The sequence below is a fragment of the Carassius gibelio genome, chromosome B2 (genome assembly GCF_023724105.1).
Source record: "Carassius gibelio isolate Cgi1373 ecotype wild population from Czech Republic chromosome B2, carGib1.2-hapl.c, whole genome shotgun sequence".
Lineage (NCBI taxonomy): Eukaryota > Metazoa > Chordata > Actinopteri > Cypriniformes > Cyprinidae > Carassius > Carassius gibelio.
In genome coordinates, this window is record NC_068397.1 from 27,275,925 (window position 1) to 27,391,730 (window position 115,806).

General features: G+C 36.4%; 6 protein-coding genes and 1 pseudogene across 34 annotated transcripts; 3 read left to right on the forward strand and 4 right to left on the reverse strand.

Moving 5' to 3' along the window:
- The first annotated feature begins 2,178 nt into the window (after positions 1-2,178).
- LOC127951598 (secretogranin-2-like) lies at positions 2,179-5,292 on the forward strand. 2 transcript variants are annotated; one of them, XM_052549577.1, is made up of 2 exons: positions 2,179-2,340; positions 2,952-5,292. In XM_052549577.1, the coding sequence occupies exon 2, from the start codon at positions 2,957-2,959 to the stop codon at positions 4,724-4,726; it is 1,770 nt and encodes a 589-aa protein (XP_052405537.1). In that variant the 5' UTR covers positions 2,179-2,340; positions 2,952-2,956; the 3' UTR covers positions 4,727-5,292. The 2 variants fall into 2 exon arrangements, with proteins under 2 accessions (XP_052405537.1, XP_052405538.1); XM_052549578.1 differs by lacking the exon at positions 2,179-2,340 and adding an exon at positions 2,699-2,829.
- Positions 5,293-5,575: 283 nt separating this feature from the next.
- On the reverse strand, positions 5,576-13,445 carry LOC127951600 (AP-1 complex subunit sigma-3). Of its 2 annotated transcripts, none has more exons than XM_052549579.1 (5): positions 13,310-13,445; positions 8,524-8,702; positions 7,243-7,351; positions 6,891-7,028; positions 5,576-6,230 (listed from the first exon to the last, which is right to left on the reverse strand). In XM_052549579.1, the coding sequence occupies exons 1-5, from the start codon at positions 13,310-13,312 to the stop codon at positions 6,195-6,197; spliced, it is 465 nt and encodes a 154-aa protein (XP_052405539.1). In that variant the 5' UTR covers positions 13,313-13,445; the 3' UTR covers positions 5,576-6,194. The 2 variants fall into 2 exon arrangements, with proteins under 2 accessions (XP_052405539.1, XP_052405540.1); XM_052549580.1 differs by lacking the exon at positions 13,310-13,445 and adding an exon at positions 13,013-13,164.
- A 2,039-nt stretch (positions 13,446-15,484) lies between these two features.
- Positions 15,485-17,054, forward strand: LOC127950652 (dehydrogenase/reductase SDR family member 12-like; annotated as a pseudogene).
- A 3,668-nt stretch (positions 17,055-20,722) lies between these two features.
- Positions 20,723-32,889, reverse strand: LOC127951177 (cullin-3-B). Its single transcript, XM_052548904.1, has 16 exons — positions 32,668-32,889; positions 28,351-28,548; positions 27,763-27,876; positions 27,055-27,215; positions 26,795-26,909; positions 26,337-26,565; positions 26,065-26,210; positions 25,682-25,858; positions 24,223-24,393; positions 24,033-24,140; positions 23,716-23,840; positions 23,469-23,565; positions 22,582-22,716; positions 22,299-22,485; positions 21,406-21,551; positions 20,723-21,318 (listed from the first exon to the last, which is right to left on the reverse strand). Exons 1-16 carry the CDS (start codon positions 32,749-32,751, stop codon positions 21,187-21,189), a joined length of 2,325 nt encoding a protein of 774 aa, XP_052404864.1. The 5' UTR covers positions 32,752-32,889; the 3' UTR covers positions 20,723-21,186.
- Positions 32,890-48,788: 15,899 nt separating this feature from the next.
- Positions 48,789-98,082, forward strand: LOC127951178 (muscleblind-like protein 1). 27 transcript variants are annotated; one of them, XM_052548909.1, is made up of 13 exons: positions 59,458-59,647; positions 60,124-60,392; positions 66,940-67,540; positions 85,885-86,055; positions 86,411-86,653; positions 87,056-87,295; positions 88,651-88,704; positions 89,531-89,687; positions 91,017-91,052; positions 92,882-92,973; positions 93,485-93,529; positions 94,097-94,168; positions 95,293-98,082. In XM_052548909.1, exons 3-12 carry the CDS (start codon positions 67,367-67,369, stop codon positions 94,151-94,153), a joined length of 1,269 nt encoding a protein of 422 aa, XP_052404869.1. In that variant the 5' UTR covers positions 59,458-59,647; positions 60,124-60,392; positions 66,940-67,366; the 3' UTR covers positions 94,154-94,168; positions 95,293-98,082. The 27 variants fall into 27 exon arrangements, with proteins under 27 accessions (XP_052404870.1, XP_052404866.1, XP_052404880.1 ...); XM_052548908.1 differs by having other exon boundaries at positions 60,124-60,367; XM_052548907.1 differs by having other exon boundaries at positions 60,124-60,281.
- Positions 98,083-98,854: 772 nt separating this feature from the next.
- LOC127951182 (delta-like protein C) lies at positions 98,855-100,916 on the reverse strand. Its single transcript, XM_052548934.1, has 5 exons — positions 100,693-100,916; positions 100,349-100,588; positions 99,881-99,941; positions 99,458-99,697; positions 98,855-99,248 (listed from the first exon to the last, which is right to left on the reverse strand). Exons 1-5 carry the CDS (start codon positions 100,741-100,743, stop codon positions 99,043-99,045), a joined length of 798 nt encoding a protein of 265 aa, XP_052404894.1. The 5' UTR covers positions 100,744-100,916; the 3' UTR covers positions 98,855-99,042.
- A 4,419-nt stretch (positions 100,917-105,335) lies between these two features.
- fzd8b (frizzled class receptor 8b) lies at positions 105,336-107,520 on the reverse strand. The gene has a single exon (XM_052549743.1). It carries the CDS (start codon positions 107,362-107,364, stop codon positions 105,637-105,639), a length of 1,728 nt encoding a protein of 575 aa, XP_052405703.1. The 5' UTR covers positions 107,365-107,520; the 3' UTR covers positions 105,336-105,636.
- Positions 107,521-115,806: the final 8,286 nt, after the last annotated feature.

The window sequence follows — 115,806 nt, forward strand, 5'->3', positions numbered from 1 at the left end:
AACATCCCATAATGCTCACACACAGGTTTATGACTCATCTGACCATGTGACTGCTCCACTAACGTCAAGAGAGGCCTGTCTCACCCCTTTCTCCCCAGAGTGCCGTCAGTTGACTGTGGGTTACGAGTCCAGAACCAGTATGTGCTAAAAACAATATAAGAAATATATTCACTGTTCTGATTCTGTAATGTAGGCACTAACATGCCTTTTTAATATTTTTAATATATATTTTAATATAATTAATCTAAATTCTTATATTTATTAATATAAATGATGTTAAATAACAGCTTCTTCAGACCACCATATTGGTTTCTGGGTTCTTTAAGCACCAAATTTAAGCTTAACTCTCATGTTGTGCTCTGGTCATTTTTATATTTTCTTTTCTCAAAAATGCTAGTTTAGCATTATCGCATTGGACTCACACAGGGTATAACAAAACTGATCATTTTTATAGTTCTGTCTTTATTTTTCCCCCCTACTTTATTATACTTGTCAAGTTGCCCATCCAAAAATGACCAACCCACAAAATATGCTTATAAATTATGCTATATTATAAGCAAATATTGGATTCAATATTTTTTCTGCCAATTTTCTTTCAGTTAGCACAGGTTCTGTATTTATTTTTAGAACTGATTGATCCTAGCCCTTACTTGAGCAGCTTATGCTCCTCTTCTTAAGTGCTAATGCACCTCACTGGCAAAAAGGTCAACAAATAAAGATTTTTTTTTTCATTAAAAAACTGAGGTGCATACAGTACGTTAAGACCAATTAGGCTTATGATCAATCAGTTCCAAAAAGAAATAAAAAGCCTGTTCTACTTGAAAGAAAGGAGCTGACAAAAAGACTGAATCCAAGATTTATTTATAATACAGCAGAATTATTATTATTATTATTTTATTTTTTTAAGTATGTTAATTTTTGACCATAAAAACCAAACGATTTTAAGCACAGCAGAACAGTTAAATACCCAGGATAGCATGTCAAAAATAACTTAAGTCCAAGGTAGGTGTTTTTGCAAAACAAAGTAAAACTCTTTTTTCTTTTTGTACTTGGAAAGTAGAGCTATAAATACTTCAAACTATATGCTTCTTAAAGAGAGAGAGAGAGAGAGAGAGAGAGAGCGACTCAAAAAACAAAGCTTTCTCCGCAGAGACGTTTTGTCTGTGTTCCAGGAAAAGTGATCAAGTACAAATGAGTGTCATCTTGGCACTAATGTCACTAGGGCACATTATTCAGCTGCTGACAGGCTTCACCGCAGGATCTATTAGATGCTCGGGAATGTAGGTGTCTAGGGACAGTGGAAGAGAATAGATCCACAACCGGCAGATGTATATTTATCTGAGACCTTGCTCTCCCAGACGAGTCCCACAGTGCGTTTGTGCGTTTTTGTGTGTGACTCATCGCCTGACGATTTAACTCGCCTGTGACGCCTGTGCGTATAGAAAGACAGCGAACAAACCATTTTTACATCGCACACCTATGATATCCTCATTACTAATCTACTACAATCATTAAAAAATATTTTAAAAGTAACTGATATATGCCTGCATTAGGAATGTTTTGCAATTTAATTTACCATATATTCCATTCTCGGAAAAAAGTGCCAGTACCCTTTTAAAAGGTATGTAGCTTAATGTACTAATATATTAATCTGTAACATTTAGGGGTAAATAGGATATAAAGAAGTACCTTTATCGTTTGTGCATTTGGGTACCGCCCCAGTAAAAGCTTTGTATCTTTTTTATATAAAAGCGTAGCATAATTAGCTTTACAATTGTAAAAAATCATGGTATTTTCTCTTTAGGAAGCTTCAGAAACATTCTACCGTCTTGTTTACATACATACATATACATACATATATATACACATCTAATATATACACTATATATATATATATATATATCTCATTGGCAGCTTAAACCAGTTTAACAGTTTTATTGCATTATACAATTAGACAACACATTCACTGTATTGCAAAAGCGTCTGTTTAGTCATAGTAAAATCCTGTAAGGATATATGCTATGCAAATTTAGTTATACCTTTCTGTTGTTCACAAAAAGCACTATCCTCTTCTTTATGAATAAAACATACCTAAAATATATACCAAGAGGTTAATGCAAGAGGTTCAGTTTCTCAGAGATAAACGTTGTGAATGGTTACCATCGGTACGAATGGATTCAGAGCCGCGGAATTGCGTGAGCATCGGTGACGCATCGGTCAGGTGCCGCCTCATATAGCGCGGGGAGCTGTCCGGTGCTGAAACACAACCGAAGCGCATTGAGGCAGCACTGAGGACATGCTGTTTACGCTCATTCACATTATCTGAGCTCTACACAAAAGGTACGATGGCTCATTTTAATTTTTTTTTTTTGTGTGTGTGTGTTCACAAAATGACGCTCAGTGAAAACAGTTAACGTATGCGCTAGTCTGCTTTGCGAGGGTTACAGACGAGTAACGTTAGAGCTTTTGTTCCTTTTCTTTCCGGCTTTGTTGATTAGATACTATCACTCATCAGCAGCATATCTCATCTGTGGTTAATCTACTCGATTTCGTCGCGAATAGATCAATGAAATGTATTCCAACTAGACTGTTTTTTAAATCGAGATTTGTTCTTACAAACACATTTGAAAATATCAATAGTTCTGTTCTCAGAGATCCGTAGCCACAAGTGAAAGGTTACCTTGACAACAGGCGGTGACTCATCCGGTGCTGTTGTCATTTAAAAACATGTTGTGTTCTGACTGATCTCATTGCTTCTCTGGTGCTCGGAGCGTCGCTGCTTCTCGGTCTGGGATACAATTTTAACAACTCTAAGAACTGATTTCATAGGTAGTTTTTAAACTTGAAAAGAATTTTAGCTACACTACATGCATTTTGGTATTAGATATCAAGGTTGCACCATTAATAAAAACACTGCATGGATTAACTGTTTTGTGCTTGTTTATCTCTAGGCTGTATGATGTTGTCTCTACCGAAACTGTCCGTCGGAGGGGTGGCAGTCCTGCTTGTTTCCCTTCTCCAAACACTAACCATACAGGGCACCTCCTTGCGCCAACATCGCCTGCGAGGCGGAGACCAGAGTGGCTTCCTTGCTCCCAGCTCCGATATGATCAAAGCTCTGGAGTACATCGAAAGCTTGAAGCAGAGAGCCGATGGACCAGAGAGTCCAACAGGGGACTACGACGAGGTGGACAAATTCCGCTTTCTAGTGCAGCTTGCCTCCCAACAGGACGAGAACACACCCACGCGTGAGGATGCCACCCGTTGGCCTGAAAACAAGGTGCCACAGTGGGTTCGATCTCTGCTGCAGGTGCTTGAACAAGCTGGAGAGACTCCGGCAAGCCAGCCAGTGCCTGGAAACGAACAGCGTTCTCACAAGAGCAGACGCCCGGTGGCAGACGCAGAGAGCCCTGCTAGAGACTACGGGGGCTTTGTGAAGCCGCACAAGAAGTATCCGCTGATGTTTGAAGATGAGGAGAACGGCAGGGACAGCAAGCGTGCGACTGAGGATTTGGACGAGCAGTACACCCCTCAGAGCCTTGCCAACATGCGCTCTATTTTCGAAGAGCTTGGTAAACTATCTGCCACGCAGAACCAGAAACGAGAGAACCAGGATGATGACGATGCCATAGATGATGGAGACCTCTACAAGGTTAGAAACCTGGCGTACGAGGACGTGACCGGAGGGGAGGAATGGGTACCGCTAGAGGAGCAGCTCGAGACAGAGGAAGTAGTTAAAGGAAGCCGTGAAGAATACGAACGAGGGCTAGGAGATAACGGAGAGCAGGGCGAGGCCATTGATAGACGAGCTAGCCCTACTGAAGACGCTGACGAGAACTCAGACGATGACACAAAACTTGTGGATTACTACCTGTTGAAGGTCTTGGAGATGACAAACCAGGCACAAAAACGGGACCTGATGGAAGGAAGGAGGAGGCTACTGTCCCAACCCTCTCTAATCGACCCTAGGGCTATCAAACAACTGCTGTCAGCTATTTCAACGAAGCTCCAGGTGCCTCCAGAGGACCTGGTTGGAATGCTCTTCATGGAGGAAACCAGAAAACAACAACAACGCCTTCCTGAAACCCAGCTGGCTCGGAAGCCCAGCCAACCTCGTTTTAAGAGCCGTGTCATCAAGTATTACAACGGTCGACAGCCTGAAGTCACAGTGAGCGATATCCATCCTGATGTCAAAACTGAGGATATCCTGAAAGTCCTTGGGTTAGGGAATCTGGCCAATAAGAATGCAAAGCTTTCTTTGCTAAAGCAAAGGCCCTACAAAACAGCCATGGCAAAGTACTTCAACCCCAGCGGAAGACGGGGAAGCTTGTTCCTGTCCGAGTTAAACAAAGCTCCAAGCAAAAGAAAAGATGATTACAATGATGATGCAGTGGATGAGGATGAAGAGTCAACCTTCCTAGCAGCCAAACTCCTGACTGAGTACCCCGACACCAGCTCGAGCGATCGCAAGAGAGCCATCGATTCTACCATGAACGGACAGTTGCCTTATGATTTGTATGAGGAGGCCATGAAAGATTTCTTTGATCAGGTTGATAATGGAAAAAGCATGCCCACCAAAAGAGACACCCAAGGAAAAGAGGAGCCCGAAGCACCCCAAAAGCCGCCCACTCAAGATTTAGCACAGGAGACCGTAGATCAAACCCCACCTGTGCCTGGAACAGAAGAGGGTAAAGAGTATCACGGGAAAATGGTTGTAGGAATGTGAAGAGCCTGAGCGTGTATTTTTTTCCTCCTGCTCTTATTCTGACAAGTCCCACCCCTTGACCTTTTATCTATTTGATATGGTTGCTATGGCTACATGAACGACTACTGAACTGTCCAAATTGCAAACTGGTTGTAAGAAACTCCTACTGTCCAATCCTGCCACAGAAGGGACTTGTCGGAGTATGAAAGGGGAAAGAAATATTGCTTACTCGTGGGACATGCCTATATCTCCTCAAAAGCTATTAAAAAAAGTAAACAGTTTAAAGTGCTTTAGTTTTCATGGAATTCTATATGATGTAAATATATATGGTATATCAATGTGCAGGAGTTCAAGTGTATTTTATCTGTCGTTTATGAATTGGTGGTCCTCGAAATGTTTTCTTGTTCCTTTTGTTGGTATCAAGAGAATGTTCCTGTAGTCGTAGGACTCCCCTTGCTGCAATCTTTACAGGCTACTTCATTATCAAACCAATAAAGATGGATGTGATTCTCATTTATAAATCATTTTGTACGTGTTTTAAAGTGTGAGAAGAGAAACATGAATAAAGCATTACCGTATTATTTTTCCTCTCGCCGTATTGTGCTGCCTTATTACACTGAACATGATTCAACATAAAAAATATCATATTATGACTTAAAACAAGAAACATGAAACCCAGTGTGTGTTAGATCTTAAAAGTGAAGAAAAAATATCACGTATTGAAATTTACATTTGATGTCATAGAAAAAGCCAAGGGTGTCCACACTTGATGATACAGGACCTAAAACAGTGCCAAGCATCGTCTTATATTAAGAGATATTAATAGAAAACAAATCCATTACAGTGCACAAAAATAAACTGCTGGAGGGATTTTAGAGAGCACTGGATGCATTTAATTAGAGAAAATTGCAAACACTTGCCTGAGACTAAATCATATCAAAAAGACCATTTTAATAAGACAATATCAACAAAGTGTGCTGATAAAGCAGCATTAACATTTCATCAAAAATGAGTTTTCCTTTCTTGAACTAAATGTGTCCTGAGACATGCAAACATGATTAAAAACCATGAAAAGGCACTTCAGAAAAGCCAAGGTTTAAGGTTATTGCAAATATATGCACATTATATAAAATGATTTTGGCATACAAGTTGAAAATTATCAGCTGAATCTATGGTTGCATTTGTATATGCATGCTGGAGCCATCACAGAAATTCTGCATAACATTTATTTATTTATAAGCTGACATAACCTATTCAAAAACACAACATGAACCCTGATTCAGTTCTATTGAAATGTTAGTGGAGGTGATAAAGGGGTTCATACAAGCATTGAGAAGAAAATAATAATAACAATAAATAAGAAAAATCCCTCATGAATGATGTCTGTAATTTCTTGCCATGAAAAATTGTGTCCTGAGTGAAGGACACAACCTACACTGCGGAGGCAGGCTTCTTTCCCTTTTGTCACATTGGATCACGTCAGCTGCCGTCAGAAGGCTGGTTTGCTCATGTATTCTTCCATCGTCTGAAGAGAAGAAAACAGGCAAATAACGGATTCTTCAGATGTCTGGACCCTGCTTATTAGAATGATATGTGGACAACACATGATCAGATGCCATATGTGTCTTAAAGGAAGAGTTGGCTCCAAAATGAAAATTAGCTAATCATTTATTCACCCTTGTGTCATTTATACCCCTTATGCTATAGTGCTGTGAGTGCTCAATATGCCAGCTTTGAATGGGAGCAAATCACATAATTTTCAATTAGGAGGGAACTATTCTTTTAATGAGGCATGCTGGGAAAGCTGGCATTTAGTGGTACTGAGAGCTGCTCTGTAAAACAACACTCTCAGACAGGTCTGTTTATTTGTCTGTCTTTGTCAAATCTATAAAGTTTAATGAAGGTGACAGCCAAAGTAGAGCTTTATAACTGTGTGGGCAGCACCATTAAAACAGCTGCAGGTGCTTTCGATCTGAAATGTCTGTCTCGGAAACACTGATTGAGATTGTGTCAACATGTGTCCAATTATTATTATCATTATTATTATTTAAAAAATTTCAAAACAGCAGCAATTTACAGGGATGGAAGATACTTTTTTCTACTATAAAACTGTTAAATAAAACTTATTTTCAGTTTCATTTTTCAAACATATTCACCTAAATGCAGATTAAATTTAGTGTCTCACCTCTTGCAGCATATCAGAGGCCTCTACAGACTTTGCAATAGACTGTTTTGACGTCTCCTGAATCTCTCCACCCATCAGAAACTCATCCAGGATGAAATAAGCCTTCTCAAAGTTAAAGATGATGTCCAGCTCACATACCTTTAAGATAATATTACACAGACAAAAATTGGTATAAAAAAAGAATAAAGAGACACAGAATAAAATAACTAAAATTCAGTGTTCAGTCTATACAAAAAAATGTATTTAATAAAATAGAAACAGGAAATATAAACAATAATGTAACATATCTTTTATTAAATATATACAAATATTTGCTCCAGATGTGATAAATTAAGAAACTGAATGTATTTACATTGCCAAAGTATTTGTCAAGTAGCTCCACATAACGGTGCAGAATCTCTAAAGCCAGAAGTTCATTATCCTGGTTCTCCAAAGCACAGCAGAAATACAGACTGGCGTACCTACAAACAAGTAGGAAAACACAGACGTATGCTTATTTTCATTCATAAAAAAATAAATACTGAAAATAGTACACACTATCCTCACAATTGCCATCTACAGTCTTTGTAATGCAACGGCTCACATGGCAAATATCTGTATAAAAATAAAAAAAAACAGGAAAGAACAGAGAGACTGGTTTAAGAAAAGTGTGAAATACAGATCTGAACCAGAAGAGTGTGAGTAACAGGCTCTCAGGAACACAAGTGTGAAAACTCACTCTGAGAAACACGATAATTTCAGTCCCTGACCGAAGGATATTCACCAAGAATATAGCCAGGCTCTGAAGCATTAAAGTTTACAAGCACAATTAAACATTTTCTCTAAAATATTTCCATACCCAAAGTTCTTCAGTGGTTCTTTGCATTTTATTATTCAGAAAATCCCTCTTTTTGGTACATTTGCTACTATACAGTGTTAAAATATGGTTTTACAGATTAAAAAGCTCTTTATAACATATCGTATTCACTCACTTTTTTATGATCAAATCAGTTCAGAAAAAATAAAAGCGAAGTCTTATTTTACTTGGAAGGTCGCATTAATAAATGGATTGTAAATGATTTTTTATATTGATAAAGAGTATTTAATCTTCAGAAGTGACATTAAAATGTTTATAATACACCTTCTAACTGATTTATCATAATGAAAAGATGAAGCACTAATATTTCCCATTGTGAGCATGTGGGTCCATTTTCAGACACAATTGAGGGGTAATAGAGGGCCATTGTGTAAAAAGCTGCCACTAGGTTTGGCCAGAAAACAAGGAGGACTCAGAAAGGGGCATGTCGTCAGCTAATGACATAAGCAATAGCAGGAGAACTGGGCTGAACCAGTTTTAAAACTACAGCACAGGACGGAGCAACAAACACGATCCGGACGCAGAAACCTTCCCATGTGGTATTTTAATTAGCCCACACAAGATCTTGACTGCTGACTAGATTTTAGAATCTTTTGCTCACACCTTGTGATGACTAATGACCAAACACGAGCGCCTAGCAGCTGGGCTTTTAATTAATGCTGAATCTAACACCATCATTTTGTTTGAAACCAGCATGCTCTTACTGAAGACATACTGAAAATAGTCCTAAATTTAATCCTGCGGGACATTCCCCATGGGCCTGGGATGAATGCTCACCTCTTATAAACAATCTTCAGGTCCTTCCAGTGCAGGAAGTTACATGTGCGTGGTTTTCGTGACAACACCATAGTGGTCATGTCCTTCACAATCTTCTTCCTCTCTCTCTCTGGCAGGGGCAGGAACCATTTCTGCAGCCGTAACTTCCCCTGACGACTGAACAGCAACAGGAAGTGCATCTGTCGGGAAAAAAAGAACATGCATTAATTAATGATGGTTTCATTCTTTCATCTTATGGAGTGGGTGTTGTCTAGTGGTTAATGATTCAGGTTGGTTATCCAAAAATTGCAGGTTCAAACCCCAAAGGTGATGAGTTACCAAGACTGTTCCTTGGAACACAGTCATGAGAAATGTGCCAACAGTGAAAATACACTATGGATGAGTCTGAGATTAATCGTGAATAATCCTTTACTTTTCATTTTAAGTGAATGTTGCTTTTTGTACTGGTCTGTATCATATATAACCAAAACTTCATAGAAAACTTTAACTGTTGCAATACATTTAAAAGGAAAAATATTATACATCTATGTACAAAATACTCTTTATGCAGGGCTTTTCTGCAGATGCTGAAGGGAAGCAGATGGTATGAAATTCTGCAACACAGCAGGTGGACTAAACGGTTTCACACTAGAGTCAAGGCCAAAATGATTCAAGTGGGTGGACGTCATTCTGTACCTATGAAGTGTACCCGTATCCTTACTATTTACAGTACCTCCCATCAACCACATAACCACAATCACATTTTATTACATTTTTCTTTAAATTTATAAGATCACATATGTGCCAAGATGAAGACTGCATTTGAACAGCTGTGCTGGAAATCTGGTAGTGCATGAAAAAAAATTTTCAGCAATCTGTCGACTAAATTCATCACGGTCTTCAATTGAGAGGAGCTCTTCATTTTAGCATCTGTGCAATTTAACAACATGTCCCTCAACAACAGTCACATCTCAGGTTTACAAATAAACACCATGGAGTAACTGCACCAGATTCTTTGTGGTTTGGCACAAACTTGACAACAGAGCTAACTAAACTTTTGAATACTCAATAAGTGAATCTCACAGCTTTGCTCAGACATGGCGTCAATGCAAAAACCTTCCTGGCAACGTTACAGCTGAGTAACCTATCCTCAACCTCAACGTAGAGCTTGTGCACTAGCCTAGGTTATCATGTGGTGCTCATGCGAGAAACGCAGGTTCATATCTGGCCTGCATTGTGTTCTGATCCCACTTCCCCCATATTTCCTCTCTCTGGTCTTGTGGAGCCTGTAAAAACAATTCTAGGAATTTTAGGAAACAGGAAATACACAGAAAAAGACCAAATGCACTTCAGACAAAGAACTATAGATAGCCTTTTCACTGTCTCACAAACCCAATCAATGAGAGATTCAATATCCGTGAGACAAAGATCCTGTCAGTGACAGGATGGACCCCTGCATGAATCCTTTCCACACAAGAACTAATCAGCTAAATGCAATGACACCAAGAACAAAATTTCGGAGAACTTCTAATTTCTCCTCCCCCTTTCATTTGCACAGAAATCTGGCAATGCTTGAAAAAGCTGTCTTCTCATTGACATACGTCACGGATAGAGAGAATGTGATGCTCTCTTACTGAGTCACACAAACTGCTTTTTTCACAGAATTATCAGGTCACAACTGTTAACAGAAACTATTACACAGAAACCTGAGTCACACCTCTGAAACAAGATTAAAAACACACTAAATAAATGGAACCGGGCTGTTCACTTTTATTGCTTGAAAAAGGCATTTCATAAGAAAAACTTCACAGAAATGAGTAATGATGAGCAATAAAACAGCGTTCAATACAGAGACATTTATAATAACTGAATTTTTTTTTTTTCAAATGACAGTTTTGAAGAAATATAAAAACGTGCAGTATATCCTAAATCCCTGTGCAGAATACAGTATTCCAGAGTGCAATTATTTCTAATGAACTGAAAAACTTAAATATAACTAAATCATTAATTATGCTGTCGAAAGTTACACATTTTCTACACAAAATTAATTGTTTTTACTTCCAATATTTTGACTAGACATCAACTGCTGAATTAAACAGTGTAATGCAGTCATATGACAACGAGCAAATAGGCCTAACTATTCTAAATGTCTATTGATTGTTCCATTGCATATTACTTATTATTTTGCATAAAATCAGCATTGTACAGTATAATATGGTTATATGCAATACGCTAAAATTCCATATCCAGTTCATCAATGAATGTCTTATGGGTTTAAAAGTTTCTTGCAAGAAATAATTTATTTTACCGTTACATTGTCACTTCTGGCCAATATAAGAGCCTACAATCCATAACAACACTTCCATCTCCTGTGGATTAAAATTCAGAGACAAATTATTTTCCACTTGTAAACAGAGCTGAATCTGTGCATATTTTTTCTCTCCTGATTCATATAAGATGGCATTTCACCAGAGAAAGCATTATGGATAAAGGAAATTTTTTTTTAAGTTAAATTTGATTAAATTGTTTATTACAAACAGCTTTTTTCACTTTACAATACATTTTACTGATGAACTGGAGTGGTGTGGATTATTGTGATCTTTTTATCAGCTGTTTGAACTCTCATTCTGATGGCACCCATTCACTGCAGATGATTCATTAGTAAGCAAGTGATGTAATGCTAAATTTCTCCAAATCTGCTCTGAAGGAGAAACAAATTCATCCAGATCTTGGATGGACTGAAGGCGAGTACATTTTAGGTGTGTTCCTGTGTCTCAGTGGGAGAGCATTGCGTTAGCACCGCAAAAGGTCATGGGTTCAATTCCCAGGAAACACACAAACTAATAAAAAAAAAAAATGTTTAGCCTGAATCCACTGTAAGTCGCTTTGGATAAAAGCATCTGCTAAATGTAAATGTAAATTTTCTATGTAAAATGCGTGAAATATTTCTTTAAGTGTAAAAACATGATAATTTTCACACAACTCAAACCATCAAGAAGCAATCAGTCCTAAGGTTTGTCCTCCTAAAGTTGATTGTTATGTTTAATGAGAGAATTAATGAATCTGCTACAAGCAACTCATTTTGCTTGCAAACACACATGCACACAGATGCAGGAACACCAGGTGGGGAAATGGAACCGTCAGCTGCTTCATTGTTATGACCAAAACATGCTGGCAAAGAGTTTATTTGCTTCCTCAGTAAATCCTGATGAGAGACGAAAGTTGAAAACACAAGGAAAAAAAACAAGGAAACAGAAGCATGCACCATGCAGTGCGTCGGGTCTACTATTGTGCTCCAGAGGAATATGATTCTCTGAAGTATTTCTTCAGCATGGAACACCCATCTCATGCCAACAGGAAGAGAAAAGAGAAAGAAAACTGTGCTACAACTATTAAGTTACATGTATCTTTATCTCTACATTCCACACTTTCTCTCCTTACACACACACCCCTCTCCCTCTCTCCCACACACAAAGTTTCACCAGGGAAGGGTTTAAATGACGCTCCGAGCTTCCTCTTGAGCCGGTTCCTGCTTAGATTTCAGTTCTGTGTTGCTCTGATTTCATTTTCCTTCTATTGTTGGGGTCGACACAGCTGTGAGTGGCTACAGCACACAGGAGAACATGCGTATTAACACACTCGCTGCAGTTTAAATGAGATTCTGCAGTGTGTTGTTATCTCTTTGAAATTAAAAGGGCCACTTCTTCATCACTTGTAATTACTCAGATGAATACAGACAATATCAGATGAAGCATTGTTGACCTGCATGTATTGTATTACTATTCTGGAGAGAATTTGCCAACACTTACCAAATTCATATATATATATATATATATATATATATATATATATATATGCTGTAAATAATAATACTAATAATGATGTAATTCAATAAAAAAAATGCATTAAAATATTACTCAGTTTGAAAGTAAATTTATTTTTAGATTTATTTTACGTTTTTATGTTTTTTCATACAAACAAATATGTATGAGCAAAATTATTATTAGTAATATAGATTACTGGCTGATTTCAATAGACAACATTATATTTTTACAGCATGATTGTCATGTAATTTGAGTATTAAAGTATTGTTTTTAAATGTATTAATAGTTAATTAATAAATAAATTATATAGAAAATATAATTATTATTCAATATCAATATATTACTCAATATAAAAAAAAAATTATAATAGCAAATGTTAACATTTCATTTGTTATACTGTGATTAAGGTACTCTTAACTCATTCTTCTTCATTCTTGCACACATTAACCAGAAGAACAAATAGCTCTTCTGTAAACATGTCAGCAGCAGTCAAACGTCAAACACACTTTGTTCTAGTCAACTTCTAGTTGAACGACAAATAAAAGAGTTTACCCGGCCGCCAAATCAAGTAAGCTAAACCAGAACTTTGCATGCACGTTTTCTCCAAACAAAGGTTTTATAACAATTTGCGTTCCGAGTGTCAAAATCTGACAGTCCAGTTCCAGTATCGAGGGAAACGAACAAACCTGTTTGTCCAGACAGATGAGATTACTTTAACACCTTTAACTCCCTCAGCATTTAAATGACACCCGATTAATTTGCTCAGACTTTGAATAAAACAACTTTAGGTGAATTACACCAGCTCTAAATGACACTGTTTTCTTTCATTACAAGCAGCTCATGAAGGACGGAAGTTTTAAAGTCCGCAGGTGCACTCGCATTTAAGTCCTGACACGTGCACGAGGCTCAACCTGTGGAAGAAATCACCTGTGATCTAAATGTGTGCTTTTAGGCGAGGAAAAATAATAAACTGTGTAACTTACCATATTGAAGTAAGAAATTCAGAAAGAATGTTAAAATCCACAAAATTCCTATCCTCTTCCCGGCTGGTCAAGGCCGGAGTCATCGCTGCCCTTCCCAAACTGTGGGGAGAGAGAAAAGCTACGCATGCGCAGATGCGTATCTGAGCGGTCGGCTTTGTTTTCGCCTGCCATGTCTGAGCTCTGATTGGTTAAAGCATTGCACCTGTCTTGAAAGGGGCGGGACAACACCCTCCTCACATATTTTCCTGTACGTTACCTTTAAAACGCCTTTTGTAAATGCAGCCTTCATATTTACGGATATAGATATGACATGAATGACTATGTTGTTAAGCAACCAACTTAAAAAACAACGAAGAATAAACTATTTTTGTTTAAAAAATATAATATAATAATATTAAAGTACAGTTTGCTATTATGAATATTATTATCTTGTTATTCACTTAAAAAAAAAGATTAATTGAATTACTATTTTTTTATGGTAAGTGGTTGCTTTATGGTAAGTGACTTCACTAAAATAAATTGATTGCAACCACTTACCATTAAAAAAAAAAATTAAATTCAATGAAACATTTTTTTTTCAGTGTTCATGAGAACAATAACTGGCTTTATATGATAAATAACTGTTGGGTCAAAGTCTACCTTGTTGAGTCCTATTTCTTAACCAATTGAGTTTGAATGGAAGACGATTATTAATCATTTATTTTTATTTAAATTTTATGTTCTTACTTTTTTCTTTTATGGTATTTGTATATATATATTTATATATATATTATCTTTTATTACACATGACGTGGATTCGTCTGTAGGCTACTCAGAGCAATGTCTAAGTCCAAAATGTCCAGTCAGGTTCTAGTCCAAGTTCATTTATAATTGAAGTCCGAGTCCAAGTACCCCAACTATGAATAAAAGTATTCTTTATTCGTCATTTAACACTTGAAAATGTACACAAATTAGAAAGTAGGTTCACGGTAAATGAACAAAAAATTACTATTTTGTGTGTAATTATTAATCATTATGCAATTACTAAATATTTTGGAAATGTACAAAATTTACAGGTCAAATACTTAGATTTTACTACATTTTTTCCAAAACATTGCAAGTTTTTTCAAGCTTCCGTAGGTATTGGAGGGTTTTTTGGTTATTTGGAAAGTCATTTTTTTGCATAAAAGGCAAACACTTGAAAAGTGAACACCACCTGACTTCATTTATTTGCATGACCTTGCTTGTATATAATTGATTCCCTCTGACACTAGAGGGAGTCCTCTGGAGCTACAGCAGTCACAAATGCATCTGTCAGGAGTCATATCTCCAAGTAGGGGTTACAGTCCAGTAGAGAAGAAACAACAAATTTGTCTCTGCAGGAACATAGTGTGGTTTATCAAGGGAATGAGGGAGTATACAAAGTAAATTACTTTTTGAATTTCGTACCGAATTCAGTTTGTGTTGTTGAGGTAATTGGGCTACTTTACTGCTGATAACTTTTGAGAAAGTTTGTTGGAAATTATTTTCTAATTAGTGCAATAAGATGGTTTTCATTGCTATGATGATTTAATAATTTGCTAAATGATTCTGGCCTGAGCATATATTCAGCAGCTGTTCAGAGCTGCTACAAAAACAAAGTCTTAAACTGTGTTCTCGCAAGCCAAATGTTATTAAATGTAGTGGTTTCTTGCACAAATGTTGTTTTTGAAGTTTCCCAAGTCATCTTCTCTGACATGCATTCATCCAAGCCCTCAGTTAAAGGTCAGTCATCAGTAGGCCCTATTGAGACCCCCCGCTGCTCTCTCAGGTGTCCACACAGAAGCTCATTTGGCCCCTGATCAGGGCTCTTGTCTTAGGAGCTTTGTCTCAGATGCACAGAGGTCACATAACAGTTCAACAATTGCCTTAAAAAACACATTTTTATGGACAACACAGCTCTTGAGGTTTTATGCTGGTTGTGTTTCTGATTTGATTCATGTGCTGGATGTTGTCAACAGGTCTGGATTTGAGAATGCCTCTTTGTAGCGAAGGACCTGGATGTGTCCATGGTAGGCCGTTCCTTCATAATCACTGGAGCCAACAGCGGGAATAGGGAAGACAACGCTCATGGCCATAGCCAAAAAAGGTTTGTTTTACAGTCACACAAACACTTTTTAGGTTACAATATTATTTTTCCGACTATAAATCTATAGTATGATTGCAGGAGATGGTAGTATGGTACCTTAATACTGTGTATACCATTATGTTCTGAATGATTAGCATTTTCCTATAGCATGGTAGATACAATATACATGTAGTTTTTGGTAGTGAGAAAAATATATATTAAGATTGATAATATAACATGTATATTATTACATACATCAATATTAAATAGATAACACAATACAATACTGTTGAAAGGTTTGGGCTTGGTAAGATTTGATGTTTTTAAAAGGCTCTTATGATCACCAAGTCTGCATATATTTGTGAAAAAATACAGTAAAGTATAAAGTAAAATTGTGAAATATTACAGTTTTACAGTTGTTTTTTTTCAGTGTATTATTGTTAAATATAATTTATTCCTGTGATGATAAAGCTGAATTTACAGCATCATTAGTCTTCAGCGTCACATGATCCTTAAATAATTTAGACTCATTTATTGCTTATGTATCTACTGTAGGAGGTTTATATCCATGTGTTGGACCTCTCAGAGACGAGAAAGGTGTGGGAGTTTGGCCTTTAAGAAGGAGCATTCATTGCTTAGTGTTTTGGTATCAGAGAGCTCCTTTAAGAGATTCCCATCATACCTCACTATATTAAAGAAAATAGCAGGATTCAGCTGAAGCTTACAGGTGCAGGACAGATGAAGACACATCCTCTCCTCTAATCTCTCTCAGATCAATAATGCCAGATGTATGGTGAACCAGAGGGAAATAAGCTCTGACGGACTGGAGAACATTTTTGCAACTAATACACCTGGTAAGACACAAGTCAAATGTCATTATTTTTAAAAGTCTCTTATGCCCACCAAGCTGTGTATGGCATCAAAAACAACAGCATACTCTTATACATTTACACATTTAGCAGACACTTTTATTCAAAGCAACTGTTCAGTTTGCTGCTTAATATTTGTGTGGAAACTGTGGTGCGTGCAGGATTCTTTAAAGAATAGGGATTTATTGGAAATATTTGAAACCTTTTGTAACATTATAAATGTCTTTACAGTCACTATCTTTGCTGAATTTTTTTTTCATTACAAAAATCGTGCTGACCCCTGAGTTTCTATAATATTCTTTAGTAGAATATATATTCTGTTCTAAAACGTAGAACATGTTGGATGCAGTATTTAATCGAATCGTGTCCGCTGTAGGTATTTATGTTCTGACTAAATGTCTGATTCCATTGCTGGAGAAGAGCAGGGACCCTCGAGTTGTGAGTGGATAAACAACATTGATCTCAATGCCTTGATTTATTAAATACAATTCAGCCTGAGATTGCAGTCTTTCACAGTGCATATGTGAAGACATATACAGTTATTGTGTTTTTGACACAACCTATGATAGATGTGTTTATATTATAATAAAAGCTATGTGTACACATCCACATGGTATCTGTTTCTCTCTCATATTGTGCCATATTTTGTATTTTAATCATGTGTTGTGATGATAATAATGTAGATCACGGTGTCATCTGGAGGGATGCTGCACAGAAACTAAACACAGACGACCTGCAGACTAAGAGAGATACGTTTGATGGTACCATGGTATATGCACAAAACATTTAGAGACAATATTTTGAGAATTAGTGTTTTGCCTCTTAATTTACTATTTTGTGTTATAATTTGTTTTATCAGTGAATGATTGCTATTTTTATTGCTCATACATTTATTTATTTAGAAGACTTATAGCAGCAATACTTAAATGTTTAGCACAGACAAAACACCACTCACATTTTCTGTTTCAAAATAATAGTCAGTGTGATATTTTTTAATTAAAAATGTCAAATTTGAGGAAATCATATTCTAAAATTACAAATATTATATATATATATATATATATATATATATATATATATATATATATATATATAGTAAACTATATTTTTATAAAAGTTTTATGTCATTTTTATTAGTTTTGTCTTTTTTTAAATGTCTATACTTGGTTAGTCATTCATTTGTTTATTTTTTTAGTATTCATATTTTAGTACTCAATGAAAAATGAAAAATGTGAAAAAGTTTACCACACATTTTCTTTTTTTCTTTTTTAAGTCAATATAAAACCTTTAAATGTAGATTTTAGATATACTAATGATTAATAACAAAGAAAAAATAAAATCAAATATACCCAATTTACATTTATTTTTAATTCTTATCTTACAGAAAAGTACCCTGGTATATAAATGTGGTAATCAATTAAATATATCAAAGCAACATCTGAGACTGAACTGTGGTGCTTTTTAGTCAAGTGTTGGCAGACATTTTCTTGATGAATGTATTATACGGATGGTGTGAAAAAGATTATATAGATAAATTTTATTAATGAAAAGAGACTAAAAGTCATGAAGAGTTAGTATTAAATTGAGATGAGCCGGATTACCTTTCTCTCAGCTGTTGCCAAGCAACAGGTGACACAGAGTGCCAGCAGTGGCATCTCTATTAAACAATATCTGATGCAGTAATGATGATGACCTTTTACTAAACACTCGTTATGTGTCCCTCTGTGTGTGTGCGTCCACAGAGGCGGACATCTGGGCCAAAGCAAATCCCAAAATTCATTTCTCTGTGATGCTCCGACACACCGGGTATTACTCATTTTATAAGTCAACAAGCAAAATAATCTGCTACTTACGGCCAGCATGGTTATGATAGTGAAAATGACATACAGCCAAGTATGGTGACCCATACTCAGAATTCGTGCTCTGCATTTAACCCATCCAAAGTGGACAGACACAGAGACAGAAACACACACTTATGTTGCGGCACCCAGGGAGCAGTTGGGGGTTTGTTGCCTTGCTCAAGGGCACCTCAGTCATGATATTGCCAACCCGAGACTCGAACCCACAACCTCAAGGTTAAGAGTCAAACTCTCTAACCACTAGGCCACGACTTCCCCACATAATATATACACACATATATATATATACACACATTTATTTGTTTATTTATTTACATATAAAGTACATATTTTATATTTTAAAAGTGATTTTTATAAAAAGAAATGTTTTATTATAATTACAGGTATATTCATTTAATGTAATGTTTTATATATATATATATATATATATATATATATATATATACACACACACACACACACACACATTATATGTGTATACATTATATACACACATATAAAATATATTTATTTACATTCAAATACATTTTAAATAAAATAAAATAAAAATATATATATAACTACAATAAATTGACTTAAATTAAAATACAAATGAAAATGTATATTTAATTTTAAATAAATCTTTTAAAAAAAATGACAAACTTAAATAGCAGACTCTTCAATTCAGTAACATATGCTGCATAACGATTTTAGAAATCCATTAGCAAATCCATTGGATAAACCTGCTTTTTCCGAGCTTCTGTCAAACTCATCACTTGTAATTTCTGGGTCTATTTGTGCTCAGCGGTTGCCAAGGAGATGCTTCAGTTCCATCAGATGACGCGTGATCGTCTGTGTTCGGCGGAGCAGGGAGCCGATAGAGAGTCATCTGCCCCGCCATGTCACGCGCCCCCACTGCGCTTCCCAGCGGCTTTTTTTCTTCCAAGGAGTGCATGCTTGTTAAAAACGGTAACATCTGATGTTGTGTGTAGATTTTTCCAGGAGCACTCTTACAGGTTGTTTGTTTCAGATCAACAGCCGGTTCCAGCACACTTGCCCCTGGCATGGACGCACAGCTTACGACTGTATTTAAAATGAAACTAAAAAGCCTTTTATTTGCTAAAAAAGTATGAACTCAATAACAGCGGATTAATCAAATGACAGAAGGCATACAGCAGGTTGACTGCAGCAAGTTTTAATCATGTCGATCATTCAGACGCCCTAGAAATCTGCGCATCCCATTTGATAGGCCTACAGACTTTCTACAGGTTTCATAGAGTAGACTTTACAGGGTTAAAACCTAAACATAAATGGTGATCATAATGTGTGCAACCTGCGTAATTTCCCACTTCCATTCCTGTCCTCTCTCAAAATGCTCATGAATAATAAAACAAAAACACTTAGGCTTTTAGCCTTGTCAATATCAATGTCACGCAAAAAAAAACATCCTATATAGTGACGCAAAATATGACATAACCTTCAGATGTTTTATGTAGAAACAACATAACTAACAAACTCCTCATAAACTGCATCCTCAGTTCACATGCGTCATCATTTGTCTCAGCCCTCTCTGTGCCAGGATGAAACGGAAAGAAATCCTTCATTTCCTGTGATGGTAAATGATTCATCACGCTCACTGTATGACGCAAACGATGCTTTCAGATGCACAGACACCAGTGTATGTGCTCATCTTATTAGTGGAGCAAACCAGCACTGGAAGCGACTGCACCATTGTCTTCTCAGATGGTCTGACTCTTACAGCTGGAAGACAACAGCTGTGTGTTCTGTTGAGAAGGTCTCTGTGTTAATGAGCGTGTGAGTTTGTCGCAGTGAATCCCAAGCACCTCCGTGCAGATCAAAGCCTGTGATTAAAGGATTTAGAAATTATACATCTGCTCAAACATTAATGAATAAGCTGTCACAGTAAGGCCGGTGAAGCATTTTTCAATTACATGTAATCAGCTGCTCTCAAGGTGATTTTTAGCAGATGTGTGAAGTCAGTTCCCTTCAGGTGTAGTTCATCACATTAGCAATGAACAAACACGATGTTTAACAACCACAAAGACCAAAATCATGATTTTGAACAGTGTAACAAATGTTAGAATAATGCTAACAATAATCTTGATCATCTCAGAAAGAACTAATCTCATCTGATCAGTTTGCTGTGTCACTGTAAACACACGGTTGATGCAGAAAGAAATCAAGGCTGTGGATTTTGCTCCCCGTTGTTTTCTTTATTTATTTTTTTTAAGCTAACCTTTATTTCATCAGGGAGTCTCTGTGATGTTGTTACTCTTTCTTCAAAGCGGTTTGTGCAGCCCTCATCTGCTCTGCCCATTTCTGCAAACAGTTTGATTCTGTTTGCACCAGGGCCACACATACTTCAAGCTTGGCAGTAATGGCATTTTCGAGCTTTAATTGCAGGAAATTGGAAATAGTGATGTAGCGTTTAATTCTGCCAGTCATTTGGCTGCTTTTATTTCACGTGCCTCGGGAGACACGCTCACCTGGGACAGTGTAGAACATTTACATTTGTTTAATAAACCAGGAATAAAACGGCATCGATGTGTTCTGCATCTCAACGCTACCACAACGGCTTCTGCAAGAAAGCAGCAAAGGCTCAATATCAACATTTTTTATTGAATTTCTTTGCCATATTTTGGCTGTTTTGTTAGGGTTTTAATAATTCTGCCTTTTATACAGTATTGAAAAACAAAACAAAAAAACAACAACAACATGTGCAGTGCATTCACATTTTCCCAAGGGATTCTTTTCATTTTGATCTCTACGAGGGTCAGACGGTGAAGTGACTGAAGCTGGATCCATTCATAGCGGAGATTCTCATAAGAGTGGGAGTGACCTAATTAAAAATTATCTACAACACAATTATGGATTTCTTAGTTTGTTTCCTGATTATATTCCAGATTGTATGGTTTGTGATTACTCGGTTTGCTTTAGTCCGTTACCCAGAGCTCATCTCATTTAAAAGGAACTTTCCAGTCCATGCGAAAAGCAGTTCAGAACAATTTTATTTTTCCTGTCTTTGTGTCGCTCGTTCATCTCCAAGCGTGGTCGTGTGATCCACTACGCGACATACGTGTAGACTTTACGATCCTCCGGCGTCCGGGCCAAATATTCTCTTTCTATAAGTCCTTCTATGCGCTTTTTAATGACCACGGGGCTCGGCAGGAACCGTGCCCTCAGCTGCTGGGTCACCTGACGGGACACAAGCAAACAAACATTAGAAATTTACAGATACAATTTTTGAAACTAATAAACATCACGCAAAGAACACACGCTCACCTCTGCTACCAGAACGTTGTGCTGCATCTTCTTCCTGGACTTCATGATGCGTACAATGGCTGCCTCGATTTCATGTTTCCTGTCATCGTCTACTTTCTGCCGTGTCTCCTTGCGCTCCGGGTCTGACTCGCCTTGCTTAGCAGCAACTGCAGGAGACGGATTCAAAGAGTTTGTAAAAATGTCTACATTTGAAGCTAATTTAAAATAATAATAATAAATGCTATATGTGACCCTGGAGCACAAAATCAGTCATAAGTCACACATATATTTGTAGCAATAGCCAACAAGACATTGTATCGGTCCAAATGATTGATTTTTTTATTTTATGCATCATTAGGATATTAAGCAAATATCATGTTCCATGAAAGTATTTTGTAAATTTCCTACCGTTAATACATCAAAACTTGATTTTTAATTATTAGTAAGCATTGCAAATGACTTCATTTGGACAACTTTAAAGGTGGTTTTCTCTTTTTTTAAATTTTTTTATCATATTCCAGATTTTGAAAAAGTTGTATCTACGCCAAATATTGTTCCAACCTAACAAAGCTTATTTATTTAGCTTTCAAATGATGTATAAATGTCACTGGTATAAATCAGATGGACTGTGTGGTCTAGGATCAAATATTATTTGCTACTTGCTATTATAAAAAGGAAAGGGTGAGATTATATTAAAGGGAACAACATTCTCATTCTAGAGAGTATTTAATCAGATAAATACCTGAGATGAGTTATTTATAAGTAAATTATCCATTATGTCACTGCCTTTAGGAGTAAACTACCATACAGTTATCCTTAAAGCTAAAAAAAACACCTTGGATTTCTTTCAGACGTTCACTTTATTTCGTCCCTTAAGTCTGAATCAATAGCGCCCTCTTGTGGCAGCACAATACCTGTTTGTATTTTGACTCTGTGCAGTTTGGAGGTAAACTGGTCATTGACTGTAAACGAATGGCCGCTCTCGATCTCTTTACTCTTGGGCTCTTTCGTGAGAACTCTCTGGGTGGGCTTCCCGCAGGCTAGAGACTGAAGGGCCCGGACCAGTTCACGCTCGGGGATGTCTGTCTCCTGCTGGATCTCCTAAAGGGTTAAAGAAGGGTTGACATAGGTGAAGGAGAAACCGATTGGGTAATAAGCAAGGCATTTAGACCAGGAACAAGTGCACATGAGGCTCACCTCAAAGGTAAACTTATCTCTGTTGTTGAAGAGCATGAGGATGGTCATCTGGAAGGTGGACACCTGCAGAATGTGCTTCCGTGTGTTCGAGCCGGTTAGCAAAGCCCCACCGACACCAACATCAGAGCCATCCTCCTAAAGAGACAATTAACCATTTATTTAATAACTGTAACCATTTATTACAAACAACCAACATGTGAGAAATAGACTTAGTGTTTAGTCCTCACTGAAAGAAAAAATGCCATGTAAAGCAACAAAATCACAAGCAATCAGAACAAGTTTGTTGTTTAATAGCAGTTTTGAAGAGGAGGATTTAGACCAATGATATTCCACTGTGGGTGGAGCTACTCAGCACAGCATACTGTTGATTATTGCATCCTGCGGTTTAATTTATTCATTATATATTTTAAATATTTAAATACATAAAATATGTTTTAAATGTTTAAATAAGTATATATATATATATATATATATATATATATATATATATATATATATATGTGTGTGTGTGTGTGTGTGTGTGTGTGTGTGTAAAACTGGAATGAAACGCAATTGCAAAAATACTACGGTAATTTCAACAGTATTTTAAATGTCTATAAATGTTTACATTTAAAATAAAGTTTACAATTTAATAATTATTTCTACAATTTCTATCAGTTATAATATTTGGTTATTTGGTATTAAAAGCGCAAGTGTCATGAAATGCAATATCTGTATAAAAAAATAATAATAAAAACAATTATATATATATATATATATATATATATATATATATATATATATATATATATATATATATATATATATATATATATATATATAGTTAAAAAAAATTATACAGTATAATAAATGAGTACATTTTATTTATTTTCTGTGCATATCTGTACCTTCTTGATAGCTCCGTAGAAGGTGGCGTTGAGGTCTGCAGAACCCATATGGTGCTGGAGTGTAAGTTGCCTGCCACTGTGCTTAGCCAAATAAAACCTGCACAGACAGAGTAGAATTAGCATGAAACCAAGCTACAAATGAAGACACATCTGACATACAGACACATTTCATAAGTGATTATAACATGTCAAGCTGAGAATATCGGCTTCTCCTAAATACTGTTAACTCACTTTCATTGAGTCTTACCTTCTGAAGACCTCAAATGCATGGCGTGGGGAGGGAGGGATGTTGCATTTTGGCGTGGCTGACTGCGTGGGCCAGTAACCTGTGGTCAGAACTCTCACCGTGAGATCAACCCCACAGAGAGACACCTGCAACATCAAGACAAACCACACAGTTTTGCATTTGGTGCGAAGGAAATGGATGCATCGTTTCAATGTTCTTTTCCTGTAAATGTTGACTTGGTGTACATGAGCCCTTAGGGTGCAGTAGTTTTAGTTAGCGAATGTGTGTGTGTGTGTGTGTGTGTGTGTGTGCGTGTGTGTGTGTGTGTGTCTCTGCACCTGTGATGTCTGCAGGTGGTGGCGGAATTCATCCATAGTGGTATTAGAGATGCTCATGTCCCTGAACATGCCCTCCAGTTTAGAGGTGAACTGACAACCGCACTCCGTCTGAGAGAGAGAGAGAACGAGTATCACATTAGACACACAGAGGAATAAAGTGAAGTAGAGTAATGAAGAATATTATGTTCACCTTTAGTTTGGAGATCATATTTTTCTCCGAGTCATCTGAAACGCTCTTATTGGTTAAGAGTCTTCTGGCCAGGTGCTGTTTGTAGTAACGCTCAAACACGTCCTTCTCCTGCATGAACCGGAACAGCACCATGGCCTTATCCAGGATGGACTCCACCTCCTGTTCTGTCAGCTAAACACAAACACAATTAAGAGATCAGTAATAAATACCTTTGTTTCAGTATTATTTCTAAACTGTTACAGCATTTATGGTAACACTTTACAATGAGGTCCCATTAGTTAGCATTAGTTAACACATTAGCTAACCATGATCAACAGTTGTTATAGTATTTATTCATATTTGTTAACATTAGAAAACACTGTTTATTGTTAATTCATGTTAGCTCAAGGTCCATTAAGTAAAATTGTTTTTTATTTGGTTTTGTTTTTTAAATAATGCATTAGTAGATATGTAGAAGTATTTTTTTTTTTGTTATTCATGTTAACGAATGTTAACAAATGGAACACTATTTTACCGTATAATTTTCCACAGTTATATTTTTCAATTAGCTTTGCATTTCTAATTCTTAGTTTACATTTTTTTGTGCTCTCTGTTCATTTTATAGCAAATATTTCATTTTAGCTTTATTTTTAGTTTCAGTATTTTCAGAACTTCAACATGAACTTCAGTTAGTTATCAAGGCAACATTTTCCATATTCATTGAAGTTCATTAAGTCTATGTTTTTAATCAAATATTGATATTTTATTTCATTGAATAAAAATGATTTTTAATAGTTTTAGTTGTGTTGTTTGTTCATGTGGGTGTTCATTCATCAATTAACCTGTTAAATGTCACCCATACGGGACGCCTACATTGACTATACTATATTACAATCAAATCTAATCTAATCTTGACAAACTATATATCGTTGGAAAGGTCTAAGACTCCCAAATATATATTATACCAATATTTTTTGTTAAAAATTATGTAGGAAAAGTAATAGATCAATTTATGACAAGAGTGCACCCTCAGAAATCTACATTACAAAAGGAGCTTTGACCTTTGTTTAAAAAAAAGACTTCCTCGTTGCCTTTTTCTCTATCACTATTTAGAAATCATCAGAAGTTATATATCACTTGAAAACATAAAATCTCAAAATTCATCCTTTAAAACCCATTTTAAAATCAGACATTGCATTACCATGTAAATGGCACATCAAAATCATGTTATAAAATGTTTTCAGTCATGAATTATAAAAATGTAGGTTTGTATCATGCACATTCAAGTCTATCTTCAAAAACGTGAGTGACAGTTAACAGGTTAATCCATGTCTGAATTATACAACAACTCACATGCATAATCTTTTCACTTTCGTTGGACAGAAATTGTTTTGTGGCAATACTGAAGACAAAAGCGACCAAATTTGTAGGCAGAGTTTTAATCTTATAAGCTAAATATGGTCTAAGACTAATTTCTTACCCCCTTCACTCCTTTCTTGAGTTTGTCGTCGATGAAGAGCGAGAGGTACTCGGGTGATCTGGAGTTGAGGTTGAGGAAATACTCAAAGTCTCCAGCGATAGTCTGTTTGAAGAGCCTGTCGTTGTTGAAAGACTCTTGCAGGAAGCGGTCGAAGCGCGACTTCAAATCCAGCAAACCCTAAATGATTCACAAGAAAAAGAGCATCCTTACTACTCATTACAAAGCTACAGTTTGTTGAAGTTGCTGTACCGACACATTTTTACAAGTCTGAACTCCTTAACCTTAGCAGATTTGTTCCTGTGTCTATTCAGGATCAGACTCAGCCAGTCCTGTTGTTTTGAATTAATTGTCTGTGCTGTTCCTTCGTGTTGGTGAATGTGTACCTGGATGTAGTCGACTGGGTTCTTGCCCTCTCCTTCCTCTGACACCAGCGCTTTACCCTGCTCTCTGAGGTACCAGCTCATACACTCACACATCGTCTTCAGCCCATTAGGAACCCGACCGAACAACTTATACATGCACGCCAGGTCTGCCACAGAAATGTGAGAAAAGATGAGAGAAATTGAATCAAATATAAAGCAAGAGAGAAAAACAGAAAGCCTAATTCCTGACACTCAGAGCTAGATGACAGATCGAAACCCAAACAGCTGCTCACCTTCTGTCTTTCCATTCTTGAGCATGTGGACCAGTCCCGAGTTCTCCATCTCTACGATGGTCTTCATGTGTTTGGAGATGAGCTCTCTCTCCACCACCTTCACAATGGGCTCCTCCGTTGATTTATCCAGACAGTGCATCACTCGTTCAATCTCCTCGTTTATCCGAGCCTCCACTTTCTTGATGTAGACGCTTGCACTGTTCTCCGCTAGGAACTTCTGACTTTCCATCTGCACAGACACACACACGAACAAACAAACAATAAAACAGAGACATTACAAATAACACAGTGGTCAACGCAGCCAGTCAAACATATTAATCAAATGCAACGAGCTGAATTGATTAATTTGCATTTGATTTGAGGTTTTTTTTCTCACAAGTACTGAATTTGTTCTTCTCAGCCTTTTTTCTTTACTGGAAAATCTTCTGTTATTATCCAAAATGGTCAGCAGCGCTCACCTGGAAGAACTCAGCAGACATGTCTAAAAACGGGATTTCAAAATCCTCCTCGTAGACGGACCGACCTTCTAAGCCCAAAACCATCAGCATCTGACAGGCATTCCTGATGGCTCCTCTGCCATAAAACATGTCAGCACAAACCAGATGAAAATCCATTCCTCTACAACTGTGTATGCATCAGTACACTTCCAGCTACAAGCTTTCATTCTTTAACTAAAACACTTTGACGAGAGATGGAATGACAGAAGACACACACACACCTGTCGACCACCTCTCCTCTGCGCTCTCGAGCGATCATGTCCAGTAGAGTTTGTCTGAGATGATCTCTGATGCAGCCATATCGCACAACCTGATCTCTGAAGATGATCAAGCCCAGATTGTAGACGTTCTCCACGTTATTCTGTTGAACATACACACGGTCCTAGATAGACAAAGAAAGAAAGAAATGTTCATGCAGATTCAAATCCAGACTTTGTTGTGTCCAAATTTCGTTCTCAAGTCTCATTTCCAAATTATTTTTCATGATGACACTTTTTTTGCATGCAAAAGCAAAACAGAAACAAGGTTCTATCATAATTAGATTTTCAAAATGATTTATTTTTTTGAATAAATGGCTGAAATAAGGTCATGTTGGTATATTTTCTCATTTTATTCTATGACATAAATACATCAGTAAAACTCCCTTTTAATATTTTTAGTGATGGTTACATTGAAATCATGTGACTGTGGTGTAATTTATAGCCTAATCTAACTGCCAAATGAAAAATCCTATTGGTTTTTGTCAAGGGAACGAGTGACTCTATCTTCTGATAGCATTCTATAGTCAGGTCAGTAAATGTTAAGGATCACTAACACTTTTTGGTTGGTTGCCTTATCCATGAGTTCCTCCCTGAACCCTCTAAAAACCAAAGAAAACATTAGAACATCTGTAAAGTTACATCCCACCAAAGAATGTCTAAACAACTTACCATGTACATCAAAATGTCTCTAATCATGACCATGGCAGTCTGATGATCATTCCACGCTTGGTTTAGCGTCTGCAGGAAATTGTTATTTAACGAGTGAAGCACGTCTTCTCGTACCTGAAGCCAAGGGGGAAAAAAATGAAAGCTGTTATGAGAGCAGCTCAAGCACATGGGTTTCATCCAATGACATCACCACTGGGACAGGCAGGTTCCCGCCATCTGCTTCATCTCCAGAACTGACATCATTAACAGCCAGCACCAGAGATAAAACCCCAGGGTCTTCATTAAGCTACATATAAATATATACGTAGTTAAGCTGGAAGACAGTGTCCTTCAGATCTTCTCAAATCAATCTGTTCAATTTCAATTCACATCACACTCCGTCAAATTCATTGAGCAGGTATTTTAAGCAGTAAGCTGAGGTAAAAACACACAGTCTCTTGTGGCTCACAGCTTATTAGACTACATTTAACTCCCTTCTAAAGTCTGTGACACACTTTAACCCTCAAACGTTGAATGCAGATTTCATACGTTTTCTCTAAAGCCTTACAGGAAAGATCTTAGAGGAAAGAGTGAGACAGGAGCTCATACTTTGTTGATGAGGTGTTCGGTGACCACCTCTCTGAGGCCCGTGTAGAGCTTCTCCCCATGTTTGTGCAGCACCATGGTGTATGCGTTCCTGTAGAGCTCCTCGAAGCTCAGCCCACTGTTGTTCTTCCGCTGGATCTCCTGGATGGCGTTCTTCAGAAGATCCCAGATGTTATTCACATACTTCTCGTCCATGGTCATCTACAAAAACAAACAAAACATAGAAACGCTTATGACGATTAGATACCAACTGTTTTAGTAGAGATGCGCCATATCAGCATTGACCAATATTGTTTTTTTTAATTAGCAGTGTTTCTAATTGGACTAAGATTTAATTTAAACAATTTATATTCTTAATTAAAGCTGCATACATACTCTTTATATCTTTATATTGCTTTACTGTCAATTTTGCTCAATTTAATCCATATCTACTGAATAAAATCTAACTGGCCTCAACCTTTTGAGCTGCATTGTATATCACCTCAACCCTGAGATTCACTTTGCTCTCTCTGCACACATCACAACCTTACAAAAGATCTTATTGACTTTATTCAGCACAGGAAACTGGACTGGGTTCCGGGCTCGTTAAAAGTAAAACAACTCACTTACAACACTCTAATGTGCATTTAATGTGCAGGTCACTCGCTCGTATGCTCAACCCTTGCCAGATACTGGGCTAGCGAAATCAATTTTCCGTTACGACCAAACCTTCGGCCCAGCTCCAGAGCTCTTGATAAGCTTGAAGTGACTCAGCAGAGCTAATCTCACAAGGAACAGGTCTGATGGCTAATCAATCATGTGTGAATTTCATTTGTAATTATTCATGTCAAAACACAACACTTCAACACATTCAGCTCATGTTAATTATAATGCTTGTCACGGTGTTAGTAACAGCTCCTGTGATCAAAGTAACACACACTGTAGATTCAGACACAGAGAAGGCCTCGCTCTCACCTGTCTGTCTCTCTCTGCTAAGCCTTAAAACAGACAGGTCTTGAGACCTGATACCTGTGCAGTCTAGTCTGTGGATTAAAGCCATTTTGATGGGTAAAAAGATGGAGTGTGACCATCCACTTTTTCCAACATTATGCTTAAAGGCTACCTGAAGACAGTGGAGTTGCACTTTCGAAAAAGTTAACGCAAAGAGGAACCAGTTTTTCTATATACAGTAATCCTTGAAGCAAAACGTGTTGATGTGTGTCAAGCAAGCAAGTAGGTTTCCAAACTGGGTTTCTGTAGGCTCAGGTCATGTCCCTGCTAAGACACTGATGAAGAAAGTCCAGAGAGAATGTATTTGTACAGCAAGACATACCTTTATTTACTCTTAAGCACTAACCCTGATATTAGCACATTTAACATTTATCAGTTTGCCAGACGCATTTACACAGTGTTCATTTTTATCAGCCCATGTATTCACTGTGCCATGCTCGACTGTTTAATCTACATGAACACTATAACCACTTCTAGTCTTTTATTAAGTCTGAAACTTAAGTTAAAAAATTTGTTAAAAGACTTACATTAATACTCAAAACTTCAAGGTTGTGAAGATTTTTCGATGTTTTTAAAAGAAGTCTCTTATGATCACCAAGGCTGAATTTTGTGAGCAAAAATACACTAAAATCATATTTCAAAAGTCATATTTGTGAAATATTATTACCATTTTAACTAATAGGCCTAATATTTGTTTTTATTCCCAATCTGACAAAACAGAAAAAATAAATAATTTGTGAATTTTTGTAAAAAAAAAAATAATAATAATTTATAAGCATGATTTGTGACACTGAAGACTGGAGTAAGGCTGATAATTCAATCAGCCATTACTCCAGTCTTCAGTGTCACAAATCATGCTAATAAATTTTTTTTTTTTTTACAAAAATTCACAAATTATTTCTTCTTATTATTATCAATGTGGAAAACAGTTGTGCCTCCTAATATTTTTAATGTAAAACATGAGACTTTTTTAAGATATAAGAACAACGTAAAAAAAACCCCAATAAAAACAGCATTTATTTGAAATAGAAATCTTTCATAACATTATAAATGTCACAATCAATTTATTCCATCCTTGCTTAATAAAAGTAATTTTTTTAATATATTTTTTATTGATTAAAAATATTTATTGATAATATAGCATCGTGAGCACAGCTGTGCTATATGTCGGCACAGTAACCACTAGCCCATCAGCGCAGATTATAATTTATTTGAAAGAAACTGCAGAATAGCAGTGTATTGTATATAATAATTATAAAACAATTATGCACAATTCTATAAAATGGTGAATCCTGGAACAGTGAACAAATGTGACTGAAGGGCAGGCCACAGGACAACAAGTGAAAAAAAAATTAAAGTCAGATGGACAATTTTCACTTAAAAGGACTGCTGAGTTTTGGAGGATAAAGCAAGAACAATCAGAAGAATCATAACTAGTTAGCTTGTGCACTAACAGGTTTTGAAAACCCTAATTCTGACAAAAATGTGTCTATGATGGTCTGATCTTTAACAATGAACTGCATGTTCATGTTTCAAGGCAGAAACCGTTTGAATGCAGATGAGAGCTGAGAGCATGTGCAGTGTATCAGATGAGAACACAGGTCACTTATTGAGAGGGTAATACTGTGACCAAGAAGTTAAGGCAGCTGTGATATTTCTAATGAGTTCCTCTAACAGATCGAGACATATACAATCCAAAGTAAATGCTGTTTCTGAACGAGATAGATATCTTATTACCACTTATCTTACCCAAAATGTTATTCCTGAGTTCTGTGTACATGCTGACAGGTGTCAGGGGGTTTCCAAAACTGAAGAGAAGAATATTTCTAATGCACTAACAGAAAATAACTGCATGGAAACATTTTCACTTCTCTGCATATTATCAAGTTATTCTGACCTAGTTCATTCCATCAGAGCATCACCACCACACCGACTGTCCTGCAATGTACATAATTAGTCCTGAGTGGAGCTAATAAAAGAACAGAAAATTGCAGAATGTTGCAGAGAGCTGCACGTCACACTGATGCAAAGTGTGCTGCAGTGACAGTGAAAGACAAAAACACCAAAAGGACAAAAAAGGACAACAGTCATCAGTGTGATAATCTACAAAAACACTAACCAACACCCATGACACCCGACTATACCAGAAGTTTTTGAAATGAACAACAGGGGGCTTACAAGAGAGTGCTGGGGTTTCGTAAAAAGCTTTAGAAAATAAAATGTAAAAAATAAATCAATAAAATGACAAAAATAAGTAATAAAAAATAAATAAAAATAAGATATATTTGAATAAACAATTATATTTACATCATAAGATAAATAACAAAAGGATAACAAATAAAATGTTATAAAAAAAATCTATTTACATTAATCACAAAAAATTACATTTACATAAATAATACAGGTTTGGAGATTTTTTTACATAGATTTTAAACGATAACAATAAACAAAACAAATTAGAAAATTACATTCACATAAATAAATCATAGAAAATGGTAAATAAATAACACATCTATCTGTAAATACTAAGAAAAATAACATGTGATAGAAACTTTCAAACAATCTTACAAACAATATGCATTTTTTTCACAACATAAATTGTGTCTTTATTCATAAAAATATATAGTTGGATTTAAAATTTTAGAAAGGGGTCCTACACACAAGGATGATCATATTTGGAGGTCCTGGCATCTAAAAGACTGAAAACCATTCACCATAACAAAATACACCAAACACCAACCAATGACAAGAAACTGAATTAAACCAGACAACACAACCAGTGTAATCAGTTTGGCAATATACACAACACCAAAGGCAATAACAAAATGAACCATCAACACCACACATAGACAACAATCAGTTAGAACCAAAACACACAACATCAACATGAGAGGCATAAAATCATCAACAGGCCAGTCTGACAACACAAGACCCAAAATCAGACCTAAACACTGAAAGAAAACAAGCAGATCTAAAGGAAAGACTCCGCGGTCCCTGTAGGATCTACAAAGCTGTACATATGTAACGTTACAGCTTTATTGTCAAAACATAAAGACTCTGAATCATTGAGTTTTGAACACTTTCTACAGTGGCTATATCAATACTTCAAATCACTCATCTTTCTAATAAATTAGAGATATTAACATCTTTAAAACCCTGACGCTAATATTATCACGTTTACACGCATTTTCTAGTCCGTAGTCTCAGCAAAGCTTTCAAACTCAGCCTCAAAACACTTAAACCAGCTGTGGCCTGTTGCTCTGCCCGATCCCCGGCTTTTGAGTTCTAGCCTCTACCGCCTGAGGCGCGCTCATCTCGGCTGATACTCACTGGAAAGGCGCGGATCCGCATCTTGGTGTCCTTCTTGGTGCCGGGTTTGAGGTTGGACATGTTTGGGTTAGGGAGTGATGCCATCAACAGATGTTAGGGTGGGTGTGTTGAGGGGAAACACGGACAAATATCGCCCTCTTTCCCCCCCAGGTTTGAGTCCCTGAAGCTTTCTCTCTCCCTCTGTCTCTACAGCGATGGCGGACGACTGGATGACATCTCGCGAGAGTGATGATTGTGCTAACTGTAATGAACCCAATATCGCGAGAACGGGGGCCAACTGGGGCTGACATGTGGTAAACAGCAGTCTGTCGCTGAGGAAAGATCAACATCCATGGATTCACCGGTATCGTAGTTTAAAACACTGTCATGAAGTTTGATAATACGGAAGTTCTAAGCAGCCATGTGTGGGAGTCTTTCTTAAAGTTTGTTTCCTAACTATAATTGTTTGTATTTAACCGTTATATATTTAATTATTTAGAAGACGTCTTATTTCTTATAACATTTATGAGAAATTCAAATGAATGCAGGGCTCTCAAGTCTCACGCATTGGGCGTGAGACTCACGCATTTCAACCCGTTCACACGCTCACACGCCACACCTTGTATTTCTCACGCAGAGACATTACGAGGACAACGCCCACCAAGTTGCGGCGCTATTTTTTTAAACAGTGAAACAGGTAACGTAGAGGAATCAAGTGAGTTCCCCGAAGGCCCTGACACGCACCTGCTAATCGAATAAAAAAAATATAGCTACCGATCAGCCAATCAGAAAATAGCATTGCTGTATCCGGGTAAGATTTTTACAGGCTCGTGTGCAACACAGATCCAGACGCTCGCTGAAGTAGGTAACGTTACGGTTACAGACTTGTCAAGACAATGACACAGATTTTCACTATATGTTTTTTTTTATCAATATATTAATTTAACATTTTTTAAAAACAGTCTAAGATATGTTTTGGTCTGATGGTTATTATGACCCCGACACGCACGCAATTTTGGCCATTATACGTGGTCGGCCGTAGCTTTTGTGCCTATTATTAGCCCACTATTATTTTTTTATTGCCAAAGTTACACGTTGAAGAGGATGCGGGGCTACTCTGACAGTTTTATATAAGAGACTTCTATAATAGGCCTATCCATAATACTTGTATGGCAGTATCCATAATAGTTTAAAAAAAAAAAAAAATTCTTTCCTTTTATTTTTACTGCACCTCATCCTGGTCCCCATTTTCAAAACGTTTTGCCTAGGCTATTTCATTATATTTTATCCAATGTATAATATTGATTATTGCATTCGTCTATTTCAAAGATGTCAGGGAAGAGGCAAAGGAGCAATCTTTCATGCTTTGTTCTAAAAGATCTGGGCCCGTATTCATAAAGAATCTTAATGCAAAAAGTAGTTCCTAGTGACAAAATTCTGAGAAAATTCTTAGAAATGTGGGCGTTTACTTTTAAAATTAAAGAAAAAAATCCTAGTAAAGAAAAAAGTAATTCAGAAAGCATCTTATCCCTTAAAAGAGGTCTTAAGGTAAAATTTGTTATGAGCACAGACGAGGACTTTTAAGAGGCTTAAGAGTTTCTTTAGCAGAGGAGAAAATGGCAGAAAGATGAAGAGGCAGAAGAAATGTGTTGCAGACAATGGATGACAATGAGTTAATAAGACGGTATAGATTATATAATAATTTAATATAATATAATTTAATATATAAATTAAAGTAATCACTACATTACAATATTTGGCAACTGGGAACATGCAACAATGCAATAGTGATGATTTGGGTCTGTCACAACCTTCTGTAAGCAGAGTGATCACACAAACAATTACAGCACTTTCAGAACATCTTATTGTGTCGCAGTTCATTTCGTTTCCACTGGACATTCCCACCTTGCAAGCTCAAAAAACTGCATTTATGAATATAGCAGGCTTAGGTGCGCACAAGCAGGGAGAATGAACCGTTAATAGTTTGTGCTATACGCTCCCATGTCTGCTTCTTGTCCCTTGCTGTGTCTGAATTTTCCTTTAAGAATGGCCTTGTGTTCATCCATTAACTGGGCTAACAGTAAACACTGTTCCTCTGTCCAGTTTGGCTTTCTCACTCTTCTTGGCTTTGATTCCATGTTTGATACATTAAAACCAACACTCAAACCGCCACTTAAATAGGACAGCAATCACTGTAACTGGAAAGAGTGGAACAATTTTTATCATTCTAAGCCAATCAAATACCTTATAGGAAATTAAAAGCATGGTAAATAAAAAAATAGAATTCATATACACACATATAATGTGTGTGTGTGTGTGTGTGTGTGAGAGAGAGAGAGAGAGAGAACGGTCAAATAGGAAAAATTACGCATGTAAATTTAAAGTGAGGATTAGAATAGACCCTATACTTAAAATCACTCTTTTTTTTCCTTCTTGGACAACCAGCCAATCAGAGTCTTCAAAAGATTGTGTCATACATAGCAACCGGTTCAACCCCGCCTCCTCACTAAGATAAACGTTTTTGTCTTTTCCTTACTCAGAGTTGCTCTCAGATCGGTCCCGAATCGCTTTTAAGCTAAGACTCCTACGTAAAAGTTTTTAAGCTAAATTAAGAGTTTTCTGAGAGGATTCTTAGGATCTTTATGAATGCGGGCCCAGCTCCCTAAAAAGGTGGCTAGGTCAGAGGAGGAGGCTGTGGAGAATACAGTAGGGGAGGGAGTTAGGGTGCCAGAAGAGGATGGGTGCATGGAAGAGACTGTGGAGGACCATAGAGGAAACAGTGGAGAACCCACTGGAAACAGGGAAAAAGAGAGGGTTATGTAGAGCAGCCACCTGTAGGTGTTCCTTTAAGAAGGAGTGGTCAACCCGATCACCATTCATCACAATGGGAACCACCAGCTCTTTTTACTGGTGCTTAGTCTGCAGACAAGATAACTCCTGTGTCCATCAAGGTGTGAGGGACATAAGCAGGGAGGCTTTCTAAAATAGCTGCATTAGTGTTAGTGCTTGCTCATTCAAATACCTATGCTGAGAGGGTTTTCTCCATGGTGGGATTAAACAAGACCTAAACCAGGAACAGTTTAGCACTTGATGGAACTGTGAAAAATGGCTGGCCTGGAACCACAGTGATTCAAATGGGAGCCACCAACCCCTGGCCTCAAAACCAGCTACCAACACCTACTATAAACAGCACTGACCATTTTTTTTCTCTCTCTCTCTCACACACACACACAAATAAATGCTGAATTAAATAAATATTATTTTATTTGTAAGAATATGTGTCATTTATGAGATCAGACACCCATCCCCATCAAACCCCTGCCGCCATCGCGACCGCGGGCAAAATCTCACTCTGAACTCAGTTCAAAACTTGAGAGCCCTGTGAATGACTGGTTAATTTCGACATTAATAGGAGATTGCTTGTTTTGAAGATTGAATATTTAGATAATAATAATTAAAAAAAGAGTACGTTATTATATAGACTGACAGAAGTTATACATTTGCACCTAAAGTTTAGGGACACTTAAGTAAGCAGCTTTCATCCCATAAGCAGCACTTAAAATATATGAATATATTTGTATTAGGCTATATTTCACAAATAAATAAAACATTATGACACAGTTATGCCAAATTTACACTGCAAAGGTGGCACAGAACCACTTCTGAAGTTGTATTTTGGTGTCTTTACACAAGAGGTTTAAGGCTGCTCAGATGTGGCATAAATGTATTTTGGTAAAAACTGTATACTTTGATACTAAGGGATGAGGTGGGTTTAACTGACATTATTTAGTCTGGCATTGATGCAGCATTGCATCTTTAAAATATATTTTGAGCAGACACAGAGCCACCTTAACTTGGCTGTGTAAAGATGCCTTACGTTTGATATTTTGTTATATAATAATAATGCACATTTTACATTTTAACTGTTGGTTGTCTGAGGCGATGCACTTGATACCACAATGACTATAGTTTGATTTGGCACATTCAGTCATGTTTTACAACTTTATTAACATGTAAAACACAATATGCAATAGGAACATAGTACACAGTTAGAGTATTCTTGAGACATGTTTTATATAAAATGGATAATAAAGAACAAACCACTGAAGTGTAGTACAAAGTAAAATAAACAATCTTCACCCTGCAGGTCCTGCCCACACCATCTGTATCCGATTGGACATGGACACAGACGTAGGAAGCTGGATTGTGAGTATTGAATTAAAACAATGCTGGATAGAATCCATAAGTATGCTTTGGGTGTTTACGCAATTCAGTGTGGGAAAAATTATACACTATTTCTTAAACCCTGTTAATTTACATAGATCGTACTGTTCACCCTGCTGTTTTTGCCTGGTGTCCCCTTAAAGCTACTGTTGTTGTTTCTGGATGAGGTTTTAGTGAGTCCAGCAGGGGGTGTTCATTCTGTGATCTGCATGGTTTTCTGTGCCCCAGTATAGAATTAGAAACACTTTATTGTAAGAAGACAATGTCCTTTAGATGAGACATTAAAGCAAGGTTGCTGTGGTCAGTAAAAATCCCAAGGTGTGTCTTGAACGGAGTGGCCAGATTTGCCTGCTGGCAAGCACAGTTTCCTAAACATTGGCTCCTGTCCACTAATAGCTGGTGTGTGGCAGGCTTTCTGGTGCATTATGGCTGCATCTGGTGTATTGAAAGGATCTGATCTCACACTGCTCTGATGATTTAGGAAACAAAGGTGACGTTTACCTCGGTGTTAGTTTGTCTGCTAAACCTGAAGACTTGATTTTATTGAATATTTGCACCCTTTGGTTTTTGTTTTGCTTATTTAATGATCCTTGAAAGAGAACTCTTCTTATGAAAATATTTTGAAACATTTGAGATTTGTTGCTGAGTAATGCATCTCTTTAGTATCGTTAATCAGCTGCATTTCAGTGCTGTTATTGCTAATCTATAAATATACATCATGCAAAAACAAAACATTTGAATAGTCACTGATGCAAGACATAGGAAGGAGTTAATTATATTAAAACTAGTCTAATGCAGGTTCCTGAAATGAAATATTAAAGGGATAGTTCACCTAAAAAGTAAAACTCTGTCATCATTTATCACTGCCTTGTCATTCCAGACCTGTATGACTTTCTTTCTTCTTTGAAACATAGAATATAGTTTAAGATATATATATCTTAATGTCCGCATTGGTTACAAACATTCTTCAGAATATATTTTTGTTGTCTTCTGCACACACACTTTTGGTTGAGCCATTGTTCATATATGGATGAACCTGCAGAAATTATAGATAAATGACTTGATATTTCAAATATATTACTTGATATATATATATATATATATATATATATATATATATATATATATATATATATATATGTACATTTTTTAATTACTGTATTTATTTATTTGATATTTTTGCAGGTTTGGACCTCCATATTGATATGCAGTTAACTTATAATAGCTAAAATTTGGATTGCTGAATCATGTTTAAATGCAAATGTTTAATTGCATGTTAATGAAAAAATAGACATTCATCACAGACTGTTTGAATGCATGTTAATGCTGATTAAATAGCATTGCAGGACAGAAATGACACTGTATTGTCAATGCCGATCGCAAACAGAAGGTGGCAGTCTGGCAGTTTAATCATATGCTGACAAGTATGCAATGTTATTGCCAAATGGTTAGATACCTTAAATGCTAGCAGCTATTTAATATAATTAAATATATATTTCATCTTTGGTATGTGTTGGCGCAAAAAGGTGAAACTGAGAGTCATGATAACGCTTGCTTGCACACCCTGACACAAGTACGAGTGCAACTACAGCATTTAAATATGACATGAAATTCAATTTTAAATAAAAATTAAATACATCTTTTAAGGAAATCATATCAGTTGAGAAAATCAATGTAGGCCTACTTGCTGTACTAACATGCATTGAAGCCATGCAACTAACATTTCAAGAGTCAGGCTGCATTTTGGAGTGATGCTGTTGGAAACCTCACACCCAGGTGCAAAAACTTTGAGTTGTTCAAGAGTTAAGACACAAATGAAACAGAGACAAGACAAGGCAAGAGAGTGATGGGGTGTGGCTGCATGGGCGTCTGTATGGTCTGATAAATGTGTCAGCAGAAGGGGATTTTCATGCGGTCATGTCTAGATATTCAAATGCACATTGGTCAGCTATGTGTATTTTTGGAGTTGGTTGTGGCACTTGGCTTTCTGTATAACTGACCATGATACTGGAGTCTTACTTTTCTGGATGGAAGATCAGCTCGTTTGCCTTCATATAATGCTCAAAAAGAAGATTAACCCCGAGATAGCGGGCGATTATGAACAGTTATTAACAATTTGTCAGTTTGAAAACAGTATTAGCACCTCAGGCGAGATTAACACAGTCATAGTGATGGGAGAAAAGATAAACCTGTCCAAATGCTCAGTCTGTAACTTGAAGAAATATCATTCTTGGCTTAACAATCCCCTCAAGCTCTCATTGTTCACAGTTCTGTTATTGTTTCACACTGGCATCATGGGGAAAGGTAAGTTGGCTTAGTGCAGTGATCTCATTTTCAGTGCATTATTTAACACACCAATTATTTCTTAGTTTTTACATTGCTAGGATGTCAGTATGAAGTACCTCTAAAAGTGCATTTTTGCCAGAAATCATCAACAAAAGAAAGTCTGTGCATATCTATTAAATGCACTGATTTATTCATTACGACTCATTTATAATTCATAATTCATAATGATTTCTGTCCCGTTTTAAATGATCGCTTACTTAATTATGGCCTTCTTTAGAAGAAATCAGTGTAAGGTTATTTATCTGTTTTATGCATATGACTATGACGCTAATTGTGGCTGTGAACTATTTCCAGACGTTATGGAGAAAGCATCTGAGGTGGAATTGAATATTGCTAATAAAGTCTAAAAATAGGCATTTGAGCATCAGCATTTCTATGCAGGGGTCAGCGGCAAACAACATGGGCCGCTAAAGAAGGAATGTGTCAGCAGGCGTGTGATTTTAATGTGATTTTTAATGTGCTTTTCATTTTAAATATAACCAAATTTGCACTAGCATGGTAGCAAGGTCTCAGATGTCCATGCAATGGAGGGGGCCAAATATTTGATCAAAATGCATATGCAGAAAATCTATTGCTTTTGTTAAAACATTACAAACACAAACTTGATTTTTTTTTTCTGAATGTCTCGTCAAAATAGCATTTATTTAGGCAGAGGACCAACAGCTTAGACAGGAAAGGCTGTCTGACCAAACGCAGCTGGTTTATTTTAAGTGACATGCAGGGGTTGGTAAATCCAAAATCTGAAATAACTCTTAAAACAAAGCAGTATATACAGCTGAGTACACATAAAAAAAAACTGAATAATGGAAAGTGGCTGAATTTAAGCAAGCTAAATATACATTTTCCTAGATTTGTAATAGCATGACAGATATTTTAGGTCTCAGATGCCCATGCAATGGCCCAATCTTTGCACTGGAGCTTAACCCTTTAATGCATGTTGGATGAAAAGCCATGTTTAACCATTCAGGCTTACATTCAGAATCAAGAAAAATAATTTTTTACTTGAAATAAAATAAATCATATATAAATATGTAATAACTTATTTATATAATAAACTATATTTATTTTATTTCAGCTGGTTGTCAAGTTTTTCATCTAGTTAGCTTGATATACTAAAATATCTAAAACTTAAATTATAATAAAATGAATAAAAACCATACAGATGTTTAAAAAACGAATAAAAATTAGTACTCAAATGTGCGACAAAATTGCTAAAATAAAAATGTAATATATAAAAAAACAAATTCAAAATATTAACAAAACCTATAAAAGTACCTCACCGACACTAAAATAACATTGATAGGTAATTATATTTTACATGAATAAGTGTGAAAAAGCTCTAAGAACCTATCAAATATCTACTACTAACTTATTTTAAAATTCTCAACAGATGTGTTGCCAGCTTTCTCAAAATTCACCTTTTAAGATTTTTTTTTTAATCAAATTTTCTAAGGAAAGATTTGACAGTTTGCTTAGCTGAAATGTAGTCACATTACTGAAAAAGTAAGTTATGTTGTTGCTTAAAACTACTTAAAGCTATAAATGAAGACTTTTAACTATAACAAAAAACAGAGAGAGTCAGTGGTAGTTAAAAGTCACATTATTCTGCATAAGCAGCGGTCAGTTTCATGACCCTGGGAATAGGAAACAAATTCGATTTGGGATCCAGGCGACTGTCCCAGTTAGCTTGAACTCGAAGACCATCTGTGAATTTCCACAACGCTTTCCACAAATAATCAATCATCCATCAGGCGAAATCAAAGAGAGTGCAGTCACGCACCAGACTGCATCGCTTCCCCACTCTTCATTCTCTCTCTCTCTCAAATCCCTCTTTTGCTGAATCTGTGGCCTTCGATCCATGCGAAATGGTTTCCTTGCAGAAACACCTGATTTTTATTTCTGTGAGGCTTGTTCATTTGTCAGCTTTGTCAATAGTGGGGCCGTCCATGTGACTGACAGACCGTCCTGGTGCATCACTCCACTTGATTCTGCAAGTAAGCAATAATATCTGACAGAACTCACAGCTAAATCCAAACTCAGCATTCACTTGAGACTCAGAGTGGATCTGATTTGCACCAGAAATGCTGTTTTATTCTTGTAATGATCATAAATACAGAGAAATATTGAGAGCTGTTTGCACTATTCAAATACTAAGTATCTCGAGAGGATAAAATAATTATTTGATATGGTAGATAAAAGTTGAGATGGAAACAAATTGCATTTATTGATGATAAATAAAAACCTAATTATCGTCTATTTAAAAAAACAACAACATTCAGTTCATTACCTGTTTCATTTAAAATTTCCAACCTGTTACATTTTTTTTTGCATCAGGAATAGTTCGTCCAAAGAAAATGTTTGTCATAATTTACTTACCCTAATGTCGTTCCAAAATGACATGAGGATGAGTAAATGATAACATTTTTATTTTTAACAGTTTGTTAAAACTGTGTGATCCAAATGGTTAGATATTTAATTTGCAATTAAAATACAAATCTCAAATCTTAAAATCGAATAATAATAATTATTTTTAAGTGTACACTATATGAGTAAGTTTCCAAATACTTTTTAGGGCTGCTGTGCTGTACATGCTTGTCAAGTCAAATTATATATAAGCAATTCTAAATAAAAACCTGGTTTGAGGTAAGCATATTATTTAAAGAACTGTAATTTATCACCCACAGTTTACACATTCATTTGCCAAAAACAAGTCTGTCAGAATAAGAATACCATTTCATTTGACAGAAAACACAATAGATATCTGTTTTACTCTTTTTATACATTTTAAGATCTACCAATTAGGAAATGTTGTCGAGTTATGGTTTGTAGACATTAGTTTGTTGCATTGCATTGGGTTCTTCAGATCAGCATATTTAGATAGTAGATATTTTTCATAGAATCTTTTCTTAGTGGAGCTTTATCAGGTTCTACTATGATATCAGGTTGTCAAACCTTTTTGTCCTTAGGTCTTTTTATCTTGGATTTAAGTGTTAAACCTAGACGTAACCTTACACTGGACTTTTGTAAATGTGCACAGACCTCATTGCCCTCAGGCGTGGATGATGACAGGAGAAATTTTCACACATTGCATCATCTGCTCACACAGGTGATGTCAGTGCATTATTAAACCCACAGTGTATTTGGACACAGTGTGATAAAGGCCTGGGTGTCTCAGCGTGTGGGTTGCGCAAATGACTGTCTTTAGCTCAGCTATTTTGTGGGCTGTTGTTTTCACTTCTCTCCGTCTCTTACCCCCTCTGCACAGAGAGTAAGCGGTGTGACCGAACTATAATCAGCAAAAATGTGTTTACAATTTTTGGTACCTGATAAGTAATAGTGTTTGGACTGTTTTTGGACCGTTTTGAAAAGAAAAGCAAATTACTTCATTCCATTTGCATTCAAGATCAACCATTCAACGCTGTTCCCTAAGCTATTGTGAGAAAAGTTCCTTAAATGTCTTTCTTTAATTTATGGAAAATTTTAATTTATCAATAACTATAAACCAACATTTAGTTCTAAACTACCTACTTATCGAGCTTAATTTAGCTCAATTTACAACCCTGTTACCTATTATTGTATAGTTTTGTTCATACCTTAAAATAAAAATCTAAAATATATAAAAATAGTAGAATCTGATGTTTATTGCTAGAAAATTAAATCAGACAAATTAGGGTTTTAATCTGTATTAAGAAAAGCCCCAAACAGGGTTGCAAAAAATGCAAACCTCATATAAAATAAAACAGTAGAAATAGAATAAAATAACTAAATAAAGTAAAAAAGTAAAATATTATATGATAAAGAGTATATAAATATAAATTATAAAGACAATATAAATATATATATTATATGATTATTTATATAATTAATATTAATATGTAATTTTATGATAAAATAAAAAAGCAATTGCAAGACAGCAAGTGCTTTTCTTTCTCGCTCTCTCATTTGGTTTCTCCATCCTTCCTTTACTATTTGTAATACAATAATTAACATTTTTAGAAATATATTTCTTTAGGGTTAATAAGCCATTATTTTATATTGTAAATATAGTGTACTGTATATTTTTGTGTGGTATTTCATTTTTAAATCAGAAATAAACATTAAACCAGACAACAAGTCTTTGTTCTCTCTGTCTCTTTCGGTCTCTCCATCCCTCCTTCCTTCCTTCAGTGGCAATGACTCAGGTCTCTGGAGTTTGTTTTTCCCCTTTTCTCCTCCTAACCCTCCCTTTCCTCTCCTTCTCTCTCGTCTTTTAGTGCATGAATCCTATAAGCAGATAATGACATCCCAATAGAAGGCGTTTGTTGCTCGGTCTGGGCGTGGCCCTCTGCTATTTTCAGGCGCTGTCATGTGATTGGTTCAATGAGGGTATAATTATGTCCAGTGCATGAGAGAATTCACTTTCTCCCTCTCATTCTATCCCGCTCTTGTATTTAGTGGGGTGATGTTGTATCTTATGGTTGTTAGGCTGCAAATGGCAACAGCCGTGGTGTATAATGAATGATTTAATGACCTTGTTTATTTCCTTTAATTGAAAAAGGTGATCTGCAGTTCACAACACATGAGTGAAAATCTAAACACATACAGGCTCATGCTGGGTGACTGTTGTAAAGCAAATCTACTCTTCTGTAAACACGCGGCCTGGCTGTGTGTGTGTGTGGAAGCAGTTGGCACTTTTTTGGAAGAGGATGGCAGCCTTGTGCCAATAGCATTTGGGGAAAAATGGAAAAGAAGGAAAGGTTTGCTATAAAATTCAGACTGTGTTTTGTTACTGCTCTCTATCTGTCTGCCAGATATTGAGAGACATTTTCTATCTATCTATCTATCCTTACGAAAGGAAAATATATTTACCAATATATTGTGATATATTGTAATATATTATTTTCCCTTTTTGTTTTCTAATATTTTATATGTTTGAATACATTTAATAATATATTGATGATACATATATTATATAATATTGTAATGATATTAACTCCATAACTACGGGAAGAAGGAGGCGGGAACCAGCGCACAATCCAAAATGAAACTTTAATATTCAAAATAAACACAAAACAGCGCACCAGCCCCTCACGGACGACTGGTGCGCATAAATAAAAAGCAAAACATAAAATAATGGCCCAGGCCTGGTCCTCTCCCGTCCTTCACTATAGTCGCTCCAGTTTTATATCCTTCCATCTCCTACGTGGGACTCGATACCGGCGGTGGGGCGCAGGTGCAGCTCATCTCCAATCACTACACCTGGCCTCACTCCTCGTTCCCACGCCTCTCGGCTCCGCCCCACTCGCCACAAATATATTGCAAAATATACAAATAATTGCCTCTTTCAATATATTGAAATATATTGGAAAAAATAAATATATATAAGAGTATATGCCTAATATATTACATTATATTTTCCAATATACTGCAATATATTTTTGTTTCATAAGGGTATCTATCATTCGTTCATTCGTATCGTCTGTTGTTTTTTCATTCTATCATTCTTTTGTTCAATCTATCATTCTAACATTCTTTCTAACGTTCTATTGTTCTATCCTTCTGTCCATCCATCTATTTTTGTAAAATCTTCTGGTTCGGGGTGGATTATCGCTTCATTTCCCAGAATGCCTCGCTTGTAATGAATTGAATTGAATTCTATTTCAGTAAATTAATTCCTCTTCCTGTCATTCCAATCTAACTTCCTGTAGGGTGTGGCCAATTCGATTGAAATTCACACTCAGTTTTTCAGTTCTGAATTTGGTCGACTCTGTGGGTTGCATGACTTAAGTAAAGTTTTTTTTTTTTTCATGCGTTCATGTTTATAAATTGTAAAATCTCAAATCAAATGTCTATGTTAAATGGATATTGATAGTGTTTGAATTGAAGACCTCTAAAGAACTGAAATGCCGGCACCTGTGAACATGTCTATATTGATCTGACCAGTCACAGCAGTTCAGTGTATCTATAATTCATTGTGTCTGCTTTCATCTTATTGGCTGAGCCCAGATGACATCATGAGCTGAGTGCATCATGATTTTAAGAATGAGGAGAGCTCTGCATTAACAGACGTGCGCCACATGTTAATGTACCATTCATTAACTTGCTAGGAGTTATCGTCTGGGAGCAAGAGAGCATGAACAATACGATTATGTCAGAATGAAAAAAATTGTATCCTCAAGACAGCTTAATTCTTGTCTAGTATCTTCCTCTCATTTTCTGTTTCTCTCTCCCTCAGAGTTTAATCCTTTTTTCTATTTACACAGGATTAAATACATAATCAAACGCATCCTAACAGCTGAGAGATCAGGAGCTTTGAAGTTTTTGTGTGCTATAATAGTTAGAGAATTTCTCGTAACTATTTGGACAGAAACATTCTTTTCACAGAGTTGTGTTTTACTGATTGCTGCTGGTAGGATTTTATGCATTCATTATTGTTTATCAATATTGTATAGAACATCCCAATATGTTTATTAAAGTGAAGTGAAGTGAAAGTGACATTCAGCCAAGTATGGTGACCCATACTCAGAATTTGTGCTCTGCATTTAACCCATCCGAAATGCACACACACAGAGCAGTGAACACACACACACACACTGTGAGCACACACCCGGAGCAGTGGGCAGCCATTTATGCTGCGGCGCCCGGGGAGCAGTTGGGGGTTCGATGCCTTGCTCAAGGGCACCTAAGTCGTGGTATTGAAGGTGGAGAGAGAGCTGTTCATGCACTACCGCCACCCACAATTCCGTCCGGCTCGAGACTAGAACCCACAACCCTTCGATTGGGAGTCCGATGCTCTAACCATTAGGCCACGACTTCCTTGGGATTGCTGTATTGACATCTTTTATGTTGAAATTGGAAGCTCTGGGGAACATTTTACATTGAGGGGACCCGGAAAAAAAAAACATTATTATTTTAAATATTATATATTATAATTGTATTATTATATAATTGTTTATAATCATAATATCATGATAATATAATATTTTTATTTTTATTATGTAATTATATTAGTATGTAAAATATTGAACATGGATTATATATTACAGGTGCATCTCAATAAATTAGAATGTTGTGGAAAAGTTAATTTATTTCAGTAATTCAACTCAAATTGTGAAACTCTTGTATTAAATAAATTAAATGCACACAGACTGAAGTAGTTTAAGTATTTGGTTCTTTTAATTGTGATGAAAAAAAAAAACCCCACCAATTAAAAAACCTCCACAAATTAGAATACTTCATAAGACCAATAAAAAATAAAAATAAATTTTTTTTTGTGAATTGTTGGCTTTCTGGAAAGTATGTTCATTTACTGCACATGTACTCAATACTTTGTAGGGACTCCTTATGCTTTCATTACTGCCTCAATTCAGCGTGGCATGGAGGTGATCAGTTTGTGGCACTGCTGAGGTGGTCTGGAAGCCCAGGTTTCTTTGACAGTGGCATTCAGCTCATCTGCATTTTTTGGTCTCTTGTTTCTCATCTTCCTCTTGACAATACCCCATAGATTCTCTATGAGGTTCAGGTCTGCTGAGTTTGCTGGCCAGTCAAGAACAACTTTTGGCAGTGTGGGCAGGTGCCAAATCCTGCTGGAAAATGAAATCAGCATCTTCAAAAAGCTGGACAGCAGAAGGAAGCATGAAGTGCTCCAAAATTTCTTGGTAAACGGGTGCAGTGACATTGGTTTTCAAAAAAAAAAAATGGACCAACACCAGAAGACGACATTTCACCCCAAATCATCACAGACTGTGGAAACTTAACACTGGACTTCAAGCAACTTGGGCTATGAGCTTCTCCACCCTTCCTCCAGACTCTAGGACCTTAGTTTCCAAATTAAATACAAAACTTGCTCTCATGTGAAAAGAGGACTTTGGACCACTGGACAACAGTCCAGTTCTTCTCCTTATCCCAGGTAGGACGCCTCTGACATTGTCTGTGGTTCAGCAAGTTCCTTGACACGTCTGTGTGTGGTGGATCTTGATGCCTTGACCCCAGCCTCAGTCCATTCCTTGTGATGTTCACTCAAATTCTTGAAACGATTTTGCTTGACAATCCTCATAAGGGTGCGGTTCTCTCGGTTAGTTGTGCCGGTTAGTCTTCCACTCAACTTTCTGTTAACATGCTTGGATACAGCACTCTGTGAACAGCCAGCTTCTTTGGGAATCGTGGAAGTCGACCGCTATTAATGACATATTATTTGATAAAAATGTGTGTTTGTGTGTGTTTCACTAACATTCCTGATGAGTGTGCGGCGTTGCTAGTAAGCAACGAGCTAAACAGCAGCTGGCTTGATGATGCAGGCAAACCGTGGTTCGGTCTCCAATATTATGATATGAACACAGTCCAGCGGGGGCAGGGGGAGGGGGGAGCAATCAAACTCGGGTTCGGACCAGGCAAGCGAACCAAGTGTGAAAGCTCCCTTAGACTACTTCAGTCTGTGTGCATTGAATTTATTTAAGTTTCATCATTTGAGTTGAATTACTGAAATAAATGAAATTTTCCAAGACATTATAATTTATGGAGATGCACATGTATATGAAACATTACTTTTTTATTACAGTAATGTTTTTTTGGCTCAATCATTTTCCATCATGCTCAGGTTGTGTGACTGTCAATGCAGATCCTTGTCTCTTCACATGATGTGAGTCAAGTTACAAATCTTTATGATTGTTCATACACTTCAAAGACTATCATTTTCTTTGCACATAGGTACCTATTTTGGTATTAGCATAGAAAGTAATAATTTCTGGTTCAGACATGAACGCTTCATAGAAGAATCTCTGAGTCGACATTTTGTAATTATAATAATTTAAATTGTATTATAATGTCACAGTGTGGGCAACCTTGATTTCCTACTTATCACTAGACTGCACAATTTAAAGGGCAAGTGCACAAATTTGTAAAACTTCTCATTCGAGAGAGCATTTTATTGGTCACAGTTTGCATTAATATTCTGTTCATTTTTGGGATTCTGTGATAAAACATTTCAGCATTCTTTGATTAATTGAAATTTCAAAAGAACATCATTTATTTAAAAATGTTTTGTTACATTATACATGTCTTTATTGATACTTTTGATCAATTTAGTGCATGCTTACACAACCAAAGTATTAATTTCTTAAAAATAAAAAAGTTTAAAAAAATTACTGACCCCAAACTTTTGAACAGTAGAGTATTTTGTCAACTTGTTCTAGTACACTATACATACATGACCTCAGAACACACAGACATGGACTAAATGAACAATAAAACTCAAATTTTGAAGTCATCTGATCTTTAACTGCATTTTAATTGCATTTGAGTGATGACAAACCGATATGAGGACAGGAAAATGTTGTTGCTCTAGGTATCATCAAGAACTGCTGATGTGTCTGCTTTGAATCATAATGCTTCTGTTCATGCGGGTCGCTGGGAAATGGATGAAATATTATGCAGTTTCCTCATGTTGTTACAGATCGAGACACTCATTGGCTGATCGGCATCTGCTGACCTCACATTCACAGTTGATTTGTTCAGTACATTCTTACTGTACCCTGCGTTTTCTTTCCCTGGCTCTTTCACTGTCTGCTCTCCTCTATCTCTCCTCTCTCCATCAGCTTAGGCAGAGCGGAGCAGGAATGCACCAGCTGTGAGCCGTACTGCAGTGCCAGGGGACTGTAAAAAGGGACGGACTGAAAGGGCTTCCTGTCGGCAGACAGCAGAGAGGACATACGGGACTGGATCTGAGCGTCTCAGAGTCAGGTAGGACACAGAGTGTCTTGTGTGCCATTACTCAGAGGGCTAGACGAGGACTTCCTGTCCACCAGTGGCTTGGGAATGCTGTTGGAATGGGTTTTTCACAAGCTAAGGATGTTTGGCGTCCTGATATTCAGCGACGTGCCAGGTTAGAAGTGAGCTGGGAAAGGTTTGAAATGAGGCATTGTATGTTGAGCAGTCTTTCTTTCTCTATGTGGTTCATTTCCTAAAAATGCCATCATTTTTTCATTCCTCTTTCTCTGCATCAGGTCCTTTGGTTCAGCTATGGGGTAGGTTTTTGATGGGAAGTTTATTGGTGTGTTGGTTCCAGGTAACATTCATCAGTTTCAACAACAGATGAATGGCTCTTTAGAAAACCACAGATTGCTTCTCTTTGGAAGTTCATTGGAATCTATGGAACATAAAAAGTTATTCTATTGTTTAACAAGAATTTACTTATCTCTTATCAGTCTGGAGGTACTTAAAGGTTTTTCATTTGGTTTTTTTGGATTTTTTTTTTAAAAGGTCATGTCACTTGGGAAGGTTCTCCTTTTAACATAATTTGAGCTTTAAAAGATTATTGTTTGACACCATAAGGACATGTGGTCAACATGAAATGCAATTACATCCTTTCTACTTTATTAAATAGGAATTGAAAGGGAGAGTTCACCCAAAAATAAAAATTCTGTCATTTACTTAACCTTGTGTAATTTCTTCTTTCTTTTGTGCATGGAAAACAAATGAAGATATTGTGAGGAATGTCTCAGTGTTTTGTTCATACAATGAAAGTTAAAGGAGTATAAAGTTGCTTTGAGATTTGCAGAAGAAAGAACATCATAGGTTTGGAATGATATGAGGGTGAGTAAGTGATGACAACATTTTTAAAACTGGCTTAATATATATATATTCTGAATTGGTTTTATAATTTCATTATTCATTGGTCATTATTAATTAATATATTTTCATTCAGTATTATGTTTTTTGTCACTTATATTTAAAAAATGTAGCTTTTCATCTAATATTTATATTTCTTCAGATTTATTTAAACTAATAAAAATGTTTCAGTTTTAATAGTTTTAGTTAAAAGAATCAACTGAAGTATTAAAGTTATGGCAATAACAGAAACCATTGATTACCATTGGCATCACCATTGGAATACCATGTTCCAGGTTAAAATGCTCCTCAATGTGAAGGAGTGAAGTAACCCCCTACAATATACAGCAAGCTGGCATTAACATCTGGCTCCGTTTTGTTGAGAAACACCCCCTTTTTCGATCTAATCAGTTTCACCTGGTTAAAATCCTTCTTTTTTTCGCATTGAATGTTCTGTAGATAATGACCAGAGGCTTTACTTGTTCAAATACACTAGCCTTAAATTTGTTTCTCTCTCACATCAGTGTCAGTAACACTCGAGGGGGTTGCATCAGTGAGATGTGTGAGTGTTTTTGTACCAGGTGAGTGAGTTTGGAAGAGGAACTCTACCATCAGCTCAGTCATGTGGAGCGTCTGAGATAACACACCTGGCATGAGTGAACTACAGACCTCAAGTAACCTCTCTCACACACACACACACACACACACCTGCATGCACGCGGTGTCTATGCACACTAATTCACATGCAAACAGAAGAATATGCTTCCACACATGCATACAGTGACCCACATGAAAGAAATGTCAAACCATGACACAAAAAGATGTTTGTTACAGTAAGTTTCAAATGATAAAACGATACATTCAATGTTTTTACATTATTTGTTTGCAGAAACAACTTAGTTTAAAACTTTTCAAGTGTGACTCACATGCAAAAAATTTTTAAAGTATGGCTCCCATTTTAAAATAGTTTCTCGGGGCTTTTGTAGAAAGCAATTGCAACCCTCTTCCTGTGCAAGGCGTGCTGTGTTATCTTTAGCAGTGTATGAAAGTTGTTTCCTCTTTTTGAAACTGACTTTTAGGGTGTGTATGTTAGAATGATATTTTAAATGGGATTATCACAGTGCTTTTTCCTACGTTTAGGATTTGGGAACGTGTTTATGCGTGTGAAACGAGTGTGGCAAACTTCTCAGAGTCTCTGAGGAGGGCAGTGGTGTTTTCTAGGGGAAAATGACACAGCTCTCTCTGTGGCTGGTACACCCAGATGCAAATAAGATAAAAGAAGGTTTCCATGGTGACAGAGAGAATAAGAGAGAATGATCGCTGAACACACACTCACAGTTGCTTCAGTCTGTGCTTTATCATGTGATCACACATTGAAACCCTAAACACATGCACACACTTAAACATCTTAACGCGGTGTTTTGCATGCATGCTACACTATGCTTGGTCGTGCACTGTGACACACCAGGGCATATGTTAATATCAGTCCCATAATGCATTGTGGTGAGCCACATTGGCTGGTGACACATGTGTAAGTTCCTGTCTCACTCTCAGTGGAGATACAGCTCTCGCACTACACGCGGGTAAGAAAAAACTTACACAAACAGCCTCAGATATACATATTTAATGTATATGGTCTGTCTGGATCTATAGCTCCGAAACTATTTATAAAAGGGAATTTCTGAAAAAAAATGCTTGTTTTATAATGAATGTGTATAATTCATTGCTTTAGAAAAACTAACAGTTACATTGATTTTAGACCTTTTGAGTTGTTTGCTTATGGCCCATTTACACTTTTTTGCATTGTTTAATGTGCGTACAATTGGAAAGGTTTTGTTTTATGAATATTTTGAAAGTTTACGTGTTGTTTTAGCAGTCTGTTGATATGTTTTCAGTAGTAATCTTTCTAAATTTGTTAAAAAAAATTTAAAAGATTTGCAATATCTTGACCATAAAATGATTTTTCAGCCATATTGCAACTTTTTATTTTGCAGTTTGTAACCATAAAAATATCATATTAAATACTAAACAATTAGTAATTATATTACAATATAATAATATATTTCATTAATATAATTGAATACTTTACTTACTGTACACTTCATGCATGTTTACACAGTTTTCTCTTAAAACGACTAACATTTTTTTCAGTGTGTATTCTAACACGCTCGAATGCTTCCTCTTGTGTCTCTTTGTCTCGTGAATGTTCAAGTTCTGGTGTGCAAGCCATGTACATGGCCTTTTTTGTGTATGAATTACTTTGTAAATTTCCATTGCATGAAATTGTTGGACTTTGCTGAAGAGTCATAATAGCTACTGATCGCTCTCTCTCTGTCCTTCTGACAATGCTCCACAACTTATTTGATTATATTTAAAGTCAGTTTGAAGAATCAGGGATGTAAATCTACTGCCAAGCGCCATTGGCCAGGTTAAACACACCAGCAACATCGCTTATGAATGTATGAGATGTTTAAAAGGCGATTTGTTATTAGTATATTAAGCTGTTTTTTTCTCTAAGACACTCTTGGGAGGTGTTAAAGTAAGGTGTGATGTTTTTGGCAGGAGGAGATAAACAGCCGTTCTGTTTAGTAATTCAGAGCTGTTGTCATTTTTTCCCGTTTGTTGTAGCAAAGTGTACTGAAATGCTCCTTTCTCAACATGCTTTGGGTCAAACAGTGTTAGGCTTTGTTAGGTTTTGTAAGACCTTGTTCCAAAAGAGGACGTTTGCAAACTGAGAACTTCTCACTCACTGTTACTCATAAACTTCCTGTTTTCTCACCGTTTTAACTGTTTCAACTAGTTTCCTAATTTAGAGTTTTCTGAGTGGATACAGAGCCTCTGAACTAACCCTTTAACATCAGATGTTTGCAATATCACTGCACAAGTTTAAAGATTGACACATTTAGTAAATTAATTGTTGTTTTTATGAAGACGTCATAATATTTTATATATATATATTTTTAGATATTTTACACAAAATAAAATGTTGTGCTTTCATTACCTTACAATATTTTTTCAGTGTTATTTCTTATTTCTTACTAACTAAATTAACTGTTTAATGAAGCATAACATTTAATGAATATATATATATATATATATATATATATATATATATATATATATATATATATATATATATATATGTGTGTGTGTGTGTGTGTGTGTTAAACTATTAATCGTGATTAATCTCATCCAAAATAAAAGTTTTTTTAATGTGTGTGTATACTGTGTATATTTATGATTTATATATGAAGACACACACATACAGCAAATATTTTACAAATATTTACATATATATATGTGTGTGTGTGTGTGTGTGTTTGTATAATCTTTAAGAATGATACATTTCATAAATGAATAGCTATAACTTAAGGAAGCATAACGTGTAATGAAAAAAATGAGTTCTTTAGTATATGTATTTGTAGCACTTACTAGGCCACATGCATATATATATATATATATATATGCATTTTGTGATTGTTAATTGTGGATATTAAATTTGGTAAATCATGCCAATATGTTGAAATATAAATGTGTAAGACAGCACTAACAAGATAACCTTTACTTTTGTTTTTGTTACACCAACAATTCACTTTATGAGAAGAGTTTTCTATAGCTTATATAGAGAGATCGATTGCCGGGGTGATGATGACACTGCAAATGTGTAAATATAGTCTTCCCAGAATGTTTCTGTAAATCATACAGCCATGAAAAAGCATCATTGTTGTTACCTATGAGGAGAAGGCCTCCAGAGATCAATAAACCTGAAGGAACACAGAGAGTTCTGCTGTCTTAGCCTTTTTAGTTCGCTACAGCTTTGGATTATTTAGAGCTAAATAATGAATCGACACCTCAAAGACTAAAGAGTAACTTGGAAATCCTTTCATAGTGTTTGTAAACTGATTATTGCAACATCAAAGGTAATTCTACTATAAAAGTGGTTGTAGCATTGTGATGTAGGGCAGTGCTTTAGTTTGGGTGCTGTAGTAACTCAAGGCCTGTATGCCTTCGATAAATCAGTAAAGTAGGCCAGCACAATGCTGCTTTTATCAAGGGCATTTGAAACTTCGCCAGTGACTTTCAGCAGTGCAAGCTAGACGCCGATGCCCAGCGCCAAACACCTGAGTGGCATTTACGCTGTTCAGACCATGGCTGATGTCTGTAAGCATCGTCTTAGCGAACTGTGCTGAGAGAGATGGCATAATATTCAGAAAAGCAGGGATTTTACTGAATAATTTAATAGATCATTTAGCTTCGAGTAGCTCTGCTCAGATAATGTGATAAAATATAAAAGATATGTGGGACTGTGCAAGAGAAAAGGGTGTGGTTTGCAGGGTTTAAATGAGGTTATCGGATGCCAAGAGGTGTCCAGACTTACTGAGTAACGAGAATAATCTCTAACCCAGCAAGAGTTCACATCCACCAGCCAGCACAATTTACAGCATCCTGACACATACCAGTGCTGAGACGAGAGAGAGAGAGAGAGAGAGAGAAACAAGCATTGCTATGACTGAGACTAAGACTGAGGTTTTTTGTGCACTGAAAACTTCGGTCGCGTTCAGTGTGTATATCTGGCACTGATTTGAGAGCTGAGAATGAAGGCATCATGCAGTGATTTTTGTTAAACATGGTGCTGACAGTTGTCTTTGCCACCTTATGGTTTTTATTTCCTGATCTGAAGGCGAACTTCCTGTCTCCGCTCCATGTTCAGGTATGACTTTCATATTTTGCATGATTCAAAATGGCCCTGTGTTCGCATAAGCCGCACGAGTAACTATGTGTTCTCCAAATGGGTTTTAGCACCAGAAGGAACTTTTTCTCCACATCGCCATTCCTAGTGTGACGGAGTAAGCGAAGCCAGACCCAGTGGATGTGGTTTTAGGCATCGGTTTATCTGAAATAAACAAAAAGTATTTTAAAAACAAAGTGTCTGTTGGAAATAAAGATCAATACATTTGGAAAATGATGTAACCTGTTGATACATTCCAAGAACTAATCACTAGATTTGCCAAAGTTTGCCAGGCTAGCGGCAACACAGTTTTGGTAGATAGATACTTCAATACATAGAATTTTATTCAGGTCACTTAAACTATATAGAACTGTAATTTCTGGTTTGTTATCTGAGTTTTGCGTTTCTGTAAAATGATCAATAATTTTTGTCAGGATCAATGAACTATGAACATGACTGACCAAAATATCTGGAATCCTAAAAATAGCCAATGATTTGGAGACAGGCTCCTGAAACTTTTTGACAGGCAGAAATTCTGTTGCTCATACAACGTTTTTGCTATTTTGCATACAATATACACAGAGATGCTAAAAATGTGGTTTTGTAACACAGGAATAAATTCAATTTAAAAATTTGTTAAAATAGAAAATAGTTATTTTAAATTATAATATTTCACACTATTACTGTGTTTACTGGGATTTTACTCATATAAATGCAGCCTTGGGGAGCATAGGAGACTTCTTTCAAAAACATTAAAAATATCACTGACCCCAAATTTGAATGCTAGTGTTGGATAAACAATCTCTTCTTGTCTAAACTGGGACTTTATACTGTTAGTTAAACATTTGTCTAGGTAAGACTGTTTTACACCAGCATTCCCAGCCTCTCTTTCTGTAAACTATATATGGTCTTTGACTAACTGCGTAAACAGCCACACCCAATCACTTTTACTCCTTTCTCTTCAACTTGTTCACTCAGACATGTTTAAGCTATAAATGGTGAAGCATTAAAGAGAGACCTGTGAGAGATGGTGTGAGGGTTTGAGAAAGAGAGGCACGTCAGGGTTGTAGCTTCTGAATAAGTGTGTTTGACGATCATGTGTGTATCTAGATGTCTGTTTGGTGAGTCAGTGTTTGGCGCAGAGAGGTCAAGAAAACTCTGAAGAGTTCTGACCGACATAAATCAAGTCACCCCAGTCAGCTTGTGCTTTAACTCACTTCTCTATCATTATAATGCATTGATAGAATACACACATAGTCCACATGAATATGCATTTCTTGTGCAGGCATGCAAAGGTTTGTGCCCTCCAGAACGTACTCCGAAACTGTCAAACTGTCGAAACTAACAGACTACAAGCTAATTATAATATATCTTAGTTAAGTCAAGCTGTCCTTTTGAAAGAGTAGCTAGCTAAAAAACTATATTAATATCAGGATAAATATACACTGCAGTTCAAAAGATTTTTTTAATTATTATTTTTTAAGAAATTAAGAGCTTTTATTCAGCAATAGTGGATTAAATTGATCAAAAGAGACAGTAAAGACATTTATAATGTTACAATAGATTTTATATAAAAGTTGTTCTTTTGATCTTTCCAGTCATCATAGAATCCATTATCTAAGCCTTGGTTGCATAAGAAACTTCTTTTAAACGTTAAAAATATAATTTACAGACAGATCTATCAGATTAACTGTCCAATTCTCGCATTTATTTTCATATAACTTTTGGTGAAAGGAATTGAACTTAGTTATATAAGCTATAGTAAATGCAACTGATAAAATTAAAAAATACACTCATTTAAATAACCAAAGTTGAAAGCATGAAAAGGAGCGTTTGGCAACTTTTTTTTTGCTTCAAATAAAAAATACTCAGAGGTTAAAATGAATCAGCATATTATTTTCTTGGTCCTTGAATCATTATTTGCATGAATCCCTATGAACAGACTAATTCACTGAAATGAATCAGACTTCCCAGCTTTACAAGATTCAATGCCAGACTGTTTTGAAACTGGCTGAACGAGATTTTGTTACTGGAAAAAACGTTAATAAGTTTTAACATTTAGCTAGTTTTAATTAGTTTTGTCCCAGTCATTTAGAGAGATGCACATGTTAAATTAAAAGGATGCAAAACTTGAATGTTTGGCCATTTTAGCAGTCTGCTAATAGATTTCCATTTAACAACTAGAGAGCGAGTGAGAGTTGTTTCAGTGGAAAGTATGACCATTTTTTCTTCTCGTGTGACTATTTCTGCCACTTTCATCACTCTTGATACCAGAACAAATTTTAGAAGTATAAGGACACAAAAGTATGAGTGGAAAGGAATAAGACAGGAATTATTGGATAAGAAATTTTCCCCTATGTGTAATATCTGAATGAATCAGTCTGTTGAAGGTAATGGGGAAAGAGGTAGTCAGAGTGAAATGAGAGTGTGTTGGTGTGGTTGTTAATATAAACCAGAGTTGGACTGTAGCCTTGGTCTTGGTGTCAACTGCATAAATTATCATAAATTTATCACTGATCCCAGCCAAAGAGTACCTAATCAGGCTAAACATTCTGATATCAGGCCTACTGTAGTTCACATGAATGTTTTCCATTTAAAGGAAAACATATAGTGTGTATGACTAAAATTGTGTTTATTATGTGTTTAAATGGCCACACTAACCACCCTGACGTCTAGACATGGGGAAATCGACTTTACAGTTGTACTTTAAACAAGAATTCATTTTATGATGTCAAAAGATATTTCCATTTATATTCAAGTTGGGTTATGTTTTATTATTTACCCCTAAGATTCAAGCACAAAGCTGAAACAAAGATGCTAAAAGGTATAATTTATAATAGGTGTTATCATGTATGCCATAAATAACAGATGTTTTAGTTGGTATATTCTGCATTCTGTTTTAATTACTCAAATTGAACGAATGATTAAATGACTGAGAGAGAATGAATGATTGATATAATTTGGATTGATTTGATTGACCTCTACAATTTCTTTTTTTATGTTTGGCTAATGTTTTGGTTGTATTGTGTTTCTCTGCAATTGAAAAAAGTTTTTTTTTTTTTCTTTTTTCGCCACACCGGTATATCAGCCATTACAGATAAACTATTAACATATAACTTTTTTTCTGATAAATTGACCCAGAAAGTTACACGTTTTGCATTCTGACATAAATGTGCTTAAAGGGATAGTTCATCCAAAAATTCTGTAATTAATTACTCACTGTCATGACGTCCCAAACCCGTAAAACCTCTGTTCATCTTCGGAACACAAATTAAGATATTTTAACTCTCTGATGCTCCCATAGACAGCAATGTAATTACCACGATCAAGGTCCAGAAATATGATGTCACATGGATTATTTTAAAGATGTCCTTACTATGTTTCTGGACCTTGATCGTGGTAATTACATTGCTGTCTATGGGAGCATCAGAGAGTTCTCAGAATTCATCAAAAATATCTTAATTTGTGTTCAAAAGTTGAACAGAGGTTTTATGGGTTTGGAACATCATGACGGTGAGTAATTCATTTTTGGGGTGAACTATCCCTTTAAAAATAAAACAGTTTGTGGTTGGTCATTCTAAATGATCTCTTCCTTTGTAAAAATTGATGGTTTTTAGACAGAAATAAAGCTTAAATAAAATATAAATATAAGAAAAAACATTAGAAAAATTTTAGAAAAAAAAGAAAGAAATGTTGTATTGGCCACTAACTGAAATAAGTTTAGGTTAAGGTACTAATTATTTAAACAGAAAATAAATAAATAAATAAATAAATAATTACCTTAGGCTACTTAAAGTAAAAAAAGAAATAAAAAAATCACAAAAGCACATATAATTACTAAAACCTAAGCTAATAAAACCCAAAATTTAATACGATATAAATAACACTAAAATAACACTGGTTTCCTCTTATTTCCTCTCAAATGCTGTTGACATTTTAGGCCCTCAAGCTGTAGACTTAAAAGTGCTCATCAGTACGACAGCTCTTCTGACCCCACACACACTTGAGCTTTGCACACTTCCCTGAACTGGCTTCGTAAGTGAATCTTAAAACAGTTCTCTCCAAAACCAAATTCCTTGTGTCGAAGGGCGTGTGAACAACAGCAGAATTATGATTTCCTTTTTCTATTGACTTCTGCAGAAAAAGCTCTAAATGTCCCTTTATTATTGAGATTATTCCATCCTGAGTTGCGTGTCATTTTTCCAGCAGTCAGATAGAGTCACAACCGCAGTCATTGCTGGGCGAGGCTCAAGTATGCAAATAATGCAATAAAGCTTTTTTCTTAAAGATAATGAATTAATGTTCCAGCTTCAAGGCTTTATTGCCATCCAGGAAAGTATTGTGTAGTTTAAAGTGACTCTAAATCCCGGCCATGTGGGAGTTTGTTAGTATTAACATCAGTGAGATAAATGAACACAACCCAGTTCTCCTTTAGATCTTCTTTAAATAAATAGGCCTAGCTCATGGTTTAAATGTATCACACTTTTCAAAGCGGATTATTGGGAAAAGGCTTCATTCAATGATATATTAACCTCCCGAAATGGCCATAACTGAGATAGTGATGATTCAAAGTCGAATTAAGACCAAATCCTGTCTTTCCCAGCAGCAGATAAGGTTGCTGCACAATGCACCAGGTGTGCAGCTTTGTATGTGCGCGTGTCCCACTGCAGTCTGGTGTCCAACGCAGACAGACTCCTGGGGAAGCATGGTGTAATCTTACAAGCACACTCGTTTTCTTTTCTTTACCTCCCTTTCCTTCCCTTTGCCCCATCCCCTTCTCATTTTCTTCTCTCTGAGGACCTCACAGTGGCAGCAGCACTTCCTGGTTGTGTCGGTGGGCGGTTCCAGTCAGCGTGATTGGCGCTCGAGCTCGGTACTCTGCGCAGTGCTGCTGTTTCTCACAGACTCTCGGCTCACATACACACAGACTGTGGCGAAACCAGCAGCCACACGCGCAGCCTAAGCGCTCTGTCTCTCTCTCTATCTGTCTCTCTCTTTTTCTCCTCCTCTTTGAGAATGGTCCACCCGGTGCCTGAGGTTCAGCTGTCGCGGCCTGCCGCCCGTGTCTGATCTCTCACCCACACATACGCGCGCTCAATACTAATCATGATGTGAGAGGTAAGAACTGCTGTTCTATACCATTTGTCTTTTGCAGATCTAACAACATTGCACCACTTTTGCATGCTTCGTAGGTCTGGGATTGGGGGTTGTTCAGTGCGTGTGGGCTGTTTTTAACTTTAAATGGTGCTTTTGTGGTGAACTATAGTTTATGTCTAGGTGATCGCAAACATCACGGGAATCTCAGCTGCATTCGAAAAAGTTGCGCGTGTGCTTTTGACAGGGAAGTCCCCTACCCCTGCGCGAGCGGCTACTTTAGACAGCGGCGAGTGTCTAATTGGTTAACTGTTGAACCTGAGAGCACTTCTCCTTTTTAACCCCCTCCCGGGTCTCACTTCCCTTCTGTTTGTTTTATGTGCGTTCCAGCGCGTGCAGGGTTTTTTCCCCTCTTATGACATAGCCACGCTCTCCACTGTCCTGCATGTAAATTACGTGTGACATGTTTAACTGCTGCTTCCTAATATGGCTCGTGCTAGATTTCAGAGCGGTAGGATCCAGTCCAGTCAGGCACCCGGACTGCACGGGGGCGTGTGTGCGAGAGCGTAACTGTCTGCGAGAGGGAGAAGAGAGGGGAGAGAGATGTTGACGCAGGTTTTCACTTCTGTCTGAGTGCGTCACTCTTCCGTGCCGCCATGTAAGTAAACGCTGAACACGCTCTCACTGCAGAGAGTAACCTATGGATTGCAGGTCTGCTCGTCGGCTGCATTGAAACGGAATCATGTAAGGAAGGATTGCTTAAGAACAGGTTATACTGACTTTTAGTGCACTTGCAAGGGTTATTGTTTCACCGTTCTGCAGAGTATTTACAAACTAATGTCGTCGCTGAGAAGTCAATGTTGATTGGTGGCATATGATTAAAGCAATTGTTTTGGTTGTTTGAAGATGGCATTTTTTTAAGCTGGGGTGAGGGTAAGAAAAATAAAGAAATGTTCTGCCAGGGTGGTCTGGCGCCAAGTCTTTGGGTTTTGTCGATGGCATGCTGTAGTTGAGAAAGTGAAAGTGCACATGCAAGCCAGTGTTGCCAAGTCCGCGGTTTTCCCGAGGAATTTGGCTACTTTAATGCTGCGGCCGCTGTTGTTATCCATGCCCGCAGGTTGAAGCGACTCCAATAACATTATATTTATCCCCTGGAATGCGAATTCTGGCAGGGAAACCCATCCAAAAACTTGTATTTTACCCCCGGAATGCAATTTTAAATTGTGGACCCCTCGAAACTTGATTGGGCTATTTTTGAGTAGATATTTTGCGGGTTTTCATGTTAACCTGGCAACCCTGATGCAAGAAACCTTCACTATATTTTGCATCAGATTCTGTTTAGACTAGCTCTAAATCGCAGATGTAAACTTTGAATTCTGATGGATTGTAAAGTTGATGTAAAAGTATTCTTGTAAATTAATTGTTGGTTTAATCCCATATGCTAGCTGGTAAACAACTATTGAGATGATAAATGTGTTGCACCTGCGCCAGGTATCGTTATAGCACATCTGGTTGTTCATCATGTTTTTTGTCTAGCCAACATTCTTGCATTTTTATCGTCTTCACGTTTTATTTGGGGTGTTTTTGCATGCAAATGTGCCTGTTGTTTTTAATGCCACTAATAAAATATATCTGATGGCGGCTGCGTGTTGGATGTGTCGAGATTTGTTTGTACGTTCAACTTCTAGAGAACGTACTCACAAAAAATTACTTATTGTTTTGATAAATTCCCAACTCTTATCAAACTGAATTGTTGACTATTATTATTTGAGTAGATAATAAATGGTATGTCAAAAATAATTAACATTTGACCTCTCCAATTCACACAGCTTTGTAAAACATTTAGCGCTGTGCTTGTTTCTGGGTTACTGGGTAGAAGGGCTTTTGCTTGAAGCTTTGTGCTATGTAACCATGGTGATGATACTATTTTCAACCCTTTTCAACATGGCAATCATCACCTACACACATCTGAGTCAAGCGATGGAAGGCTGTGGTTTAGATAACCATCTCCGTTTGCCTGCACACCTTTCTGATCAAGCCCTCCACCCAGATTCAGGCCAGTTCCTTTATGCATTAATGCTCGAAAACAAAAACAAAAATGCTGATTTGGGTTCGGCTGAAATTGGCGAAATTGTAATCAGCATTTTAGAACATCCACATGATGCCTGATTCCAGATCAGGTGCATTTTGAATTGCATATTGACATCATCAAATCGATTCTTTGCCTTAGTTAAATTCTCAAGGTATGCCTTAAAGGGATAGTTCACCCAAAAATGAAAATCCTGTCATCATTCACTCTCAATCTGTTTGTTTCTTCTGCTGAGCACAAAATAGATATTTTGAAGAATTTGAGTAACCAAAGAGTTGATGGTAGCCATTTGCTTCCATAATGTGAAAATTGTTTTATAAAATACTATGAAAGTCAATGGCTACCGTAACCACATTCTTCATAATTTACTTATAAGTTTATAGTTTTGAGGATTTTTCTGAAATAACTAACAGATTTGTTCATGAAAGTTTAGTGCTATGGTTTGATCATAAAAAAAAGTGGTGATGTGCATCATACAACCTTAATTTTGTGGTTTTTACAAGGTTGGGCTATAAGGTTCTTGGGTTTAATGGTTCTTTGGAGATTTAAAGAAGTTGAAGATCAGCGGATTGGGTTTTTTAAAGCAACAAAAGCTTTATGCAGGTGTATCCTATATAAAGTTATTTTTGGAACCTATAAAAGTTCTATGACATCATACTGTATGACATCATACAGTTAGTTTTGCAGTTCTCTATCCTTCCATTTATAAAAGTGTTGGTACAGCTCACTAATGACACACTTTTACACATTTGCAGCCTTAAATGGTAACAATTTCCCATATGCTCAGGATGTAGCTAGTTTGTTTACAGATGTGATTTAAAATCTCCATCAAACAGTACTTTTTTTAATATGAATACTCTGCATATTTGAAGTGTCAAAGCTCTGTGCAGGGAGAGTATTTTTTTTCCGTTTCCTAGACACAGACTAATCTAAGACTGATTTGAACCTTTCATTATAATTCCTGCATTTAAAAGGCTGGTCTTTAATATTGCACGGCTGTTGAATTACAAACAGAGCCACAGGAAATCAAATGTTCAATCAAGCATTTCTCACTGGCAGGAGCATATTAGAGAGGAGTACAGACGTAAATAAAGCCATAAGCCCAAAGTGCAAAAACAATGCACACTTAATATCTCATTCATGTGAATCATTGAAATAGTTTCCATGTCTGAAAAGAGAACATAACATCCAGTTCTCCTCCCAGTGGCAAAAATGGTTGACTTTTTAATGGGCTTTGATTGGCACACTTCCAGATCGTTCTCTCTCTCCCTCACTATCGGTCTTATTTTCTCTCCTTGTTTGACCTTGCAGCAACTTCTAAGAATTGTTATTCCACTGCAAAGGATTGTGGGAGAGATACGGTGACATAATAGCCAAATAATTTAACTAAAAGAAAAGACTAAAGAAACAGCATTATTATGTTCAAGTGAAGACGAGGATCGTTAAGTAGAATCCAAGTCCGAGCATGAATTTCCTTTAATTGTCATGGTGATTATTCCTCTTCTCGGTAAACACAGATAACGCAGGCATGAGATCAGGATCATGCTGCAAGCCTCATGGATTCACGTTATCCAGAGCGATCATTTTCTTTTCATTTCACAAAATCATTTAGCCTGTTTGGGGTATTCAGTGTTCCCAGGATCCAGTCTTATCGGATTAAAATATTTCATTACATAAACAGGGCTGTGCTTTTTGTGTGTGTGTGTGTGAGTGTGTTTGTGTGTGTTGTGGACATTTGTGTCTTTTAAAGTTCATTGCGTGTACACATGCGTGTGTTTTTGTTTTATAGTGTACTTCCACAATAATTTTTCAGCATGTATTTAATATAATTATGAATTTTAATTATTTGTTTCTGCTGAAAAATACTTATTCAATTATTTATTTCCTTTTTTTTTTAGATTTTACATTTTTTTTGTATATGGTTAGTGTTGCTCCCACATGCAGACCTTTTTGCCAAGAAATTCAGACTTCAGGTTTTTAGCAGTTTGTTGTGGATGGTTATTAAGTATTTTGTATTTGTATCTTGGTTACTTTTTATGGTGGTTTCTTACTGTTCCAATTCAAAAGAGGCCATTTTCAAGTCTCAATGATATTCTGGTCTCTAAATATGACTCATTGTATGAGAAACTTTGTAATTTCTGTTAATTTCTTTTCTTTTGTTAATGCAACTGCTAATACCAAGCTAGCACAATTTTAATAACAATAACTTGGAGTAGCTATGTCATAAGTTTTTTTTTTTTTTTTTTGGTAAAGGTGTTTTCTCTCACCCGCTCTCATACAGAGCTGCTGCTCTTAACTGGCATGTGGCCGAGAAACATTGCTTCATCTCTTCCTATTATTGGCTCACCGCGAGTCGTGCAATACTTCAGAGGAACAGGAAATGACCTCGCCGTTCACTTTCCACCTTCTCAGTCTCTGTTAAACGATATGTTTAAGCTCTTAGCTGTAGTTGTGATTTTGATTGGTTTTCCTCAAGCTGGACTGAAACTTCAGATTGTGAAGGGCTTCTTTGTATGTGTGTGTGTGTTTGTGTAAGAGAGCCCAGTGTGTGTGTCACTGAGGTGTGTGTTGGGCCAGGAATGTGTGTGACAATGTTTTATTTGCTCGGACTGACAGTATTGTGCATTTCTGGCATTTTTAGGAGTGTGAAGGATTTATGCAGCTGGTGAGAGTCTAATAGAGAATGAGTGACAGAGAGAGATAGTGAGATAAAGTGGAGGATGGGCTACGTTCCAATTCTACTCATGCTATCTGGCCTAAATAGTATGCAAGATTAGTATAATTCCAGTGAATTGCGCATTTTCTGTATGCATGAAACACCTGGATAATCTACTTTATCTACCAAAATATGCAGTATGCAGTATAATATGCTTTGAATATTGAGTCTCCTACGGTGATGCACCCAACTTAATCAGTTTTTACATGACACTGGATCCAAAATGTAAAATGTTTATTTCTGGGACAATAACCACCGGACATTGCTAGCTGAAGTAAACAGATGTCATGTGAAAGCCTCATGGAGTTCATGTGCTGATAATGTGGCATGATATAGTTTGAACTGCTTGTTGTTGCAGAATGCATTCCATTTCACATGCTATTTTAAAAGAAATATTAAGAGTTATACAGTATGTAGATGATTCTTCTTCAGTTAGGGGAACTTTTCTGTCCCATAGGATGATTTAAAAAAAATAATCTTTCTAGTTTTAAAGGATACATTTAAAGGGTAAATGATATTATTATCTTTATTTGTTTTAGGGTTTTTTCGTTTTTAAGCTTGATTCGCTTTTTCAGTAAATGTAATTATTGTTTTTTGTGTGAATTTCTTTTTTTTTTTTTTTTTTTTTCATAGTTTTAAATAGAAGTTTGAAATAATTTCAGTACCCAAACTTTTAACCTTACATTTATAAAATATTTAAAACCAGGAAAATTCTTCTTTGCCCCTTTTCCTAAATTAATTAGATATATATATATATATATTTGTATTTATGTTTAATGTGTAAGTTTATTAGATGGTTTATAATTTTTAAAGATAGTAATATAAAAACTTGAGTCAATCAGTTATACAGTAGTCAGCATTTGAAGTTCATCAAAGTTGTCCTAAGACAAGAACGCATTTTGGATTTCGTTTTTAGTACAACTTTGATCCACTTCAAATGTTGACCAGTGTATACACACACACACACACACACACACAAACATACTATACAAACTGGCTGCAACTGGCTGCATATATATATATATATATATATATATATATATATATATATATATATATATATATATATAATTTACTTATTTATTTTTATTTTTTTAATAAATTTTATTTAAAAAATTATGTATTTTTTTTTTTATAAATAAATATAAATATTGCTATAATTTATAAATATTTATTTATTTATATATATATATATATTTTTCAGGTAGTCAGAAACACCTCTAATTCAGTTCTGTTCAGTTGGTGAAGAGTTAAAGCTGGTGTGAAAGGATCTAATCACAGTAGGGTTGGGCTGATACACAATGCCATCGCCGATGGCCGATAGACATCACAATGTTGCGCCGACATCGTGATGCCTTCCCCAACGCCCCTTTTTGAATGCACAATCGCTTACTTTCACTATGACTTTTGAGATTCGCGAACACACGTACTCTACTTATACTATGGAGTGGCTGTACTTACCACACATTTTATAAGATTATATGTTGGTTGTTGGTACTGAGGATCTGCAAATCTTTCGCCATCGTCCTCCGTCATCTCTCCTCACACAGTCTACATCGGACTATAAGTTGTCGTGTTGTGCCGTGCCGCATCAGCTAAAGACTTCTACACTGGACGCGACAAAGCGACCGTTGAAAATCATTCGAAATTTCTGTCAGCACGTCATAAATAGAACGCGGCAGTCGTTTACTGTCGGGGTTTAGTTGTAGACTCGGTGTTAAGGTGCGGTCACACTAGCCTTTTAACGTGCAAAATTATTTTGGATGCTACTGCGAATATGGGCGGGAGCAAGATATAACGGTTTCCCCTCAGTTATCACAACATGGGTTAATCTGTGCTTTTACTGTGTCTTTGGCGACGACGTCGAAAGCGTCTTATTATATTGTACTCTGTCTCTCTCTATCTATAAATATATATACACTAAACAAGAAAAAAATATCTAGAACGTGTCCTCATTCAAATGTGCCATCTGTTCCTTTTTCCATTGACACTGCGAACCATGCAGCTTCTTTTTTTATTATATTTTAAATATGTATTATATAAAATAGGATGCTGCGCTACGGCTAAAATTAGCACTTCATTTTTTTTTTTCTGTTCAGAGAGGTCACACAGTGACGTATCGATCATCTACTGTTTCACACGACTTCACGTGATGCGAATTCGCAGGTCAGAGTTTACCAAACTTGAGCTTTCGAATGCAGTGAAATGTGACATTTTTCACATGAGCCTGCGTTTCCGGTCTGACGCATTCGCATGCATATGAATGGAAGTCAATGGAACAAAAAGTGCAGTGTGACCGCCCCTTTAGGAATCATTAGTTGTTTTCCCTTATAAGGATTCACGCTTCAGGCACACCTCCCCCAATCCCCCCATCACATCACAATGTTTCACTGTAGACATCGTCTCATGCCAAATTTGAAGACATTTCCCAACCGTAAATCACAAACTGGTTTGCTGAAGAGTCCTTTCGGAAGGTCTTTCTAAGCTGTTCTGTGGTTTTGTGTGTTGCAGGTGGGTACTGAGTATCGTGCCCTCTCTTGCGTCTGCCGCTGCTTGGACCTGCTTATAGTACCAGCCTCAGCTTTCCTGCCTGCTTGCTGCCCACATCAGTGAAAGGACTGCTCGCACAACCCCACAATCTCTGTGACCCCGAACGACCCCTACACAAACACACAGAGCTGAAGTGGGCACTGTTGAATCAGCCAATAAGATTCAAGGATTTTGCTTTGGGATCCATTACTGCAGTTCTCTTTTTCATACAGTAGCAGCAACATTTTTTTTTTCTCTTTTTGCTTTGGCCTGGTGTGCATCGGCAAGGAAAGAGGAGCTTAATGATCTAAGAAGAAAAGGAACATTCTCAGAAGGACAAACACAAGCACACCCAAAGCACTTTGGGATATTAGGGATTGAAGTTTGCTTGCCACTAAAGCGTGTTGAGATGGCGATGAACATGGCTCACATGCGGGACACGAAATGGCTGACGCTGGAGGTGTGTCGGGAGTTTCAGCGGGGAACATGCGCTCGCTCCGATGCTGAGTGCAAGTTTGCACATCCCGCCAAGAGCTGCCAGGTGGAGAACGGGAGAGTCATCGCGTGCTTTGACTCACTGAAGGTAAGAAACACCTCAGACTTGAACGTTACTGCCCTGCAGGTAGTTCGGGTGTATAGATTTATGCCAACAAAATTCATTTCAATTTCTGGCTGAAATCGTTCTTGTCTGATCTTTCTTAAGTGAGTATGTCCACTTTTGGTCAAATTATTATTATTATTATTATTATTAATAATAATAATAATAAAAAAATTTGTATTATTGTTTTATTTGTATTATATATGGAAAAGACAGGGAAATATAAGGAAAGGCCGGACTAAAATATTTCGCATGCTAGGCTAATTTGTCATCGCCTGCATTAGTATGCCCACTTTTGGTCAAATTATTATATTCATAATTTTATTTTTATTATGTATTTTAATTTAATTTTTCTTATTTTCATCTCTACATTTTTTTTTTTTTTATTGGTTGCTCTTATTTTTGACAAATTATTTTTACATGTATTATTTTCTATATGTCTGTGTGTGTGTGTTTCATTTCTGACCTTTTATTATTTTATTTTTAATGTCTTATTATTGTTTATGTTTTGTTATTGTTATTTATTTACCATTGTTGACACATTCTTTTTATGGCTATGGTGGTTGAGAAAGGACAGAAAAGGCAGAGCGGGAAGAGAAGTAAAAATTAAAGATGTTGCCCACATGGACAGGATTAAAGGGTTACTCCACCCCAAAATGAAAATGTTGTCATTAATCACTTAGCCCTGTCGTTCCAAACCCGTTTAAGCTTAGTTTGTTTTTGGAACACAATTTAAGATATTTTGGATGAAATCTGGGGGGCTTGTGACTGTCCCATAGACTGCCAAAAAGTATTCTCATTGCTTCATAACATTACAGTTGAACCACTGATGGCAGATGGATTGTTCTGATGATGTCTTTCATACTTTTCTGGACGTTGACGGTGTCATTTACTTGGCAGTTAATGGGACAGTCATAAGCCTCCCTGTTTTCATCCAAAATATCTTAAATTGTGTTCCAAAGAAGAACTGAGCTTTTACGGGTTTGGAACGACATGGGGTAAGTGATTGACAACATTTTCATTTTTGGGTGGAGTAACCCTTTAATGTGTCAAATCATGTGAGCCAACTACTAGGCCTCAACAATTTTTTGTGTTAGAGAATGGTTCCCTTTAATGCAAATGTTCAGACTTATTCATTCATTAATTATAGAAATTTTATTATATATAATGATATATACTTTACCAGGTTTTACTAGTTTACTCATTTTACTAGTCAAATAGCACTTTTATCAACATGAAAATAAGCAAGATTAGTTTCCATATTATCTGGCTGTATAAATGGCTCGGTGTTTCACCTCAGAATGACACAGCACAGGCTTTAGCCATAAATTCCTTCTTCCTACTTTGGATGTTAACATGAGCATTCCACACTATATAAAAATGTAAATCATCTGCATTGTAAAGTGCAGGGACATTTATGTGGGAATTTCTTTTACAATTGTAGTAGTCTAGACCACAATTCCTATGGGAAGAAAGTATTGGATTGGAGGCAACACACTAGCATTGTTGTCATGATTGTTATCGAAACTGATGATCACTGCCACAAAAAGAATAAGCCTCGACCTTTATATGATAGGAATCCTTAATGTTCTGCATAGAAAAGTTCCTGCAAACTCTTAAAGTTGTGATACATTTCAACAATGTTCAAATCCAAGTCTCTCACAGAAGACGACTAAACATAAACTGATTATTCTGTGCTTTGCTGCCTTGTAATAACACACTGAATCTCTGATGTTTGGACAAGACCGGCTGAGGTCTCAGCTCTTTTCTGCAGCTTTGGTTCAGTTCCTCATTTGGTCGAGTCAAAGAGACACTCGGAAACCACCAGAACCCGAGCCTGGATGAGTAAGAGGACATTCAGCTCTCAAAACTGAAGGTTCTGGTGATTTGCCGTTCACGATAATGCGTTTCATTTAATGTTGATAATTGTATAGCTATATTGTTTTTTTAAACCCCTCGACTGTTCAGCACAAAACCACTGGTGATAATACAAATCCCAAAAATATGAGCTCATATACAGAGAGGCCGCTCACAGAAGCTAATGCGTGTGTTTCTGTCATTCCCGTTTCCCGTCCTGAGGTCTGCTCTCTTCAGATCCAAATCCTTTATGATGAACAGCCTGATACCAGCCAGTAACTCCACAGAGATCTGATCCTCCTCCATGATCCCTCTGCTTTCCCCTCTAATAACACCAAAAACCACATCCATCAGTGAGGACCCCAAGACTGGCCCTCTCAGAAAGACAGAGAAGTCTGTTATGCCTAGCAGAAGAAACTAGGGTCCTGCCATTTAGATACATGAATTGTTTGGTGAGGGATAACAGATATTTTATTAGATGGACACTTGTTCATTTATCTCTTATTATTTCATATGAAAGTCACAATGTTCTGACGATAAATTATAAACACTGCTAATGTGAATTTGATAAGTGTTGCTGTTTTGTTTAATTATTAGCTTGTAATATGTTTAAGTGATTAACAATTAGTATTTTATATTTTATAATTGGCATCATATTTTATATAAAGTAAAACAAGCATCTTAAAACATTTCTTATATAACGTATAACTTATTTAAAAGAAATAAATGTAAAACAAACAAATATTTATAAATGATCAAAAGTTTTTTTCACTTATTTTTTATTTTATTTTTTCTGAAGAAGATGTGAGCTGGACATTTCTGCAGTTGCTAAGTTGTTTACAACATTTTAGAGTGTTGTTAAGGTGTGCTGGGTGGTTGCTAGGGTATTGCTAGTTGGTTGCTAGGTTGTTAATATGGGTGTTTTCCTTTATCTATGGGTTTTCCCCTTTTTTATCTTCCATCAAAGACACACTTTTCCTCATTAATCCACATAATCTGATGTATCATTCATGTTCGTAGCACAAATGAAATGAGATTTGCAAACCATCTAATCCAACACATGAGCTATAATAATAGTGATTTGTCTTAGCATGCATGTCTAAAAGGTTTTTCCAGTTTACGCCTTATGCTTTGATAAATGAATTATGGCCTATGTCACATCTGTCCAGAAGGAGCTCCTGTGAAGTTCCACTAATCCATTATTCTGGTTCACGTCGACCAGTGTTTGGCTTAGTGTGGAGTTACTAAATTATTCATAAAACTAAATATATTTAAATATTAAAAAGACCACATGTGCTGAATTATTAAAATGTTTAAATTTGCTGAAATATTAAAAACGTCAGTTATGAGTTTATTAGGTGTTCAGTTTTATCACCAGGACTTTGCAAACAACTCCACGTACTGTAAGTGTGTGTGTGTGTGTGTGTGTGTGCGCGCATGACCACTTCCTTCCAGAGCAGTAGGGAATGCCACTTTGTAATTTTCCATCTATTTTTACACGGCAGGAGAAAAGCAAATACACACACAGACACTGGCAGGGGGGGTTCAAGTTAAATCTCAGGTCTGCTGGGAAACCTTGGCAATGTTTCAGATGTTCCCCTCCACAGACACACACTCACTCATTCACACATACATACACACAGAGACATTTGTTTATATTGGACACATGCAGTAGTCGAGACCCTTTCCAAAATATACAGCATTTACAAAAACCCACTATAGGTTGAAAATAATAGCATGCATGTTTTATCCAATCATATTAGAATAGATTAGATTTTTTTTTCTCTTATGCTCACCAAGGCTGCATTTATCATCAAAAATACATTCATTTTGTTAAATATTGTTACAATTTAAACGAAGTGTTTTCTGTTTTAATATATTTGAAATCTAATTCAAAAAAAAATTTAATTTAAGAAATTAGATTTCAAATACGTGATGACAAATCAGGATTTTATGAAAACTTCTGTATAATGTTTTTGTGGAATCCAATATACAAGTTCAGAAGAACAGCGTTATTGTTTTTCACTTGAAACCTTTGTAACATTTATAAATGTCTTTGCTGTTGCTTTTGATCAGTTTAATGCTGTCTTGCTGAATAAAAGTATTAATGGTTTATATATTAAATATAATAAACATTAATTCGTTGCCCTTTTGTTTTGAACCTAATAAATGCAAACTAAAGGACAAGAACATTTGTTACTCCACAGCTCTGGTAGAGCCACAGTACAGTTCACAGGAAGAGTGAAAAACAGATGAACTCTGAACACGTGTTTTGCGTCAGACGACTTGAGTCATATGAGAAGATCTACTGTGAATAAATGCCACTGAGAGTCGTGAATCTAGTGCCTCATGTGCTTGTGTGCGTCTCAGAGAGCAAGAGAGGTAAAGATCTAAAGAAATTGTTTCAGTGCAGATGTGGACAGAAGAACATTGTCTAGTGTGTGTGTGTGTGTGTGTGTGACAGCTCTTTTGGCCATGTTGAATCGTGCTGGCTGGATGAAAAGCACACTGTGAGGCTGCTGACGCTGACTGCCATGGGCCAAAGTCCACACGAACACACACACACACACACACACACACACACACACACACACACACACACACACACACAGCTCAGCTTTATCTATCACCGTTCCATCTGACAGAATGATAGATCTGTTATCTCTGCCTGTATAAATATTGCCAGACTGACAGAGAGAAAGAGCGAATGTGACAACAAAGTAAATAAAACCAACAGAAAAGAAGTACTTTAATATGAAGGAAAAAGGAGCCTGTAAAAAATAACAGTGATTTTCAGAGAGAGAGAGAGGAATGGCTATGGATTTGGTGCTGTTTTACACTTGCTCCGAGCAAAATGGAAGATCATAGAGTGGAAAAGTGGCTGGTGAGTGAAGCTGACGTGGGTGAGAGATGTTAGAGCCGGCTGGCCAGTTTCCTCATCTTTTAACGAGAAACAGACCAGCCATATGGCTCACAGAGCCAAGATGGCCACTGCACAGGTTTTGGCGGGAACAGAGAAACAGGAAGATCTAACTGTGGGTCAAAACGGGCCATATATGTGCATCTTCATCCATGAAAACACCTCGTTGTGAGGCCAAAAACATGTGACTTTATGTAAATGTGTGGTATGCATTTGAAACTTTGAAGTGGAAAAAAGTTTTTGTCATGTTTAATGTCGTCATTTCCGCTTTGAGCCCATTTTTTAGAAGAGAAAAAATCTTTACAGACTTTTGACGGAAGTTAATGTAGGTCCCATTTTACACGTTAAATCTGTTTCATGTAGTGGTTTTATGTATGTCACTGCTTTATGAGGGCAGCTCTCAGCTTAACGATTAGAGCAGACCGTGGATGGCCTTCTTTTAGATGATATAATTAGAACAGGTATCACATGACCAGGCATCTAAAACACCCTGGTGCAGACAAACACACACACTCATCCAAAAACACAACACAAATAGGTATCTAGGCTTTCAACAGTGCATTTGCATATCATGCAAATCATTTGACTGAATATAGTCAAATATGCATTCCCTTCCCAGCAGCCCTCATGAGTTCAAATCCGACAAGACAGGTGAAGTGGAGATCAACCAGTAGTAGGGAGGACCAGTACTCCCGTTTAACACTTATCTCTCCATTTTGGCCTGAGTTAGTGCAATTATGCAACTTACCAGAGGGGTCTTCTCAGATTAATGGCACTGTTTGCTGGTACACAACCGCACTTCAATTGAATTCTGGTTTATTTGTTGCCTACAGACTACATTTAGTCTAATGAACTGAATTAAATAATGGCAGATTTATCTGTTGTTATGATTATCATTAATAAATGTAATTAATTTAGTTTGCAGGTTTGACGTGTGCAACATAAAGTTTAAGAATTATTTTCAGCTATTTGAATTAACGTAATGTAACTTAGATTTTAAAAGGTACAATATGTAAGATTTTTGTAATAAAATATCCAAAAACCACTTGCGCAGTGTTATAGATTTCATGCAGCTGTGTACATGCATTATCTTTAAAGTCCCCAAAGATTTGTAAATCCAGAGAAATTCCAGTTTTTAAATAATGGATTGTCCCTGGTCATAGTCGCCTATCAATGACACGGTATCCGCGCTATCCTCGGTTTATGTTTATGAATTCTACATCAATGTTTGTGGAGAAATGCGGAAGTGTAAGTTATACTGCATGCAGCACGCCACTGTTGTGCCTTTACGTTATCATGGATCACGATTACACTTTGGTAAGTATGGAAAATTAAAAAATTTAGACATTCACCAACTGAGGCGAGAAGGCATTGGGACAAACACAGAAATAAATAGAATAAATATCGGCGTAGCATTTCCAAAATGGAGCGAACTTCGCAAAAACCTTGGACTGGACAGAGACTACGCTCGTGTGTGTTTTTATAGACAGGTAAGCAAATATCATCCGTGAAAATTATTTGTCAAAATGGCATCTCCCATCGTTCCGTGCCCCGTCATCGAGATTTGGCTTTGTTTTTGTTTTGAAAATGTGATCTCTAACGGTGAAAACTTACAATATTGTACCTTTAAGTAAAAAGAAAATGGATTCTAACTAAAATTATGTACATTATTATGACTATGGGAAAATATAGGTATCCTACATTATTACCCACAAAATACACTACTATTCGAATGTTTGGGAGCATTACGTTTAAAGAAATTATTATTTTTAATCAGCATGAATGCAATTTCTTTTAACAAAAATGATGGTGCAATTTTTAGAATGTAACCAAATCTGTAAATAAATGTGATTCTTTCGAGCTTCTGAAATATTAATTAGCACAAGTGTCACATGATCTCTTTTTTTATGTGTAATTTTGTGCCAGTAGCATCACAAAACTTGTTAAAATAATTATTGTTGTCAAACAGGTTTCTTGAACATTTCACCATTAGCTGCAAAAAAGCAACTCCCTTCAGCTTTAAGCCTGGACTTATTTAGCTGTAAGGACCTTTCAGGTTTGCCTTAGCATTCATCCATCAAGCATGAACGTGCCCTGCCCTTAAAAACTGATCATTTTCCAAAGAAAAGACAGACAGAACAAGGCATAACATGAGGACTTCAGAAGAATTAAGTTTCAAAGGCTTAATGCTGAGAAGAGAGGTCATTTGTGATTTCAGTGGTGAGGTGTGGAAGCCTGCATCTCTGGCCAATGCTACTGTGTACAGTGATGTCACTTGACATTAACGTGACTTTATGACATTTTTTGACAAAAAGCAGATGTTAATTGCATTTTAAGTGCTTTGCATTATGTATGACTATACCAGCTTTAAAACTGCAGTCTGCAAGCCCATTAGCAAAGATTTCTCACAGCTAATGGACATAATCTTTGGAGCAAGAGTTCTTGTTTTTTTTTTTTCTAGATGGTTTTTTACACATTTTTTTCCCTTTAAATGAAGGCAGCTGTGATTATATAGCAGACACATGGCTAAATGTTCCTGTCTGCTCTCTTTTCAAATTGACTCAACGGCTATGATTATTTCTGTATACATTCAATGTGTTCTCTCCCACAAGCTTGATACACCTAAGAGAAATGACAGACAACGACGGTTTAATATTTTAATGGATGCCAGCCCATTTCTGTGCAATTACCTTATGTTTTGTTGGTAACTGGAGCTCGTTTGATTTGAAGTCTCATCAGTGTTATTATTGTTTATTAGGACTAAATATAAAAATATAAAATACAAATTAGAAATGTTGCCCTGACAAATAACTGAGGTATAAGTTGAAATTCAAAAATAGCTCAAATAAAATAAATTATAAAAAACACAAACTTTTAAAATAAAAATGATAAATGTTGCCCTGGCAGCTAACTGAAATAAGTTAAAATAATAAAATAATAAAAGGACAACATTTTTTAAAATAATAATAATTAAAGCTATATAAAAATGTAAAAAATAAATACATGAAAAAGCACATAAAATTACTAAAACGTACTAAAATTAAAATGAACTGAAAAATAACAATTTAAAGGCATTACAAAATATGAATAAGTACTATAATAGTAAATAATGCTAAAATATCAGTGTAATTTATTCCCAAGAAAGTTCTCCCAAGAAACTTTATGGAAGACTTGATACTGAAACAAAAATCTATCCCTAAGCTTAGAGCGAGCAACCACTGAGCAATGTTTATAGGAGCTGATCTACTGCGTCTGAAGACCTCAGCGCTTTGGAATACAGCTCCAGTGCTCAGCCAAACTCTGTCAGCTTCTACAGAAGTCTTCATGGCGGACGGGTCAATCATGTTGCACACACTCACAGCTTTAAAGAGCCCGTCATCTCTTTGACTCTGTATCAACTCCAGTGTGTTTGTGTGTGTGCTCAATCTGTCTGTATATGGCTATTTTTGACACCAAGTTACATTCCAAAGTCTGAGACCCTGAGGGTCTTTTTAGTTATGTGTGACTCGCTCTGTTTACATTTTGTTAGTGGCAAGCACAACCCTCACATCAGGGTTTCACTACACTAAACACCTATTAAAACCCAAAGCTAAACATATCTGCTACTGTGCTGAACTCTAAAGGCACTTTATTGTTCTGAGACACTAATATAAGGCTCCAGCTGTTAGATTACTCAGTCATGAAGTTAATGAGAACTCTTTAATATCTCAATTGTTTCTCCCAGGCAGCAAACAGGTTTAGTGCAGGGTTGTTGTTGTTTGTTTGTTTTTTAGGTAGTGTATGAAAAGTGATAATTATGTCTCAAACTTGCTCAGATTTGGCATGATACCAAATTCTGAGATTTCAACATGGACTCAAAAATGTCTTATAAGCTTCTTACAGAATCTAATTATATGGACTGTGCTACACTAATAACTCTGATTTCTCACTTTGTCTCTTTTTTATTATTAGATAGATAGATGGATAGATAGATCACTGAGTGGTCCTGTGAGTGTGGTAGCATTCAACAAATGTGATCCAACTCAACAAGCAGTGGAGAACAGGACTGAAGCAGTCTCACCATGTATGGAAACAGCAGCGAATGCCCTACAGCAGCCCAACCACTGTTAGTAACACACTCATGGAATGTACACTCACAGAAAACACAGACACACTGGGCATTCATTACAGAATAAATGGCTGTTTGAAAGCATAAACATGAGCGCAGTAAATCCACAGAGGACGTTTTCATTTCTGGATCACGCCATAGATACAAGCCAGCACTGGGATCTAACACACACGCACACAAAGCATGAACCTGACCAGAAGACTGAGAAAAATGTGTATCTGACATACTGTCCCAATGTGTCTTTATAACAAAATCATTCAATTCCTGCTCCCTCCTTTTCTGTCCTTTTTTTTTTTTTTGCATTATTAAAATATTTACACTAAAGAGTACTTTTGCATACTAGTGCACTACTTAAATAAAGTTTCCTCAACTGCAATGCACTCTGGGAGTCATGTGCACTGGAGGACATGCATATGAGTGTTAAACCAAAATTGGGTCCTGGAAGAGTTAGATAGGCCTCTTATCAGGAACAGCTTGACCCTGACCTACTTCAGTGTTTGTATGTGTGTGTGTGTGTGTGTGTGTGTGTGTGTGTGTGTGTGTGTGTGTGCTGGTTACCCAGCTCTATGTGTTGCTGTGAGAGAGTGATTTCATCTCTGCGTGACTCAGCTCGTAGTGGACTCTGCACTTCCTGTAGAGCTGAACAGGCTGAGTCATCAAAGCTCTTACTGATAGGAAAGGCATCATCAACCTCGACGTATCAGTCGAAATGCATTATTCATTAGCGCAGGGATCACAACACACACCATATCACATTAGCAGACAAGTTTATGTTTGTGCACATTTTATGTGCATTTTGTGTTTGTGAGGTATCGCATTAAGGTGAAATGCATATAATTACAGACATTTGTGAGGTTGTGTTTCGAAAAACACACTGATAAGCGATGGTGAAGATGTGACTAGCCCTCCGCAGACTGTTTGCACAAACCTTGTGTCTGTCGTGGTCATGGTATCCTAGCAACAGAGCCCTCTAAGCCCAGCTCATTCTGATGTGTATTTATGAAAAAGGATCGAAAACACACTGAATTCAGTTATCAAAGCCCTGGAATAATGATGAAAGAAGTCAGTTGTTGAAACATTTTTTTTATGTTTATGAATCTGATAATATATGCTTGTAAAAATATATATATATGTAGTTACTGATTATATAGCTGCTCTTCATTTTGATTGGTCAGTCGCTGCATTCTGCAGTAAATGTTTTTTATAATATAACCTAACACTAAATATAACATGTCTGTTAAACGTTATATTTGAGTCGTTTTTTTTCTTCTAGTTTTACATCTCTCATGTCATGTGGCTGTATAAAATCATTTCAAATCAATATTTCATTAGTTTATTTACTAAGAAGACACAGGGTAATATATTGTCATCTGGTCATTGTCCCAAAATAAACCCCTTCGGAGTGAAACAGGATCTCTGTGGTAGTTTAGCTTGCAGTCTCATAGGAGCTATGATTGAAATGCAATACTGTTTACTGCATTCTTAGCCGTTTATTCTGTCTAATATCTGTTTATATTAAAATAGTATGTGAAATGGTATGCAGTATGCAATAATAAACATGATAAATGTTGATATGATTCTCACTATGAACTCACTTTGTTGCATATTTTGTCCAGAAAGTGAATGAAAATGGATCAAATCGTAAATACATTTTTAATCCAAATTTGTGTAAAAATCTGTGACGACTTTTGACGATCTGATCAAATGAATATAAAAATTTTAATTTAGCTCTATTCCATTTATATATTTTTATTTTGTATATATTAAACCCTTTTATGTTCCATCTCTAATAATAATAGCTATAAAAAGTGTTGAGAGTGCAGACCACAGCTGAATTTGAGAAGTTATCAGTGGGAGAGCCCTGCACAGGACCTGAATGAGATCACCCTGACTTTGAGGGTGAAGGAGGGAGGGTGGGATAATCCCATGGAGACTGTACGGATAATCCCGGGATTATAATCCTAATCCTGTGTCACACTGGACAGCTCACATTGCTGCTAATCGGCTGTAGCGCCCTAAATCCATTGTGAACACTCTTAATCCTGTTACTGAGATCCACGTAATTCTTATGCTGATAAGATAATCATACAGAGAGTCAGTTATAGCCAGTTATAGCCTACATGTGAGCCAGCCTGTGATGTTCATGTCTGACTGAGAGTATAAAAATGCTTTTGTAAGATACGCTTCCACAAACCTGTTTTAGGTTTAGGGACCGAAAATATTATTATCTCAATAGACGTCAGTGGAAAAAGTCCCCTATCATGATAGACAAACAAACATCTGTGACTGGAAGTACACATATCCGACTGACATTAATTACTGCAGACAGCTCCGTGACCTTTGACCCCACCCTTTCACTCCGGATGAGCCAGGCGTGTGGTCGCATGAGAAATGTGTAAGTAAATCTCGACAGGCGTGAGACAAGGACAACAAACGTGCACCGTGAGAACCTTGGCGGTGTCAGAGGGGGGTGTGCAGCGAGAAAAAATAAAGAGGCTAAGAAACTGTTAACGAGAAAAGAGTTGGCACCGGCAGTCAACATGACAGCTGACCAAGATCTGACTCTCTCTCTCTGCTTCTCTCTTTCCCCGTCAACCACAAAACTGCAGTCACAGATGAAGCAATAGATGAACAAAAAAAAAACTACACTTTTCTAAGAAATATGGTGTAAAACTTGCCATCTTGATGCTAGAGTTGCTAAACTGATCTGAGTGGTTTAGTGTGCTGCTGTGTGGTTGCGATGGTGAAATGATACAAATGCAAAACAGTAGCACATTTTTCTTCAGCAAGGACCATGATTTGAGATATCATTTAAATCGTTAGCACAAAATTAGTTCATTTATTTACACGCTAAGATGTAACAGTTAGGAGTCTAAGTATGAGCAATAATATTAGCATACACTTCTAAACAAAAACAATTATGTATGGAAGCCCAATTCCAAAACAATAGAAAAAAAATCATGCTTTGGTAAATCATATTTATAAGTTTAACATAATAAATTCATGATATAAAAACGTTTTAAATACTTGAAATTATGATACAAGTCAAGATTATGAGATACAAAGTCAGTGATGCGATATAGACAAAATTGCATAAATTAGTCATAATTACAGCACTAAAAATCTAAAGTATGACATTCATAATTATGAGATAAAAAGTAAGAAATATGACTTAAAATGTAAATTATGAGATAAAAGTCATAATTAAATGACAGGGCAAGATTATTAGATACAAAGTTAATTATGAGATAAAGTCAAAATTACGACATGCAAAGTTTACATTTATAAGATAAGAGTCATCAAAAATCATGACAAAAAAAACTGTTATGACCAAAAGTTGAAATTGACAAGAAATGACAAAGTGAAATTACAAGATTCTAAGTCAATTATGAGATAAAAAGCTAAATTATGAGATGTAGTGAATTTTAAGGTGAAAAGTCAAGATTATGACAAAAAGCTGTAATTATGAGATAAAAGTCATAATTAAATGACAAAGCAAGATTATCAGATAAGTCAATTTTGAGATAAAGGTCAAAATTATGAGATGTAGTGAATTTTAAGATTAAACATTTTAAATTGACAAGAAATGATAATGCAAAATTATATGATGCTAAGTCAATTATGAGATAAAACTCAAAATGATTAATTATTAAAATCATAATTTTGACATAAAAAGTTAAAGATATACATTATTTATTTTTTTATTTTTTTACTTTTATCTAATAAAAAAAAACAATTATTATGATTTACCAAAGCATGATTTATTTTTCTTATGTGGAGGAAATGGGCTTCCATAAGAATGAATTCACTTCATTAGCGAAAATGAAGAATAGGACTTATTTCAGTAATATACAGGCACAGAATGAGGGGGAAATAGTTAGATCACTATTGAGCACTTACACACACACACACATTGTAAAACACGTCCGCCAGTAAACTGTAAGTCAGTGCAAGTACAAAGGGACTCTGTTCCTGCGGGACAACAGCGGCTGACACTATACATGAGGATGAGACCTTCCTCCATCCCTTTAAATCACACACACATTTAATATGTGCTAGGAATGTTATCCATGTTCAAGATGATGCTACAGTATATTGATACATTTTGGTCATTCAGCTGTAAAACTGAAATTTAACTTGTTTATTGTTTAAGTGAGCAATGCAAGACAAATCTAAAATGGTCATGTTATAATTAACTAAACTATTAACTAAAAACTAAGCTAATTGAATATGATGATGTATCATAAATGGACTGGGGTTTAAAGGGGGCCTTTAGAATAAAATTCTCTCTTATCCTTGTACAGTCAGCTAAACCTTTTGTAACTTGAGATGGTTGAGACTTTTTGTCTGGAATTTTAGTCCAGCTGTAAAAGGGAACGTCAGCCAGTTTACAAGGATGATAGGACACTTCTTGTTTCTTGCTTAATTCAAAGAGTTAGAGAGAGTCACGTAAAACTAAATCCAGTTGAAAGTTGACTAAGTGGATTTCAAGGATGAAAAATGCTACAAGTGTGTCTGCATGGAAGTATAATTCACAACATTTTGATAAGAAGTACCTGTGAAATATCTAAAAATAACAAACATTTGTCTGACAGTTGATTGATATGCACTGACTGTACTTCTATATTTGTGCTAATGACTTTCTTTTTCACTATATGTGCATTAATGGTGTGTCTGTAGATGCCTGCATATGCATAGAAACCACACCTGAGGTGACTGGACCATACTCTCTGTTTTTTGGCTCAGTGCTTACATGTTGCCATATGCAAGCAGTGACCTAAACAACCTGCTGGAAAGACTGCATCCCCTCTCTCTCTCTCTCTCTCTCTCTCTCTCTCCATCAGCTGTCAGTTGGCCGAGTGACGATCACGAATGACTTTCTCTCCAGCCTCTCTGATTTCCCTGACAGGGCTGTCTGTAGTGCACTGACTGAGGATCATGTTTCAAATGTGTTTCCTGCCATGCGCATCAGGAGGTTTTTTTACCTCAGTGATAAAAAAATAAGAACAGCGAATGCAAAAAACATGAAAAGTAAAATTAGCACTTATGATAGGTGCTTCATGAAGTTGCCAGACAGAGCTATTAGAGTATATGATTTTGCATATTACTTGATTCTTTAAAAATGCATTTGCATTATGCAACAAAAGAATGCATTATTCATATTAATATTAAAAGTATCCAAAATACTTAATAAAGTGAAGTGACATTCAGCCAAGTATGGTGACCCATACTCAGAATTTGTACTCTGCATTTAACCCATCCGAAATGCACACACACAGAGCAGTGAACACACACACACACACACTGTGAGCAGTGGGCAGCCATTTATGCTGTGGCGCCCGGGGAGCAGTTGGGGGTGCGATGCCTTGCTCAAGGGCACCTAAGTCGTGGTATTGAAGGTGGAGAGAGAGCTGTTCATGCACTCCCCCCACCCACAATTCCGTCCGGCCCGAGACTAGAACTCACAACCCTTCGATTGGGAGTCCAACCCTCTAATCATTAGGCCACGACTTCCCCTTTCGGGGTACAATGGGTTATATCATTGTTTTACATTTTCTATTGCTTCAGTGTTTGCAACTATATAAGGAAGATTCAATTTGGTGAAAATCTGTCATTTGGGGTTAAATGAAAAAAATAAATCAGAATTCAAGATTTTTATTTTTGTGACATACACAGTTATATACAAAATACAACTTGAAGTGAAATGTTAACGTATTCAGCTACTCTTAAGCACAGGGAAGTACAAAATGACAGATAAAACGATAATGTTTGGATAAGTACTCCATTGCTCCAGATCTCACTCTAGATCAAACATTTTCTCACACTGAATGGCTCTTTAGTTAAACGAATCATGTCCTTACATGTGTGTGTCATGTGACCTGAGCCCCTGTGCTGCTGTACTACAGGAGGTTACGGACGGAGTGAGTGGGGTTAGATGGGGTGAATGTAACTCAACTCCGTTAGCCCTGACACGCACGGCTCGCCCCATATCACACACCTCCCATAAGCACGTCTTTCTATTATCCTTCAACTTGATTCTCTTCTCTTTCTTTCCCCTCCTGCCTCCTCTTCTGCTCTTCCTCTCCGCAGGTCAGTGAGCGTTCAGTGCTAATATCTCTGGCACACACTCAGTAGAGTGTTACACCTTTCACAGAACGCTCTCACCCACACACCCTTCAACAAGCACAGACCCGCATAAAACACACACACAGATCCTTTAAACATTTTCACTGCACAGAGACACATTTGTATCTGACTGTGCTGACAAATACTAAGTGCCAGCAACTTCATATGTGAGATATATATATATATATATATATATATATATATATATATATATATATGTGTGTGTGTGTGTGTGTGTGTGTGTGTGTGTGTGAGAGAGAGAGAGAGAGATTTGTATTACACTTTAAAAATATTATTAAATTAGTTAGAATAAAAGAAAAAAGAAAAAAAAAAAAAATATATATATATATATATATATATATATATATATATATATATATATATATATATATATATATATATATATATATATGATATTATTAATAATAATAAAATAAAGCTTTTCATAACATTTTAACAAGCTGGTAAAGTTAATTAGTGGATCAGTATCTAAACATGTGGGAAATAAATTGTAATAATTAAAACATTATTAAATAATTTATTAAATAAAATAATAATGCATTTTTATATATCATTGGTTGTTCATTGTCTAAATGTGTGAAAAACTAATTGTATTAAATAAAACCATTATATTTATTAAATAAAATCATATGATAGTATGCATAATTATTATAATGAATTATTAAATTAAAATGAAATATATTGTGTATTTTTTATATTAAATACTGCACAGCATTTTAATTTGATGTTTTAGATTTAAAACAAGTTGAATGCCATAATTGTAATCAAAACGTCATTGTTTACCATATTTTTGGCTCGTCTGTAAAATGAGAATTATATATTTGAAAAATAAAATAATAACAGCAACAGTTGCTAAGGTTGTAAAATGTGAAGATTTGAATTGGAAAACTATATTTTGAATTTGAGACACTTGCATGAATCATGTTTGCAGAAATGCAGAAGGAACTAAAGCCGGAGTTTCGAGAGAGTCTTCATCTTCTCACAGCCCAGCTTCACTAATGTCTTAAACAGATGGTAGAAACTTCAGCTCACAGAATACCAGCCAGACACTCTTTGATTGGCCGGCTCACAGCCGAGTATGTGTGTGTTTTATTTCTTTTCTACATGCTGCATAGATAGGAGCGCAAACTTGCGTCACACTTCCAGAAGGTTCTGCTATCTGCTTTAGCCTCTGTCTCTGTGATCCATCACTGACCAGTTATACAAAGTGTTCATATTAGACTACAAATAATAATCTTAATGCTCTAGCATCTTATTTTGGAGTGCATATGTAACCAAACTGCTAATGTGTTGTGTAAATGTGATTGTTGGGCAGGTGTTTAGTCAAATCAAGACTTGTAATAAATAAGAAGAAGACAAACCCAGAGAGGGCTTCACATTTAGGGACATCTGACTCCCTGCTATTTTCCCCTCGAATTGACTGACCTGAGCTCTCGCACACAACAGGTCCCACACTTATTATGGACTCGGTCTAGCTGAAATTAGTGTAAAAGTGCATGAACGTGGAAGTGTGTGTGGTTTTGTGTGTGTGTGTGTGTGTGTGTGTTTCTAAGAAAGCAGGCTATTATGTTTATTTTGTTGATTAAAAGTGACAAGACATTTATAATGTTACAAATAAATGCTGTTCTTTTGAACTTTTTATTAATCAAAGAATCAAGAATCAGGATTTCTACATGATATTAAGCAGCACAAAGAAATCAGTCTATTAGAATGATTTCTGAAGGATTGTGTGTCATAAAGACTGAAGTAATGGCTGATGAAAATTCATCTTTGCATGCCAGGAATAAATTACATTAAAAAAAAATATCAAAATCAAAAATATTAATAGCCATATTAAATTGTAAAATAATGTCACAATATTATTGTCTTTCTCTATCAAATAAAGGCAGCCTTGGTGAGCAAAGATACTTTCAAAAACATGATAAAATCTTACTGACCTCAAACTTTTGAAAGGCACTTTATCATTTTTGGTTTATGGTCTAACTATTATACTGTGCATCTACTTCTGCTGTTATAACTGAAAAGTATTGTTTTTTGTTTTTTTTTAATTGATTAAAATTTTTTTTTACAAGAATTGATAAAACATTCTGTATTCAGAACTTGTAATTATTATTAAAATTATTATTATATAATTAAAATTAAAACCTTTTTACCTGCTGTAAATAAAACAGTAGGTTAATGACCGGCCGGTGTTCTGACATACTCACCTACGCAGTCCAGATAAAGACACTCATCATGCGAGTGCATGTGGGGTCACACGGGTTACTGTAGATCCATAAACTCGTCAGATGAATTTCTCTCGTACTGATGTGACTCGTTAATCGATACTCAGCTAATCGATTGAGTGACAGCCTGTCAGGGCCGATTCCACGTGGGCTTAAAGATGCATTAGAGCAGAAGGCTTTCCCGTGCACTCAGTACTGTCAGCTGGATATCTGCTGTTAAACAGAGAGAATGAACCAGAACTGGAGATGCCAGTTGCATGCCATTTATTATTCAGTTTATTTTCAAAAGCAAACATTGTATGATTGGTGTACACCCATATTAGGTGTAAATGTCGATCTGTGTTACTATACTTTTCTACAGTGGTTTTTTTTTTTTCAAATTTGTGAAAATTTGTCTACTTTGCTTTAAAACAGTGATACAACTTCAATATTATTATTACCATAATTTACATATCATTCTAGTAGTATATTTTGTGTTTGTTTTGAACTTTAGTTAATTAGTTAATTTAAGTTTTAGTTTTCTTTTTTTGTTTTTCTTAGTATGTATTTTGTTTTTTCTTAATATGTCTATGTAGTTTTTTAGTGCACCAAGTTAAACTTAAATATAATGAAATTATATAAACACATTTGAGAAAATTAGGTTTATTACAAGAGGTTAAATGGTTTGATCATTTACTCACTCTCATGTTGTTCAGCCTGAAACAACTCGTTCTGCCTAAAAATTCCTATATATATATATATATATATATATATATATATATAAATTCCTATATATATATATATATATATATATATATATATATATATATATATATATATATATATATATATATATAATTAACAAATTTAGAAAAACACAAGGGGTGATGATATGATGACAGTTTTTTTTTTTTTATGTTTTCTGGTAATTTTGTGTTTTAGTAAATCACAAATGATTAATTTACTTGAATTCAAATACTGTTATTTTTTACATGTATGAATCTAACATAAAAGTCATGTTTAAATCACAATAAAACACGAGGTTTAATATGTATATTTCCTCCCTCTCTCTCTCTCTCTCTGTTATTCTCAGGGTCGTTGTTCCAGAGAGAACTGCAAGTACCTGCACCCTCCTCCTCACCTGAAGACACAGCTGGAGATTAATGGGCGTAACAATCTGATCCAGCAGAAGAACATGGCAATGCTCGCCCAGCAGATGCAGCTAGCCAATGCCATCATGCCAGGAAGTCAGCTTCAGCCAATGGTTAGGCTCCATTCTAATGACCCCAAAAGAGATACAGAAGCATTTTTTTATAAATGTTAGTCTAATAATTTGTTCAGGTTTATTTATGCTTTGTCACTTTTATTATTTTTATTATTATTTTATTATTATATATATATCACAAAAAAAATGCAATATATATAATGCCTCAAATTATTAATAACAATAAATGATGTACTCCCAAGGTACTTTTTGTAAGTCTGGATAATAGTCAAATAACAGTGCTTATTTTTTGACCCTTGACTATATCATTTGCATGAGCCACAGAAACAGAGAGTCAGTTTATAGCAGTGTCTCTATATCAGTTTCATTTATTGTTACTTTCGGTCTGTTTCAGCCTATGTTTTCGGTCACGCCAAGCCTTGCAACCAACGCCAGTGCAGCTGCTGCAGCGGCCGCCGCGGCTGCGTTTAATCCGTACCTGGGCCCAGTGTCTCCTGGGCTGATGCCTGCAGAGATCCTGCCCAGCGCACCTGTGCTGATGGCGGGCAGCCCTGCTATGCCGTCTGCTGCCAACGCCGCAGCTGCTGCTGCTTCAGCAGCGGCCGCCCAGAAACTCCTCCGAACCGACCGACTGGAGGTATGAGGTCACCAGAGAGCCATGACATCATCACACACTGCCAATATCAATATCTCTTTCTTTCACACATATACACATTTAAATCTTAATATTTGTGTGCATGCAAGTAAGTTACAACTATGCATGCTAGTAACTAAGAAATAAAGGGGCTGCTGCCCTCTGCTGACCACTGAATGGAAAAACATGCATACACAGAGTTCACAATACTGCATACAGCATAACTTTGTTTCAGTAGTAGCATGCCATTCTAAACATAATTGAATTAAAGATTACAGAGTCTCTTTATTTATGAAACCTTGGCTAATTAATCCACAATTCTGTAAAATGTTGATTTTATACAAACACAGATTTTTTAGTCTCTCAGTATGCCAAGCAATGCATTACAGCTGTGTGTGTTTTCAGGTGTGTCGTGAATACCAGCGTGGCAACTGCTCTCGTGGAGAGACGGATTGCAGGTTTGCTCACCCTGCTGACAGCACAATGATCGACCCCGGTGATAACACAGTGACGGTGTGTATGGATTACATAAAGGGCCGCTGCTCCAGAGACAAGTGCAAATACTTCCACCCTCCTGCTCACCTGCAGGCCAAGATCAAAGCGGCCCAGCACCAGGTCAATCAGGCCACGGCCGCCGCTGCCATGGTGAGCACATCCTCTACATCATCACACACACATATTCATGTAATACTGTTCTCATGCATCATACTGTTTGTAGAATTAACACTTTCTTAGATGGTTTGTATTTGACCTTGGGTTAACATTGACATTTCTATGCCATTTAAAGGAATTTTTTTCTTCATCAAAACAATTTTGGAGAAAGCATAGCACTACATCCCTTGCTCTGCAGTGAATGGGTGCCGTCAGAATGAGAGTCCAAACAGCTGATGAAAACATTACAATAACTTATCATGTAACTTCAAATTGAGCTTTTTCTACTGAAAATGTCATCTTGGCTGATTTAGGAGAGAAGTATGCACAGATCAAGCACAGTTTACTATCATAAAGGGCTGTTTTGATGTGAGAGGGCAATAGGTGATGGACTTTTTCCCTTAAGGAAGCATTATTATGATTTATAGACTGGTATTTTGGTTTAGGATAAAACATCCTTAATAATGGTTTTGTATCTTACAAAGACACATCTTTTAGTTCTTAAGACAATAATTGATTGACTGGAGTGGTGTGGATTATTGTGATGTTTTTATCAGCTGTTTGGACTCTCTTTCTGACGGCACCCATTCACTCCAGAGGATCCATTGGTGAGCAAGTGATCTGCAATCTGTTCTGATGAAGAAACAAACTCATCTTCATCTTGGATAGCATTTAGATTAGTACATTTTAAGCAAACTTTTTTGTTTGAAATATTCCTTAAAAAAAAAAACTTGTTAATTAAAAAAAGAAAAAAAGGACTCTTTAAATAAGGAATTCTAAATAATTTTGGCGTACACGTTCTTGGTATATATTTGATCTCAGGTTTCTAAAAAAAAAGTTTCAGTAGTTTTTAACAATAAATAATAATTTTTCTTATGGATTATATTTTTGATAGAGTTCTGTATAAGATATAATATTCCTACAACAAGTCATTGCCATTCCCTTTTAAACTGCATGAGTATGTAATTTCATCATCCTGTCGAGCAGAGGGCACCGTCCTAGTAATTTAAATGTATGTTTGCAATCCAGCTCAATGTTTATCCACTGTTGATGTATTACAAGTATGTTTACTGTCAATGAAACCCTGTAAATGTTACCATAATTGATGTACTTGTTAATTGAATCTCAGTACAGAGTTTTCTAAAACAGAATGGACTGTATTTCTGCATGCCTTAGTCCTGATATCCCCCTGTATACTGCATTCCAATGATTTGTTTTTATTTGTTTTTTTTCTCACCTACCCAAAATGCACTGCTGCCCCCATGATGCACCTCTGCTTGCTGTTTATGTTAATGCGCTTGAACCCCATTGGCCCATTGCCATCATGTGCTCGCTGCCTGCTAATTAAGACTCAGTCGGCTGTCAAATCACTGAAGCGACCCCTCGAAGCCACCTTTGACCTGGTACTATGACCTTTCACCTTTTTGCTTGGCATGTTGCTTTATTGTAGTGCATTAACAAAAGAAGAAAGATAATTTGCAAGCATAGTCCTTTTGTTTTCTGTTTATTTAGTGCCTCTGTTGTGTTCTGTGTTACCATGTCGTGTGATCAACTGACTGCGGCAAGCATATTGAGCAGATGTGTAACGAGAAACCAGACATGCTCGCCTGCCGCAATCAGATCATCACACGAGTGTTATTCCAGGGCGTGAGGACAGGGCCAGATGTTCTAAACTCTAGTGACATGGCTTCTATATGTTTATGTTCAGTATGCATGTTTAGGATGCATGAGTCTATGGGAGGGGTAGCAGCAGAAGAATACTAAAGCTCAACCATTAAAGCAACAGAAAAGATCTAGTCTCTTTCTCACACTTATCATGGAGTGAGCAGTGCAGTTTAATTTCCTTTTTTTCTTTTCCTTTTTAGTTATTTTCGTCACCTTTGTCTGCAATACATTTGAGTAGTGCTACGCTTGCTTCATTTGCATTGAGTTAGCAGTATGGATGTTGTAATGTTAATGAATTAAAACTCTCCTAATGTTAAACTAATAATGTAAATCACAGATGCTCAGTTTTATAGCGAGAGAAACTGGCTCTTTGGCTTTGGCTTGTGCCGTAGACATGTATTAGCTGCCGCTTGCTTGCTTGTTTGTCAGAATCGAGCCCTGTGATGTTTTGCCCTCTGATGATAATTCTGTCTTTTTCTTGTTCCTTTCCTGTCTTTACTCTCTTCTACACATCCGACCCATTCCCCATTTCCTCCACCCCCCTTCCCTGTGGTCTTATCGAAGCAGGGAATTCCTCACAGTGTCATGCCACCTTTACCAAAGCGACCTGCGCTTGAGAAAGCCAACGGTGCCACGAGCATGTTCAGTCACGGCATGCTCCAGTACCAGCAGGCTTTGGCCAACATGCAGTTTCAGCAGCAAGCTGCCTTTATTCCGTCAGGTAGGGCTTCCCGTCAACCCTGACCACTTCTTGATCTCACCTTTCACCTTTCTAAACTATAAGGGATGCACAAAGACATGGGATAACCTTTTTTTTTTTTAAGAGACAGGGTTCCCACAGCCACGCAAAAAAAATAGTAACATAGTAGGTTTCTTTATGTTTAGTAATATACAATAGTAAAATATAATATGTATATAAATATGTAGTGTATATATAATTGTAGTATATATAATAAAACACACACCCACACACACACACACACACACACACACACACACATATATATATATAATAGTATGTAGTATGTAGTAATACTCACCCCTAACTAATCATTTTATTATAATATCAATATTTCTAATTTACAATCCAACAAATTATTTATATTGTAAGATATAATTTGCAGTAATAATGTAATAATACTCAACCCTAGTTTTATAAATATAGCATAACACATCATAATAAAAATACATAAAATAAACACAATTGTATATAATATTTATTTGAATAGTATACATGTTCTACTACTTTACAATTACTTTATACACACACATTTTTATATAGTATACACTTTATGTATGTATATAATACAATAATTATATTATAATATAATATTATGCCAATGATTGCCATTATAATACTATAAATGCTGTTAATACAGTATATATCATATAAATATTTAGTATTGTATAATGTACTATACCATACTATACATACTGTTATACCATTACTATAGACAGACAGACAGATCTTTTCATTAATAATTAATTTTTTTATTTTTTGGTTCCATCAGACTGCTGGGATGGAGTGTTGTTTATACCTGGTGTAGGTAGTTACTAAATTAAAAAGAATTCTAAAAATTTAAATTCAGTTGAAATGTCATAGAAAACCATTTGGTCAAAAGTTGTGGGAACCTTGCAATTTATGCACAGTAAACTGAGCAATAAGAAAAGGGGCTGGCTGTCAATTTCTCTATATCACTTCATCATTGTATCCCATTTCTACTCTGGAACACACCTGTAGTTGAGCTCATGGCTTTCACCGTGAAATACAGTTGCCAATAACCCTAGGATGCCCCTCAGTCATACTAACATCTGCTGTGGTGATGGTCACACATACACAAGGTTCTGTGAGCTAGCAAATACATGTGCTCCCTTTCTGAGTTCACGGTTTTATCAACTAATCGGTCTCTTATGGACATCATGCTGTATCACTCTAATGATTGTTGTCTTCCTTTAATTTTGATTTCTTCACTCTAACCAACCTTGTGATGGGCTGTTGTGATTCTTCTCCCTTTCCAATCCACTTCCTGTTGCAATGCATGATGGGCAGGCTCAATATTGTGCATGACCCCTGCAGCGAGTGTGGGTAGGTTTCTAGACTTCCTCTTCTTAGTTGTTCTCACGCCCTCAAAATAGCCTACAAACAGGCATTGATAAGTGGGCATCTCTTTGAGCGCTTCACTTATGAACATCTGCGATTTAAAGTCAACATGAAACTGCATCTGCAATGCAGTTTACTTCAGTAATATGATATACTTCCAAATGAAACAGAATATTCAAGAAGATATGTAGAGGAAGAACTTGATTTGATTGATCAGCTAAAAAATTTAGGCGATTAAGTCGGCTAAAAAATTATCTTTGCATAAGCATACACCAATACATTATGCAAAATTACATTTTGACTTCATGTTGACTTTAAATACAAACAAATATGGTTTCTTTCACTGTGAGTTGTGATTATAGCATTCTGTGTATTGTTTTGTGAGTTTTTAGTGGCTTTTTAAAGAGATATTTCACCTAAAAATAAAAAAACATACGTTTAATATAACATTTAATTCTATAATTTACTCACATTTATGAAAAACAAAAGGAGGAATTTTGAGTACAGTATGGTATAATTTATCATAATAATATAAATATTATAGTATAACAATTGCTGTACAATTTATATATGTATGCTCTTTGTTTGGTAATGTACTTTTGTTAAATATAATTAATATTTGATCATTATCATTATAAAAGTATCTTAATTGTTTTTTTTTTACGTGTTTTAGTGTGACAATGTTTTAATATAATATAAAATGTATCATAGGAATTATAGTGTGCACATACACACACGCACACACACACATATATAGAGAGAGATAGAGAGAGAGAGAGATTGAAACTTTGCACATAGTATAATATTATAATATGTAATACAGTATTTAATTTTGTATTTCTGGAATAACCTAAAGGTGAATAATAATAATTGCAAAATTTCCATTTTGAGGTGAACTATCCCTTTAACTCCTCGCAATGAATTGAACTTTGTAGTTTATACTGTTTTTCACTGCAGTTGTTTGTGGCTCAGATAATCAGTGTTGAGCATGATGTTCAAGTAACAGAAAATGCGAGAAGGATTAAAGCTGCAGTAGGTAACTTTTGTAAAAATGTATTTTTTACATATTTGTTAAACCTGTCATTATGTCCTGACAGTAGAATATGAGACAGATAATCTGTGAAAAAATCAAGCTCCTCTGGCTCCTCCCAGTGGTCCTATTGCCATTTACAGAAAGTCATCCGCTCCCGGTAAAAAACAACCAATCAGAGCTGCGGTCCGTAACTTTGTTTGTGTTCAAAATGTAGAAAAATTTATATTAATAAATATAATAAGCGAGTACACCATGAATCCATTTTACAAACCGTGTTTTTAGCTTGTCCTGAATCACTAGGGTGTACCTATAATAAGTGTTTATATTCAGACTATTTTAGATTGCTTCGAGGGTACCGCGGCGGAGTAACCCAGTACCTTTGTGATTCTTCATAGACATAAACAGAGAGAAGTAGTTCCGGCTACGATGTTCTTCCACAAGACTCAAGCAGTTCTGTTAATTAACCGCTAGAGCGTCAAAATTTACCTACCGCAGCTTTAAATGTTAAAGTAGTACATGGAAGCTGAAACCTAAATGCAAAGTTTATGAGATGCCATGCCTTTGTTTCCTTCTCCTTGTAGCTCATATGAGACTTTACCCGTCCTTATGTCTTCTGTAGAACAGTCTCTCTTGCCACCACTTTTGGTTTGCTGTTTGCAGATATCACCTCCAATGCTCACTTTTCTTCCCATACCCCTCTGTGTCCCCCCACTCATTTTGTTTGTGCACCTGTTGGCCACACTCCCTGTATGTGTGCTTATACCATTTTCCCTCTGAAAAGTTCCCATGATGCACGGCGCTTCCCCGGCCGCTGTGTCCGCAGCAACCACATCTGCCACAAGTATTCCCTTCGCATCTGCATCAGCCAATCAGGTTTGCTCTTTTATAGCCTTTTCTCTCTCTTTCTATTTCTCTCACTCTCACATACACACTCTCTCTCTACCTTTCTCTTTCTGTCTGATGGATGTTTCTGAGTGCTGGGGGCCGTTTATAGTGAACTCTCCCCCTTGTTGGCCTACACAGGTTTTTAATAAGTCGTACACTTTTTGTGGTACTTCAAACAACAGATTCACAGTGAAAAAGTTTATTTGACCTGTAATTTTCTCACTGCATATATTAGCTACATACTCTGGCTGCACTATAAAGACTATGCATGTGTAAACTGAGTTGTTTGAAGTATCTTCTGTACAGACTTTGTGCACAAAATGCACTAAAAACTAGTCTGAAATTACCTCAGTGCTGTAAAAATGGTGTAAAAATAAAATTGAAGCCCAAGAAAAAAATATGAATTTCTATTAAAGCAACGTTACAGTAGCATTTCTTGTTATAGTTGATGGTTATAGATAGCATTTTAATTTGTTTTTTTGTCCTTTTTTATTTTGAGGACTCTTCTCTATCAAAGCTGACTACCAACGAATACATGCAATTGGTATGTATGAGGTAGTTTTTCTTAGGCTTTTGCTTCAGGTACATATTTGCCGGCTGTGAAGAAAAAATGTTTTTTTTGTTGTTTTTTTCTATTTCACTTTGTTGTTTTGTTGATCAAGGAACAAATAGAATATCAGTCAGCTTAAATACTTCTCATATGAATACTATCACATGTCTAAACGATACAGTTATAAAAAAAAAAAAAGGTTGAGGTTTTCCATGGTTTGAAACATTAGATGTTTGTAGAATTTATAAAGCAACTTTTTGAATACCTTCAGTTACTGAAATAAAAAGTGAAGGTCAACAAGTTGGAAAACTGGAATGTGCATGAGAATTCACTGTCTTCTCTCTGTCTCACTTGAGAAAGATTTATACTAATAAGCTACGGTTCATCGTTCTCTTGAATGGCATTTCTGAATTTGTGTTGTGTTTGACTCATTCTCTTCTTGACTGTCATGGGGAGGGAGTGAGGGTGAGGGAGAATATATTAGAATCTGAAAGGATTTTTGCAAAAATAAAGGTAATAATGGATCTGGTTTCATTCATTTTTCTCTCCGTTCATCATCAGATTCCAATAATATCTGCAGAGCATCTGACTAGTCACAAGTACTTGACACAGATGTAGTTCCAGTCCACAACAGTAAGTGATTTTTATTGAAATTCATCACAAAAACTATTATATGGCTTCAGAGCACTTTTTGCATATTTACACAGCTTAGTTAAAGGTGCACTAAGCGATTTTTGCCAAATGATGTTGATATTTGAAAGCACCAAAACAAACACGCCCATAACTCAACAGGACCACGCCCTTATTTTGAAATTTCCATCCCACTTGTACGTACACCACCATGGCAACAAGTGAAGCATATTCAAACAAAAGCCAACACGGATAAGTTAGTCACGTTACTCATCTATCAAGAAGAAACAATGCAACATCTGTGTCCGATTCGAGCCCTTCTTGCTCCTTGAGTTTTTCTCCAGTTGTTGAAAGCTGCTGCAGTATTTACTCAGGTCCTACCTCTTGCCTGATTGTAGTTTTTTTTTTTATATATATATATATATATATATATATGTTTTGCTCCTCTGATATTTTCATTTTTTATCTGCCATCTCTCTCTATTTATAGACGATCTGCTAATATCCATCCTGTTATCTCAAATTGAGCGCTCTCTTCTCTCTATCATTACAAGATACGCCCCCTCCTGCTGATTGGCTACAACTGGGTTTTAGGAATTGGCCCGATGCTTTGAAGTGTTTTTCAAAAAACCTTTGAAGGGATTGTACACCTAAAATTATCATTCTTCCATCATTTACTCACCTTCAAGTTGTTCCAAACCTGTACGAATTTCTTTCTTCTGTTGAACACAAAAGAAGATATTTTGTAGAATGTTGTTAATCAGACAACTGATGGTAGCAATTGACTTCCATAATATAGACAAGAAAACTATGTAAATCAGTGGCTACCATCAGCTGTTTGGTTACCAGCATTCTCCAAATGATCTTTTATTCTTGCTTTGACACACCTCAGGCCATAACAGCATGCAATTAAACATGTAAATGCATTCATGCCATCTCTGGGCAGCATTCAGCTGTGTAAATTTGGCAGTAGAATACAATGATTAAGCCACTTTTTACACTTGTCATTGTATGGAAAATATTCTTCAACATTCGAAATTATTTAATTAATGACTGAATTGTCAAATTTTGACTTTAATAATTATTCTCAAGTGTTCTAAATATGCATTTTTTTCCGCTTTTCCACAGATCAAAGGAATGCGCTGTTGCCCCGGACAAAAGGCAAACAAACAAAATATTTTTTTTTTACGTCAAGATCACCACCGGATAGAATATAAAATGAGGATAAGAATTTGGTCATATTTCATAGTAGGGTTTTACCGGGGTGAAACTGAATGTCCTTCCACATGATGTATAGAATTTGAGTGAACTACATCATTATGTCCCAAAGGATGGCATTTTTACTCTCAAGTCGGATTAGTAGAAAAAGTTATTTTCATGTCTGACTCAACACCGTTTTGGCATGTTAGTAGACCAAGAGATATTTTTTGTGATACACACCTTGATTTTCTTGATTTGTCTGAAGGTTTACAAAGTTACAAAAGGTGCACCTTAAATCGAAAAGCTAATCAAACGTCAAAATGGCACAAAACATCCTGCAAAATAATTAATCGTATGTAGTTTTCTCTATCTTTAGTTCTGGCTTCTACAACTAGATTGTAAGCGCAGAGTCGAGATTGACAGATGAATGTTTTGGGTAGAAACTGATCACCTGAGACTTTTCAGAAGCACATTCTTGCAAGCTTTATGTACCATAACCACCGGCTGAATACCAGACACGGATCGAGAGTGTTATATCAACAGTGTTATTATGTTTACCAGAGATTCATGTTTTTACAGCGCTTGTTTTTATACATAATTGTTTGGGTTTTTTATGAAACGTGCCATTTTTATTTGTTGATCATTCTTCATTAGGCCTTGTAGAACTATGAAGCCTTTTTGACTCCTATGAGAACAGGGTTGCCTTGTTCCTAATGCCCTGTTTCTTTATATTGCCTTGATCGAGAGAATGAGAGTCACGTTAGAAAACGTCAAGGTAGCGTAGATTCGGCAGTCGCATGTGGAAACAGAGCGAGTGCGTTCCAGTCTTTACCGTAACGGTGTGAGGACTTTAAAATTCATGCTTGAGTGTTTAGTTACAGATAGTGAGTTTGAGACTAGGTACACGGAAAGATGAGATTAGTGTTGGGTCAGGGTTTGTCTTCAGTTCTCATCTGTGTTGATTTTGAGTTGTTTTTGAATAGTACATGACCGCTGGATGACGTAAAAGAGTAACGAAGAATATAATGAGATGTTTTTAACATTAAGTTGTGCCAAAGTCTTTGTTCCTCTTTTGATTTTTTTATTTAAATATGTTTTGACTGGTTATATTGATCACGGAAGTTGTGTAGCTTCGTTTTACAAACAAGGCTGCTTGTAAACCAGGAAATAGATGATCATTCAAGGTACCCAAGTTACTGGCGAGGGTTTTAGCGACACAACTAAACTCGAGATGAAAAGAATCTGGATTTCAGCTTGGTTTAGGTGCACAGACTTGAAAGGATGCACACCATTGCCGTTTCCTCACTTAACGCCTTATATTTCAGTGTTTGAACCCACACAAACATTCTCTCAATCACAAATGGGAAATTACAGCGGATTCGATTTTATTCTTCACATTTATTTTACATGTATATTAATCATTTTACACTTAACGTTCACTCTTTCAAAGCCTTTGTTAGAAATATATTGTGTTGTTTGCATATAAAGATTTTTTTTTAGAACTGTTTTAGAATGTAGGAAATTAATTATTGTTTATCACTTTATTTTACATCATGTTAAATTCATAATGTTTAGCTAGTAGTGTTGTATTCTTTATTCTTTATGTTAGCTTTCATTGTAGAATGTTTGAAATTTCAAGGAATTTGGTTTTGAATTTATTGAACAAAATGTTTTATCTTGTCTTAAAAAGAAAGAGTAAAGTGACAGAAAGAGATATTATTTGTAACTACGGTAAGGTTGATATTTTAACCCTTTATTTTGTGTCGAATTAAGACCACATCTACACTTAGCTGGTTAAAGTATCAATTGTATATGCTCGAGTAAAAGAAGTTATTTTCTACTGTATGCATTTCAGAATAAAAAAAAAATCGTCTTGTAATATTTAAAAAAAAAAAAAAAAAAAAAAACAGATCCCTCAATGTCAGGCCATAATTTGCAGCAACTTTGCTCCAGATATTTCTGAATATTTAAAAATGTAAAACAAAGGAGGGAGGTCACAGGGTCGGGCCTCGAGCTGCAAACGAGAGAGAGAGCCATAACTTAAGGGACGAAGGTTGACTTTTTGCACTTCTGTACATAGTCAATATAAAGAAAAGAAAAGGAACATGTATAATATTGAGATCTTATTTTGAATAATAAAAGATTCTATAACTATGAGAAATTTTCTTAGGATAATTTAAGAATCAGAGTAATATTCCAGCTAACAAATGATGCTTGCAGAAATATGGCACAGCTCTTATATTATCATTTCCGGCCATCACGTTCATAAAAAAATAAAATAAAAATAAACCTCTGCGTTGCCTGCATACAGTACTATACCGACACGACCGAGAGTCAAAAATTGGCAGTACATAACAAAAAGATACTACACCTTCAAAAACACAGTATTTGTCGTATGATGGACATAAATAACTGCATGAAGAAGAAAAATTTACAGAGTAAAAAATTCTCATAATAGATAAGTACGTAGATAAGTTACCATAACTATCATTGCCACAGCATTGTGTAAATCAAGTACCTCGATCGATATCTGAGCCTGAATTGAGGCACGTTCACTGATAATCCATTCGAGTATAACCGTAAGAACAGTACAATTATTAAAAAGGCCTTCAAACCGACTCTAGATGCTAGCAAAAGACGTCCACTTAACACAACAACAGTTGCTTTGTTACTTGTTAACGTGCCTTCAGCAGGGAAAGGACACCAACCACACACAAACACACACACAAAAAACACAAACAACATGAATGTAACCGTCAAATCCTCCACTGAGGTCAGCGTTTTACTCATTTGAGGTTGCTGCACAAGAGCTATTAAACCAAAGCATCACTTTCCTTCACTAAAACCAATGCCTAAAAGCGGTCGGCCATTGCAGACGACAAACCACAGGTGGTCCTGCCTGCTGAAAGCACTTGCTCCATCGAATCCTACACCTGCCCTTTGCTTATAGTTGCTGTATGATATTGTGCTGCATTCTAAAAGACTTGTTTTATGCACATTTATTATTGTTAGAATTGACTCTTACTGTTATGAGTAAAAAAAAATCAATAAAACAAAATGGATTTGCTCAAAAGGTGTCTGTGGTGTTTCACTTTCTCTTCTTCCTAAATGCAAGGAGGGAAAACTGTTCTAAAGGGAGATCATATTTAATGTATAATGTGGTTTGCTTAATTGATTTCTAGTCACAAAATGTTGTAGAGGGCGCTGTATATTGAATTCCACATGCCTTTTAGTTGCTTAGAATCACATTTATCATTTTGAAGTTCTGTTTCTTTGTTTTAGTCCTCATATTTGTGAATGACTCAATGGAGAAAGGTGCTTTTTGCTGTCAGATGATGTAGTTCTGACATCTACGAGCAAAGTGTCATGATAATATCATATGTTTTGGCTGTGACAGGTGTGATGGTTATTCTGTTTTATGGCACATTTGCTTTTGAAATGTATGGCCTAAATGTCATACTAGCCCTTATGAGAGAAAAGAAGGTGCACCCAATTTTCAGTCGTGTTTATTTAATAAGTTTTAAATGTCATAAACACTGTTGCTAACATGGCAACCTAATCCAAAGAAATAGGACATTATTATTTAGTTTAGTTTATTTCAATTGGTTTCTCAACCATAACAGCCCATTATAGCCTAAACGAAACACACCTAACAAGGATAACACTGAATATATAAATTCAAACATTAAGATCCTTGTCGCACAGCAGGCCACCCCATCCCTTCTCACACATGCACTGCCAGGGATGTTTGCAGGTGCCATGCTGGCACCCTGGGAAAGGTAAGCACTCCTCACAGAGGGGGCCCTGCCATCCATACTGGCATTTGCACTCACCAGGGACACCACAGGAACCATGTTCCTCACTACATCCAGATAAGCAGATAGCTGTTAAAAACATAGAATAAATGTGCATTATTTTCAAAAATACAATAAAAACAAATGTATAATGTACTAGGCTACTATTATTGCTTTTTACATAGGCTAATTAGATTTTCTAAAAGGAAATAACGTGTATAAATAAATATATGGAGCTTTTATAGCATATCAACATTAACAATAAATAAATAATAATACAAATTGAAAAAATCACTTACGCTCTGTGCAATATTCTCCTTGCCATCCAGGCAAACAATTTCTGTTGCCAGCATCGTCACAGGTAAAGTGACCGAAATAGTCATCCCGTGAACGGCAGAAAACAGAGCAGTCATCGCCATAGTAGAATTCATAGCATACCACACGATAGAAAAATCGTAGCTCACTTTGCTCTCCCACGGACCATTTCTGACTAGTAGTAAGATCTATTTTGGTGGCGAAGTGGCCAATCTCTAGATTCTCTGAAAATAAATCATGATGTATAATTATTATTATTATATATATATATATATATATATATACATATATATATATATATATATATATATATATATATATATATATATATATATATATATATATATATACATTTTTTTTTTTTTTTTTTTTGGTATTTAAATAAAACACAAAATCAGAAGATATACCTGTTGGCTGATTATAGGAAGACTCTACATTCCATGCTTTAATTATCACTGTGGCTGTTCCCTGTAATGACAGAAATTGTTCTTGAACAACCATTATCCAATAACAAATTAGCAGAGGACACTGTTGTCAATTGTCCAAGGCTTTATTACTGTAAACTATTTAGATGTTGGTTGCCAAAAGCAGCATTTTTTAACATTACATTCGCACATGACAATCTGACTCTTCCTGCTTCCCTTATATGGGCTGCCTTAAAACCAGCAGAACACAGATCAAAGTCTCCTGACTGGATAAACAAAAATGTCACATTAGGCATAAATGTGAAAGATGTGATTATTTCAGAATCTATTTGAGTTATTTCTGTTACTTAATGATATTTGTTGTGTTCCATATCATATTTTTTTTTATATTACCCTTAAAGCCTAACATGCAGGGCTCTAATCTTTAATGTTCACTCTTGAGCTACTTACCAGCCGTTTTAAGTTAAAGGGCAAATGTATTTGTGCAGTAGTGATGGAGCTCGGGTCTGAGCTGAATGGTCCTGTCAGTCCAGTGTCACTTGAACATGCCTGTCTATATGATGTGACGTCCTGCGTGTAGTTCAGACAAACATTGAAAAAAACCTGACAGTCTTTGGACTGTTCACACACACTGCTGCTGGTATTTGTGAAAGAGTTCACTTTTAACTCCAACACAGCAAAGGGTTTGACCTATAAAAAATGTATAAGATTGTATATCAGCACTGCTCATACATGCAAGCATTTATATTTAAGAAAGCGATTACATTCAAATAATCATGACATCACATACTCACCAGCTGCACTGATATCAAAACTAAGAAGCATGTTGAAAGAAGCTGAGCCATTTCTAATCTTATTGTCTGCTGTTGATTGAAAGCAGTCTCTGACAATATTCGAATATGAAACTAAATGGAAATTAAAATGTAAACTGGGTTAAATGTCTCAATATTGGCTGAACTGAGAAAGTAAAGATGCACACATTTCTAGCTCCAGAATGTAGAGTGCTTGTTTAAATAGGGATCTCAGAGTGGGAGTAGTGTGCTATCTGCGAAGGTCTGGGAACACTAATCAATCATTAATGCATCAATAATATTTTTTTAGCAAACTCTCCACATGAAAATTTTGGTTCTGATGTAGTTGATGAATGGGGTGGGGATTTTTTTTTTTTTATTACGTTTTTCAAATATAGGCTATTTGTGCTAACCCAGGACAACTGCTATATTGCTAGGACAGTTCAAATAAATACTGTTCAAAATGGAAATTTACATTTTTCAGATTAAGGTTTTTTTTTTTTTTAAGTTGAATCATGCTGAATTAATTTAATTTAATGAAGAAAAAAAACTAAACAATGGATAGTCACATATATGTATATTTTACACTACTCTAACTATATCCCAGGCAGTGTTGGGAAGAAGTTACTTTTAAAATTCATTATAATATTGTGTTACTCCCTAAAAAGGCAACGAATTATGTAACTTAGTTACTTTTTATGGAAAATAATGTTATGTTACTTTTGCATAACTAAATGTGAGCAAGGTTTGATTGTTTTTAATATAAGTTCTATTTATAGCAAATGTAAAAGACTTTTCAGACCAAAAAGTGAAATTAATAAACATCAGGCTGAATGAAAAGTAAATTCACGTCTGTCCAGTAGAACACAAGAGAAGAAGGTTTTCACTCTTCAGCAATAAAAATAAATAAATAAATAAATAAAGCTCTAAAGTCATTTCTGCTTGTGAGTATATGGTTGAAATGGATCAGCAAATGTCACCAGCAAAGACACTGGTTAATAAAATGGGATTAGATATGTTTGTGTTATTTAATATATTTAATTATTGCATGTTTGCGTCTTATTCTGAGTTTGCATTTCAGTTTTAATTAATTTTTTATGAAAAATAAATCTTTTTTTTTTTTTTTTTTTTTGTGAGTGGGATGAATTAATGGACATTCACATTTAATCTAGAACTATCATGTTCACACAACGCCTTTCGATTTCTCCCAAGATGAGGACAAGAGACTTGGCAGTCAATAAAAGGGAAAACACTGTTTTGAAAAAATAACTCAGATATTTTATTGTAAATTAAAAAGTAAAGCATTACTGTACTAGTTAACTGAAAAAAGTAATCTGATTACGTAACTCACGTTACCTCCAACACTGATCCCAGGATAGAGCGGTTGAGTGAATGTGGTCTGGACTCTGTGGATGACGGTCATTGTGTCAGAGATGCTGTAGAAGGACAGAATTCCGTCACTGTGATCTATGTACTGTGTGTTTGACTGTGTGTCATTTTGCATTTTTATGTAGACTAAGTCATTTAACATTGAATATCATAGGTAACTTGACTTTGCCTTCAGCCTTTTGCAACATTTCTTTCAAGACAAAACATCCTCCAAATGGAGCCTAAAGTAACAATTGTAATTTGGGCATGAGACCATTGTAGGACTACCAGTTGCACTGAGACATTCCAAATAATGTCAGACATAGGCTACTGTATAGTAATTGTTAACAAAAAGCATAGATTTTGGGTGATCTCAGCATGTAGAGAGGGGAAGAACAGGGAAGAGAGAGTGAAGGGAAAGAAATGCAGATGAGATAATACTGAGGTGTGATCTTCTCAGTGTGATTGCATCTAGGAAGAGGATGCTAATTTTGCAACAATGCATTCAAATGTTAATTCCCAGAAAAGTCCATTGTTTTCAGTCCAGACAGCTTGGCACAATAGTCCAGAAACCTACAGGCTATTAATAGAGAAAGGAGAGTATGGTAGGAATGTGTGTATTTGATTCCAAATGTAGAAAACAATACAATAAATGGAGACAGAGCGCATGTTGGCCACGTCCACACCGGGGGGAGGACAATTAAATGCTCTCCATTGATTTTTTTATTACAGGAAGCTGCCTCTTTGTCATTTCTGACTTATAACAAAAATAAAGCAATGCCTAAAAGCTGCTATGTAACAAGGTGTACAGTAAACAAAAGAAAAAACCCAGAACTACGTTCTCTCCCCTCCACCCAAAAAAAAAAAAAAAAAAAAGACAAATAAGACAAATAGTTGTAGATGTCAGGGTATTTCACGTAGGACAGTTTATTTGGATCATTTCTCAAACAAAAGGAAGGACAGGAAAAGGAGCACTGACATAGACCAATGAAATTAAGTTTCTTAATATATATCTTCTTTATGGAAGCTGTTTCCGCCACTGAATAGCCTAAAAATAATAATAATAATAAAAAAGGTTATATGGCTTTATAACTTGCAATTGCACGTTTATATCAAACAATTCTGAGGAAAAAAAGTCAGAATTGCGAGATATAAACTCTAAATTATGAGGGGGGGGGGAATCTGTGAGTTAATATCTAGTATTTGTGAGTATATTCATCAGAATTGCGAGTTTATATCTCACAATTATGACTTTTTAACTCGCAATTTTGAGATGAAGAAAACATAGTTTTATGAGTTTGTATAACGGAATTATGAGGGGAAAAAAGTCAGAATTGTTATATAAAAAAGTCGCAATTGCCATTTAAATTTTTTTTTATACGTAATGACGTACATCCGAGTTCATGGGTGATGGAGGAAAGTCAAAAAGAGACAAAAGGAGTGATATTTTGGCGGAAATGATTTTAAGTCAGAATAGTTTTATTACTGCAGTACCGTTATCAATAACGCCCCATTGGATGTTTCCTGCAGTTTTCATAGATTTCAATTTGCTGGAGTTAATGAAAGAATCTGAAAACATTGTAGCTTTTGTTGAAGATAGACTACAAAATGTATACCAAGCATTTGCTCCAGTATATACTGATGGATCTAAAGAAAGGTTGAAAGGTTATACGCTGGTACACACTCACACACTCCAATACAGTAGGTGGCGATAATGCACCTAACTTTGGTGCTACCCACCATAAAACCGAGGAAGAAGAAGATATTTTGACGCGGAATGCAGCGCTGGTAAACTTTACTCTTGCGTCTGATAATTATTTTGTGTTGCTCTGCACGTCATCATAACATTTCGCGAGCACTGCAGTCACGCTGTCTGTTTTTGTTTCCTAACCGCGCTGGCTGCATATGCTCAGGTAGGCTAGTGATTTTGTCAGCCCGTCTGCAAACAAATTCGTATAAACATTAATTTACTGGGTTGATCGATAAAGCGCGTTGAGGCATTAACAAATGCCTTCATGCTGTTAAATGCATGCACCACTCTCTAGAACACATAACCAGAAAGTTAGCTGCTGTTCCACGTGGCTCTGTTTTTGTGTACAAGCGGTGGAATGGCAGAAGTCATTGTTTCATTGGGCGAGGATCAGTTCAGGTGTTCAGTCTGTCTGGATCTACTGAAGGATCCGGTGACCATCCCCTGTGGACACAGCTACTGCATGAAGTGCATCACAGAATGCTGGAATCAGGATGATCAGAACAGAGTTTACAGCTGCCCTCAGTGCAGACACACATTCACTACAAGACCTGCTTTAAACATAAATGTGATTCTGGCTGAAATGGTGGAGAAACTGAAGACAACAAAGGTCCAAACAGCTTTTCCTACTTCCAGTCAAGCTGGAGATGTGGACTGTGACATCTGCACAGGGAGAAAATACAAAGCCGTCAGGTCCTGTCTGACATTCACTCAACCGCTCTATCCAGGGTTTAGGATATATTTGGGATCAACAGTGAAACTGTCATCTCCATAGATTTAATGAATAATTGTGCATTTTACAAGTTTAAACATCATGTGGGATGTTTGGTCTGGTCCGATACTCGCTTAACCTGTTTAACAAAGGTTGTAATGGTCTGGGTGTTTGTCCCTTTAAGACTCTTATTCGGGGTTTCCTCTTCCCCTGCACTCATGTGTATTTGCTGGGGAAAACAGATTGTAGCCTGTTTTCGTTTTGTTGCACCTTCCTTTAACATTAATGTATAGGCTGATGGTGACCTGCATTATGTGTTTCTTTCTTCCATAACGCATAATAGGTCATAAGGTGATGGCAGTTATATTTGTAATGCAAGATGTAAACACTTGTATCGTTTTAATGGAGATAAAAAAGATTGTTTTTTTTTTTTTTACATAATTACATAATTTTACAATTATTGTGCCATATCAACTCTGTATTATATTTCAAACCTGCCTCTGTGCATAATGATTTTAGGATTAGGCTATATTTTTTATTAAAACTAAATTTTCCACTTATAATCCAACAGACAAATTATATCACAAACTTTGCATGTTGTATTGAAGCACCTTTAATTCTCCATCTTACAAGTGTGATTATTTTTTTAGTTAATGTTTGATTTGTATATAGGCCCCATACCTGTACTGAGAAATATGAATCATTTTAATCTCTTTTTGAGCAAGGCCAAATATTGTCCTTCTAGCTGCAATCGACAGACATTCATGCACTTTCACACAGGTATGAATGTTTGAGAGCAATAGAGCTTAAATAAACATTAATAAACGTTATATCTCACATAGTGTTTTATTGTCAAAATAGTTTTCCGTCAGAGTAAATGATAAATACACACAATCTTGTATACATTTTAAACATTCTATGTCGTTGTTTTAACAATAACATTTTAAATATAAATACATAAGAAAATATAAAAACCCGTATGGCACTTTAAGGCACATTCATATTCTCATACACAGGCATGAGCTATGATTCACCAAATACTGGTAAAAGGCATCTTTCATTTCAGGAAAGCAGCAGTTGATCCGTTTGCAAAGTCTTTTATGAAGTTCCGCTTTTATCACACTCGGGACAGTGGCATTTGTTTTGGAGCGCACAAAACCCAACTTGCTGTACCGGACCTCCACGTCAGTCTCGTGCTTGCGTCACTGTACACCGAACCGCTCGTGCCTTTACTGCCCCAGGTGCAGCAGCGGCGCGTGCAAAAGGCTCGCCACGAGTCCAAAGTTTTACCGGACCACGTCCACGCACCCGACGTGATCCCCACCGAAAGGCACATGAAATACTTGAGCATGAACACGGCGTAATCCGGTTTCTGAGCTTTTTTATCCGACGGGCAGTTACACGCATGCGCGATTTCCCACGCTTCGCGATTGTGCTGTTCGTAAACGTAACAAGCCACAATCACCATTGCAACGAACGTATGCAGGACCGTAAATACCCCGATCCGAATCATCAACCTCTCGAGTTTGTCCGTTTTCGTTCCTCCTTGTTTAATAACGCTCCGTATCCGAAACAAAGACACGAAGCCCGCGAATAAAAATACTGTTCCGATAAAAAGATAAATCACCAGTGGCGCGACCACAAATCCCCGCAGGTTTTCCAAGTTTTGGTTGCCTACGTAGCAGATTCCCGCAACCGAGTCCCCGTCCACCGAGCTCAGCGCGAGCGCGGTGATAGATTTGACGCTCGGGATGAGCCACGCGGCCAGGTGAAAATACTGCGAGTATCGTGCGATCGCTTCATTTCCCCACTTCATCCCTGCCGCGAGGAACCACGTAAACGTCAGGATCACCCACCAGATAGCGCTCGCCATCCCGAAAAAATAGATGAGAACAAATACAAGCGTGCAAAGCGCGGGACCCGTGGTTTCATAATGGATATAGTCCATCTCGTTATCCCGATTGCACGCGACTCTTTCGTGGCCCGCGATGAGTCTGATTATGTACCCCACGGACACGAACATATAGCAGGCGGACAGGAAAATGATCGGACGCTCGGGGTATTTAAACCTCTCGATGTCAATTAGGAAAGTGGCAACTGTGAAGAAGGTGGACAAGAAACACAAAACCGACCAAACTCCGATCCAGAATGTGGCAAATGTCCTTTCCTCCGGAGAAAGATACGGGTTGTGGCATGGCATTGCGCAATTGGGGATCTGCCCTGTCTTTACCCGGTTATACAACGGATGACGGTCACTGCTCACGGTCACCAAAGGCGCACGACAGTGACACTCCGGTTCACATGAAGTAGATCCAAGACTGCTTTTATTTTTCCGGTTGTATGGTTTCCCCGGTCGGCTGGTTGGTTTTGGAGCTGCTGGTGAGGCTGTAGCATCAGTCCTGTTGTAGTCCATACACAGAGTGCTTGGATCTCCCTGCACAGGGAGAAGATCGCATCTCATTCGGTCCGGCCACGGGAAACCGTATTGCCTCATCAGAGGCGCGCATCCCGCTTTTGCCCGTTCGCACACGCTCCTGCACGGCGGCAAAGGCTTCTTATAGTCCTCGAGGCATATGGGCGTGTAGAGACTGCAAAGAAAGAAGCGCAGGTCCGGGGAACACTGGATCTCCACGAGGGGCCAGAACTGGTGCACCTCGAGCCCAGCTTCATCCTGGGTGTCGTGGTTGAATTGGTTGGGCATATAGGTGTAGTTGTAACCGATCCCTCTACACAATGGCACAGAGATCTCCTGACAGACCGGCTCACGAGCGCACACGGAGCTCCACAATAGCAGGAAACAGAGCGCGAGTGGAGGCCAGTGGGACCCCTGCGTAGGCGAGTCCATCCTCGGTCAGTTGCACGCACCCGCTCCCGGTCTTCTAAACAAAGGATGCGCTTGCATGTGAGCAATGTTGTCTGGTTACTTAATTATAACACTTAATTAAACTGATCAAATGTATTCAAATTTGCAGTAGAATAATCTGAATGCATGTGTAATTCACTATAGCGTCTAGTTTGTTTTTGTTGTCTAATATTGGAGCGTGTGTCCATATATAAAGGATAGCCGTGACACGCCTCCTTCTCTCAGCGCCCAATCATAGAACTCCAGAGGCGGGACCTCTCGATAATTTAATCAAGCATCCCCGGAGAGTTTTGAGTAAATGTTTGAACTACTAACGGTTTGTATGTCTTATATTATTTCACCTCTGTTTACATCCCACCCTATGTCCAAACACTGAATTTGTGGCTGTAAACAAGTCTCATGGCATGTTTGGGTTGTTCCTAATATATCCCCCGCAAAATGTAATTATTGCATAGTTGAACTCGCATTTAGTCTACATCATTAGATTAAGAAGTAGACTAAAAGGCAAGAGCTGTACCAAAGAGACAAAACTGGCATACTAAAACGATAAAATGCACTTTTCGTGCCAGTACAATAATGCCCAAATTCCTGCAAGGTTTTACTTGACATTTATAGAGTGCCCTCAAAATCTGTTTGGATACCAACCCCACACTTTAAAATATTTTAGAAACGTTTAATTGACTTTGTCAACAAAAAAAGTTTTCTAACGATTAAGTAGATGTAAATAAATCTTAATTCATTCAGTGAAGATGTATTATAAATATTTACATAGTAATTCCTTGATGAGATGGGAACTGGTTGAACAGACTTAATACATGCATTATTTGATAAAATGTGTCAGAAATTTAGATCTGGCGTGGAGGGGGGCATCTTGTTTGCATATGTCGCTTGCAATCAAATTCAACAATTTAATGTGTGATTAAACTTCCAAACACCTTTAAGGGCCACTGAATACATTTCAGACACGAGTGACTTCTCAGCGCGTGAAGTTGGTTGTGCGCTCGTTGACATCGCGCGCGGGGGAGGGTTGTCGCGCGCTGCGAGTTTCTTGTTCGCTCTAATTGCGTCGCTGATGTTCCGTTTAGCGCCTCGGCGGGGGGCAATTACCCCACAAGCCGGGACAAGCTGGGTGGTGCAAGCGTGAATGCACCGGGTTTCCTGTGTGTAACAGACTGCGGATACGATGCATACAAACAGACATTCTTTTTAAGTGTGCTAATTAGTTGGTACAAGTACAAAACAAACTGAATTAGGCTATTTATAGAGAAATAGGTGAGACCGGTGTTTTACGACGTTGAAGACTTTTTCTCCAGTGGATATTAGTGTAGGTTCATTTATGAAAGTGAATTTTTCTATAGCCACACACCTTAAATATTTGGCTCCAAAAAAGCCATTACTGCAGAGAATAAAGTTAATTTGAGATATTTTGACTTTTCACTGTGAGGCAAATTTTCATGTGGACCTTCCGATGAATATCATATATTATGGGTTTTTATGCAAGACAGACACACACACACACACAGGAAGCATTTATGGAATAACCTTCTTGTTTGTACTTTATGCAGAATACTTAATGACACTTAAATATAATGACACTTTAAGAAAATATATTCATTCATGTGATGTATTTGGGAAGTCATTAGCAATCTCATTGACTTGTTGTCTGTCACACTGTAAATGTGTTTGTCTGGGTGGGAACTATGTGCCTGTAAACACACAGCCTTTGATTAACTGAAAAAAGTGTGACAATATTTACATGTATTCATTTACATAGCAGATGCTTCCATCATGACGAATACTACAACAAAAGTAACTGATCTTAAAAACACTCTTAAAAATAAAGGTTCCAAAATGGGGTTTTAACACCAATGCCATTGAAGAACCATTTTGAGTTTCCCAAATAACCTTTCAGTAAACAAGTGTAGCAAAATAGAAATGCGTCACAAAAACACTCACAGAACTGCTAAAGAGATGTAAAGATATAATGTATTTGCAATATTTTCTCAACATGGCTTAAAAACAACAAAGTTGACCCCAGAAACACTAATAAAACAAGGCTAAATGGCACCTACACTACACATCTTTTTAGACCGTGAAATGACCTTAAATTTCACACACACACAAACTCTGGCTCAATTCCACATTAAGCAGCAGTGATCCACTGTTATGTTTGCTCCGCTAACAATCTTCCTACATCTTCGCTGTCCTTTTCCCCTTTCTACCTTTCTCAAATGCATTCACCAGATTCCTCACCATGGCAACAAGCCCACCCAGACGGCACCTGGCTGTCTAGTCTGAGACACACACGCACACGGTTATGGGATTTCCAAACAAAACATGCAATACACCAGGTTTCCTCAAATCTTGTCTTGGAGGGCCAGTGCCTGATCAAACTCACCTACCTGTGATTTTCTAATGATTGTGAAGACATTGATTAGCATGCTCAGGTGTGTTTTATTAGGGTTAGAGCTAAACTCTGCAGAAAAGTGGATCTTATGGGCCAGATTTGAAGATCTATATGTACTTATTATATGGTAAAGGTTTGATTTAGGGTTACTTTAATTTATTTATGCATAATTAATTGCTATCATATAATAGTAGGTACATGCAATGTGTAACAAGGACATCTTTAAATAAAAAAATATTTATTTATATTTATGTTATACTAGTTTGTTGAGCATGAGATTATTAAATAATGGCAATGTAAATAAAAAAAATCTCACTTCACCATTAACCACAATGTTTGTGCTGTTTTATGTGAGCATGTCTCCTTTGGGATTTTACAGCTGCAGAACTGACTGTGCATCCAGACTGTTGATCCCCGTGAACCAGATGCCCAGTTCATCCTCGGCTGCGAAAGCAGGACATGGACAGTCATGAAGAAATCCAATCAGCCTAGAAACCATGCAGTTAATACCAAGAGAGAGAATATGAGAGGCTGTGTTTGGAATGGCTGAATACTAGTAGTACACAGAGATTTAAATAGTATGTGTTTGCATTTTAAATCCAATTTTCAGATTTAAAAAATGGGATAGTTCTTATGGAAATGTCTTAATGGGATAGTTCACCCAAAAATGACATTTCTGTCTTAAGAGTGGTTCCAAACCTGTATGAGATTCTTCCTTTTACAGAACAAAAAGAGGATGAAGAACACTGTAGTCAAAAACATTTATTAATTTATTTATCAATATATATCTTTGGTGTTCAACAGAAGAAAAAAAAAAGAATGGGAATTTTTGGTTAATTATTTTTCACTCATTTTTACATGGCTTGATTGACTTTATATTAAATATATATTTAATATATTGAATATACTGTATTTTATAAAGTCAATAAAGGGATGTTAAGAAATAGCTAATAGTGAGGTTTGTTTCTTTTTTAATTATTTGTTAAAATTGTTTCAAAATGAATCCTGCCCTAGTTTTATCAACATATGTGTAGACTGAAGTGAATTTCCTCTCAGGTATTCACAAGGCAAGTAAGTCTGTTTCCAGGTACAGTATTCAGGACTGCAGTGATAAAAAAAAAAAACTGTCAGGTGTATAGTGAGGGTGGGTGTGGGAAAATGTGCTTTTCTTGAGACAGAAAATGGAAAATCATGCTAAATGTAAAAAAGAAAAGAAAAGAAAAAATATTAGTGATGTAAAATGATAAATTGCGAAGTTTTTGTTTACATAATGTGTTTGTACTATATATAGTTATTATGCATATATAAATACACACATGCAGTATATTTTTAAAATATTGATATGTATATATTTAAAAAAATATATATATATTTATATAAGTAACTCATAAATAAATGCTGCATTCAATGTTAATCTCTAAATGAGACATTGTGTGTGTGTGACTTTGTCATTAAGTCTCTTGTATACAGTCCTCCACTTTATAACAGAAAGGCTGACTGAAAGTATTGCTCTTGTTTTACTTTTGTGTATTTAGTGTTCTTTATTTCCTCTCAATGGCTTTTCTTTTTCTTTTTGTCTGTCCGGCCCTCCCCCAACTCTCTCTCTCCGTCATTCTTACGTCGGTTTAGTTTGTCTTCTTCCATTCATCTGTGGCTTAAGACCTCTGTTTCTCAGACTCCTCGAGGCACTCACGTCTCTCCTCCCCCTCTATTTTCTCTTCCCTCTTCCTCATCCTGCGTTTCCCCCTTTTCATTCTCTCCTTCCCCTTTCCTCTTGTCCTGGTCTCAAAGGACATAATTAGGCAGCATATTCAGACAGACACATTTATGTCTCCACAATAGCCTTCTCTCCATCTCTCACTGCCTTTCTAAAGCCTTTTAAATGGCATGGAATAAGAATCTGTGAATGTGTCTGCTTAATTAGACCAATAAACATCTTTCTTCATGATTGACTCTTCCATGAGAAGAGAGAGGCAGACTAAATGTATTTTGATGGATTTATACTCTGCAGGACATAAGATATTGTGTGGAGGAGTGTTTTAAAAATGTTTTCTAACTATCTACACTTTAAAAAATGCTGGGTTGTTTCAACTTTGGGTCAAATATAGACTAACCCAACTTTAACATCCATGAAATCTCTCCATTGCACAAAAGGTTATTTATAGTGAAAAAAGTGTCTTTAGATTCAGAAAATGTTCTTCACACTATTAAAGTGAAGTGACATTCAGCCAAGTATGGTGACCCATACTCAGAATTTGTGCTCTGCATTTAACCCATCCGAAATGCACACACACAGAGCAGTGAGCACACACACACACACACACTGTGAGCACACACCCGGAGCAGTGGGCAGCCATTTATGCTGCGGCGCCCGGGGAGCAGTTGGGGGTTCGATGCCTTGCTCAAGGGCACCTAAGTCGTGGTATTGAAGGTGGAGAGAGAACTGTACATGCACTCCCCCCACCCACAATTCCGTCCGGCCCGAGACTAGAACCCACAACCCTTCGATTGGGAGTCCAACCCTCAAACCATTAGGCCACAACTTCCCCTTAAAATGGTTCTGGAAGTAATATTGTATAGACAACTGTTTTTTACAATTAAAACAATATGCAAAAATATATATTTTTTGTAAACAATTTCAGGGTGACAGAGACAGCCTTGATTATTCTGGCAGAATGACCAGCTTGCATTTTAATATTGCTTATGTACTGTCATGGTGTGTCGTGTAGTTTGTTTGTTTTTTAAATCCAATTTCATGTTAAGTTTTGGAAGTTAAAATAATGTATCAAGAAAAAGATGATAATTTTTTTTAAAAAGGTGTTTGTATTGGAATTGGAAATTGGAAACCAAGGCTATACCATTATTCACATAGAGGGGGACGAGTTTCTTCCCCCATTGTTTGATCAATATATATTTTTTTCTAACTGATTTGTCAGTGTTAAATAATTGGTTGAATCTTTTATGAAAATGGAAAGTGTATTGCATTGTAGGAGACAATTCCAAGTGCAATTTGCATTTCAGCAAATGAAGAACATCAACCTACTCAACCTTCACCTGTGAATGGCTATTGATTGTTCTTGATGTAGACTCATGAGAATTCATTTGGACTGAATGATTCATCTGGCTTCTTTTGATTGATGTCAACATATAAATTAGACATGCAGCTGAGATAGTTCCCTCAATGCTTTGGATAAAAGCATCTGTCAAATGCAAATGTTGGCAAACCAACAGTTAATGTAAATTTTCCATGTCTTGTGCTTTATTGATTGAAAACTAACAGTCATCTGAAGGTTTGACAAGCGTTGGGTTATTTTTGGCCCCCAGGTCAACAGCTTCTCACTGGCACTCTGCCCAGAAACATAGAGACTGTGTCTGTTTTGCAAAAGTTTTAGCATATAGCTTCGAAAAACATTCTTGTTTAAAATGTATGTCCATGTTCTGTATTTAGGTTGATGTGAGTGTCTAATTTGTCACATTATTGTGCTAATATATGTAATCAAACTCATCTCAGTAGGTTTGTTATTCTAAGGATGTGCTTTTAACCGCTGCCAACACATATACATTATTTGGTGAAGGTGTATAATGAGAGAATCGGGACATTGGGAATTACCAAGAAGAGAGCAACATTTTGTCTACCTCAGGTTTGTGTGTGTGTGTGTGTGTGTGTGTGTGTCCTTAATTTAAGTTGGGCAGGGGTAATTTTTTTTATACTGTTTTTTTTATTTTTTTTATACTGTTTTGAGGAAAACTAAACATCAAAAGGTCATCATCAAAACATACTCCCATACAACCTACCACACACATACACTCCTTTACTCATACAAACATTTGCAATTATATAAAAACTACTTATAAACTATAAGCTAACTAAAAAGCTGATGATTTTCCTTTGACAATATAAGGCCCACGTCATGTCGTACAGGCCGACTGTTTGTAATCAGATGTCCGATTCACAAACGAGTCACTTTTTTGAGTCGGTTCTTCTCACTGAGTCAGAAAACGGGGTTAACAAGCGGTTAACGATTAATGAATCGATTCGTGGTTCGGTCCGAATCCTTTCTCAATATATTGAACAGAACGAAACCCACTTGAGACGAGAGTATTAGATGAAGTGTATACAACTACACTAGTTTGCCAGGGATGAAGAAAGTATTTCTGATCAACACCTGCCTGTGCGTGGCGTACTGAAGGTAAAGACACTTAACGAACAAAATACTGCTACAAACAAAAGCACTTAAAGTACCAAAACACTCATTGCATTATGTTGTTGCTGTTGTTTACAATCATTCATACCATAATCAGTCGGTATTATAGTATTATTTAAAACAGGGCCGTTTCTAGCCAATTCGACACCAGGCGAAATCCCCATAATCCCTAATCTCCACAACATTAGTGTCGTTACTATGACAACCAATTTGAATGCAACAAGAAACTGGTGTCTGAAAAGTATTTTAAGAATTTCTAATTTGTGAAGTATATGTTGGGATGTGTAGGCCTATTGTACAGTACTACTCATGGGTAGAAGCATAAAAAAATCTAAACATTTATTTTCTGCCTGACAGGTGAATCAGTGATGAATTCAACAGTTTACATTTACATGTATTCATTTAGCAGACACTTTTATCCAAAGTGACTTACAGATGAAGACAGTGGAAGCAATCAAAAACAAATCAGTTTAGCAGATAAAAGGCTGAAGTCGTGAAATCGTGGTGCAGTAACGTTACCAGGCAGCAAGGAACTCGACCAGAAGTTGAAGTCGGCTGCGTGCTGCCATCTTGTAGCAGAACTTCACTTGCGTTAGCATTCCCATTGACTCCCATTCATTTTGGCGTCAATTTGACAGCGAATAACTTTACATCTGAGGCGTTTAAAGACTCCGTTTGTCCATTATTTATTTCTAAAGATACACGACAATGTATAAAGGTCTCCATTACCTTCTATTTTACATTATGGCCCGTAGAAACAGTTTTTGTAAAAAATAGGCTAACGATTGCGTCATAACCACTCGACTCTCTGTCGCATTACCGTACAGACAGGGGGAGAAGCTCGCAGGCAATTAATTTAATATGGCGTACTGGCGTTACATTTTAAAATACTAGACAAAATAATTATTCAGAATACTTACTCCTGCTCACTCACGACAAAGAACTCCCCGCTCAAGGTCGCCGTCTCTGCAAGATTAACGATGGCAGTTTGCACGAACAGCTACTAGAAGATTTACATCTGTCAGACAGGTTGCTGACGTCGTCAAGCTTCGTTTGAGTCTGCGCGTCAGAAACGGAAGTGCAAAAAAAATGCTAAAAATGGGCTTCAATTGTCTCAGTTGAGTTCCAATGGGGTCGCTGTGTCCATTTCTTTTACTGTCTATGAACGTTACAGATTATATAAGAAACAGAGGCCTATTTGAAATATTGCACATCCATGTAGGCCTACTGATCAAACAGTTTGAACTTCTTTATATTCTTCATGTCATTGTTTGCAGTCACTGATGAAACGGTGTTTAACAGAGGCGAAGAGTAGGGAAGTATTTTAACTTTACTCAAGTAAATTTAAAATGTAGGCCTATCTGTAGTTTATCAGAGCGTTTTTCTTTGGAAAACTTTACTTCACTACATTCCAAAGCATAATGTCTTACTTTTTACTGCACTACATTTCATAAATGAAAGATGTTGATTGTTTTACCTTTAATAGTTAAGAAAATTCAAAATGCAGTACTTTCTTGTACTCAAGTAAATCTTTGAATCACTTTTACTTGAGTAAAAGTAAGAAAGTAATAGATTTCTAATGTAATTAAGTATTAAAGGATATTTAATATGAGATGTAGTGCAGTAAAAGTACAATATTATGCTTTGGAATGTTGTGAAGTAAATTTTTCTAAAGAAAAACATTGATGAACAGACACTTGAAAAGTATGCTTTTAAAGCAGAGTACATATATATAAAATGCTTCACTGTCTGCCTCTGGTGTTTGATGCACTTGTGTATTATGAAATCAGCTTTACAATTTTACATTTATTT

Coding starts and splice junctions, on each gene's coding strand:
- fzd8b (XM_052549743.1), bottom strand. CDS start 107,364: ATGGACTCGCCTACGCAGGGGTCCCACTGGCCTCCACTCGCGCTCTGT.
- LOC127951178 (XM_052548910.1), top strand. CDS start 67,367: ATGGCGATGAACATGGCTCACATGCGGGACACGAAATGGCTGACGCTG. Junction 87,296..88,650: donor CCACGGCCGCCGCTGCCATG/GTGAGCACATCC, acceptor CTGCTAATTAAG/ACTCAGTCGGCTGTCAAATC. Junction 88,705..89,530: donor TCGAAGCCACCTTTGACCTG/GTACTATGACCT, acceptor GTCTTATCGAAG/CAGGGAATTCCTCACAGTGT.
- LOC127951177 (XM_052548904.1), bottom strand. CDS start 32,751: ATGGCATCACTCCCTAACCCAAACATGTCCAACCTCAAACCCGGCACC. Junction 23,566..23,715: donor GCATTTGAGGTCTTCAGAAG/GTAAGACTCAAT, acceptor CTGTCTGTGCAG/GTTTTATTTGGCTAAGCACA. Junction 22,717..23,468: donor TCTACGGAGCTATCAAGAAG/GTACAGATATGC, acceptor TTGTCTCTTTAG/GAGGATGGCTCTGATGTTGG.
- LOC127951598 (XM_052549577.1), top strand. CDS start 2,957: ATGATGTTGTCTCTACCGAAACTGTCCGTCGGAGGGGTGGCAGTCCTG.
- LOC127951182 (XM_052548934.1), bottom strand. CDS start 100,743: ATGGCTCAGCTTCTTTCAACATGCTTCTTAGTTTTGATATCAGTGCAG. Junction 100,589..100,692: donor TTTTGATATCAGTGCAGCTG/GTGAGTATGTGA, acceptor CATTTTTTATAG/GTCAAACCCTTTGCTGTGTT. Junction 99,942..100,348: donor CCTTTAACTTAAAACGGCTG/GTAAGTAGCTCA, acceptor CTGTCATTACAG/GGAACAGCCACAGTGATAAT.
- LOC127951600 (XM_052549579.1), bottom strand. Junction 7,029..7,242: donor TTGACAAATACTTTGGCAAT/GTAAATACATTC, acceptor ATTATCTTAAAG/GTATGTGAGCTGGACATCAT. Junction 6,231..6,890: donor CCTCTGATATGCTGCAAGAG/GTGAGACACTAA, acceptor TCTTCTCTTCAG/ACGATGGAAGAATACATGAG.